This window comes from Bubalus kerabau, chromosome 1, assembly GCF_029407905.1.
Source record: "Bubalus kerabau isolate K-KA32 ecotype Philippines breed swamp buffalo chromosome 1, PCC_UOA_SB_1v2, whole genome shotgun sequence".
NCBI lineage: Eukaryota > Metazoa > Chordata > Mammalia > Artiodactyla > Bovidae > Bubalus > Bubalus kerabau.
This window is the reverse complement of record NC_073624.1, coordinates 4414325-4556791: the sequence shown is the minus strand read 5'-3', so window position 1 is coordinate 4556791 and position 142467 is coordinate 4414325. Positions and strand designations below refer to the sequence as shown.

General features: G+C 49.7%; 2 protein-coding genes and 1 long non-coding RNA gene across 10 annotated transcripts; 2 read left to right on the top strand and 1 right to left on the bottom strand.

Moving 5' to 3' along the window:
• The first annotated feature begins 60959 nt into the window (after window positions 1-60959).
• On the top strand, window positions 60960-67105 carry LOC129641290 (uncharacterized). The gene is made up of 3 exons (XR_008709291.1): window positions 60960-61189; window positions 62060-62103; window positions 66915-67105. It is a non-coding gene; the product is annotated as an uncharacterized LOC129641290 (long non-coding RNA).
• Window positions 67106-73767: 6662 nt separating this feature from the next.
• Window positions 73768-95692, top strand: NUP50 (nucleoporin 50). 7 transcript variants are annotated; one of them, XM_055564243.1, is made up of 10 exons: window positions 73768-74176; window positions 74624-74872; window positions 76704-76735; window positions 77865-77943; window positions 79906-79989; window positions 85598-85784; window positions 87042-87695; window positions 89793-89874; window positions 90800-90898; window positions 91295-91413. In XM_055564243.1, exons 1-9 carry the CDS (start codon window positions 73994-73996, stop codon window positions 90882-90884), a joined length of 1635 nt encoding a protein of 544 aa, XP_055420218.1. In that variant the 5' UTR covers window positions 73768-73993; the 3' UTR covers window positions 90885-90898; window positions 91295-91413. The 7 variants fall into 7 exon arrangements, with proteins under 7 accessions (XP_055420218.1, XP_055420275.1, XP_055420339.1 ...); XM_055564300.1 differs by lacking the exons at window positions 74624-74872; window positions 90800-90898 and adding an exon at window positions 92243-95692 and having other exon boundaries at window positions 73772-74176; XM_055564364.1 differs by lacking the exons at window positions 74624-74872; window positions 76704-76735; window positions 90800-90898 and adding an exon at window positions 92243-95692 and having other exon boundaries at window positions 74043-74176.
• A 3018-nt stretch (window positions 95693-98710) lies between these two features.
• KIAA0930 (KIAA0930 ortholog) lies at window positions 98711-140617 on the bottom strand. Of its 2 annotated transcripts, none has more exons than XM_055564053.1 (10): window positions 140201-140617; window positions 112861-113012; window positions 110198-110323; window positions 110019-110096; window positions 109649-109750; window positions 108262-108402; window positions 107537-107731; window positions 104732-104894; window positions 103600-103758; window positions 98711-103169 (listed from the first exon to the last, which is right to left on the bottom strand). In XM_055564053.1, exons 1-10 carry the CDS (start codon window positions 140415-140417, stop codon window positions 103129-103131), a joined length of 1374 nt encoding a protein of 457 aa, XP_055420028.1. In that variant the 5' UTR covers window positions 140418-140617; the 3' UTR covers window positions 98711-103128. The 2 variants fall into 2 exon arrangements, with proteins under 2 accessions (XP_055420028.1, XP_055420090.1); XM_055564115.1 differs by lacking the exon at window positions 140201-140617 and adding an exon at window positions 113225-113311.
• Window positions 140618-142467: the final 1850 nt, after the last annotated feature.

The following is a 142467-nucleotide window of genomic DNA, read 5'->3' as shown; positions in this document are numbered from 1 at the left end:
TCTAATCGCTCCAGGTTTGTCGGCTGTTTGTAGAGATTCGTGCAGCCTCCAGGGCTGACTGAGCAAGCACTATGCGCCAGGAGCCCTTCCAGTCCCCAAGGACGTGGTCTCTGCCTGATCGTAGCCTAGAGAACATGGAGCAGCATCCATGGGGGCAGCGGGGCAAGAGGATTTCAGGGAAGAAGGCAGGTCGGTGGGGAAGAAGAGGGTCAGGGAGGCGGGGCTGAGCTGCGGTCACAATGGTCAGAAGGAGAGCTGGGGGCCTGTCTTGTCCATGGTCAGCAGGGTGAAAGTGAGTGTGGGGTGTACAAGGAGGAGGAGTGAGCTGGAGGAAGGGGGAGGAGGAGAAGGGAGGAGGGAGGGGAGGAGGAAGGAGGGGAGGAGGAAGGACCACACAGCCTCCTGAAGACACCAGCCCAGAAGCCCCACCCCGTCTGGCTGGAGGGGGGCAGGGTGGACCTCAGAGTCCAGCCTCTGAGATGGTGGCCACCTCCCACCTGCCCACTGGGGAAGGCGCCCTTTGGTGGGTTTTGCAGGGACAGGTGGCAGTGGCAGCTGTAAAAGGCTCTTCTTGGCAGCACCTCCCGGGGCCGGGGGGCGCAGGGGGTGTATTTCTGGTCAGTGCCCTTGAAGTGGCAGAAGAGGAGCCAGAGAGGAAAAATCTGCCCTGGGCAGGAGTTGCCGGGTTCCATGGGGACGAGGGATGAAGCCATGCAGGCTGCCCAGGTTTCCAGGAGAACCTCTGCAGTGCTCGGGGAAGGGAGCCTCTAGGCAGGAGTTTGGTCCAGTTTTCAGAACCAGAACAGTTCTAGAATCTTCTGCAGAGTTGAGGTGGTTCCTTAGCAAAGCACGAGGCCATCAGAAACACATAGCTGTCCCTGCCTCCCTCCCAGCTCTTGTCTGTGTCCAGCAACCCTGCTCTCTCCTCCGGTGGCCTCAGGACAGAGTCTCAATTAGGTGTTCCTCTCTTTGATGCTTCCCGGGTGGCTCAGACGGTAAAGCGTCTGCCTGCAATTCAGGAGACCTGGGTTCGATCCCTCAGTCGAAAAGACCTTCCTGGAGAAGGAAATGGCAACTCACTCCAGTACTCTTGCCTGGAAAATTCTATGGATGGGGACGCCTGGTAGGCTACAGTCCATGGGGTTGCAAAGAGTTGGACACGACTGAGCAACTTTGCTGGTTCTCCTTGAAGCTATCACAGTCCTTCTGGAATAAGGGCTGGGGCCCCTTCCCCTCCCACTCTGCCCCTCACATTTGTGGGGGTTGAGGACACACCCCCTGAGTCATGAACCCCAGAAGCGCCACAGCTTCCCCTCCATTGTCTCTTCTTTCTAGTCTTTGTGGATTGTCTGCAGGACTGCCTGAAACCAAGCTCGTTGCTTTCCACCCATCACTTCTGCTCCCTCCTCCCCTACTCTTCCCACCTCGGTTAAATGGAGTGCCACCCACCCGGTTACTCACGCCAGAGTCATCCTGACGAACCCCCTCCCATCCGCTGCACAGCTCCACCGAGCCCTAAATGACCCTGGGATCCGTCTGCTCTCCACCCACCACGGCCTCCCCTTCCCCAGTACACGCCGCCGTCCCTTCTGCCTTCCCCCTGTCCAATCTGGTCCCGTCCACTGCAGCCAGAGGATCTTGTTGAAGAGCCAGGAGGGCCTTGGAAGAGGCCGCTGCAGCTAACATCACACTTCAGAGGACCTTCCCCGAACACCGATGACACCCCAACACACACCCCAGGCCGCTCCACCCCCAACTCAGGCCTCTGCAAACCTCCTTCCTCCGCCCAGCTTCGCCCAGGCCTCATCTCTCCCTCCACTTGCAAGAGCTACAGGTGGCTTTCTATGGTTAGTTGTTTTTTCCCAATGAGTCCTTACAACAATCCTGTGGAGGAGGGCTGGGGTGGGCTCTGTGATCGTCCCCATTTTGTGGATGGACAGACTGAGGCTGAGAGGTAAAGACGCACAAAGTGGCGAGTTACTAAGTGGTGGAGATGAGCATCAAAGACTGATGCCCCCGGTGCCCCAGCTTAGGGCCCCAGGGTCTAGCCTATGGGGGGCTCATCCCTGCTGTCAGCCCACCGCCAGCCTTGTTCCAAGTGGTCCTTGAGGCCCTACTATGTGCCTGGCACCGTCACGGGCAGTGGGCAACTTGAATATTCCGGCTCCGCAGCAGACTTTGTCTATAACTCTGGTGCTTCCTCCGCCCGCTTGTCAGCTTGTAATCCGCATTGGTGTGTGTGGCTCTGTCTGTCTCCTTTCTCGACTGAATGCTCGGGGAGGGCAGAGTTTCCCGGCCAGCCACGGCCAGATGTCTAGATGCCACATACACAGTAGGCACAGAATGAGCGAATGAATGAATGAATGCACCCTTGATGTCCCCATGCGTGTAAAACCCCCAAAGTGCGGAATACAGTAAGTCCCCTACATACAAACCTTCAAGTTGTGAATTTTCAAAGATACAAACGTGCATCTGGTTCCAGCCAGGAACCAGAACCCGGGCATCAAGGTCAGGCGTGAGGAAAACAGCAGCTCGCCCTCCGTCTCTGTTGCTGACGATCCGTCAGCTCCACCATCTCCTGCCTCCTCTCCCTCCTCCCGTCAGTAACTCCTCTTGCCTGTTCACTTGATGCCAGCCCCTGTATGCCAGCTGTTGTACTGGATTACTGTACTTTTCAAGATACTGGCCTGTAAGATTCAAAATGCTTTATTTTTTGTGTTTGTTTTTAATGTATTATTATTTGTGTGAAAAGTATTATAAACCTATTACAGTACTGTATAGCCGATTGCATTAGTTGGACTTAACTTTGCTTGACTTACAAATAAACTGGACTTAGGAACACTTTTTTGTAAGTAGGGGACTTATTGTAGATGCATTTCAGCTAACAGATCGCTTCAAAATTGTTTTTGGTAAAATATACCCTATTTTTCCACTGAGCCAGTTGTGGCTGTGGTCTCAATGATAACAACTTTTGAAGATCTTAAATCAGTGGGATGTCCCTAGGGAGTGGCCTCAACCCCTGTGCCCTGCCCAGACTCCTGAGTCACACCTGGAGGCACCTTCTCAGCGTCACAGGCCCAGCCAGGTCTCAAGTCCCCAAATCAAGGTGTGAGCAGGTCTGTACTCTTTCAGGAGGCTCTCCGGGAGAATCCTTTCCCTTGCTTTCCCCGGCTTCCAAAAGAAGCCACGTGCACTCCTTGCCTTATGGCCCCTTCCTGTTCTTTCTATTATGAAAAAGTGAAAGTGTTAGTCGCTCAGTTGTGTCCAACTCTCTGCAACCCTATGGACTGTAGCCCACCAGGCTCCTCTATCCATGGAATTTTCCAGGCAAGAATACTGGAGTGAGTAGCCCTTCCCTTCTCCACAGGGTCTTCCTGACCCAGGGGTCGAACTCGGGTATCCAGCTTTGCAGGCAGGTTCTTTTCCATCTGTATTTATTTATTTATTTGATTGTGCTGGTCTTGGTTACAGCATGGAGGATCTTTAGTTGCAGCATGTGGGATCTAGTTCCCTGACCGGGGATCAAACCCAGGCCCCCAGAATTGGGAGCATGGAGTCTTAGCCATTGGACCACCAGGGAAGTCCCCTCTTGCTGTTCTTAAAGCCAGAATCATAGAATCTTCTGTCTTCCCATCTTCCTTCCTCTCCCTCTTCTCTCTGTCTCTCTCAGCACATCTTCTTCTCTGTCTCTGACCCTCCTGCTTCCCTCCTCCCCTCATAAGGACTCTTGTGATTACGTTGGATCCACCTGGATAATTCAGGCTCCTCTCTCCATCTCCAGATGCTTAACTTAATCACACCTGCAAAGTCCCTTTTGCCATGGAAAGCAGCGTATGCACAAGTCTAGGGGTTAAGGTGTGGGCATCCTTGGGCGGGGGCGTCACTCTGCTCACCATGGTGGCCTCGGCGAGGAACTGGCCACTCGGTGCCTCGTGCCACATCTGGAAAGTGGAGCAGAAGGGATGATAACGATTGTAAGCAGTGATAGTAAAAGCACCTACCTCATCATAGAGCCTTGAGGGCTGAATGATACAAGCACGTAGAACATCTAGTAAGTGCTCAATAAATGTTGCCTGTTCAATATATCCTAGCAGCGATATCAGCACTGTTCCAAAAGACCTGTGAGCTTTCATGGTCTGTGGAATGTTCTTGAGACTGAAGACAATATCCAGATGCCAAAACATAAGAAGAAAAGGACAAAATCAAAAGAATAATTTAGTCCATTGAGAAAGATGTGGAGCTCAGCAAGACAAGCACCCTGCAGAAAACAGCGCGGATTTCCAGAAGAGGAGCCCAGATGCCAGCAGGGAGAGGAAAAGACGCTCAAAGCCATGGCAATCAAAAAGGCTGCAGTAACAGAGTGGTTCACTTCACACTGGCAGAAACCGGAAGTGCCACGGGCTGGATGGATGCGTGCTGCAGGAGGTGGGCACCCCCGAGCAAAGTTCCCACCTCCGAGTCTCCGGTTAAAGAAGTATTAGCCTGGGATGCCGCCAGTCGCCTCGGAGGACACATGTCTTCGGAATTCTCACAGGGTCAAGGCCACCCAAGGCTGGGAGAGGGCACTGCAGACGCACACCCTGGGGATGACTTGGCATCTGGAAAGAAGCCAGATGAGACATATTCATGGGTGGATGGAGACAAACATCAGGGTAGGTGAGAAAGTGAGAAAGAGAACGAGATACGTAACACATGGTGGGCGGGCATTAAAAATACCAGCCAAGTATTTCCAGACCCTAATGGTCCCCCTCCTCGTCATATCAAGAATAATGAAAGAACATCAACCATCCTATAGAAGAGCTTACTACGTGTTAAGGACTGTGCAAAGCGTTTTGCACACAGTTGCACACGTAACCCCGGTAACAACCCCGTAAGGTGGTGACTGTTGTCCCTGCTTTTCAGCCGAGGAAACTGAGTCTTGCGATGGTGGTGGGCCCAAAGTCACACCACTGGTGAGGGTGGAAGCCAAGTCAGCCAGGTCTGTGTGACTCACGGGCTCAGAATCTTTTTTCAGCTTTACTGAGCTTTAATTGCAAAAACTATATATAGTTAAGGTGTATACCCTGGTGGTTTCATATAAATAAACATTGTGACATGATCACAAGAATCAGCTACTTAGCATTCATTACCTCACGTGGTTACCCTTTTTGTAACCTTTTCATACCCCCTTCCGTCCTTCCCTCTGTTTTTTCTCTCTATCCATGAGTCTTTCTGTTTTGTAATATTTGTTCATTTGTTTTGTTATTAGATTCCACATATAAGGGAAATCATACAGTACTTCTCTTTCTCTGTCTTATTTCACTTACCATAACAGCCTCTGGGTCCACCCATGTTGTCACAAATGAGAAGATTTCATCCTTTTTTTGTACGAGGGCTTCCCAGGTGGTGCTAGTCAATGCAGGAGAGATAAGAGACATGGGTTCAATCCCCGGATCAGGAAGATTCCCTGGAGGAGGAACTGGCAACCCTCTCCAGTATTCTTGCCTAGAGAATCCCATGGACAGAGGAGCTTGGAGGCTCCAGTCAAGGGGTCACAAAGAGTCAGACACGAGTCAGTCAGTTAGTCAATTCAGTCGCTCAGTCGAGTCTGACTCTTTGCGACCCCATGAATCGCAGCACGCCAGGCCTCCCCATCCATCACCAACTCCCGGAGTTCACTCAGACTCACGTCCATCGAGTCAGTGATGCCATCCAGCCATCTCATCCTCTGTCGTCTGTCCCCTTCTCCTCTTGCCCCCAATCCCTCCCAGCATCAGAGTCTTTTCCAGTGAGTCAACTCTTCGCATGAGGTGGCCAAAGTACTGGAGTTTCAGCTTTAGCATCATTCCTTCCAATGAACACCCAGGGCTGATCTCCTTTAGAATGGACTGGTTGGATCTCCTTGCAGTCCAAGGGAGTCTCAAGAGTCTTCTCCAACACCACAGTTCAAAAGCATCAATTCTTCGGCACTCAGCTTTCTTCACAGTCCAACTCTCACATCCATACATGACCACAGGAAAAACCATAGCCTTGACTAGATGGACCTTTGTTGACAAAGTAATGTCTCTGCTTTTCAATACGCTATCTAGGTTGGTCATAACTTTCCTTCCAAAGAATAAGTGTCTTTTAATTTCATGGCTGCAGTCACCATCTGCAGTGATTTTGGAGCCCAAAAAAATAAAGTCTGACACTGTTTCCACTGTTTTCCCATCTATTTCCAATGAAGTGATGGGACCAGATGCCATGATCTTCATTTTCTGAATGTTGAGTTTTAAGCCAACTTTTTCACTCTCCTCTTTCACCTTCATCAAGAGGCTTTTTCGTTTCTCTTCACATTCTGCCTTAAGTGTGGTGTCATCTGCATATCTGAGGTTATTGATATTTCTCCCGGCAATCTTGATTCCAGCTTGTGCTTCTTCCAGCCCACCACTTCTCATGATGTACTTTACATATAAGTTAAATAAGCAGGGTGACAATATACAGCCTTGACGTACTTCTTTTCCTATTTGGAACCAGTCTGTTGTTCCATGTCCAGTTCTAACTGTTGCTTCCTGACCTGCATATAGGTTTCTCAAGAGGCAGGTCAGGTGGTCTGGTATTCCCATCTCTTTCAGAATTTTCCACGACTAAGTCACTAACACACAAATGCCAGGATATGCTAGGGAATAGTGCCGGCTGGAGTCCCACTCTCGTGGGGTCTAGGGTTTAACGGGGAGCTGGTGGTCCTGATAACAAACCAACCAACATCAGGAGAGAGAAAGAGCGAGAGCGCTTGCATTCTGGGGAGAGAGCAGCTTGGGAGCAAGGAAGCCCCCCTGGGGAGCAGCTTTCAAGAGAAAAGCTGAGGACCAGAGGGAAGGCCTGGAGGGAGGGCACACGGGTGGGGTGGGGGCTCAGCCAGCTCCAGGACCCGAGGGAGGGGCAGCGGGGCCTGCCTCAGGCACTGTCAGACCAGAGAGGCATGCAAGCACAGTGGGGAGCGTAACGGTGGCGTGGGGTGAGCGTGGCGAGGTAGCCGGCAGCAGGGATGGGGCTTCGCGGGCACGGGTAGGACTCGGACCTTCTCCTAAGTTAGAGGAAAGAACGGGAGGGGGTCCAGCAGGGGTGACAGGACCATGTTCATGCTTCGAAGAGGAACTTGGAGGGCACGACCCGAGCCCAGGAGCCAGGCTGGCAGGCCCCGGCAAGAGATGGCAGTGGTTTGGACAAAGATGCCGACAGGGAGTTGGGGAGAAAAGGACGCAGGGAGTCAGGAATCAGGCAGAGTCAGAACCCACAGGACACAGTGGATTCTGTTCCAGGGATGAGAGGCAAGGAGGAGTCCAGGAGGGTCCACTGGTTTGGACTTTAGGATGGGCGATGGTGTGTGTGCAATGATGGGAGGGCAAGAGACAGGGAGGGGTCGCTTCACACACTTTCTCCTGCGGGCAACACTGCCCTCCCGCCGCCTGGCTGCCTCCAGGTCATTACTCAGACCCGCCCCCCCGCCTCCCCACTCAGACATCCATCCTCCAGAGGCCTCCCCAGGCTGCTGACCCACCGAGGAACGCTCTAGCAGCATCGGAACGATTCTTCTTTGTCGAAGTACGTATCTCCTTTCCCCGATTCTAACATCGGCTTCTGGAGGGCATGGCCTATCCTGAGAGCCTGCTCTCCAGTGCCTAAAGCCGGACAGTTCCATGGCAGGCACCCAGTCCTGTGAACGAACTCACTGACATGCTCTATTCTCAGAAAATAGACGGATTCTTCCCAGCTCCGGGCGGGAGACAAAGTGCATTCAGTTACGGAATCATATGGAGGTGGAAGGACCTGGCTTTGGAGTTGGGCATGAGCTCCCATCTGGGCTTACCTCATTCCAACTGTGTGATTTTAGGCAAATCACATGACCTCTCTGAGCCCCAGAGTGCATAATCATGTCCATCTCACAAGGTTGTGTAAAAGTAAATAAAATCATGTTTCTAAAGAACCCAGCCTTGCCTGGCACATAGTTAGAGCTCTTAAAATGAGTTAAGAAGATAACCAGAGATACCCAGAGCAACACTGTTAGAAAGTTTTGAAATTATGCCTTTCTCTTTATTCCCTATAATTGCCACCTAGAGAATTTAGAAATTGTTAGTCATGTTGGCTCCAAGCTTCCTTCCCAGCCCACTGGCTCATCCAGAGGGTGCAGTGAGCACAGGGCTGTGAATGGTGAAGGTTAAGAAGCAGACGCACACACCCAGCTCACGGGCACCTAAACCGTGCTCTCCCGCCTCCTGATAAAGGCACCCATGACTCAGTCAGGAATCAGCAGTGGCTGCAAACCCTTCTTCCCAGAAGAGATGATCACGTCCTATTCTAAGAATTGACTCACAGGCCCCCGTGGTATCTGCCTCTAAAATTCTTCATAGCTGCTTTGCAAAGAACCAGACAGGGAGCGGGTGGTGGCACCCTGTCACTCCCAGGACGAAGTCCGGGCCAGCCTGCGTGGGCTAAGCACGTGGAGAGTCGGGGAGTCGGCCCAGTCAGTCCAGTCTAGGCCCAAGAGGTGGGGGAGAGACAGACAGAGCCAGCAAAGCTGTGTACTCCCGGGGCTTCCCGCTGACGCGTGAGAAGACCCCAAGACTGGAGAACCACCCAGCTGAGCCGTAGGACAAAGGAGCAGCTGATTTGAGCCCCTGAGTTTGAGGGTCTTGTGTTGCCTTGAGCTGACCGAGGCACTCAGCCCCCCTGAGAGCACCTTAGTGCCTTGGTCCTCCTTCCTCAAGGGCGGGCAGGCACGGCCACGGCCAGGGCAGGACGGGCAGAGGAGCCACGGGGAGGGCTGCTCGCATCTTGCAGACGAGCGTGGGGCTGTTGCTTCTCCTGCAGACAAAGAGAATTTGCAGTTAAGAAAGTTTCTTCCAGAATGTGGATCGGCAGAGGGCTGGGGTGATCAGACCAGCCGAGAGGCTGCTGAACTAGTCTAGGCAAGGCTTGATGGGTTCTTATAGATGACAGGGTCCTTTCAGACGATGGAGACCGTACATACGGTGGGGTCCTTACAGATTTGTTGTTGTTGTTCAGTCACTAAGTCGTGTCCGACTCTTCGTGACCCCATGGGCTGCAGCATACTAGGCTCTTCTGTCCTTCACTGTCTCCTGGAGTTTGCTCAAGTTCATGTCCATTGAGACAGTGATGCTATCTAACCATCTCTTTCTCTGCCCCGTTCTCCTCCCACCTTCAATCTTTCCCAGCATCAGGGTCTTTTTCAACAAGTCGGCTCTTCGAATCAGGGGGCCAAAGTATTGGAGCTTCAGCTTCAGCCTCAGTCCTTCCAATGAATATTCAGAGTTGATCTCCTTTAGGAATTACTAGCTTGATCTCTGCAGTCCAAGGGACTCTCAAGAGTCTTCTCCAGCACCACAGTTTGAAAGCATCAGTTCTTCAGTGCCCAGCCTTCTTTATGGTCCAGTTCTCACATCTGTACATGACTACTGGAAAAACCATAGCTTTGACTGTACAGATGGACCTTAAACAGAGTCCTTACAGATGCTGAGGTCCTTATACTAACACACTAACAGTGGGAGGGAAGGATGGGAGAGGTGAAGGACACCATATTGTCACAGAGCTGGGGGCAGACTGGCCAGGGAGCAGGTAAGGGAGGGATGTTGGGAGCCTTCCCGCCAAGGCACCTGGGTGGCCATGGAGCAGTTCAGGAAGACAAGGGCCCCAGGAAGGACCCACATCCAGGGAGGACAGTGAGGAGGAGCCGATACCAGCTGGCTCAAGCCGGTTCCCACAGCAGCCCTCAAATCCCAGGAGGTGGTTGGTTCCCTGATGCGTGTACCCCCTCCCACCTAGGGCAGAGTCTGTCTCTAAGGAGATGCTGTTAATTTGACTGAGACGTATTAATTGGTATTTTAAAGCACTTACTATGCACCAGGTATGTTCTAGCACTTTATATATATTTACTCATTTTGATCCTCAAGTAGAACACTACTCAGCCATAAAAAAGAGTGGCATGGTGCTATTTGCGGCAACACGCATGGACCTAGAGATGACCGTGTTAGGTGACGTCAGAAAGAGGAAGACTAATATATGACACCACATACATGTGGAATCTGAAACACACACAAATGAGCATATCGATGAAAGCGAAGCAGACTCACAGACAGAGAACAGACTAGTAGTTGCCAAGGGTGGGGGGCGGGTAGAGAAACGGGCTGGGAGTTTGGGACCGGCAGGTGTAAACTGTCACGTCTAGGATGAGTAGACAGCACGATCCTTCTGTATAGCACAAGGAACTATATTTATTATTCTCTGATAAACCATAATGTAAAATATAAAAGCCTGTACATGCATATATATAACTGAGTCACTCTACTGTGCAACGGTAATTAGCACAACACTACAAGTCAACTGTAATTTTAAAAAATACAGAAAGGAAGCTACACATAGGGACCATCACAGCACCGACAGGAGAGTGGAAGAGACAAAACTAGAGACTCGGCATCTAACAAGGAAGGGCCGCGGACGCGCCCAACGTGGTGCACGGAGCGTTGCATCCACAGTGCTCAGCAAGCAAGCAAGACAAGAATTCAGGGACTTCGGTCCCCCGGCCCAAGGCGGGCCTGCAGCACTGCCCGCTGGCCCAGCCACGCCTCCGAGCCGCCCACAAGGCTCGCGATGCTGGCTCCCTGGGGACAGGCGTGTCCGGTGTCTGGCCTGGGGCTGGACTCCCCTGTCAGTGAGTGGACTTTCACGTCTGTGTTCTCTCTTCCCATCTGGTGGCAGCTGGGTCCGAGACGCCTTTGTCACCAATCACTGCCACATCGCAGGACTCAGCAAGCGTGACAGGAAGAATGTCAAGTATCTCCTTCATCATTTCTGTGTGGATTACAGGTTGATTGGATAATATTTTGGAAGTACGGGGTTAAATAAGATAGAGATCAGCATTATTTTAACCTGATTGTTCCTCTCTGTGATGTGCCTCCCAGATGATTTCAGATGGCCCACACGGCTCACGTTACCTGTCCACAGGCGTGGAGGGTTCAGCCCAGCTGGACAAATCTTTCTTACCTGTTTTGCCAGAAATTTATTTGCAGAACACAACATACCCCGCCACATTAAGGCTAAAGTCCAGGGACTTCCATGGCAGCTCAGTGGTAAGGAATCCACCTGCCAATGCAGGGTCACAGGTTTGACCCCTGGTCCAGGAAGATCCCACGTGCTGCGGAGCAACTGAGCCTGCATGCTACAACTAGAGAGTGTGGGCGCTGCAATGAAAGACCCCACACGACAGTCAAACAAGTAAATATTAACAGTAGATGAGCAAATATTTAAAAGTAAATAAAACAAGAAGCACTTTATTAAAAAAAAAGTAAACAGAAGTCAAATCTTAAGCTTTGTGCACCAAACTAGGGAACATGAACTTCATTCTAATCACTACTGAATGGTTCAGACTGGGTGTGACAACCCTCAGAAGGACATCAGTGAAATACTAACTTTATTTCTTCTTTTATATCAGTTATGAAAGCTTTCTGAGCATAATATTTTCCTTACCTAGAGGACTTGAATTGCAAATTGTTTAAAGGATTATTCATATTTTCTATTTCTTCCTCTGTCAATTTTGAAAACTGTATATTTCCAGGAATTTTTCTTCTAAATGCTCACATTTATTGGCGTTTTGTTAGTCATATCTTCTACGATCCCCGTTTTCATTCCTGATGTTGGAGATTCGTGCCTTTTTTCCTTTTCAGTATCACCACGGGTTCATCAGCATCACTGTTCTTTTTCAAGTCTCACCTTTCCGTATCTTCTTTAATATTTTCTGCTGACAAATTATCTCCGTTTCTGAATGTTTGGAAGCATCTTTATTTTACCAGCACTCTTGAAGGTTATATTCAAAGATCTTGTCTTAGGCTGACACTTATTTTCTTGTAGCACCTTAGATAGCAATCCTGCTGTCTTCTGGTTTCTGTTGTTTCTGTGGAGAAGTCAATTGTTGTTATTTCTCTTTGAGAAATCCTCGCTGTTCTGCGTTTTTCTTTTGATATTTCTGGACGCGCTTTTCTTCCTGTAGTAGAATTTCTTTTCATTATGTATATCCCATTCTTTTGACTCTCCATCCTTTATTCTGGGTATGACCTATTTTTCAGTTCACCAAATCTCTCTTTGGCAATGTCCATCCTGCTGTTAAACCCTTTCATTTTTAATCTCAGTTACTGTATAGACAGAGAATTTGGGTTGTTGTCAGAATCAGAATTTCAGTTTTACTCTTTCCTACAGTTTCTAGTGATCTGACTAACATTCATTTCTCTTAAGTCTTCAAACACATTCAGAACGTGGCTATTTTTAAAAGTTTCTGTCTGTTCGTTCCATTACCTGGAATCTTTGTGAATCTGTTTCTATTGTTTATTGTTTCTCTTGGGATTTGATCACATGGTCTTCTGTCCTTGATGCTGTGTTATTTTTGACTGAGTGTCAGACTCAATCGTTCTATATGAAAAATTATAGAAATAATTTGAGGGCTAAAATGATGTATTCCTCCACAGAGGATTTACTTTTGCTTCTGGTAGGCACCTAGGGCCTCTAGAAATCCCAGGTTGCCTTAATCCAATTATAGGGATTAAGACTATTTGAAGCTTAGCAGTGAGAATGGGAGCAGGAGATGGATTTGAAAAGCCATCTGCTCTCTCTGCTAAACAGCAGAGATCAGAGCAACACCAGCCGTCCAGGCCCCGTGGACCAACATGCAGCAGCCTCAGCACACCCCCGCTCATCGGAGCCGCATCCTGGAGAAAGTGTTTGCTTGGCTCACCCGCTCTGGCACCGTAATCCCGTGCAGCCATATGTAGAAAATAATCCGCAGATGGAGTCTTTAATCCCAGGCTCTGTGCGATGACAAAAGGATTTTCTCAGAATGCCTGGATCCAAACTCTGAAAAGAAAATTGTAAACATTTATTCACAACGAGCCATGAATAATAGTCTCACTGAAGAACCATCCGTGATCTTTCAGTATTTGATTCAAAGAAAAGGTCCATCTACTCTGCCCCGAGCTCCTTAGTGCCTTTACACACACGCGTGCACGCGCGCGCACACACACACGCGCGTGCACACACACACATACACACACATGTGCGCACACACACACACACGATGCACGTGTTCTCATACTAAAACGTTCACTTCTTGTTTTGGAACCGAGATTCTCCTGCTCGGTAAATTCTAAGTACTTGTTTATGCCTTTAAGCAAAGCCGAGTCCCGGTGGCGCTGGTGGTAAAGAACCTGCCTGACAAAGCAGGAGATGCAAGAGACTTGAGTTCGATCCCTGGGTTGGGAAGATCCTCTGGAGGAGGGCACGGCGACCCACTCCAGTATTCTTGCCTGGAGAATTCCATGGACAGAGGAGCCTGGCGGGCCACAGTTCGTGGGATCACAGAGAGTTGTACACAACTGAGCGCACACACAATCTTTAAGAACAGAATCTTTCAATGAGCGCTCAGCCCCATCCGCGGTTCTGCCTGGTGCTGGCAACCACCCCGAGCGATGCAAAGGGGCCTTGTTCTCCCTGAACCCGCAGGGCCCCCTGACATGCTTAGGGCTGCGCTGTGGGTCACTGTTCTCCAGGCCAATCCTGCTCCTCCCGAAGCTTCACTTTCTCCCACTCGGTGTTCTCAGAGATCCGCGTCAGGGCAGAAGGGGAGGCGTGCGAATGCCGGTGGTGGTAGTGACCTCTTCTTTCCTGTGGGCAACACGACACAGGCAGTCCCCCGCTCGCACCACGAATACGGCCAAACGTCAAGATCCGCCCTGAGAGATGCCGCTGAGCATCTTCGCAGAGTCCCAGGTGCCAGCGACCAGCTAACTGGTCCTCCGAGTCGTGGAGGCTGTGGGCTGAGCTAGAAGAGCTAGGAGCCAGGCATTTCATCATTCTCACGCGTGTTAAGACCTAGAGCAAGATGGATCACTGGAAAAGGTGGAGTAGGCGGGAACTCTCTCCCCCAGCCGGCTCCTGCCTGCACCTCCAGACTCAGCTCAGGCATCTCCTTTCCGTCAAGAGTTTCCTATTCCACTGCCCTCTGCTCATCTCGGATCTCCATCATAACTGTCTGTCTGTAAGTCTGTCTCCCCACCTGGGCAGGCGCAAGTCTGGCTCGGTGTGTGTCCCCTAAACCGAAATCGGGTGGCAGATCAGATGCTGATGAGCCTCTGGGGCTGTGTGTAACACCCCTTCGCTGCACAGTGACGCTGACCTAACCAGCTGTGTCTCCCTTCCACGGCAGGGGTCTGGCCTAGTGGTCGGCCCTGAGAAGCTCTCCTGAGGTGCCTCATCATCAGTCAAGCAAGAAGCTGGTGGACGAGCCTTCCCAGGGGCGAAGGGGACGCTGGGGAAGCAGGGCTGGAGGAGTAACAGGGATCCGCTCTCTCAGCGCATTGTAAGGAGAGAGGACGTGCAAAGTCACTTCCGTCATGTCTGACTCTTTGTGACCCCATGGACCACAGCCCTCCAGGCTCCTCTGTCCATGGGATTCTTACGGAGAGAAGCCACTCAACTCAGCTGGTGACGGCAACCAAAGAGGGCAGGGTTGGGAGGAATGGCGAAGATGCCACCCTCAGCAACTTGCTGAGTGCCCTGGCAGGCCGCTTAGCTGCTCTGACCTCAGTTCCCCGATCAACAGAAGGGGGGAGTGTATTAACATTTGTTTCTAAGATTCCTTCTAATTTTTAAAAATGTGCTTTTTCGTTTTCGTTTTGGCCATGCAGGGTCTTCGTGGCCGCATGGGCTTTTCTCGGCTGTGGTGCGCAGGCATCTCATTGCCGTGGCTTGTCTTGTGGACCACGGGCTCTAGGGTGCTCTGGTTTCCATGGCTGTGAACACACTGGTCATGTGGGAACTTCCCAGATCAGGGATCGACCCCATGTCCTCTGTCTTGGTAGGTGGCTTCTTAATCACTGGATCACCAGGGAAGTCCCCTTCTAATTTTAAAGTTCTTTAACTTGTAAATGACAAGAGAGATAGGTATTTAATTGTTAAAAAAAAAAATCTTTGGGAGTCCTACGACGTAGCAGCTGGAGAGCTTCATGAAGGGAATCTAACCAGCCTGGCCCCAAGCTGGGGAGGCAGACTTACAGACAGTTATGATGGAGATCCGAGATGAGCAGAGGGCATTGGAATAGAAAACTCTCGACAGAAAAGAGATGCCTGAGCTGAGTCTGGGGGAGAGAGTCCCTGCTTACTCAGCCATTTCAAGGGAGATGCATCATCAGGACTCCAGGGTGCTGACCAGATCCTACCCAGGATGCTCTGTTTAGGAATGAAAGAAAGCACGGGAAGGTCAAATGGCTGAGCCAATATGGAAAACAGTATGGTGATTCCTCAAAAAATTAAGCAGAGTTACCACATGATCCAGTAATTCTACTTATGAACATACACCCAAAAGAACTGACTTAGTTATTTGTAAGCCCGTGTTCATAGCAGCATTATTCACCATTACCAAAGGTGGAGACAACCCACGTGTCCGTCAGATAAATGAATAAAGAAACGTGGCTTCTAAGAGGAAGGGAATTTTGACGTACGCTACAAGGATGAACTTAGAGAACATATGCTTGGTGAAATAAGCTGCCCACTAAAGACAAACACGCTGTCTGCTTCCATTTACACGAGGTCCCTCAAATTTATAGCAAAGGAAAGTAGAATGCTGGGCGCCAGGGGTAGGGGAGAGGGGATGAGGGGTTAGTGTTTAACGGGGACAGAGTTTTGGAAAAATGAAAAAGTTCCAGAGACAGATGGTGGGGATGGCTGAACACCAATGTGAATGGACTGAATTGAACACTTAAAAATGGTTAAAATGGTAAATCTTATGTTATGTGTATTTTATCACAATTTAAAAAAAAAAAGAATGAAAAGAAGCATATCTTCTGCTTTAGAGCAGTTTCCACATAAAATGTTAAATTGGGAAAGCTAAGTAAACTTAAAATCTTTTCTACAACAAAAGAAGCCATCAGCAAACCAAAAAGACAACTTACTGAACGGGAGAAAATATTTGCCAATAATATGAAGATAAGGGGTTATTATTAACATATGGAAACAGCTCATATAACTCAACATCAAAAATACAAACAACCCGAGACTTGCCTGGTGGTACAGTGGATCCCCCTACCGGTGCAGGGGACACAGGTTCGATCCCTGGTTCGGGAAGATTCCACGTGCTGGGGAGCAAGTAAAGCCCGTGCGCCACAGCTCCTGAGCCCCAGAACCTGGGGTCTGTGCTCTGCAACGAGAGAAGCCACCACAGCGAGAAGCCGGAGCACTGCAACCGAGAGCTGCCCCCGCTAAGCGCAGCGAGGGAAAGCCCACATGTGGCAACAAAGACCCAACGCAAACAGGAATAAATAATAGGTTTTTTAAAGTGATTTAAAAATGGGCAGAAAACAGAATAGATATTTTTCCAAAGAGGAAATGCAAATGGCCAACAGGCTCATGAAAGATGCTCAACATCACTGATCAGCAGGGAAACGCAAATCAAATCCACAATGAGAGATCACCTCACACCTGTCAGAATGGCTATTGTTATAAGGAACACAAATAACAAGTGTTGGGGAAAACTGGAGAAAAGGGAACCCTTGTACACCGTGTTGGGAATGTAAATTGGCGCAGCTCCTGTGGAAAACCATACAAAGGCTTCTAAAACGCTAAAAATAGAATTGCCATATGACCGAGCAATTCCACTCCTGGGTATATATCTGAAAGAAATGAAAACACTAATTTGTAAAGACACACACACCCCAGTGAGTGTTCACAGCAGCATTATTTATAACTGCTGAGATGTAGAAGCAACCTCAGTGTCCGTTGACAAATGAATGGATAAAGAATATGTGGTATATACACACAATGGAGTGTTACTCAGCCATTAAAAAAGAATGAAATTTTGCCATTTGCAGCAATGTGGATAGACTCAGAGGGTATTATGCTAGGTGAAATAAGTCAGACAGAGCGGGACAAATACTGTACAATATCGTGGACATGTGGGATTTTTAAAAACACAACAAACTAGTAAACGGAACCAAAAGAAGCAGATTCACAGACACGGAGAAAAGCTGGTGGGTCCCGGGGGAGGCGGAGGGCTACACAGGGATGGGGAGCGGGAGGCACGGCTATCGGGTGTGAGATAGGCTACAGGAACATACTGTGCAGCACGGTGAATACAGCCGGTATTTTGTAATAACTGTAACTGGAATAACCTTTTAAAACTGTACAAAAAAGAAAAAACTTTTGAATAGGAATTAAAAGTTAAACTGGAAAAAAGGGCTTTAGTCCACAAAGGAGCCGTCCTCAGTTATTCATCTGTAGCAAAAGCAGCACTTTCCCATGATGGTGAATAATAGTGGTTTTTACTGTAACTAGATCAGCTTCATTAAAATGTTTTGAAAAATTCATCATAAAGGTCAAGTTGTAAGCAGGGCCCTGTAGCATCACCATCACAGGACCCTCATATACTAATATGATCAATGCTTAGATCTTGTGAAATTGAGAACAAATAGGCCATGGGCATTTCCTTTCGGATCTTCTTTTTTTTTTTTTAATTTATTGGCGTGTAGTTGATTTATAATGTTGTGTTACTTTCTGCTGCACAGAAGGGTGAATCGGTTATACATATATCCATTCTTTTTTAGATTCTGTCCTCATATAGGTCATTACAGAGCACTGAGTAGAGTTCCTTGTGCTATATGTAGGTCCTTATTGTCTGTTTTATGTATAGTAGTGTGTATATGTCAATCCCAGAGTCCCAAATTATCCCTTCCCCCCAATCCCCTGGTAACCATAAATTTATTTTCTACATCTGTGACTCTATTTCTCCTTTTTAAAATAGGCTCATTTGTACCATTTTTTTTAGATTCCACATATAAGCAACATCGTGTGATATTGGTCTTTGACTTACTTCACTTAGTATGATAATCTCTAGATCCATCTATGTTGCTGCAAATGGCATGATTTCATTTTCATAGCTGAGTAATGTTCCACTGTGTATATGTGTGTGTAAACCACATCTTCTTTATCCATTCCTCTATCTCCTTTCAGATCTTTACATGTCATTTGTCTTCCAGATACATTATTCTTCTCTTCCCAGATGGCTACAGAGAAGTAGGGAGTTCAGAATGGCTTTGGCTAATGTTCATGCTCACCTCAGTGCAGAGACAGCAATTTTCTTAATGTGTCTATTCAGTTGGAAGAGTGAAGGGTCAGCCTTTCCCATGCTTCCCGAGCAGCATGGAGTCTTGGGAGCTGGGGACGTCTTCACACAGCTGGAAACAACTTCATAGAACCCCTAACAGGACGGCTGTGCAGGACCGAGCAGGGAGCACACAGGGGATAAGGAGCCGCTTCCTGCCTCTGAGACACTTCTAGTCTGCTGTAACCCTTTTGCTTGTACCTCATTATGGGAATTTAAGGGGGAGAAAAGATACAACCAGCTAAAGGGATCAGGAAAGAGCGCACGACTTCACAAGAGAACACGTATGAATAGACACATGAAAAGACGCCCAACAACATTAGTCATCAGGGAAATGCAAATTAAGGTCCCAGCAGCGACCATACCGCCACACATACATTTGTGGTTCTTGTTCAGTCGCTAAGTCACGTCCGACTCTGACCGTGGGCTGCAGCACGCCAGGCTTCCCTGTCCTTCACTGTCTCCTGCAGTTCCCTCCGATTCATGTCCACTGAGTCCGTGATGCCATCCACATGTAAGAGTGGCTAAAATTTTTATTTAAATGTAAAATCCAACACCATGAATTGGAGAGAATGTGGCAGAAGTGAATCACTCACACATTGCTGGTGGGAGTGTAAAACAGAGCTGCTCGGCAGTGTCTTGTTAAGCACACACCCCCAAACCACCCAGGACTTTCACACCTAGGCACTAACCTGAGAGAAATGGAAGGCTCTGTTCACCAGACTTGCACATGAACGTTTAGAGCGGCTTTATAGCCCCAACCTGAAAACGGCTTAAGGGTCCACCAGTGGGCAAAAGAATAATCAAGTCATGGTATGTCCATGCTCCAGAATCACGCTCAGATATTTAAAAAAATTGATTACTGATACAAAATCATGAACGAATCTCAAAATCATTGTGCTGAGTGAAGAACCAGGACACGAAAGAGCTCTTGTTGCAGTTTACTAGGGAGGCAGCACTCGGGTGTGTGTTTAACTTTCTAAGAACCTGTTTGCATGCGACTCTAGAAAATGCAAGCAAATTTTTTAGTGACAGAAGGCAGCCTGGAGAGTGGAGGGCACACAGGGGAGGGAGGGACCAAGATCCGGGTAGAAATGTTCTGCCTCTTTGGTGCAGTGGCAGTTTCACAAGTGCAGACATCTGTCAAAACTCATCAAATCCTATCATTTAAACAGGTGCAGGTTATTGTACATAAATCATACCTCGAAATGGTAATTATTGTAAAAATGTTTAAAGCCACAAGTGCAAGAGAAGAGAAAGCAGAGCAAACAAAAAATGTCAAAAATACAGTTTTTAACAGCTTTTTGAAATATAATTGATATAGACCCCAATCTGGACATATTAACTGCACATATATTTAATGTATATAATTTGCTGAGTTTGGAGATAATGAAGACAGGACGAAAGGAGGGAGAGGAAGGAAGGGAGAGAGGGAGGGTGGAAGGACAGACTTCCTTCCTGGCTTGTAGACAGATGCCATGATGGGATACAGCAAGGAGGCGGCAGTCTGCATGCCAGGAGGAGAGCCCAGCCCTGCTCACACCCTGATCTCACACGTGCAGGCGTGAGAAACACACGTCGGTTATTCAGGACCCCAGGCTTAGGTATTTGGTTTAGGCGCCGAGGAGACAAATGGAGGCTGTCTACCTTTACCCCCTCTACCCTCCTCGTGCCCCCACCCCCAAGCTGCTCTCCTGCTCACCCACCGCCCCACCAGCTCCCACCGGGTCCGCCCAGTGAGGCTGCCAGGGCTAAAAGCCAAAGCCAGGGCATGCATGGATGCCCCTTGATTCTGCTGTGCCCATTGTGTGACTCTCAGAGTTCCCTCCAGGCCATCTGAAGGGATGGCCCCTGTGATGGCTTCTCCAGCTAAAGACATTAGATTCTCAAAAATGTTGTCAACTTTCTGGTCAGCGTGACCCTAGACAGGGGACACTGCAGAGCAACCCCCAACCCCTGGCACAGGGACTCTCCACCCCCCGGAGAAGGAAACAAACAAAGTCTTTCTCCCCAGGGGTTAAAAAAAAAAACAAAAAAAACAAATTACTCTCGTGTGCCATCTAGTGACATGGAGAGGTGTGAGCCAGAGCTCTGGGACGCCGGGAAGGACGAAACTGACTCTGTTCAAGGTGACTGGAGTTTTAGACAGAGAGAGAAGTGCTCAGATGAGGGGCCCCGAGGGTGGGGGTGGCTTCAGAACTGTCACCAAGGTGATGAGAGGTGAAGAAAGGTAGGAACTTACATTTAAACAAAACATTTTGCTGAGAATGGAGAGAATTAGGTATAGCAGTTCTTCAAAGAATTAAACAAATTTCCCTCATAGCTCAGTTGGTAAAGAATCCACCTGCAATGCGGGAGACCTGGCTTCAATCCCTGGGTTGGGAAGATCGCCCAGAGAAGGGAAAGGCTCCCTACTCCAGTATTCTGGCCTGGAAAATTCCATGGACTGTCTAGTCCATGGGGTTGCAAAGAACCAGACACAACTGAGCGACTTTCAGTCATTCACTCAAAGAATTAAACATGGACAACTAGCTGATGACCTACATGGGGAGAGCATCTTTTAAAATTTATTTTCTAATAGGGGTGTAATGGCTTTATAGTGTGTTAGTTTCTGCTGTACAACAAAGGGAATTAGCTATATGTATACATGGTCCCCTCCCCCTTGAGCCCCCCTCCCACTGCCCCCCCAATCCCACCCCTCCAGGTCATCACAGAGCTCCGAGCTGAGCTCCCTGTGCTAGACAGCGGCTTCCTGCTACCTGTCTATTTCACACACCATGGTGTATATACGTCAATCCTACTCCAAAAAAATAAAGTGGCTATATGTATACATATAACTGATTCACTTTGCTATACACCTGAAATCAACACAACATTGTAAATCAACTATACTCCAATAAAAAATTTTTTTAAAGACACGCTCATATAAATATGGCCTCATAATCAATTGTTTTCAGAGTTCGTTGACTTTAATTGTCCTGTTGATGCTGTTAAAATGTGTTCGTTGATACAGCTAATGTGTTAGTATTCATTGCCCGTAGTATCTTGAGATCTGATGTATAGCATGGTGACTATAGTTAACAACACTGAATTATATACTGGAAATCTGCTAAGACAGTAGACTTCAGGTGCCTTTGCTACAAAAAGTGCTAAATGAAAAAAAAAACAAGTGCTAAATGTGTTAGGAGATGGATAGATATGTTAATTAGCTTGACTGTAATAATGATTTCACTGCTTATATACATATCAAGACATGGAGCTATATTTCTGTAATATTTACAATTGTTTACTTGAAAAAAACACACAAGGTTTGGGACTTCCCTGGTGGTCCAGTGGTTAAGAACCTGCCTTCCAATGAAGGGGCCGTGGGTTCTGATCAGGGGCCTCAGATCCCACATCCCATGGAGCAACCAAGACCTCGCACCCCGACTCCTGCGCCCTTGAGCCCCAAGTAGAGAGTCCATGTGCCACAACCAAAGATCCCGGGCGCTGCAACTAAGACCCAAGGCAGACAAATAAGCAAATGTTTTTCTAAAAAGAGAGGGTCTTGTTCCTCAGACAGTTATCCTGAGCCATCTTAGACCGAAGCCATTGTTTTGCTCTGAGTTCACAGGAACACTTTATTCTCTGTTTTGTTTTTTCTCTTAATCACCAGGCCCTGTCTTCCACATAAGAATCACCTATAGAGTTTGCCAGAGCAGATTCCTGGACCCCTCCCAACATTCCAGGGCAGTCTGCCCATACATCACCCTTTGAGAAAGACCCCAGTGGACCCCCTGGTCCGCTGCAGGCCACCGGCTGAGTCATGTGGACAGAGTCCTTCCTTTCCTGCCCCCACGTTCAGGATGACAGCGTGGAACTGCTTCGTGCAGAAGGGCGTGGCTCTGGCCCATTCATTCCTGCATTCATTCAGCAAGCGTCAAGCACCCACTTCGTTGTGCCAGGCACTGTGGCTGACCTGCCCCCCACAGCCAATCAGAGGGCAGGGGCCAGGGCCCCTCTCCGCCTCCTGACATCCATGTGGGAGTCAGGGCAGTGGTTTATGCTCTGCCCGAAGACAGGAGCTCCGAAGCACCCCTGTATCCTACCAGGTGGGGCCTACTCCTTTCAAAAGCTGGGTGGGTCGCCAGGCCGCCTCCTTGAGCCATCTTACCTGGTCTCCTGCTCCCAGGGCTCCTCCTGCCCTCCAGGCTGCTGACACCTGAGGACAAGTCAGGCTAACAGCCCGGCCAGCTGATCCAGACCAGACTGGACTCTGCAGAGGTCAGGGGTCCCACCAGCCCTGCAGCTCCCCACTGGACCTTGGAGACTGGGTCTTGCCTCTTCCCCCCGCCCAGAGTGCTCCTCCCAGGACCAACCCCTCCTGCCCATCCTCCCCTGGGAGCGTCCCTCCTCTCTGTTTCCCCTCAACCAAGCATCTCTGGATTTCTGACACCCCCCGGGGCCTGGGTCAGGGCCACGGTGTTCCCCCTTAGGATGAAAGAGCCAGCCGAGGGCCTGCTTCTGTGAAATGAAAGCCTTTCACCATCTGCCCGTCAGGGTCTTGGCCAGCTGATTGATGATAACTGAGCGCTTACTGCGTACACTTCGGGGCTGCAAAGACTAAGATGACTCGGCTTTGAGAAGTGAAGGAGGCTCGGTAGTGGAGCGGTTAGCTGAGAATCCCAGCAGGGGAACAAGGGCAAGACCAGGACCCGTGACCTCAGCGAGGCAGCCTGCGGGAGGGTTAGGGGCTGGGCTCCCTAAGGCTTGCGGCCTGGATTCCAGTTCCTCACTGTGCGTCTGAGTAGCCGTGTGGCCAGGGCGGTCACTTAGCCCGTCCTGCCTCCGTTTCCTGGTCTAATTAATGGAACAACATTGAGCGGCTTGGTGCGCTGCTGTGTTGACATTACATTGATGAGCACAGGTAGAGGATTCCGAGCTCAGCGGCTCTCGGCTCTCACAGGGGGCCCAGCGGCTGCTGGCTGTCGTCGTCCTCGCATAACCATCGCCACTGTCACCTCTGTTGGCATCGTCACCGTGCTCAGGATTCAGAGGAAAGCGGAGCCTTGGGATGAGGGTCTGCTTGAGTTGGACCTCAGAGCAGAGGGACTTGGCTGCAGGTCCGACCTACGTGTGGCCCTTCCTGTCCTTGACACACACTACGAAGGGATCACCACGAAGGAGCGGGAGCCAGGTGCCAGCCAGAGAGCTGTGCACAGATATGCAGAAAAGAATCCGGTGATATTTACGAGCCCGTGAAGTACAGACGGTGTTAAGACTGGAGTGCGGGCAAAAGTGCCTGCCACCAAAGTAACAAAAAAAAAAAAGGAAAGGACTTTCCTGGTGGTCCAGTGGTTAAGATTCCAGGCTTTCAATAGGGAGTGCAGGTTCAATCCCTGGCTGCAGAATTAAGATCCCACTGGCCATGCAGCACAGCCAAAATTAGAAAAAAAAAAAAAAGCCTGCCAGTTTGTCTCGCTTGTGCCGGCCTTCTGGAAGGAGTGAAAAGATGAGACTCCCCTTGTCACTCCCCGACTCCCCCCTGCCGCCCTGCCCCCTGCTCCACAAGCTCTCAATGGACTGTTTAGGCCCTAACAACTCTGGAGAGCTATTATGATCTATCGGGTGAAAAAAAATGGTTTGCTTTACAAAGTGGTGTGTGTGATTTTCACCGTCGACTGTAACAGCAACAGAGAAGCCTTGCAGCCGGCTGAGTGCATAATGGGCGTGCGCCCGCCGTCTCTAAGCGTGGATTTACACAATGAAGGCAATTAGCCCCCCGGGACCCACTCGGCGCCGTGGAGTAAATAGCGTGCACCTCATCCATGGGCTGAGTATGTCAGAACCGATGCTCAGGGACCACTGTGGTCAGCCTGGGAGGCCATCGAGCACTCAGAGACTGTCTTCACAAAGCCTTCCGTGGCAAGGCAGGGGCCCCAGGGAGCACCCACCCAACCAGAAAAGAGGCTGGAAGTTCTGCTCGTCTGCCACCAGCCAGTGCGGGTTAAAAGCAGAGGAGCCAGGGGCGTCCCTGGTGGTCCAGGGGTTAAGACCCCCGGATGTGGGCTGGATCCCTGGTCCGGGAACTAAGATAGCACCCGCTGCCCTTGCTCTAAGAAGCATCTAAGTTGTCCGCCCCTCCCATCCACCCCTCCCAAGCTACTGCTATTGCTCCAAGGTAATCACCCCACTTCCTTCCTTCGTAGCAGCTGGTCATCTGCAGTTGTTATACCTACTCGTGGATCTGCTGCATTCCCATGAGTTCAGGGAGCTGTTCTGTCCTGTCTCCACCAGGTCACCAAGGCCCAGGGCAGTACCTGGTATACAGTCAGAGCTCAATAAATATTTGTCCAGTGAATGAAGTAGCCAAGAGCCGACCATGTCTTATAACCGTCACAGCACTTACCACTACAGCCTGCCTGTTCTTTATTTGTTGGCCGTGTCTCTGCTCTGCCTAGAACATAAGCTTCATGAAGATAGGCGCCCTCTCTGTCTCAGGCTGCACCACACTCGCACTGCCCAGAGCAGTGTGGGCACAGAGCAAAGCGTGAATGAATGGTTGCTGAACGTCGGATGGTTGATGATGAAATCTCATCATTTATCAAACCCCTGATTATATATATATGTGTGTGTGAGTGTGTGTGTGTATCTTTTTAAATAGGCTACTGTTCAAAAAGTGTCTCAACGTGGGAATTCTCTGGTGGCCCAGTGGTTAGGACTTGGGCTTCCATTGCCGTGGGCCCAGGTTCAATCCCTGGTCAAAGAAGTAATATCCTGCAAGCTGGGTGGTATGACCAAACATGAAAAAATTTCCTCAACATATTTTATGGTGTACCTTAACATAACATACACACACATACACACATTCCTCTCATTAACGTATTCTATGCATTTTGACAAATTATTGAGTACTTTGGGACCAAAGACATAATCCATATGATGAGGCAATTATACTTCTAAAATGCATCACTTTCTAAAACTTCTATCAACTCTAATCTCCTAATATTCCATATATTATGCGTATTGATACACAGAGTTTAAACCATGCCTCGTCTCCAATATACCGACTTCAGTCCCTGGGCCTTCCCTACCCACGGGTGAGTATGGGCATTTCCTGGGGTACTTGGTGGTGCCTTCTCCATGCCAGGCCCCACAGAGGTGCTGGGGAAAGCTCACTGAGCCGGGAAGAAATGCTGCCTTCCCACGGCCTCCTCTCTGTGCGCCCCTTTGCGTCTCCTGTTCTTGTAAGGACCCCAGTCTTGCTGGATTAGAGCCCGCCGATTCAGTGTGCAGTGACGGGTTTTCTCTTCTGGGGCTCCAATATCACTCAGCATGGTGACTTAAGCCGTAAAACTAGAAGACGCTTGCTTCTTAGAAGGAAGGCCATGACACACCTAGACAGTGCATTTAAAACCTAGACATCACTTTGCTGACAAAGACCATAGTCAAAGCTAGAGAGAGTTGGTATGAGAGTTGGACCATAAAGAAGGCTGAGCACCAAAGACTTGAGGCTTTCGAACTGTGGTGCTGGAGAAGACTCTTGAGAGTCCCTTGAACAGCAAGGAGATCAACTCAGTCCATCCTAAGGGAAATCAACCCTGTGTACTCATTGGAAGGACTGATGTTGAAGCCAAAGCTCCAAAACTTTGGCCATCTGATAGGAAGAGCTGACTCATTGGAAAAGACCCTGATTCTGGGAAAGACTGAGGGCAGGAGGAGAATGGAGTGGCAGAGGATGAGATGGTTAGATAGCACCACCAACTCAATGGATATGAGTTTGAGCAAGTTCCAGGAGATAGCGAAAGACAGGGAAGCCTGGCATACTACAGTCCATGGGGTCTCAGAGACTCAGACAGGACTTAGAGACTGAACAATTCTAGTAGCTCTTCTGGAGGCTCTTTGTTCTTACTCTTGCCTTTGACAGGAAGTTCCTGGAAGGCAGGATAAGCCTTTGCTGTATTAAGTTCTCCACAGCAAAGTGTCAGTTACTTAATAGTTACTTAAGTATCAGTTCAGTTCAGTCGCTCAGTCCTGTCTGACTCTTTGCAACCCCTTGAGTATAGTGGTGTTCAAATAGCGTTTGTGGGCGATTAATCACACACTAGACCTCAGTGTTCAGTTTCTCACTGGGCCTCACGTGTAATAATAGTTTAAGTGGTGAACTCCTCAGATCCTAGAAGGTTACACCATGTGGTCCAAGTCCTGCCCTTCAATACTTGTCAGATGGGCCAGCTGGTGAGGATGGACAGTCCCTCTGGATATTTGGAGATCCAGGGCAGTCCCTGAACTTTTGCTTTATTTGGAAGGAACCACATAGTGCAGGCTTCCCTGGAGAAGGAAATGGCAACCCATTCCAATATTCTTACCTGAAAAATGCTGGAGACAGAGGAGCCTGGTGGGCTGCAGTATGTGGGGTCACAGAGTCGGACATGACTGAGCGGCTGAGCACACATCTCCCTCTACAAAGATGAGTGCAGCCGCTGACCTTCAATACCCTCTGAAAGGAGTTTAGGGGGAATAGCAGAAACGAGGTATTCAAGCTCAGGGAAAAACTGGCAGGACAGGTCTTCAGACAGTTAGATATTCTCAGGAACTGATTTTATGAGCCCAGTTCTTATATCCCTTCACATCTAGAAAAGCACTAAAATCCTTCATGGTGATGACTGTTTCTAGTGCCTCGCAGAAGCTTCGTGACACTAGCAGAAACTTTCTGCAAAAAATGCGTGCTCGATTGCATGTACCCTCCTTCACCAAAATCACATGCATACTGTCTTTCCTCCTGCTCTTTGGAGCAGTCTCTTAGAGCTATCTGAGGTACTGCCACCTGGGCTGCAGTCCTCATTTTCCCCCAGATAAAACTTAACTCTCATGTAGTGCATTATTTTGCAGGCAACACATCCAAGGTCTTTAATCCTTAACTATCACCTTGAATGTTAAACGTGGCCACATGTACGGTGGGAAGTTCACAGATACTGACACAGTGAGGTCCTGGTACAGAAGCTGGCTCACCATGCTCCAAAGGCAGCGCCCTCTGAGGTTTTGCTGGTACCTGAATTGCTTCTATCACCTTGGCAGTAGTTTAGTTGCTCAGTCATGTCCGGTTCTTGTGACCTCACATACTGTTGCCTGCCTTAATCCCTTCATTTCAGATTAAAAGAGTCCATGCCCTGAATCAGGAGCTGCAAAGTGAACACTCATCCTGTTGTTGTTCAGTCATTCAGTCACGCCTGACTCTTTGTCACCCCGTGGACTGCAGCACACCAGTCTTCCCTGTCCTTCACTGTCTCCTGGAGTTTGCTCAAATTCATGTTCATCAAGTCAGTGATGCCATCAAACTCTCATCCACTGTCGTCTCCTTCTCCTCCTGTCTTCAGTCTTTTCCAGCATCAGGGTCTTTTCCAATGAGTCAGTTCTTCACATCAAGTAGCCAAAGTATTGGCATTTCAGCTTCAGCATCAGTCCTTCCAATGAACACTCAGGACTGATCTCCTTTAGGATTGACAGGTTTGATCTCCTTGCAGTCCAAGGGACTCTCAAGAGTCTTCTCCAACACCACAGTTTGAAAGCATCAATTCTTTGGTACCCAGCCTTCTTTCTGGTCCAGCTCTCACATCCATACATAAATACTGGAAAAACTATTGCTTTGACTAGACGGGCTGTTGTTGGCAAAGTGATGTCTCATCCCACCACCTCCCCTATTTTATCTTTTGGGCAAATGGCCTGGACACACCTCATTCCAAAGACTGCCAACCACTCTCCCAAAGAATCGAATCCTTCTCTTAGCCCTTACACTTACAAACCCCAAGGTGCTGGAGTTGTGATGCAACTTGCTCCCTTCAGAAGTGATTAGAGCAAACTTACTCACCAGGGGAAGGCAATAAAGGAGGAGAAAAGATCATCTAAATACCTTGGGCCTGTCCCTTGAGATGTAATTAGTGTCTCTTGGCAATCTTTCACTTTTAGCTCCGTCAGAATTTCTGGCAGCAGGTTAAGTTGCTGAGAATGAAGTAACAGCTACTAATTAGCACACAGATTCATCAGGTAATGCTAAGAAATAGAAAGCAATTGGTCTGGGATATTGAAAGTATAAATCACTCTGGACATTGATTCCCACCATAACCACATCTGTCCAGCTGTCAAGCTTAAGGGACCTCAGCCTGCTGACCAGCGGCCTGGTTGCTGCACTGGGAGTTTGGCACGCTGCTACCCTGGTGACAGGGCAGCCCAAGGTCACATTCTCTTGGAACTTCCCTGGTGGTCCATTGGTTAAGATTCCACACCCGTGCCGGGGGCGCAGGTTCGAACCATGGTCAGGAAACTAAGATCCAGCATGCTGAATGGTGTGACCAAAAATTAAAAAAAAAAAACTGTCCTCTTCTGGGTGAAGCTTCCCCAAACAAGCTCAGCCCAAAGTCCCTTCCTTGTTCTCTGAATTGTGACCTGCCATTGATGAGTCCATCACGTCCTGTCCTGGGGCCCAGCTTGTGTTGTTAGCTTCTATCGTTGTTCAGCTGAGACTGTTGTTTAACTTCCTCTGTCGCTTCTACATATTCCTAGTGAGAATATAAACTTGAGGAGAGAAGCCACAGTCATTCCCTACAGGTCCACAACTGAGTCTTGATTACCAATAGAGCTGCCTGAGAAATTATGACAGGGCTTCCCTGGTGGCTCGGTGGTAAAGAATCCACCTGCCGAGGCGGGAGACACGGGTTCGATCTCTGGTCCAGGAAGATCCCACATGCCGCGGGGCAACTAAACCCGTGTATTACCACTCCTGAGCCTGGGCTCTAGAGCCCGGAAGCTGCAGCTTCTGAAGCCCCACGCACCCTAGAACCTGGGCTCCGCAACAAGGGAAGCCACCACAAGGAGAAGCCTGCCCACCGCAACTAGAGAAACGTTCTCGCAGCACAGCCAAACATAAATAAAACTCAACATTTAATAGTGGCTGCACCACTTTATCAAAACAGAAATCATGACAACTCGGCGGAATGTACTACCTTTCTGCAGAAAAGACACTCGTCGAGTGGGAATTTGTGTATCATGAGCTTCCGGTCATTCAGAACTGAGGCTCTGGGTCAGCAACCCCTGTCCCAAGGCTGGGACAACTGGAGTGATGGAGAGGGCTCCGCGGGGCTCCTTGCCTCTCTTCTCTCTCTCTCCGTCCGTCTGTCTCTCTTTCTCTCCCTGTGTAGCCTCAGGGCTTCTCCCGCTCAACGTGACCTCTTTATGGCATCTCTCCAGGTAGCTGGACTTTTAACATGGCAGCTCAGGGTTCCCCAAAGTGCAAAAACACCTTTAAGGGAGGCTTAGCCCCAGAATTGGCGCAGCATCCCGTGTGCGCTGCTGTATTGGTTGAAGTGAGTCACGTGGCCAGAGTGGGCGGGGCCCAGACAGAGGATGAATTCCAGGGGCGGGTCCATCAGAGCCATTGTGATCAGCCCCAACACTAGCCTCAATGTCAGGACCCCGATTCCAACCACACCTCTTTTTGCTACTTCTGAAAGTGAAACTATTAGTCACTGTCATTTTCGACTCTTTGTGATCCCATGGACTATAGTCCGCCATGCTCCTCTGTCCATGGGATTCTCCAGGCAAGAATACTGGGGTGGGTTGCCATTTCCTCCTCCACAGGATCTTTCCGACCCAGGGATTGAACCCAAGTATTCTGCATTGGATGTGAATTTTTTACCATCTGAGCCACCAGAGAAGCCCACTTAACCATCTTAATCAAAAGCGAACATCCCCCTATCATGTACCTCACTTTCAAAACAAATGGCCGTGAGCCTTACGGTCAGCACAATAGTTGCCAGGCCGAGACTCTTGAACCTGAATTACTGTGGTTCCACTCCTGGGTCACTTTGGCCAGCATCACCATTCTTGGAACCTCAGTGTCCCCTTCTGCAGCTGTGAGGAGAGAGAGAGATGACATAGTTTGCACACTGCATCCCCTCGCAGTGTTGTAAGAATTTCAATCAAATAACACAGATGAAGAATCTTTGGAAAAGCTTAAAGGACTGCACAGGTAGATATTATTTTAAAAGAAAGTATATGAATACTTACTGTGAAGAGCAGACTCATCAGAAAAGACCTTGATGCTGGGAAAGACTGAAGGAAGGAGAAGGGGACGACAGAGGATGCGATGGTTGGATGGTGTCACTGACTCAATGGGCATGAGTTTGAGCAAGCTCTTGGAGAGAGTGGCAGGGAACCCTGATGTGCTGCAGTCCATGGGGTTGCAAAGAGTCGGACACAACTGAGCGACTGAACAACTAGAACAAATATGAATATTTAAGCTCTGCGTCTTCATTTTTTTAAAGTCTGTTTTTTGGAGGCCTTCAAGGAGGATCCTGAGTTATACTCCATCATGTTACAGTAAATATGAAAAGCTACCAGCTCCCATCAGCCGATTTAATGAGGTTCTTCTGTGCTGATGGCTATTTATTTTTCTCAGCTCTCTTTGCTGCTGTGAACTCACCCTGAGTAAATATTGAATAAGTATTCAACCTCACTCTTAGGTTTGGTCTCCATGACTTAATGGGAAGCATGGACAGACTCTGTCTCACAAGGGAAATTTTTTGGATCAACCACAACCACCTGCGGTTACTGAGATAATTGCTCAAGGAAGATGCTATTTACAAGGCAATCAGAACTGTACTTTAGGCTACACTCGGAGGCAAAACAAAGCAAAACGAAAACTTACTTGCTCAGGGTACAGTCATTATAGGGTTTAACAGGGGAAAATCTCAGGTTATAAGAAATAGACTTTGGATGTATATTAATAACAGCAATCACCTGAGATGCTTGTGTATAAATAAATACAGTAAAACCATGAATTCTTCTCATCAACTGTTGTCATTCCATGACCACAGACTTTCTGTCCTCTGGATGGTTGATGTGACTTAGTTTTGGCATAACAGACCTGAGGGTCTGTATCTAAGACTATCTATCTCCTGGGATTCAAGGACGCCCCCCAAAAAACATTGACTAATTGGAAGACAGGTGTGGAAAGAGAAGTATGCAGTGGACTGGAGTGTAGTGGCATTCTGAGAGTTCTCGAGACTCATCAGTAATTCTGGGAGAACGTTTTCCCAGGTGGTGGAATGAGCTGGCTCTCAAATGAAATGACGGTCTGGGTGGCAGACGAGTGTGCACCCATGCAGGCCTCCATCACCGCTCACTGGGCAGTCCAGCAGCGCCCAAGCTCATGTTTCCTTGTCACTCATCTTAGGCTGCTCTCCAAGGCTCTGCACAGTCTGGCCTTCTGCTGGTTGTTGCATTGCTTAGTCGCTAAGTCATGTCCAACTCTTTGCAACCCTGTGGACTGTAGCCCACCAGGCTCCTCTGCCCATGGAATTTCCCAGGCAAGAATACTGCGGGTGGGTTGCCATTTCCTTCTCCAGTATTTGGGGCAAAAGTAAAATGTTCCCCTTTGGAATCTAGAGATAAGAGGAATGCGGCTGCTTTCAGAAATTGGAGAAGGAAATGGCAACCCACTGCAGTACTCTTGCCTGGAAAATTCCATGAATGGAGGAGCCTGATAGGCTATAGTCCATGGGATCGCAAAGAGTCGGACACAACTGAGCAACTTCACTGGTTCACTGGTTCAGAGGTGTACTTGAACTCTTGGATGATGACCATGTGAATGATTTGCAGGAGTAATTAGATAATTTCTAGAAATGTGAGACCCAAGACTTTGGAATACCCCCCAGACTCGGATGCAGAGGTCTGGGCAGTGGTGTGCTGGTCAGTGTTTAACAACGGGCTCTCTGGAAAGAAGTCCTGATGTGTAGGATTTACAGCTTCCATGGTGGAAATACTCCACCACCGCCAGTTTGAGCTAGTGACTCAACATAACCGGCTACAGAGTTGGGAAGAGACAAGTGTAGTCAGTTCTTCCAAGCCAGTAGGAGCTGGCTCCAGCACACCCCAGGACTGGAAGGTGAGTATAAGCCAGTGAGCAGAAACCAAATTAGTCATATTTAACCCTGATTGAAGGAATTCTGTGCAAATGAAAAGAATGGTGATCGTAGGAAAGAAAGAAAAGGGAAGTCCAAAGAGTCAAATCAACGGTGCCTACATGGGGGCTTCCCAAGCGGCCCAGTGGCTAGGACTCAGAGCTCCCATTGCAAGGGGGCTGGCTTCAGTCTCTGCTCAGGAAACATGCTGCAGTGAAGATTGAAGACCCCACGTGCCACAGCTAAGACCAGTGCAGCCAAATACCAAAATAAAAATAAATATTAAAAATAAACTGTTTCTCCCTCTTGTTGCATGTTACGTCTATAATAATAGACTTTGTACCTGCTCTTACGGTTAAAAAAAAAAAACCAGTGCCTGTCTGGCACTGTCCAGGGACAGGATGCCTGATCCAGGGTTTAAGCTGCTCATCACAAATCGACCAGCCCTCGTGTTAGGCTGACTGCCTCCGACCAGAAACATGCAACTCCACCCCCCTGAGAATGATTACACGCTTCCCAAGAACTTTCTGATGAAGAGCAGGTTTGCCTGTTGAAGGAGGGGAAGGCAGGATCTGCTGAGCAAGCACTTTATAAAACAGCTTTATTTCTCATTTATTGTGAATTAAGTGATAAACTGGGGCTTCCCTCGTAGCTCAGTCGGTAAAGAATCTGCCTGCAAGGCAGGAGACCTAGGTTTGATTCTTGAGTTGGGAAGATCCCCTGGAGAAGGAAATGGCAACCCACTCCAGTACACTTGCTGGAGAATCCCATGGACAGAGGAGCCTGGCAGGCACAAGAGTCAGACACGACCTACCGACCAAACCACCACCAGGTGATACACTGGGACTGTCAAGCGTGTCTGCACTCACAGTGTTTTACCAGTGTCCTCACTGCCTCGGGGAATGGGCTTCAGTGTGTCCCCAGCACCTCGAGGCTGCAGGAACCCTGGGCAGCACTTCTGCTCTGCTTCTGGGCTCCATGCCTTGGAGCATCAGTGCCCCGGAAGCAGAAGTGGCCACATCCTGGTTACCTTGGTTACTCACCAATGCCTTCAAACAGGTGTCTTTGGTAATTTATCTGGCTGTTAAATGATTGCTCATGATAGGAAGGTTGGTCTGTTTTAACGACTCTTCGTAGCCAGGAGTGGAACCCCCTGAAAACACCCCTTTCTGTATTTGATGATATTTACTCATATTTCAAGATCCTGTTCAAATGATTCATCCTCTTATTTCTGCCCAGGAAGAACGGCTGCCTTGGGAGCTGCCGACAATAGCTGCTTTCACCGATTGTCCAGGGAAGTGAAAGGAAGCTGCCCTGGTGTGGGAAGACTTTTTCCAGCTGCAGGCTGTTTCCCTTCAACTCCATGGGAGCCGGTGGAGGGGATGAGGAGCCTAGCAACGAGACCTGCCTTCAAAGTCCAGGTCCAAAAACGGGGTGGCCTCTGCTCTCCTGACATTTAGCGGCTCGAAATTAGACTGCGATCCATATCAATGTTACCACATGCCACGGGACACTGTGCTTCCTGACAGACATGGGAGCGTTAATTAAGACCGCAAGCACTGCGCAGTGAAAAGGCAGCTCCAGGGTGCTCTCACCATGCAGACACAAGGGGGTGGGGAGGGAGGAAGAAATGACAACTCAGGACCAGAGGCACACAAAGGGGCTGCTTGATGAAAGACCCTTGCTTGGACTAGCGGATTGTAACAAACAGCCTAAGCACGGCCTGACTACCGGCTCCGCTGATGAACTCGTTATCGTAAAGACAGCTATGCTCGCAAGGAGGGCTAAGAGGTCTCGGATTTTATGAAATAATACAAAGATCATAATTCTGTTCAACGTTTTTTTAAACTCAAAGCATAGCCTCCATTTTTAGAAATTCTTAACACAATTGACAACTGGGCACCTTTTCCTTGGAATCTTTGGCACTGACCAGGGCAATATACAGCTTTAAAAGATTCCAGAGATGAAAAATGATCGTTCACTCTGTGATTACTCCCACTCAGTCTGATCTCAGCCTTTAGTATCTTATACTTTCTTTTGAAAAAAAGAAAAGTATATTTTGAAGCTCTCCAGGGGTCCTTTGTAGGTTTGTGAGAGAGATTTGCAAAGCTTTGGAAAACATTTACTTCATCACCAGTCCTTATTTCCTAAATAATTCTGGGTTCTTTTGTCCATGGGACCCTTTGGGCTCCCCCATAGTCTCTGCGGCACAACAAAGGCAGGCATGGGGGGAAACACGCCCTTGCTCACTTTAGATGAGTATCCCTGCTCTGGGTGATAGGAGCAAACTAAATTCTGGTAGTGCTTTCCAAAATGATGATGTAGAGAAGTGTCCAAAGCTGCTGGGTCGCCTTCTGCTCTGGGAGCATTCCCTTACTGCTGAAAGGGAGCAGGGGCGGTAACTATTCCCAGAAATAACAGGAGTGATAAGTAGCTGTTCTCCTAGGTATTGAAGCATGTCAACCACTCTGTCAGCCTTCTGCTAGACCAGACTTTAGCAAAACCATCTCCCTGCCTGGCCAGTGAGCCTGACGTGCTTATCAGCCCATTTGGGCTGAAAGGGAGCAGGCAAAGGCAACTTCTCAGAGGCCGGGAAATATGTCTTTACCTGTCACTTTGTTTGGGTGATGGACGTTTGCTGACTGTTAAATACATAAACTGGGGCTTCCCTGGTGGCTCAGACAGTAAAAAATCTGCCTGCAATGGGAGACCTGGATTGGGAAGATCTCCTGGAGAGGGGAACACCTACCACTCCAGTATTCTGGCCTGGAGAATTCCATGGGCTATATGGTCCATGGGGTCACAAAGAGTTGGACACGACTGAGCAACTTTCACACATGCAAATATATAATTGTCAAAGAGCCATTGCTTTGCCCACTAAGATAACATCAGAGGCTTCCCCTAGTTACCTTGTGGTGGTTAAATCTACATATAGCCGCACAATGCCAACCGTATCCCACTTTAAGCAAAATTTCTTATGCCATTCAACCAAAGCATGTCTTTTAATATACAAAGAGTCAATCAGGGATGACTTTAAATAGCCAGCTCAGCTCCAAACCCATTTTTTTTCCTTTTTTTTAATTATTATTATTTTTTTTTTTACTTTACAATCTTTAACCAAGATGTTTTATCAATGGTGCTGTATAGAAGGAGAAGTCTTGAGACTACTGTAAAAATAAGACTGAAAACCAGAAGCAGGAGGCTTAAGTCCAAATCCTGAGAACATCAAACCCAGCTTGCTGTTGTTGAGTTGCTAAGTCGCGTCCAACTCTTTGCGTCACCATGGACCACAGCAAAACAGGCTTCCCTGTCCTTCATTGTCTTCCAGAGTTTGCTGAAACTTATGTCCATTGAATTAATGATGCCATCCAACCATCTCATCCTCTGTCTTCCCCCTCTCCTCCTGCCTTCAGTCTTTCTCAGCATCAGGGTCTTTTTCAATGAGTCAGCTCTTCACATCAGGTGGCCGAAGTATTGGAGCTTCAGCATCAGTCCTTCCTATGAATATACAGGACTGATTTCCTTTAGGATTGACTGGTTTGATCTTCTTGCAGTCCAAAGGACTCTCAAGAGTCTTCTCCAACACCACAGTTTGAAAGCATCTGTTCTTCAGCACTCAGCCATCTAAAGCCAATCTAAAGGTAGTAACTAGCCAGTTCATCATACAAATCTGTGGAAACACACGAGAGTTCATGATTAAGAGCAATTACTCAGGGACTTCCCTGGTGGCCAGTGGCTACCTGCAATGGGAGACCTGGATTGGGAAGATCTCCTAGAGAGGGGAACACCTACCTCTCCAGTATTCTGGCCTGGAGAATTCCACGCTCCCAATGCAGGAGGCCCAGGTTTGATTCCTGATCAGATAACTAGATTCTGCATGCTTCGAATTCCCAGAACAGCTAAGTAAATAAGTAAAAATATTTTTTTTAAAAAAAGAGCAGCTACTTACTATACAAAGCATTCCTAAGAAAGTGCCCACTCTTGGAGTGTTTATATTTTAAGTTGGCCAAGGAGAAGAAGACAGAACCTCATTCCTTTTTTCCCCCTCTGCTTCCTCGATGTGAAATTGTATGAAAGCGAACAGCTGTTTGTTGGAGTGAGAGGTGTGGTCATAATGTGTCTGCTCAGTCGCTAAATCGTGTCTGACTCTGTGACCCCAGGGACTGTAGTCCGCCAGGCTCCTCTGTCCATAGAATTTTCCAGACAATAATACTGGAGTGGGTTGCCATGCCCTCCTCCAGGGGAGCTTCCTGACCCAGGGATCAAACCTGTGTCCGTTGTGTCTCCTGCGCTGGTAGGCAGATTCTTTACCACTTGGCCGTGGTCATAAAAGAAGGCTCAAGTATGAGGAAAGAGAAGCACGTGCCTTGTTGCAGCCAAGAGGATGGAGGAGCCCTGCAAGAGGCTTCTAGTTCAGCAAAAAGTCATCCTGATGCTCCCCCACGAAAAATCCTAACGTTCTAGATTAAATGTAAACAGTGTCCTCTTAAATGCATGACCAAGCTTGCCAAAAGCAGAGCGGGTGCAGGGATGCTGGAAGGAGAACCAGCCCTGAGGCATCCTGTCAACCATGGGGAACAAGAGCTTCAGTTGTAGAAGACGAGTCTCAGGGGCACGCAGGTGGGCTTTGCATCGGAAACCACCGCAAGGGTGAGCTAGGACAAGCCTGCCCTGAAAGGGGGTCAGTGAGGAAGAGTGTGTCTCCGTTTCAACTCTGGGTGCAGGGGGAAACGGCTGCCCTGGAAACTCGTAGCTGCAAACTAGTCTTCACGCACGTACGTGACTTCAGTTAACACCACCTTCCCAGGTGGCACTAGGGGTAAAGAACCCACCTACCAATGCAAGAGATGTAGGTTCAATCCTTGGGTTGGGAAGATCCCCTGGAGGAGGAAATAGCAACCCACTCCAGTATTCTTGCCTGGAGAATCCCACGGACAGAGGAGCCTGGCAGGCTACGACTAAAGCGACTTGGCATGCACTCGGGTCCAGAAAAACCTGAAACTGAGAATTTGATCCAAAGTGGTCCCAGGAGCCTGACAGGATCAAACTAAAATCTTCACCCTCAAGCATGTCCTCAAATAATTCCCAGTGACAATGTTTCAGAGATCTTAACTTTTGGTCAGCGTGCGTGCGCACACACACACACACACACACACAAAGACGTAAGTCTCCACGAGTGAGTGAGCAGATACAATATAAAGCAGACCAGCAAAGGTTCCAGATTTTTAAAATTATCAGATACACAACAGAAGGTAAACCTATCTGACATATTTAAAGAGAAAATGGAACATCTGAATACAAAACGAGAAACTCTACAGAAAAAGACCAGGCAGATTTGAAAAAGAAACAATTAAATCTTATAGAAATAAAAAGCATAAAACTTGAAATTAAAAACATCAGCATGCTAAACAGCTGGCTAAGTATAGGTAGAGAAATAATTAATGAACTGGATGATAGACCTAAAGAAATTACGCGGGATACAATATACACAGAAATAAAGATGGAAAATAGAGGAAGCTGAGAAGCAAGGAAGAGGTTCCAGAGATGATGCAATAGGGAAGAGGTGGCAGCTAATTTCCTCAATTTAATTAAGGAAACTAATTTTCACATTTAGGATTCTCAGTGAATTCTAATCTGGATTTTTTTTTAGAAGTCCATACTTTGGAATATCAGTGTCGAACTGTGGAATACAAAAGACCAAAAGGTCTTAAAAGCACCAAGTGCTTCTGAAAATCAAAGTTAACAAACCTGAGCTAAAGGACATATATAGAACAGTATACTTCAGAATATACTTCCAGATACCCAAGCAGGAAACAGCTTCTGCTACTTAAATATTATATTTAAGATAAGGTAATAACAACACATATTAATATAAACAGATAATTCTCTTTTTTTTGGTAAGGTTAAAAACCCATCAACACAATCTATGTGTTACTCTCCACTTTTTCATACTTAAACATTCAATACAATTCAGGTTGATGTCCTATTTGTTCAAAACTATTAAGAAATTATTTTTAAAAACTATGCTAAAAAAAAAAACTATGCTAAGGTGTTTGTAAAATGTTACAATATGGAGATACGTTTGACTCTAGGGCTTAGGCAGAGAAAATACAAGATAAGCTTGGAACATCTTGTAGTGTGAGAAGAAAGGAAGTGCTAGGGAAAAAATGGGGCAAGTAGAACAAAAGAAAGGTGTGGTGGTGGGTTATTATTCATTGGAAGGACTGATGCTGAAGCTGAAGCTCCAATCAGGCCACCTGATTTGAATAACCGACTCATTAGAAAAACCCTGATGCTGGGAAAGATTGAAGGCAGGAGGAGAAGGGGATGACAAAGGATGAGATGGTTGGACGGCATCACTGACTCAATGGACATGAGTTTGAGCAGACTCTGGGAGTTGGTGAAGGACAGGGAGGCCTGGCGTGCTGCAGTCCACGGGGTTGCAAAGAGCTGGACACAACTGAGTGACTGGATTATAACAAAAGAATAAAATCCACGTAAGTGCACACTGATGTGAATAAATGATTGAACACATGAAGGGAGAAGACACAAATTTTCCTTTCAGAAGAATTCCAAACAACATATTAGATACTCTCCCCACAAAGAAGGGGCCCTTCCTTGCCTGCCCTGCCCCCTGAGGATGAACTTGACTCTGTCCCAAAGAAGAACGTTGGAAGAGGAAACAGTAAATTCACAGTGGAAATGTGAAGCTACCACCTTAACCAAGTGATCACGGTTAACATCCCAGGGTTAAGTCATGTTGAAATCAGGTACTGGAATCGCCTGGTGGTCCAGTGGTTAAGACTCCATGCTCCCAATGCAGGGGGCACAGGTTCAATCCCTGGTCTGGGAACTAAGATCTCACATACCACATGGCATGACCAAAAAAAAAAAAAAAATATATATATATATATATATATATATAAAAACTAAATACTCCACAAAATAAAATCTATTTAAAAAGAGACAGACAAATACGATATCACTTATATATATGGAATCTGGAATAGAACACGAATGAACCTATCTGTGAAAGAGAAACAGACTCACAGACATAGAGAACTGACCTGGTGTTGCCAAAGGAGGAGGGGAGCAGGGGAGGGCAGAACAGGGAGTCTGGGATTAGCAGACGCAAAGTCCTACATGTAGGATGGATAAACAACCAGCTTCTCCTGTATGGCACAGGGAACGGCATTTAATAGCCTGTGAAAAGCCATAATGGAAAAGAATATATGTGTGTCTGAGTCATTTTGCTGCAGAAACTAACACAACCTTGCAAATCAACTATCCTTCAATACAATTTTTAAAAAGTAAAAAATACATTGAGAAGGAGAGCTCCCCCTCCCCCTGAGGACCTGGAGGAACGGAGACGCCATTAGCTGAGGGTTAATGATGGGGAGACCGCGGTGGGGCAGCAGACGAGGTCGCGGTGTCAGAGGAGGAGGTCAGACTTTGAAGGCTCAGGCTTTGAAAGGTGACATCCAGCGATGCTGGGCAAGCAACCGGGTATATGGAGCCGGAGTTCAGGGCCGAGGTTTGGGCTGCAGATTAGAGTCTCATATCATCTCTGTGAGCCTTTTTTTTTTTAAATTAATTTTTATTTAGTAATTTGAGCTGTGCTGGGTCTTTGTTGCTTTGTGCATGCTTCTCATTGCGGTGGCTTCTCCTGTTGCAGAGCACAGGCTCTAGGGCTTCAGTAGTTACAGCACGTGGGCTCCGTATTCGTGTCTAGAGAACAGGCTCAGGACTGGTGGCACACGGGCTTAGTTGCTCTGCGGCATGTGGGATCTTCCTGGACCAGGGATCGAACCCATGTCTCCAGCATTGGCAGGTGGATTCTGTACCACTGAGCCACCAGAGAAGCCCTGCCCGCCCCCCACCCACGTGAACCTTTTGTAAGATTCCCACACAGATTCCTAAATTAAAATAAGTCCTGTGTGCCCCAGTTTCGGATGTAGAAAAGAGCTATAATTTTTAAAAAACCAAGAAGGATTAATTCTTAGAGAGACCAGCTTTGCAGAAGCAGCAGAGGGTTAACAGTCTGGATTATGATCGCTGAGTACGAACGTGCCATCTGAAGAGATGCCAGAAGGAAAGTTAACGAATTGCCTTCGTGGAAAAGATGAGGATGACATTAAACCAGGATTGCCCTGGAAAACCAGAGATAGCTGGGCGCCCGGCATCTTGGCCAGTTGCTCTCCTGCGACGTGCTTTAGGGACAAGAGCAAGCATGTGATGTTGTCATGAGGAGGGTTTTCATTTCAGTCCCACAGTTTCTTTTAACTGAGGATGAGTCATTTAATTTCTCTGGGCTTCCGAGCCTTCATCTGTTAGGACAGAGTCACACTGCTGTTCACTCCCTGAGCTGTTGTGAGATCTCAGTGCTGGATCTCAGTTAACAAACCTGGTCCCTGCTCCCTGACGCCACCTCTGATCGTGGTCACCTGTCTCCCCCTCTTCTCGCTGACTCCCAGAGAGCCTTAGATTCACTTTCACATCACTGGCCAAGTCAGCCATCAGGGAGTATCTGTGGACTGGAATTGAACAGAAAAGAGGCACCTCCCATGGCGTTAGGGAGGGGACTGTGACCACTCAGACCCTCCCATGCCCCTGACCATCCTCTGCTCCCTCCCTCCTGCTCTCCTTTTGCCCTGGGTTCGGCCCTTCCACCTTCTCAAGAACCGCATTCTAACATTATCACTCTCTCCTCTTTTTCAGCCTCTTCTCAGATCCTTCCACTTTGTACTTTAACATGCTCGGAGCCCCGCTACTAACATTTTAAAAACCACCCCTCCACCCCATTACCCGGTTCAGCTCTTTCCTGATCTCTGACTTTCTGTTCTCAGCCCAGCCTCTGCCAAGTGGTCCACAGTGTCTGCTCCTCATTTCTCAGACCATCAAAGGGCTTCTACTCAACCTTCCCTTCTCCAAAACGGCTGACTGCAGGGTCACCAATGACCGATGATTTTGCTAGATCCAATGGACATTGTATTATCACAGTCACCTCATACCAGTATGTTCAAAACCAACTCACTGTCTCCGTCCTTCCCTGTCCTTCCCCAGGCTCAGACCCCCTCCAACATTCCCTCTCTCATAAGCAGGAAACTGGGGGTCATCCTTGACTTTCCTATCATGTGACCCCTAAAATTTGATCAATGCTCACGTTTTGCCGGTTCCTATAGGGCTGCCCAGGTGGCACTAGTGGTAAAGAATCCACCTGCCAATGCAGGAGCTGCAGGAGAAGCGGGTTCAGTCTCTGGGCTGGGAAGATGCCCTGGAGGAAGACGTGGCAACCCACTCCAGTATTCTCGCCTGGAGAATCCCTATGGACAGAGCCGCCTGGCGGGCTGTGGTCCATAGGGTCTCAAAGAGTCAGACACAACTAAAGCAACTTAACACACACACATCCTCAAGTCAGATTAAATATACATCAAATTCACCCTCTTCTCTCCATCTTCACTCCTGGGAGAATGGAGCTCTGTCCACACGACTCCACGGGAGAGGGCAGCTGGGAGTCCCACACCAGGGCTCCCCTGGACTCTGCCCTCTGGACCTCTTAACGTCTGCTGATTCCGGTCTGTGTCTTTTCATGGTAATTAATGTGACCATGAGTATAAACGCTTTCTTTGCAAATCCTTCTTGAGAATTTTGACCCTGAAAGCAGTCTTGGGTACCTCCTACAGGTCAACAAATCATTAGATGCTAACGATCATTATCTCCTTAGATGTGAAAGAAATGAAGATGGGAGAAATGATTTGTGCCTTGTAACACTAGATTCATCTCCCCAAACCCTGGGCTGTGCTGACAGCTGTCTTTGGGGTGGGGGGATTGAAAGAGTTGCTGATGAAGCTATTAGGATGTGACAGTCACATGTTGAAGATGAGCAGTTTGGAGTTAAAGTCACCTTGAGGACAGCATCCAGTTCAAGGTCCCTATTTGGCAGAAAAGATGATGGAAGGAAGCCCAGGGATATAAAATAATGAGTTGACCCAGGTCATAGAGCTGGTTCAAATACATCCAGTGCTCATCGAACATTAGGTACCAGGCGCTCAGGCAGTTGCTGAGGAAACGAGCACCCCTGGTTCAAGTTATACATGTAAGAGGCTTGGGCAGGGACAAGGAGAAGCGTGCGTGCTCAGTCGCTCAGTTGTGCCTGACTCTTTGCGACTCAGTGGACTGTAGCTCGCCAGGGTCCTTGGTCCACGAGATTTCCCAGGCAAGAATACTGGAGTGGGTTGCTATTTCCTCCTCCAGGGGATCTTCTCAACCCAGGGATCAAACTCACATCTCCTGCATTGGCAGACGGATTCTTTACCACTAAGCCACCTGGGAAGCCCTCAAGGCAAGGATTGGAAGATGCCTAAGTCAGCTCCAGAAGGAGCTGAATCAGCAAAAGCTGTCCCCACACCAAGCTTTTCAGGCCTTTGCTGCTGTCAGTCTTCCACATCCAGGTAGCAGCCACACTCAGGCCACTTGCAAAGCCAAAGAGGAGGGAGCCCCACTCCCCAGCTGGCAAGAGGCTGCAAGAAGGAGACTTCAGGTGAGACACTCAGGGGGGCTGGAAGCTGCCCCTGGGCCGCCGTCTCCCCCAGCCAGTGCTAACCATGCCCATGTTGGAGAAGCTCACGTGGATATTCCTGTAGCAGAGAGAGCAATACACAGTTAGTGTGTGCAACAGCCTCATCACCCGAATGAATGGAACAGAGACTTCTAAAGAGAGAACCACTGAGCCTGCAAACCAGACAAAAACCAACTTCATTTAAAACCCAAGGGTGAGGCTTCCCTGGTGGTCCAGTGTCTAGGACTCCATGCTCCCAGTTCAGGGGGCACATGTTCAATCCCTGGCCAGGGAACTAGATCCCACATATTGCAATTAAGAGTTCCTGGCCCCAAAGAAGACAGAAGATCTCATGGGCAGCAACTAAGACCCACTGCAGCCAAAGAAAAAAATTAGAGTGTTATAACTTCAGGAACTTTAAATGTGATTTTCAAAAGATCTTTTTAAGATCTTTTTTCTTTGTAATAGAGATTTCTTTTCTAAGATTGCATTTGCTGTTTTTCTTAAGTTCTGGTATATTGTGGCTTAATTTTCATTCATCTCGCAAGTATTTTCCAATTTCTTGTGCAAGTATCTTTGTCTATTCATTATTTATGAGTGTGATGTTTAAATTTCATATTTTTTAATTCCCCAAATTTCCATCTGTTATTGATTTCTTATTTCATTCCACTGTGGTTGGAGAACATACTTCATGTGATTTCAGTCCTTTCAACTTTGTGTGGCTTATTTTATGGCCTAACATATGTGCTGGGAATGTTCCACGTGCGATTGAGTAGAACGTGCCCTCTGTTTTGGTTGAGTGGAGTGTTCTACAGATGTCTGTTAGTTTCAGTCGGTTTAAAGTGTTGTTTACGTCATCTATTTTCTTGGTGATCATCTGCCTACTTATCCACTATTAAAAGTGGGATATCTAAGTCTTCAAGCTTTATTGTTGAATTGTCTTTTCCTGCCTTCAATCCTGTTGGTTTTTGCTTCGTGTACTTTGGTCTAGCTGCTTTTATAAAAGAGTTGATTTCTGAGGATTTCCCTAGTGGTCCAGTGGTCGAGAGTCCACCTTGTAATACGGGAGACATGGGTTCAATCCCACATGCCGTGGAGCAACTAAGCTCACGCACCTCAACTAGAGAGCCCACGTGCCACAGCTAAGATGTGACGCAGCCAAATAAATATTTCTTTAAAATTTAAAAAAGAGTTGATTTTTGGAGGCCCTTAGTCCACCATTCTAGAAGTGCGTCCACCTATGATATTTTATTTGGAGCTTAGAGAATAGGTGGGATTTTTCCCCTGGGTATCAACACTGTTCTATAAGTGGCTTCTAGGGTGCAGTATAAGGGTTCATATTTTTAATGTACAATGAGCATATTCATTTTCTCCAGCCAGGATTATCCTTGAACAGACTTCATCACCTGATACTGTATGGGAGGGCTAAGACAAAGTTGTAGATAAAAACTATCACATCGACCTCTGACACCCTCTTCAGTTTTTCTTGTGAAGATCGTATGCACCATGTCTCCAGTACACTCGCATTATATTTCACCCAGATATTCGCGTGTGTGTGCTCAGTCACACAGCTGTGTCCAACTGCTTGTGACGTCATGGACTACAACCCACCAGGCTCCTCTGTCCATGGGATTTCCCAGGCAAGAATACCGGAGTGGGGTGCCATTTCCTCCTCCAGGGCATCGCCCCAACCCAGGGATGGAGTCACCTGGGAAGCCATACCCAGATATATATTTCATCTGAAAATCATAATCATCAAACTATACAGCTGTCAGGATTTTATCTCCACGCAGAATCTGTGTAGACTGCAACCTAGTCTGTCTCACTATTAAGTTCTTGCAATTCTCAGTACAAGGCTTTATGTGTCGTATTTAGTTTCTTTAACTGCTCATCTCTCCACGATCCCTCTCTCACAATGTTGCTTTTTTATTGTAAAAGAAGTCAAAAGTGGGACTTCCCTGGTGGTCCAGTGGTTAAGACTGCCTTACAATGCAGGGGTTGCCGGTTTGATCCCTAGTTAGGGAGCTAAGATGCCACACGCCCACCACACAAAGCAATCAAAAATAAATACAAATATTCTGATTATTCTTCATTTAAAAAAAAAACTCAAAAGTGACACGATAATCAGAATATCATCATTCTCTGTAACGTGGGATTTCACGTAGTAGTTTATCCACTTTTGTGCCAAATCACTCCAGTCGTGTCCAACTCTTTGTGACCCCGTGGACTGTAGCCCGACAGGCTCCTCTGTCCCTGGGATTCTCCAGGCAAGAATACCGGAGTGGGGTGCCATTTCCTCCTCCAGGGGATCTTCCCGACCCGGGGATTGAACCCGCGTCTCTCACATCTCCTGCACTGGCAGGCAGGTTCTTTACCACTAGCGTCACCTGGGAAGCCCTGTCCACCTTTAGGTTCTGTCTTAAGAACTTCTCTGAGACGCCCTTTTCCTATGAAGTTTTTCCAATCATAAATACTAAAAATTTATTTTGCATTTGGAAGTCTATGCCAAATGTAGGTTTTGCTGGCAAGAAAAGAACCTAAAGTACAAATCAATGATAGAAATAATTAAGTGAAATCATAGATTGGGTGGCTTATTGCTATTACAGATATTTGAAATGCAACATGTTCTTCTGGGAAAGGTTCCAAGGATTGTGGTATCTTTGCCTAATACAGCGCAGCGCAAGTATTCTGCACATTATAATGTAGACACACAACCTCAGATTATCTCATTCCACTTGTATTTGCTGTTCAATAGCCTATATCCACTTTTTATTCAAAATATACTTTTTATTAAAATAGAACTGTCTATAGTTCATATCTAGACAGAGACTTGTGTTCACTAACCATCTTTTGAGCCTTTTGTTCTCAAATTACTTTAAGCCTGGATGGGCCACATGTTGTGGACTGAATTGTGCCCCCAAGTCCCAAATTCACATGTCCTATTGAAGCCCTAAATCCGAATGTGACTATGCTTGGAGACAGGGCTTATACAGAAGTGAAAGTGAAGTTGCTCAATCGTGTCCAACTCTTTGCGACCCCATGGGCTGTAGCCTACCAGGCTCCTTCACCCATGGGATTCTCCAGGCAAGAGTAGTGGAGTGGGTTGCCATTTCCTTCTCCAGGGGATCTTCCGACCCAGGGATTGAACCTGGGTCTCCCACATTGCAAAGAACCAGAGATCAAATTGCCAATATCCACTGGATCATCAAAAAATCAAGAGAGTTCCAGAAAAACATCTATTTCTGCATTACTGACTATGCCAAAGCCTTTGACTGTGTGGTGCCGGGGTCCAGCCCCGGCTGATCCAGGGTATTCGAAGGAGAGACGGCGTAGGCGAGGGTCAGGAAACAACTGCTTAATTAAACGTTAATTAAGGATATAAAGAGTAATAGAATAAGGATAGCTCAGTGAGGAAATTCAGTGGAGAAAAGCGGCTGAAATAAGGATAGCTCAGTAGGAAAATTCAGTGGAGAAAAGAGGCTGAGTAGCTTGGTTTACTCGGGAGACCAATAAAACTTCAAGACAAGAAGTTTGCACCACTTACGTAGGCCGCAGGCGTCCTTCCGTTCTCCCGAAGGAAAGGAGACACTGAGGCCTCCCCGGTCAGATCTTAGAAGCCCAGGCATAATTAGTAAGCATGGTGGGTTCCGTGCTCCAGATGGAGACTCAGCCAGAGTGAGAGAGAGACATGGGGAGACCAGTCTTTCGAGGAACTGATCCCAATTCTTTATTTTCCATGGTCTACTTTTATACACTGAGATGTTATGCAAAAGTCACGCGGGGTCAGCAGTCCTGACTTTTATCAAAGTCAGGTGCTTCATACAAATGTATACAGAGGTCTTAGGGGTGTTACATCATCTTCTGGCCGGGGGGCCTGCTGACAATTTATGACCCTCTCCTTGTGACAGCGGTCAGTCAACCAGGACACTTATTTCTCCAGGGGTGATTATTCTTAAAACAGATGCCACCCAAATAAAGTTACATTCCTATAGGGTGAGGGTGTAGTGGGTTTTAGTTAAGGAAAGAATTTACTTAGCCTAAGGTCTAACATGATTAATATCAAAGGTTAATACTTATTTCTTCTATATATTCATTAATGTGTGTAAGGGCAGGGGATATGGAGACTTAGCAACAAGCATTGGCTCAACAAATGAAAAACCCTTCACCAATATGATTTCTAATCAGCCCATTATACTTATGGTTTTTTAACTTTTCTAAGGAACCTGTTTTTAGAAGGTTTAAAGCATCTCGTGCCTCTCACGGTTGGGAGGCTGTGAGCAATCACATGTGGCCGGACAAGCCTGTCAGGCAGGCTAGAGAACCTTCAGAGGAGTTTGTAGGTTGAAACACTCCTATCACGCCCAGGAATTATTATTAACTGGAGCTCTAAGTTAACTCCTTCTCCGAAAGAGGTGGTGGGGGACAGCCCCCCGTAAAGTCAGAGGTGTAGGTGAGAGCACAAAGTAGTAAAGTAGGCAGGCTCTGGTTATGGGGGTAGATGCTCGAGGATTTCCAGGGGGACTCCTGAGGCTCGATCCCGCCTTTGCATATGTCGAGCCTCCTTCCTCATGACCTTTGCCATGGGCGGAGTGCCTCACTCCGGCCCCCAACAGTGTGGATCACAATAAACTGTGGGAAATTCTTCAAGAGATGGGAATACCAGACCACCTGACCTGCCTCTTGAGAAACCTGTATGCAGGTCAGGAAGCAACAGTTAGAACTGTACATGGAACAACAGACTGGTTTCAAATAGGAAAAGGAGTACGTCAAGGCTGTATATTGTCACCCTGCTTATTTAAATTATATGCAGAGTACATCATGAGAAACGCTGGGCTGGAGGAAGCACAAGCTGGAATCAAGACTGCCGGGAGAAATATCAATAATCTCAGCTGTGCAGATGACACCACCCTTATGGCAGAAGGTGAAGAAGAAATAAAGAGCCTCTTGATGAAAGCGAAAGAAGAGAGTGAAAAAGTTGGCTTAAAGCTCAACATTCAGAAAATGAAGGTCATGGCATCCGGTTCCATCACTTCATGGGAAATAGATGGGGAAACAGTGGAAACAGTGTCAGACTTTGTTTTTCTGGGCTCCAAAATCACTGCAGATAGTGACTGCAGCCATTAAATTAAAAGATACTTACTCCTTGGAAGGAAAGTTATGACCAACCTAGACAGCATATTAAAAAGCAGAGACATTACTTTGCCAACAAAGGTCTGTCTAGTCAAGCTATGGCTTTTCCAGTGGTCATGTATGGATGTGGGAGTTGGACTATAAAGAAAGCTGTGCCGAAGAATTGATGCTTTTGAAATGTGGTATTGGAGAAGACTCTTGAGAGGGCCTTGGACTGCAAGGAGATCCAACCAGTCCATTCTAAAGGAGATCAGTCCTGGGTGTTCTTTGGAAGGACTGATGTTGAAGCTGAAACTCCAGTACTTTGGCCACCTGATGTAAAGAGCTGAGTCATTGGAAAAGACCCTGATGCTGGGAAAGATTGAGGGCAGGAGGAAAAGGGGATGATAGAGGGTGAGATGGTTGGATGGCATCACTGACTTGATGGACGTGGTTTTGGGTGGACTCCGGGAGCCCTATACAGAGGTTAAGGTTAAATGAGATAAGGGTGGGGCCTTGATCTGATAAGATTAGTGTCCTTTAAGGCAAGGATTCCCAACCCCCAGACCATGGGCCCGTTAGGAACCTGTCACACAGAAGGAGCCCAGGTGAGGAAATAAGCAAACTTTATCTGTATTTACGGCCCCTCCTCACTGCTTGCATTACTATCTGAGCTCTGCCTCCTGTTAGGTCAGCGGCAGCATTAGATTCTCATAGGAGCAAGAATCCTACTGTGAACTGAGCATTCAAGAGATCTAGATGGAGTGCTCCTTACAAGAATCTAATGCCTACTGATTTCAAGTGGAGTTGAGGAGGTGATGTCAGCGCTGGGGAGCAGCAGCCATTGTCTCCCCATCACCCCCAGATGGGACCATCTAGTTGCAGGAAAACAAGCTCAGGGCTCTCACTGATTCTGCATTACGGTGAGTTTGTCATTACTTCATTATATAGCACAATGTAATAATAATAAAGTGCACAACAAATGTAACGCACTTGAATCACCCCTATTTCCATGGAAAAACTGTCTTCCAGAAAACCGGTCCCTGGTGCCAAAAAAAATTGGGGCCCACTGCTTTAAGAGACACCAGAGAGTGGTCTCTCTCTTCCTTTCTCTCGTGCTCTCCTCGCACACCACACACCAAGGAAGTGCCGTGTGAGGACTTCGTGAGAAGGCAGCCATCCATAATAGCAGCCTGAAAGAGAACTGACCCCGCTGGAGCTTAATCTGGGACTCCAAACCTCTGGAATATGAGGAAAACAGATGTCTGTCATTTAAGTCACTCAGCTTGCTTTCTGACGGCAGCCTGAGCAGATGGGAGCTTCCCAAGTGGCGCTATTGTTAAAGAATCCACGGCCAATGCAGGAGGCAACAGAGACGTGGGGTCGATCCCTGGTTGGGGAAGATCCCCTGGAGAAGGAAGTGGCAGCCCACTCCAGTATTCTTGCCTGGAGAATCCCAGAGACAGAGGAGCCTGGCGGGCTACAGTCCATAGGGTCACACAGAGTTGACACAATTGAGCCACTGAACAACAACAAACACCCTATCTCCAGCGTGGCAGCATTCTGAGCAGCAGGGGCTAGGACTTTAACATCTGAATTCAGGGAGCTGGGTGAGGGGCACCATTGGCCTGTAATGAACAGCAATATGTACAATACGTGTAAGTTTAAGACACTGCCCACTAGAAAGGTGATTCCTTTTATGCCATTTCTTCATCCCCCCTGCAATGGACTCCCAGGTTTTGAAAGATTTCACCTGCCAAGTTACATTTATCAACTTACAAATTCCTCATTTCTAAAAATCAAAGACAATATATCAACTCTGATCAGCAGGCAACATCTAGAATCACCATATTAAGTTGATAAAATCTCAACTTAAGAGGAAAATACAACATCTTCCTGTGAAGACATTGGAGGGCAGATATGTGACTACTGATAAACTTTTGAAACAGAACAGTTGTGAAGGGCATCCTCCTAAGTACACAGACACACTGAGTGTGTCTCTCTCAAAGCACTTACATAAGTGTATTGACATTTCTGTGGTTGTGTGACTGTATCTCCCTCCTTCTTCTGAATGGCCTGTAAATAGGGACCGTGTCTCATTCATTTTCACATCTCTAGCTGTGCCCCTGACTGTGTGAAACAGTGCTACACGCATTACCACACCTTTAAGACCTCTAGAGAGCAGAAGACCACGGAGTCGGAAACTGACGTTCCGGGATTTTATTTGTACATGGGAAGATCGCACATTCATGTTCATACATGCACAAACTCACACTTTAAATGCCAGACCATGCAGAGGAAGATGACCAAAAAAGCGTGATGTGCTATCATGGGCCTTCCCTGGTGGTCCAGTGGTTAAGACTTTGGGCTTCCACTGCAGGGGCCACAGGTTCAATCCTTGGTCAGGGAACTAAGATCCCACATGCCGAGCAGCAAGGCCAAAAAATTTTAAAAAATAAAAAAGATAGTTCTGTGGGATTCTGAAGAGAGGTCCAGCAAAAGCTAGCGCTCTCAGGGAAGACTTACTAGAGATGGCGAGATGAGGCTTGAAAGAATAAAGGAGAATCTGGATAAGCAGGGAAGGCAAGAAATGGGAAAAGATGCACTGAAAGATATTTTATGGTTTTCAGTATTTAAATTTTTAAAAATTAGAACATTGTTCTCTGTATATTTTTATATCTTTAAATATCGATTCACTTGAAAATATAAGAATAAAAGAAAAACAAACAAAAACATAATGGGGGATACATTCTGCCTCCTGGGGCCAGCTGAATAATGATCACCCCATGTAACTTATATGCACAGCACATCATGAGAAATGCTGGGCTGGATGAAACACAAGCTGGAATCAAGATTGCCAGGAGAAATATCAATAATCTCAGATATGCAGATGATACCACCCTTATGGCAGAAGGTGAAGAAGAGCCTCTTGATGAAAGTGAAAGAGGAGAGTGAAAAAGTTGCCTTACAACTCAACATTCAGAAAATTAAGATCATGGCATCTGGTCCCATCACTTCATGGGAAATAGATGGGGAAACAGTGGAAACAGTGTCAGACTTCATTTGTGGGGGGGGCTCCAAAATCACTGCAGATGGTGATTGCAGCCATGAAATTAAAAGATGCTTGCTCCTTGGAAGGAAAGTTATGACCAACCTAGACAGCATATTAAAAAACAGAGACATTACTTTGTGGACCAAGGTCTGTCTAATCAAAGCTATGGTTTTTCCAGTGATCATATATGGATGTGAGAGTGGACTATAAAGAAAGCTGAGCACCAAAGAATTGATGCTTTTGAACTATGGTGTTGGAGAAGACTCTTGAGAGTCCCTTGGACTGCAAGGAGATCCAACCAGTCCATCCTAAAGGAGATCAGTCCTGGATGTTCATTGGAAGGACTGATGTTGAAGCTGAAACTCCAATACTTTGGCCACCTGATGCAAAGTGCTGCTGCTGCTAAGTCGCTTCAGTCGTGTCCGACTCTGTGCAACCCCATAGATGGAAGCCCAGGCTTCCCTGTCCCTGGAATTCTCCAGGCAAGAACACTGGAGTGGGTTGCCATTTCCTTCTCCAATGCATGAAAGTGAAAAGTGAAAGTGAAGTTGCTCAGTTGTGTCCGACTCTAACGACCCCATGGACTGCAGCCTACCAGGCTCCTCCGTCCATGGGATTTTCCAGGCAAAAGTACTGGAATGGGGTGCCATTGTCTTCTCTGATGCAAAGAACTGACTCATTTGAAAAGACCCTGATGCTGGGAAAAATTGAAGGCAGGAGGAGAAGAGAATGACAGAGGATGAGGTGGTTGTATGGCATCACCAACTCACTGGACATGAGTTTGAATAAACTCTGGGAGTTGGTGATGGACAGGGAGGCCAGGCGTGCTACAGTCCATGGGGTCACAAAGAGTCGGACATGACTGAGCAACTGAACTGAACTGAAAGATATTAAGTCTTATCCTCCATAATTTTTAAGTGCTACTTTTTCTAGAAAACTGATAGCTCAGTTGGTGAAGAATCCACCTGCAATGTGGGAGACCTGGCTTCGATCCCTGGATTGGGAAGATCTCCTGGAGAAGGGAAAGGCTACCCATTCCAGTATTCTGGCCTGGAGAATTCCATGGACTGTACAGTTCATGGGGCCACAAAGAGTCGAACACGACTGAGCCGCTTTCACTTTCTTATCTAGAAAAGAGGTCTTTGCAAATGTGACTAAATTAAGGATTTGAAGATAAATATAACCCAGAGAGACTATCTGCATGGGTCCTAAAAGCCATCACAAGTGAGTGTCCTTACAGGAGTGGAGAGAAGGCAAGGAGCACACACACAGAGGAGGCCAGGTGAGGACAGAGGCAGAGAGAGGAGTGATGAGGTCACAGCTCAGGAATGCTGGGACCACCAGAAACCAGAAGAGGCAAGAAAGGAACATTTTTTGGCATTGCTTTTCTTTGGGACTAGAATGAAAACTGGCCTGGAGAATTTTGAACATTACTTTGCTAGCATGTGCAATTGTGTGGTAGTTTGAACATTCTTTGGCATTACCTTTCTTTGGAATTGGAATGAAAACTGACCTTTTCCAGTCCTGTGGCCACTGCTGAGTTTTCCAAATTTGCTGGCTTATTGAGTGTAGCACTTTCACAGCATCATCTTTCAGGATTTGAAATAGCTCAACTGGAATTCCATCACCTCTATTAGCTTTGTTCATAGTGACGCTTCCTAAAGCTCACCTGACTTTGCATTCCAGGATGTCTGTCTCTAGGTGAGTGATCATACCATCATGATTATCTGGGTTGTGAAGATCTTTTTTGTATAGTTCTGTGTATTGCCACCTCTTCTTAATATCTTCTGCTTCTGTTAGGTCCATACCATTTCTGTCCTTTATTGAGCCCATCTTTTCCTGAAATGTTCCCTTGGTATCTCTAATTTTCTTGAAGAGATCTCTAGTCTTTCCTATTCTATTGTTTTCCTCTATTTCTTTGCACTGATCACTGAGGAAGGCTTTCTTATCTCAGCTTGCTATTCTTTGGAACTCTGCATTCAGATGCTTATATCTCTCCTTTTCTCCTTTGCCTTTAGCGTCTCTTCTTTTCACAGTTATTTGTAAGGCCTCCTCAGACAACCATTTTGTCTTTTTTGCATTTCATTTTCTTGGGGATGCTTTTGATCCCTGTCTCCTGTTCAATGTCACAAACCTCTGTCCATAGTTCATCAGGCACTCTGTCTATCAGATCTAATCCCTAGAATCTATTTGTCACTTCCACTGTATAATGGTAAGGGATTTGATTTAGGTCATACCTGAATGGTCTAGTGGTTTTCCCTACTTTCTTCAATTTAAGTCTGAATTTGGCAATAAGGAGTTCATGATCTGAGCCACAGTCAGCTCCCGGTCTTGTTTTTGCTGACTGTATCAAGCTTCTCCATCTTTGGCTGCAAAGAATATAATCAATCTGATTTCAGTATTGACCATCTGGTTATGTCCATGTGTAGAGTCTTCTCTTGTGTTGTTGAAAAAGGGTGTTTGCTATGATCAGTGCGTTCTCTTGGCAAAACTCTATTAGCCTTTGCCCTACTTCATTCTGTACTCCAAGGCCAAATTTGCTGTTACTCCAGGTATTTCTTGACTTCCTACTCTTGCATTCCAGTCTCCTATGATGAAAAGGACATCTTTTTTGGGGTTAATTCTAAAAGGTCTTGTAGGTCTTCGTAGAACTGTTCAACTTCAGCTTCTTCAGCGTTACTGGTCAAGGCATAGACTTGGATTACTGTGATATTGAATGGTTTGCCTTGGAAATGAACAGAGATCATTCTGTCATGTTTGAGATTGCATCCAAGTACTGCATTTCGGACTCTTGTTGACTTTGATAGCTACTTCCTTTCTTCTGAGAGATTCTTGCCCACAGTTAGATATAATGGTCATCTGAGTTAAATTCACCCATTCCAGTCCATTTTAGTTCACCGATTCCTAGAATGTCGATGTTCACTCCTGCCATCTCCTGTTTGACCACTTCCAATTTGCCTTGATTCATGGACCTAACATTCCAGGTTCCTATGCAATATTGCTCTTTACAGCATTGGACTTTACTTCCATCACCAGTCACATCCACGAATGGATGCTGTTTTTGATTTGGCTTCATCTCTTCATTCTTTCTGGAGTAATTTTTCCCCTGATCTCCAGTAGCATATTGGGCACCTACTGACCTGGGAGTTCATCTTTCAGTGTCCTATCTTTTTGCCTTTTCATACTGTTCACGGGGTTCTCAAGGCAAGAATACTGAAGTGGTTTGCCATTCCCTTCTCCAGCAAACCACATTTTGTCAGAACGCTCCACCATGACCTGTCCATCTTGGGTAGCCCTACATGCATGGCTCATAGTTTCATTGAGTTAGACAAGGCTAGACATCCTGGAATGTGAAGTCAAGTGGGCCTTAGAAAGCATCACTACGAACAAAGCTAGTGGAGGTGATGGAATTTCAGTGGAGCTATTTCAAATCCTGAAAGATGATACTGTGAAAGTGCTGCACTCAATATGCCAGCAAATTTGGAAAACTCAGCAGTGGCCACAGGACTGGAAAAGGTCAGTTTTCATTCCAATCCCAAAGAAAGGCAATGCCAAAGAATGCTCAAACTACCGCACAATTGTACTCATCTCACACGCTAGTAAAGTAATGCTCAAAATTCTCAAGGCCAGGCTTCAGCAATATGTGAACCGTGAACTTCCAGATGTTCAAGCTGGTTTTAGAAAAGGCAGAGGAACCAGAGATCAAATTGCCAACATCCGCTGGATCATGGAAAAAGCAAGAGAGTTCCAGAAAAACATCTATTTCTGCTTTATTGACTATGCCAAAGCCTTTGACTGTGTGGATCACAATAAACTGTGGGAATTCTTCAAGAGATGGGAATACCAGGCCACCTGACCTGCCTCTTGAGAAACCTATATGCAGGTCAGGAAGCAACAGTTATAACCGGACATGGAACAGCAGACTGGTTCCAAATAGGAAAAGGAGTACGTCAAGGCTGTATATTGTCACCCTGCTTGTTTAACTTCTATGCAGAGTACATCATAAGAAACGCTGGGCTGCAAGAAGCACAAGCTGGAATCAAAATTGCTGTGAGAAATATCAATAAGCTCAGATATGCAGATGACACCACCCTTATGGCAGAAAGTGAAGAGGAACTAAAAAGCCTCTTGATGAAAGTGAAAGAGGAGCATGAAAATGTTGGCTTAAAGCTCAACATTCAGAAAACTAAGATCATGGCATCCGGTCCCATCACTTCATTGGAAATAGATGGGGAAACAGTGTCAGACTTTATTTTTGGGGGCTCCAAAATCATTGCAGATGGTGACTGCAACCATGAAATTAAAAGACGCTTACTCCTTGGAAGGAAAGTTATGACCAACCTAGATAGCATATTCAAAAGCAGAGACATTACTTTGTCAACAAAGGTCCTTCTAGTCAAGGCTATGGTTTTGCCAGTGGTCATGTATGGATGTGAGAGTTGGACTGTGAAGAAAGCTGAGTGCTGAAAATTTGATGCTTTTGAACTGTGGTGTTGGAGAAGACTTGAGAGTCCCTTGGACTACAAGGAGATCAGTCCTGGGTGTTCATTGGAAGGACTGATGCTGAAGCTGAAACTCCAATACTCTGGCCACCTCATGTGAAGAGTTGACTCATTGGAAAAGACTCTGATGCTGGGAGGGATTGGGAGTAGGAGGAGAAGAGGATGACAGAGGATGAGATGGCTGGATGGCATCACTGACTCAATGGACAGGAGTTTGAGTGAACTCTGGGAGTTGGTGATGGATAGGGAGGCCTGGCGTACTGTGATTCCTGGGGTTGCAAAGAGTCGGACACAACTAAGCGACTGAACTGAACTTAACTGACTGATGGTCCATGTGATCAGACTGGTTAGTTTTCTCTGATTGTGATTTTCAGGCTTCTGCCCTCCGATGCAGAAGGATAAGAGGCTTATGGAAGCTTCCTGATGGGAGAGACTGACTGAGGGGGAAAGGTCTTGTTCTGATGGGTGGGGCCATGCTCAGTAAATCTTTAATCTAATTTTCTATTGATGGGTGGGGCTATGTTCCCTCCCTGTTATTTCAGATCAGATCAGTCGCTCAGTTCGACTGTTTGACTGAATCTTTGCTGGAATTTCTTTGGAAGGACTCATGCTAAAGCTGAAACTCCAGTACTTTGGCCACCTCATGTGAAGAGTTGACTCATTGGAAAAGACTCTGATGCTGGGAGGGATTGGGGGCAAGTGGAGAAGGGGAAGACAGAGGATGAGATGGCTGGATGGCATCACTGACTCGATGGATGTGAGTCTGATTGAACTCCGGGAGTTGGTGTTGGACAGGGAGGCCTGGTGTGCTGCGATTCATGGGGTCGCAAAGAGTCGGACACAACTGAGTGACTGATCTGATCTGATCTGATCTTCCAAAGAAATCCCAGGGCTGATCTCCTTCAGAATGGACTGGCTGGATCTCCTTGCAGTCCAAGGGACTCTCAAGAGTCTTCTCCAACACCACAGTTCAAAAGCATCAATTCTTTGGCACTCAGCCTTCTTCACAGTCCAACTCTCACATCCATACATGACCACTGGAAAAACCATAGCCTTGACTAGATGAACCTTTGTTGGCAAAGTAATGTCTCTGCCTCTGAATATGCTATCTAGGTTGGTCATAACTTTCCTTCCAAGGAGTAAGCGTCTTTTAATTTCATGGCTGCAGTCACCATCTGCAGTGATTTTGGAGCCCAAAAAAGTAAAGTCTGACACTGTTTCCACTGTTTCCCCATCTATTTCCAATGAAGTGATGGGACCGGATGCAATGATCTTAGTTTTCTGAATGTTGAGCTTTAAGCCAACTTTTTCACTCTCCACTTTCACTTTCATCAAGAGGCTTTTTAGTTCCTCTTCACTTTCTGCCATAAGGGTGGTGTTGGAGCCAAACTATGGTGGCTTCCCTGGTGGCTCAGAGGGTATAGCGTCTGCCTGCAATACGGGAGACCGTGGTCGATCCCTGGGTCGGAAAGAATCCCTGGAGAAGAAAATGGCAACCCACTCTAGTACTCTTGCCTGGAAAGTTCCATGGACAGAGGAGCCTTGTAGGTTACAGTCCATGGGGTCACAAAGAGATGGACAAGACTGAGCGACTTCACTTCACTTCTTCAAACTATGGCGGAGGTAATGAAGATAATGTCAACCTCCTTCAAAAGATCCCATGCAGGCACTGCTAAACTCAGTGCCCCCAGCCCTGCAGCAGGCCACTGCTGACCCACGCCTCCACCAGAGACTCCTGGACCCTCCCAGGCAAGTCTGGGTCAGTCTTTTCGTGGTCACTGCTCCTTTCTCCTGGGTCCTGGTGTGCACAAGGTTTCATTTGTGCCTTCCAAGGGTCTGTTTCCGCAGTCCTGTGTAAGTTCTAGCAGCTCTGTGGTGGGGTTAATGGCGGCCTACTCCAAAAGGGCTTATGCCATACCCAGGTCTGCTGCACCCAGAGCCCCTGCCCCTGCGGCAAGCCACTGCTGACCCGTACCTCCACAGGAGACACTCAAACACAGTTCTGTTTCCATCTCCAGAAACATGCTCTTTAAGTGTTTTTATGAACAAAAAGAGAACTTACAATGCAGACCCTTTAGGATGCTACATGACAAGGCAAAGCCATCCAGTTGGTTAGTGGCAGAGCTAGGGCAGAGCCCGGGTCTCATTTCCAGCCCAGCGTCCCTTTTCACCTGGAATCTCAGCGATCATTGAACGCCTGCTGCTAGAAATGCCACAGATACTACAAGTGGCTCCTCATCTCTTCCAGCTGTCTCAGGTCAGCTTTCCTGCTCATCATAGCTGCTGCTGCCGCTGCTAAGTCACTTCAGTGGTGTCTGACTCTGTGTGACCCCATAGACGGCAGCCCACCAGGCTCCCCCGTCCCTGGGATTCCCCAGGCAAGAACATTGGAGTTGGTTGCCATTTCCTTCTCCAATGCAGGAAAGTGAAAAGAGAGTGAAGTCACTCAGTCGTGTCCGACTCTTAGCGACCCCATGGACTGCAGCCCACCAGGCTGCTCCGTCCATGGGATTTTCCAGGCTCATCATAGTGGCTCTTCTAAATCCTTATCACTTAAACCTCTAGCCACATGTTTTCCTATTCAGCCTTCCTATCTCCAGCCTGCCCTCCTACCTAACCATCCTTAGCATGTAATATGCACACAACTAGTCACCAAATGAGTGAACCCTTCTTTTTTTTTTTCTTTTGAACCCTTCTTTTTCGTCATTGAGAGAAACATTATACTGGAAATTTCTGGGTCCTTTCTGACTAGTAGCTTGTGAATTTTCCTATTTGATTCTGTCTGTGTGAAGCTCATTCATTCCAAACTTTCTAGTGCCTTAGAAATTGAATGGTTATTTTCTTCACGTGAAAGTATAATTACTAGTCAACTTGCTGTATGTAGTATTTTCGTCCTTACCACATAAAGGACCCAGCTTAGGTAGTACTCGGTTTTCTTGCAGTCAGCATTGAAATGTGGCTAGTTAAAATCACAATTTTTATTCTTGCTGTAATCCCAGTATTTATCTTGCAAGGCTAAGCAAACTGGTACAGTTGTTTCTTAATTACACATTGTAGTATGAGGTAATTGATGCCTTTCTAATGCAAATAACAAAGATTTATGCATAGAATAGCACAATAGTGCTTTAGCTGACTTGCGCATTATCATGGTGGATTTTAGTGCTTAGTAGAATGACAGCTTTAAACAGGCTGTAATTCCGGAGGAGATTGGAGACGGTCTGTATGCAACCCCTACCTTCGCTGAATCTGGATACATCCATTTGTCCCTCACTTTATAAAACAGTCTTCCAAAAGCATTAGCTAGTTTTTTCTGAAATCTACCTCTCAAAAGTCTCTCTGCATTTGCTTAACCTCTGAGAATTTTTATGGTTGCCAGGTTAGATCACTTTCATCTTTATGTTAAGTAAATAAGTAACCAGATACACTGGTTTACCTTTACCTAATTCAAAATGAGTTCTTGGCAGTGTAGTCATGCATTCTTTTCTGCTGCTTGAGTTCTGTAACTGAAAGTGCCAGGAGTCAGCTTTGCCACCGTGATCAAGTCGTAAATGTCTCAGATAATTCAAGCCTAGAAAATTGCAAGATAATATCTGTTGATTTCAGGCTGTGTTCTGGCCTCTGTTTTAGGTTGAAAACCTTGAGATTAGAATGGATGTGAGAGTTGGACTGTGAAGAAAGTTGAGCGCCGAAGAATTGATGCTTTTGAACTGTGGTGTTGGAGAAGACTCTTGAGAGTCCCTTGGACTGCAAGGAGATCAGCCCTGGGATTTCTTTGGAAGGAATGATGCTAAAGCTGAAACTCCAGTACTTTGGCCACCTCATGCGAAGAGTTGACTCATTGGAAAAGACCCTGATGCTGGGAGGGATTGGGGGCAGGAGGAGAAGGGGACGACAGAGGATGAGATGGCTGGATGGCATCACTGACTCGATGGACGTGAGTCTGGGTGAACTCCGGGAGTTGGTGATGGACAGGGAGGCCTGGCGTGCTGCGATTCATGGGGTTGCAAAGAGTCGGACACGACTGGGCGACTGAACTGAACTGAACTGGACTCACCAGAAAACATTCAACAATAGGAAGCCTACAGGCCCAAACACACTGTGCTCCTAATGGTAAGGAATCGTGAAAGGAAGTGTTGTTGATCCTCAGCCCGGCAGAGGGGCTGCTGTCAGGCAGTGGTATCGCTGAGGATCCCAAGTAATAGAAATGGACCCCTCCTTTGGGCCTGAAGTGACCTTTTTGAATCCAGAAATGCATTTGCACCTTCCTCCTTGTTTTGGGTCATTCATTGACCAATATCTGTGCCCTGTCCTGGACTATCTTTTTACCTCAAGAATAGGAAAAAAAAAAAAAGACAGATGGGCAGATAGCATCAGTCAGTCAGTTCAGTTGCTCAGTCGTGTCCGACTCTTTGTGACCCCATGGACGGCAGCATCCCAGGCCTCCCTGTCCATCACCAACTCCCGGAGCTTACTCAAACTCATGTCCATTGAGTGTGTGATGGCATCCAACCATCTCATCCTCTGTTGTCCCCTTTTCCTCCTGCCCTCAATCTTTCCCAGCATCAGGGTCTTTTCCAGTGACTCAGTTCTTCTCATCAGGTGGCCAAAGTAGATAGCATGCAATGCTGAAAAGAGTGTCATGTACAACTTTCTCATCCTGCCCTTCAGTTCTTCATGAGTTTGGTGTCGAATACTGATAAAATGATCTCAGTGGTCAAGAGAAGATACGCAGTAAACACAGCAGAATGAAGAATTTGAGGTTATGTGCCGGGAGCTGGCATATTGCATATTGAGTGCATATTGCATATTGAGTGCAGCACTTTCCACAGCATCATCTTTCAGGATCTGGAATAGCTCAACAGGAATTCTATCACTACCGGGAGCCAGCGTGAGGAACTCCGCCCATGACAAAGGTCATGAGGAAGGAGGCTCGGCATACGCAAAGGCGGGATCAAGCCTCAGGAGTCCCCCTGGAAATTCTCGAGCATCTACCCCCCAAACCAGAGTCTGCCTACTTTCTGCTTTGTGCTTTCACCTACACCTTTGACTTTACGGGGGGCTGTCCCCCACTACCTCTCTCTGAAAAAAGAGTTAGCTTACAGCTCCAGTTAATAATTCCTGGGTGTGACAGTGTTTAACCTACAAACTCCTTTGGAAATCCTCTAGCCTGCCTGAATAGGTTTTTCCGGCCACATGTGATTGTTCAGAGCCTCCCAACTGTGAGAGGCAGGAGATGTTCTAAACTGCCTAAACACAGATTCCTTTGAGTAGTTAAAAGATTGATTAGAAATTGTATTGGTGAAGGGTTTTTCACTTGTTGGGCCAATGTTTGCTGCTAAGTCTCCATACTCCTTACCTACTGTGTCCTTGGCAGTGTATTGATTGATATAATGGGTGTATAGAAATGTAAAATGCAGCTTTGTCCAATGCTTTTTTGGAGGCTGGTGCCTGACTTTGGAATAATCACCTTTAGAGAAAAATACGTTTCTTAAAATGTTAACAGGCCTCCTGGCCAGAAGATGATATCAATCACCTGAACTTTTGCATATGATAAGTTTGAAAGCCTGGCTTCGATTAGGACCAGGAACTACTGTCCTTGCATGACTCCACCCCTTCCCCCATTATCCTCTATGCACAACTTAAGGTATAAAAACTACTTTGGAAAATAAAGTGCGGGCCTTGTTCACTGAAACTTGGTCTCCTCATGTCGCTCTCTCTCCCCAATTCTGGCTGAGTCTCAATCTGGAGCGCGGAACCCACCATGCTTGCTAATTATGCCTGGGCTTCTAAGATCCGACCGGGGAGGCCTCAGTGCCTCCTCTCCTTCGGGAGAACGGAAGGACGCCTGTGGCCTGCGTAAGTGGTGCAAACTTCTTGTCTTGAAGTTTTATTGGTCTCCCGCGTAAACCAAGCTACTCAGCCTCTTTTCTCCACTGAATTTTCCTACTGAGCTATCCTTATTTCAGCCGCTTTTCTCCACTGAATTTCCTCATTGAGCTATCCTTATTCTATTACTCTTTGTATCCTTAATTAAAGTGTAATTAAGCAGTTGTTTCCTGACCCTCGCCTATGCCGTCTTTCCTTCGAATACCCTGGATCAGCCGGGGCTGGACCCCGGCAGTTATGATCACCAGACCACAGAGTGTGGAGTCCTTAAACAGTTGTGCCACCAGAATTCAGAGTCTCATCTTCTGTTGTCCCTTCTCCTCCTGCCTTCAATCTTTCCCAGCATTAGAGTCTTTTCCAATGAGTCAGTTCTTCGCATCAGGTGGCCAAAGTATTGGTTTCAGCTTCAGCATCAGTCCTTCCAATGAATATTCAGGACTGATCTCCTTTAGGATTGACTGATTTGATCTTGCAGTCCAAGGGACACATCTTCGTCAGTTATCTGAAGGTAATAGTACCTTCATGGAGCTGTGAGCTTTAAAGGAGAACGTTTTGATATAAAGCACACAGTAAGGTCTCAGTAAATGGATCCTTATGAAGACAATAGCCTCTATTTTTAAGTCTTCTGCAGCTTTTTCCTCCTCAACTACTATGAAAGAACTTTAATTATTTTTTTTCTAATAGGATTCTTGTTTTAAAAGATTTTGTTTGCTATCAAAGATTGTACTTGTGAAATGTTAATTCAGTTTGCCTTTACTAATCAAAAGTGTAACCGACATGCAGAGGTTTCTGCCTCCTCAGCACAACTAGTATAATCTCACTGGGTTCTTGTTATTTCAGCTAAAAGCAAAGAACTGTGCTGTTATGGCTGGAGCACTTTTATGGTGAGTTAGATTTATGATTTCTAGTGGGCTCTTTGAAACATTGCTTAAGCGTCAGAAATCCCTGTTCTTTTTCATAGGTTCTAGACTAGATCTTTCTCAGTCTCAGCACAGTTGTTTCAAAACAAAAAATTAATGTCAAACTGGATTCAACTGGATTCTCTCCAGACTGAGCAATGCCCGACTTACTTTGTCCTGGAGGTTGCAGCCCGCTGACTTGTATTTTCATATTTCAGGCTTCAGTGTGAAAGAAAACCTAATGGTTAAATTTTCTAGAGCTGTTATTTTTTTCTTGAGGCTTTACAGTCTCAAAGAGCAGAAACAATATGCAGTAGGTTAAGAAAAAACTGTTATGCTACTATGAATTATATAAAGTAGCATGTTGTTAGCTTTTTTTCTGGGAGCAAAATTAGCTGATGAAAATTAAATAATAAACCCATCAAGAGACTGCACGGGGCCATAATGACAGATGCAAAGTATAATGTTCTAAGTTCCAAGGAACAAGAAACATCACAAGCAAAAGTGATAAAGAAAATATCCACAGCACTGGTTCTAAATGCCCTCCAAGCAAGAGTGGATCTTGTTAAGTGGAGACGAAGTGGGGTGGTGATGAGACTGTGAGCAGAGCACTTGTTCAGTTCCTAAGTCCTGGCCAACTCTTTCGTGACCCCATGGACTGTAGCCCACCAGGCTCCTCTGTCCATGGGATTTCCCAGGCAGGAACACTGGAGTGGCTTGCCATTTCCTCCTCCAGGGGATCTTGCCAACCCAGGGGTCACGTCATGGCTCCTACAATGCAAGTGAATTCTTTAGCACTGAGCCACCTGGGAAGCCCGAGCAGAGCACACAGAGATGTAAAAAAGTGATTAAGGTTTCTGGTCTCAGAGAAGAAAGAATGGAAACAAGACAAGAGCAGATGTCTTTGAAGAGATCCGACTTGTTCTATTCCCCTCCATGTCTAAGGAACATGACCCTTGTCTCCTCGGTTGCTTGTACCTGTAAGTGGTTAACAGTTTTCAAGGGCTGCTGTGAGCGGGTACCGTTCTGGATGACAGAGCACAGTGACTGGACTGCCCCTGAGGACGCGTAGGACTAACCAAACCGGAACACTATTTGTGAGATGTGCCCACGTGTGCCCACACTCCTCCTGCACGTGGCTCCATCCTTGCTGCTCCGTGTTGACCCGCTTGCTGCTTCACGCGTCGATCCCTCACCTGCTTCCTGTTGAGTCTGGCCCTCTCTTACTCTTAGCCTTCTTCCTGCCTGTCCACCCCTTCCCTGCCTCCCCTACCTCCCTTGCCGAATATTTTTTCTCCAGGTTTGTGACTTTAATGAACCCTTTCAGCAAGGAAGAGGAGAGTAGACATGGGTGCGCACTTAGCAATGTCCAAGTGCCCAAACACGACGTGAGTGTCGTGTGGTCTTAGGTTGCGTTAGTTGCGTATAATATTTAAAACAAGGGAGGTGTGCCGGGGTCCAGCCCCGGTGGATCCAGGGAATTCGAAGCGGGGACGGCGTCGGCGAGGATCAGGAAACAACTGCTTAATTAAATGTTAATTAAGGATATAAAGAGTAATAGAATAAGGATAGCTCAGTGAGGAAATTCAGTGGAGAAAAGAGGCTGAATAATTCAGCCAGAAGGTGAGAGAAAGAACGACATGGGGAGACCAAGTTTTGGTGAACAAGGCCCGCACTTTATTTTCCAAAGTAGTTTTTATACCTTAAGTTATGCATAGAGGATAATGGGGGAAGGGGTAGAGTCATGCAGCAAGCCAGGCTTTCTTCCTGCAAACTTATCATATGCAAAAGCTTAGGTGATTTGCATCATCTTCTGGCCCGGAGGCCTGTTAACATTTTAAGACCCTTTCTTCAGAAAGCTTATTTTTCTCTAAAGGTGATTGGTCAGGAGCCACCCTCCAAAAGCATTAGATAAAGTTGCATTCCTACAGAGCAAAGGTGTGGTGGGCTATAACAAGAAAAAGAATTAACTCAAGGGTCCCAGGTTACAAACATTAAAGCTACTACTTACACCAATTATATTAATCAATACACTGCCAGGGACACAGCAGGTAAGGGATATGGAAACTTAGCAGCAAACATTGGCCCAACAAGTGAAAATCCCTTCACCAATACAATTTCTACTCAATCTTTTAACTGCTCAAAGGAATCTGTATTTAGACAGTTTAGAACATGGAGCTGTAAGTTAACTCTTTTTTCAGAGAGAGGTAGTGGGGGACAGCCCCCCGTAAAGTCTGAGGTGTAGGTGAAAGCACAAAGCAGAAAGTAGGCAGACTCTGGTTTTGGGGGGTAGATGCTCGAGAATTTCCAGGGGGACTCCTGAGGCTCGATCCCGCCTTTGCATATGCCGAGCCTCCTTCCTCATGACCTTTGTCATGGGTGGAGCTCCTCACGCTAGCTCCCGGCAGTGATAGAATTCCAGTTGAGCTATTCCAGACCCTGAAAGATGATGCTGTGGAAAGTGCTGCACTCAATATGCAATATGCACTCAATATGCAATACGCCGGCTCCCGGCAGAGGTGGTCCTACTCTGAGAAATTGAGGCCACAGTTGGAGCAGGCCCAAGGCAGGGGCAGCACAGAGGGCCGAAGTTAATGCAGGGCTCTGCAGACAGGCTCTGTGACCTTGAGTCAGATACGTGACTCCTCTGTTGTGTCGGGGTGGGGGGGCCATAGCTGGCATGTTAGATTAAGAACATGCAGATGAGGACCAACTGAATGTGGAGACACAAGCCACCCACGTGGGGGTCACCAGTGAGCTCCCTCAGCATCCCAGCTCCCACTCTGGGAAGGTGAAAATCCGGGGTTGTTTTAACTGAAGGGGCAGTTTCAATACACTCACACAAAGGAAGCCAAGTCACAAGATTTATTACTTCTAGGTCTCGGAAGTGGGGTTGGGGAGCATGATGAGCAAGTGGGGTAAAGGGCAGCCCCTCTCCCCCCAGACTCCCCCCCGACTCCCCCACCCCACCCCCGCCATCCCAGGTCACAGTGAAGAGCGTGCAGACAACAGGATATATCAGTCAGTCAGTCCAGTCGCTCAGTTGTGTCCGACTCTCTGTGACCCCACAGACTGCAGCACGCCAGGCCTCCCTGTCCATCACCAACTCCTGGAGCTTACTCAAACTCATGTCCATTGAGTCGGTGATGCCATCCAACCATCTCATCCTCTGTCGTCCCCTTCTCCTCCAGCCTTCAATCTTTCCCAGGATGTATAAGGTTGCTTATGACTTTGCAGGCTCGACTCTAAGTGGTTATTTTAAAAGGTGCCCCCCAGGAAAAGCAAAGCGGGAACTTGGGGCGGGCATCCTGAGCTCAGGCCCTTATCTAACTGTCCAGACTCTGGGTGTGAGCAGGCTGCCACACCTGCTCCTGCGAGCCTAGAGCCCGGGCTCTGCAACGAGAGAGGCCACGGCCATGAGAAGCTTGCACACTGCGATGGAGAGGAGCCCCCGCCAGCCGCACCCGGAGAAAAGCCTGCACAGCAACAAGAACCCAGCACAGCTAAAAATAAAATAAATGAACTTCAGAAAATTACAAAATGGGCAATAATACTACTCACCTCTCTCATGAGCTTGTTGAAGATTTAACTGAAGTAATAGAGTTGAGGTGCTTGGACCTGGTCCTGGCACGTCTGTACACAATGAAAATTGGTTATAATTAGTCAGCCCTGGGAAGCATTCTTTAAGGAAGCCTACAGACAAAATGCAGCAGGTTTAGGGAGTGTGACTGTAAAGGCAAGCAAACAAGCCACGTCCTTTTAGTGAGGGCTGAAGGGATCAGGCATGTGGAGGCTAGAAAAGAGACAATTCAGAGGATGTGAAAGCTTTTCACATATTTGGAGAAATTGTGTATCATGTTTGTTTATATTCTGTACAGCTGCTAAGAAAGGATCTTGTAATAGTTCTAAAGGAAATGAGGAAGGCAGTGAGAGTTGAGAAAGTGTAGTTTCATAATCAGAAAGACCAGAGCCTGTCACTTGCTAGCTGTGTGACCTTGGAGGTTTACTCAATTTTTTTGAACTTCAGTTTATATATCTGTAAAATGGAAATAATAATAATGCCCTCTACTGATGTTTTGAATGCAAGAGGTGATGGGATGGTTCACGGTAAGGCAGAAGGTGAATTTACGGTCCATGATCTGGCCTTCAACTTTACGGGTCTAAACTTCTTGTATTAACTTGCCCAGGATGATTTTGGTGAAGATTGACTCTAATATATCTCTTTCAGGGTTATAGTAGGTTGAGCAGGGCCCCCAGAAGGTAAGTCTAGGTTTGAACGCCTGAAACCTGTGAACGTGATCTTATTTGGAAAAGGATCTCTACAGATGCAATTAAAGACTTTGAGATACACTCCTGTACTTTCAGGGTGGGCTCTAAATACTATGACAAGTGTCTTTATTAGAGACGGGAAGAGAAGATGAGGAAGGGAATGGAGTGATGCAGTTACAGGCTGAGGAACACCCAGAGCGACCAGGTGTTGGGAGAGGCAGGAAGGATCCTCCCCTAGAGGCTTTGGAGGGAGTGTGACCTTGCTGCAGTCTGGATTTCTGGCCTCCACAACTGCAAGAGAATAAATCTCTCTCATTGTAAGTCTCCCTTCTTGTGATAATTTGTTTCATCAGTCTCAGAAAACAAATACAGTCACTGGATAAAGTCTCCTTGATTACAGAAAGCTAGTTGATGTAAAAAATAAATTTAAGAAAACAATTCATTGGAAGAAGTGCTGTTAGTGACAAAAGCCAGATAAGCTGGCTTTGGAGAAGAAACTTTTGACCTGTGCATTCACCCCCATCCAGGTGAAGAGAGGAGGGCCCTGGAGGATGCAGTCATCCTGGTTCCTACAGGAATGAGCTCTTCTGAGGGGCAGGGGTGCTCCTGGTGGCTCAGATGGTAAAGAATACGTCTGCAGTGCGGGAGACCTGGGTTGGGAAGATCCCCTGGAAAAAGGAAAGGCGACCCGCTCCAGTATTCCTGCCTGGAGAATCCCATGGACAGAGGAGTCTGGTGGGGCAGCAAAGAGTTGGATACGACAAAGGAGATCAGCCCTGGGATTTCTTTGGAAGGAATGATGCTAAAGCTGAAACTCCAGTACTTTGGCCACCTCATGTGAAGAGTTGACTCATTGGAAAAGACCCTGATGCTGGGAGGGATTGGGGGCAGGAGGAGAAGGGGACGACAGAGGATGAGATGGCTGGATGGCATCACTGACTCGATGGACGTGGGTTTGAGTGAACTCCGGGAGTTGGTGATGGACAGGGAGGCCTGGTGTGCTGCGATTCATGGGGTCGCAAAGAGTCGGACATGACTGAGCGACTGAACGGAACGGAACTGAAGCAACTAACACACGACATGCTATCGCCACACTCTTGGAGCTTCACCAGCACATTATCAAATATGATTCCTTAATAAAGGGATCTGAGAAGTCGTGATACAGAGATCAGCCCTGGGATTTCAGGGCTGAAACCCTGAACCAATCTGTTATTCAGATTGGTCATATTCTTTGCAGCTGAAGATGAGAAGCTCTATACAGTCAGTAAAAATGAGACCAGGAGCTGACTGTGGCTCAGATCATGAACTCTTCATTGCATAATTCATGTTTAAATTGAAGAAAGTAGGGAAAACAACTAGACCAATCAGGTATGACCTAAATCAAATCCTTATGATTATACAGTGGAGGTGATGAATAGATTCAAGGGATTAGATCTAATAGAGTGTCTGAAGAATTATGGGTGAAGGTTCGTAACTTTGTATAGGAGGCAGTGACCAAAACCATCCCAAAGAAAAAGAAATACAAGAAAGCAAAGTGGTTGTCCAAGGAGGCCTTACAAATAGCTGTGAAAAGAAGAGAAGCGAAAGGCAAAGGAGAAAAAAATATATATACCCAACTGAATGCAGAGATACAGAGAATAGCAAGGAAAGATAAGGAGGCCTTCTTAAATGAACAATGCAAAGAAATAGGGGAAAATAATAGAATGGGAGAAATAACAATAACCTCAGATATGCAGATGACACCACCCTTATGGCAGAAAGTGAAGAACTAAAGAGCCTCTAGATGAAAGTGAAAGAGGAGAGTGAAAAAGTTGCCTTACAATTCAACATTCAGAAAACAAATAAGATCATGGCATCAGGTCCCATCACTTCATGGCAAATAGATAGGGAAACAGTGGAAACAGTGTCAGACTTTATTTTTGGGGGGCTCCAAACTCACTGCAGATGGTGACTGCAGCCATGAAATTAAAAGATGCTTGCTCCTTGGAAGGCAAGTTATAACCAACCTAGACAGCATATTAAAAAGCAGAGACATTACTTTGCCAACAAAGGTACTTCTAGTTAAGGCTATGGTTTTTCCAGTGGTCATGTATGGATGTGAGATTTGGACTATAAAGAAAGCTGAGCACTGAAGAATTGATGCTTTTGAACTGTGGTGTTGGAGGAGACTCTTGAGAGTCCCTTGGACTGCAAGGAGGTCCAACCAGTCCATCCTAAAGGAGATCATCCTGAGTGTTCATTGGAAGGATTGATGTTGAAGCTGAAACTCCGATACTTTGGCCACCTGATGCGAAGAGTTGACTCATTGGAAAAGATCCTGATGCTGGGAAAGATTGAAAGCAGGAGGAAAAGGGGATGACAGAGGATGAGATGGTTGGATGGCATCACTGACTCCATGGACTTGAGTGCCTGGCGTGCTGCGGTCTATGAGGTCGCAAAGAGTCAGACGTGACTGAGTAACTGAACTGAACAGAATGGGAAAGACTAGAGATCTCTTCAAGAAAATAAGAGATCCAAGGGAACATTTCATGCAAAGATGGGCACAATAAAGGACAGAAATGGTATGGACTTAACAGAAGCAGAAGACATTAAGAAGAAGTGGCGAGAATACACAGAACTATACAAAAAAAGATTTTAATGGCCTGGATAACCATGGTGGTGTGATCACTCACGTAGAACCAGATATCCTGGAGTGTGAACTCAAGTGGGTGTTAGGAAGCACCACTATGAGCAAAGCTAGTGGAGGTGATGGGATTCCAGCTGAGCTCCTTCAAATCCTAAAAGATGATGCTATGAAAGTGCTGCCCTCAACATGCCAGCAAATTTGGAAAACTCAGCAGTGGCCACAGGACTGGAAAAGTCAGTTTTCATTCCAATCCCAAAGAAAGGTAATGCCAAAGAATGTTCAAACTACCACACAATTGCACACGCTAGCAAAGTAATGTTCAAAATTCTCCAAGCCAGGCTTCAACAGTATGTGAACCATGAAATTTCGGATGTTCAAGCTGGATTTAGAAAAGGCAGAGGAACCAGAGATCAAATTGCCAACATCCGTTGGATCATTGAAAAAGTAAGAGTTCCATAAAAACATTTACTTCTGCTTTACGGACTATGCCAAAGCCTTTGACTGTGTGGATCACAATGAACTTTGGACAATTTTTCAAGAGATGGGAATACCAGACCACCTGACCTGCCTCTTGAGAAATGTATGCAGGTCAGGAAGCAACAGTTAGAACTGGACATGGAATAACAGACTGGTTCCAAATAGGGAAAGGAGTACATCAAGGCTGTATACTGTTACCCTTAACGTACACGCAGAGTACATCATGAGAAATGCTGGACTGGATGAAGCACAAGCTGGAATCAAGATTGCCAGGAGAAATATCAATAACCTCAGATATGCAGATGACACCACCCTTATGGCAGAAAGTGAAGAACTAAAGAACCTCTTGGTGAAAGTGAAAGAGGAGACTGAAAAAGTTGGCTTAAAACTCAACATTCAGAAAACTAAGATCATGACATGTGGTCATTAGTTCAGTTCAGTTCAGTCGCACAGTCGTGTCCGACTCTTTGCAACCCCATGAATCGCAGCACACCAGGCCTCCCTGTCCATCACAAACTCCCGGAGTTCACTCAGACTCACGTCCATTGAGTCAGTGATGCCATCCGGCCATCTCATCCTCTGTCATCCCCTTCTCCTCCTGCCCCCAACCCCTCCCAGCATCAGAGTCTTTTCCAATGAGTCAACTCTTCGCATGAGGTGGCCAGAGTATTGGAGTTTCAGCTTCAGCATCAGTCCCTCCAAAGAAATCCCAGGGCTGATCTCCTTCAGAATAGACTGGTTGGATCTCCTTGCAGTCCAAGGGACTCTCAAGGGTCTTCTCCAACACCACATCACTTCATGGCAAATAGATGGGGAAACAGTGAGACTTTGTTGTTTTGAGCTCCAAAATCACTGCAGATGGTGACTGTAGCCATGAAATTAAGACGCTTGCTCCTTGCAAGAAAAGTTACTACCAACCTAGACAGCATATTAAAAAGCAGACAAATTCTTTGCCAACAAAGGTCCGTCTAGTCAAAGCTACGGTTTTTCCAGTAATCATGTACGGATGTGAGAGTTGGACTATAAAGAAGGCTGAGCGCCAAGGAACTGATGCTTTTGAACTGTGGTGTTGGAGAAGACTCTTGAGAGTCCCTTGGACAGCAAGGAGAGCCAACCAGTCCATCCTAAAGGAAATCAATCCTGAATATTCATGGGAAGGACTGAGGCTGAAGCTGAAACTCCAATACTTTGGCCACCTGATGTGAAGAACTGACTCATTGGAAAAGACCCTGATGCTGGGAAAGATTGAAGGTGGGTGGAGAAGGGGATGACAGAGGATGAGATGGTTGGATGGCATCATCAACTTAATGGACACAAGTTTGAGTAAACTCTGGTAGCTGGTGATGGACAGGGAGGCCTGGTGTGCTGCAGTCCATGGCGTCACAGGGTCGGACATGACTGAGCAACTGAACTGAACGTGTAATCCTTGTATCTAGATAAGCAGTCTTTACACACCAGTCCATGAACAGGCTTTTAGGGATGGTTCATAAACATCCTGAAATTATATGCAAATTGGTTCCCTACATGATGATATTCTTGCGTGCTCAATGTCCAACTCTTTGCAACTTTATGGACTGTAGCCTGCCAGGCTCCTCTGTTCATCGGATTTTTCCAGACAAGTATACTGGAGTGGGTTGCCATTTCCTTCTCTAAGGGATCTTTCCGACCCAGGGATAGAGTCCACATCTCCAGCACTGCAGGTGGATTCTTTACTGCTGAGCCACTAGGGAAGACATGGATAAAGATGTGGTGTACACACACACACCATGGAATATTACTCAGCCATAAAAGGAACGAAATAATGCCATGTGCAGCAACATGGATGGACCTAGAAATTATCATACTGAGGTAAGCCAGCTAAAGACAAATATGATATTGCTTATATATGGAATCTAAAAAAATGATACAATGAACTTCTTACAAAACAGAAATCGACTCACAGACATAGGAAACAAACTTAAGGGTTAGGAAGGGGAAATGTGGGGCGGGGGACATAAATTAGGAGTTTGTGATTAACATATACACAGCACTACTATATAGAAGAGATAACCAACCAAGGACTTACTGTATAGCACAGGGAACTATACATACATTTAAAAAGCATTCTTGATAGATTACATAAAAGGACAATTTTTTAAAAAAGCATTTATTGATCTGTTTGCTCCCGGGGGTGGAAATACTCTACAACTCAGAAATCATATTAGTGTTTAGTACCAGAAACTGTAAGAAAACACTTCAATTCAAACTCAACATTTCTACAGCTTTGCTTTCTTCACTGCTCTATTCTTTAAGACTTCCTCACTGGCCACCAAGAATGTTCCCACTCTTCTGATTCTGCATGACTGTATGCAAACTTTCTGTGCACTTTCAAGTGTGGACTAAAATATATAGCCACATCCTGAAAGCAGAGTTATTTTACTTTGTGGGAATGTTTTGGACTCCCAGCCCAGGAGACAGCATCTCAATAGCTCTGAGACAACTGCTCCAAAGAGGCAGGAGGGAAAGTTATATACACAAGTTTGCAACAGAAGGAGCAGGCAGTCTGAACATCAAAGACCAGGTATCACTGAATTCACTCCTTTCATATGCACCTCAGCTATCTGGAACCCATCCTGTTTCCTCATTCACTTTGTTTCTTACATTTCTTGTTTATTAATAACACAGGAGATATTTTCATTTCACACATTTCGTGTCCAACTCTCTGCAATTCCCCTGGAATTCTCCAGGCCACAATACTGGAGTGGGTAGCCTTTCCCTTCTCCAGGGGATGTTCCCAACACAGGGATAAAAGCCTGGTCTCCCGCATTGCAGGCAGATTCTTTACCAGCTGAGTCACCAGGAAAGGACAAGAATAGTGAAGTGGGTAGCCTATCCCTTCTCTAGGGGATCTTCCCGACCCGAGAATCCAACTGTGGTCTCCCTCATTGCAGGCAGATTCTTTAGCGGCTGAGCTACCAAGGAAGCCGGTATTTCACACAAGTAAATCATAAACCCTGCCTGGAGAAAAAAAAAAAAAAAAAAGGTTAAGAACCATTGTTCTAAGAACGTTCCTTTTCTGAAGCAATTTTTGCTAATTAGTAACGGATCTAATTCCCATAGCGACCTATTAACTGTAAGGCAAGGAGCGTTTAAATTGCTTTGTACAGCTATTCATTCTCTCATAGCTCTGTGTGGAGAAGGTAATGGCAACCCACTCCAGTATTCTTGCCTGGAGAATCCCAGGGACGGAGGAGCCTGGTCCACTGTCGTCTATGGGGTCTGTTGGTAAAGAATCCGCCTGCAATGCAGGAAACCCATTTCGATTCCTGGGTCGGGAAGATCCGCTGGAGAAGGGATAGACTACCCACTCCAGTTTTCTCGGGCTTCCCTTGTGGCTCAGCTGGTAAAGAATCCGCCTGCAATGCAGGAGACCTGGGTTCGATCCCTGGCTTGGGAAGATCCCCTGGAGGAGGGAAAGGCTACCCATTCCAGTATTCTGGCCTGGAGAATTCCATGGACTCTATCGTCCATGGGGTCGCAAAGAGTTGGACACGACTGAGCGACTTTCACTTCAATACTGTACATAATATCTTGAGGTACTTTGCTGTAGTACTCAAGCAAAAGCACACGAATACACATCCTGCCCCTGGACATTCGTATCCGTCCTACAGTTTAAAACAACGCGTTTGCAGACTTCATTTTCGTTGATACCGACTAGTGGTGCAAAAGGGCAAGTGACTTCGCCTCTATGGCACCCACCGCGGAAAGGAAATACAAGCTGGCCACGGAACAGAGGACAGTCCGGTTCTCCCATCCACGCCCGCGACCTTCCCTCCTGGGCTCCGCGAGTCCCAGACCTTCCGAGCATCCGCGGCCGGCGCGTCGCAGGCACGTGGCCAGCCCACGGGGCAGCTCTAGTCCACGGCTGAGGCAGCGAGCTCCTGACGTGACGCTACCCGAGTTCACTCCCTTCTCCAAGCTCCAGCACCCCACCCGGACACCACGAGCGCCCGCCACGCTCCCCTACAGACTCCGCTCTCCCACGCGCCTCTGGAACTGCGGCCGCGCCCACAACCAACAGCCAACCCCGCGCGACCGCCTCCAACGCGCACAGCGTTCCACACGAGGCCGACGCGCCCAAGCCCCGCCCCCCGGTGCCGACTTCCTGCCGGAGCCAGAGCGTGAGATGTGCGCTTGCGCGCGCGCATGCGGAAGACAGGGAACGCGCCTTCGGCGACGGTTTTTTCCCAAAGCAGTTGGGCGCATGCGCTGCGAGAGGCCCGGCCGCCGCCGTGGGTAGTGCTGCCAACCGAGGCTCCGGCGCGCTTGCGCAGTAGCTGGAAGCGGGCGTTTCTTTCCTCCCTTTTTTTTTCGAATTGGTCGTGAGGGCTCGATTCCAGTTACAAAATGGCGGCCTGAGGTGTGTGGGGCCCTGTTCTCTCAGCCGTCTCCTGCTGAACGGACTGCTTACCTCCCGTCACTGCTCAACGCAGAGAAACGAGACACACCCCCGCCCGGAAGGACATGCTGTTTGAGACTCAGGGGTTGCCGATCACCGAATCCTTCGAGGCTCTCAGCACACCAGAAACGATCGCGCGCCGCTTCAGACCCGAGTGCCGCGGCCGCGACCTCGCACCTGCTCTCCGCTGCGCACCCCGGCTTCGCCGCGCCCACAACCCAGCGAGGGCCGCCGCAGCCACCGGAGAGGTGAGGGGCGGGCTGGCCGGGCGGCACGGAAGGGGCGGGCGCCGGGTCTAAGAGGAGGAAGCCGGGCTCCGGGTGCCGGACCCGGGCCTGAAACGCGGAGCCCGAGGAGGGTGGAGCGCGGTGCGGGGCGCCGGCTGGGGACGCGGCGCTTGAGGGAGCGGAGGAGGGTGGGGCGCGGTGTCAGCCGCCACGCAGCCCGGCGGGGTGTTTGTGAGGCCGGGCGCGGGGCCGGCCTGTCGCGGCTGCGGTGTCCGACCTGGGGAAGGCTGGGCCCGGGCGCGGGGCGCCTGCGGCCCCGGCGGAGGCGGGAGCCGGAGAGGGAAGGGGCCGTCCTGGCTCGGTGTGCTTCCTCGCGCTTCTTCCCGGCACTCGTCTCTCCGCTCCTTCCGCTGCCCTCCTCCCGTACTCAGCCGCAGGCCCCTGATGACTTGGCTCCCCTCGGTTCAGAAGCGCTGTTCGAGGATTCCGTTTTCCTCGAGCGTCTCCGCCTCCGGGGGCCGGCCCCGTGTTCCCTTTTCCCTCCGGGGGTCACGCTGTCAAGCCTGTCCAGTCTGTTTCCGTCTTCGAGTGGACCGACGTGGACTGAAGTCACCCCGGGGCGGGGCAGCCCGCGCTGCAGAGAGCACAGAAGTCCCCGTATCGGGCACGAATCAAGTTTCCCCAGTTACCGCAAGTTTGCGATTTTCCTATCCCGAGGTATGCTTCATACCCAGTAATCCATGATTCGGTGCCTTCTAAACCACAAGCCCACATTTTTTTTTTTTTACGTTCTTGGCTCTTCACACTTCGAGACTCTAGGTGCCAGGCTTTGTTCTAAGTACTTGACCGGCACTTTTTCCCTTTTTCAAAGCATGTTATTGTCTGAAGTACCATGCTTTGAAATAAAATATGGATTTGGTAAAGTATTGTTTAGAGCCCGATTCATAATTCAAGTTAATTGTGTTTTTCCACACCACAACCTTGAAGTTAGGGAGGGAAAGTATTGTAGAGCCTTTGTTTCTCACGGAGCTTTTCTCTTTGATAAGATACATTGCGTCCTTCCTCTGCTCCAGCCGCTCTGATAAGCTAAGCTTTTTGTTTATAAAAGTCACAGCACCTCCCTGTTGGGAAGTAAAGACATTGAGGCACAGAAATGAAATAATTTGCTCAAGGTCTTCAACAACAACACGGCAAAACTGGATGCTAACATTTTGTAGTATTTTTCTCCATTTTGCAGTGTCCCAGATCTCTGATTCTAGACCATCCATCATGTGGAGGGGGGCGGGTTTTGAGGTACCAGAGTGAGTGAAACAAAGGTACCTGCCCTCTGGCTATTCTTTGATTGGATGAAAATGGAGATTGGATAAATACGGATTCGGAAGTGAACTGGCTGTGCTAGTTTAGGTTGTTTGACTGCCAGTTGTCTTCAGTTGTGGCTGTGGGTTAGGTGTCACAATTTTAACACTTAATAAAGTTTTTGCACTTGCAGCTCCACTCCTTTTTGCCTGTTAGTAACTACTTAGGTTATTAAGTTACTAGCAAAGAAAGGACTGTTTAAGTTTCTCCCCTCTTCTGCCCTCTGCTGGAGGTGTTAGTTACTGAATGGGAAGATGGCCCAGAAGAAGCCACACAGAGACCTGGCCTCGGAACAGTTCAAGTTTACTAAGAATTTATGCGAAGGGTACCTTGTTTGTTTTCTGGATGACAAGATTAATAGCAAAACTTGACCGAGTGTTTGGGATGGAGGCATTAAAAAAGATTTGCAAGTAATGACAAAATTACGTTAATTCTTACTTATGTTTTAGAATCTGGGACTTCAAAGCCATTAATTCTGTAATCAGAAGCACTTGGTAAAAGAAAAATTCAGAGATTATTAGGAGATTATTAAAAGCTGAAAATTGCTATGTGATTATCCTACCAGGGGATAGGATTTTGGAGGACTTTGGAATGCTGGCATTTGAATTTTATTTTACAGATCTTCTGTGCCTGGTGAGTGATGTGTAAGTTTGTATCTTAATGACCATGAGCTTCTAGAAACTTCTCTGGTGGGTTGTAGTCTTGAGGGCAAATAAGAGTGGGGAAGGACTAGGAAGGAGGCTGGGCTGGTTTTCAGGAACCCTGGCTAGTGTTCCAGGCTAATCAGTAAATCTCTGGGCAAGGTAAGGAGTTTTTTGGCCCATTTAATTGATGTTAGGGAAGAGCCAAGCACAGCACTCACAGTGGAGCTCTCCATTGATTGTTTCAGGTTTTAATAGCAACAGATATACATCTTAGGATCAGAAAATAAACTGGAAATTTTAAGGTGTGAATACATGGAGTTGGACACAACTTAGCGACTAAACAACAACAAGCCTTGAATAGAAGTTGAGCTGATGGCTTCTTTTTCTTTTGGGGGGATTTTTTTGTTTTAAATTTATTTTTTAATTGGATGCAAATTGCTTTACAATGTTATGTTGGTTTCTCTGCTGATGGCTTGTTTTTGAAGAATTAAGAATTCTAAGAATGTTAACACAGTCATGTTAATCATATTTTGAACTATCTTCTTCAGCGATGTTGGGATTATGTCACAATAAACCCATGGTAAGTTGAAAGTACTATAAGTCGAAAATGCATTTAGTACATCAAACCTACTGAAGATCATAGCCCAGCCTACCTTAGAAGTGCTCAGACGTCAGCCTACTGTTGGGCAGAGTCAACTGACACAAAGACTGATTTATAGTAATGTTGAGCATCTCATATAATTTTTTGAATACTATACTGAAAATGAAAACCAGAATAGTGATATGGGTACAGAATGGTTATAAGTGTATCCTTGGTTGTGGTGGCTTGGCTAGCTGGCTGGGAGCTGTGGCTTGTTGCCACTGCCCAGGATCACAGGAAAATATCATACCTCATATTGCTGGTCTGAGAAAAAGTCAAAATCTAAAGGAAGGTTTCTACTTAACGAGTGTTGCTTTCCCACCATCGTAAACTTGAAAACTTGCAAGATGAACCCTTGAAGTCAGGGACCATCTGTACTCTTGTAGTGAAAATAATAGCTCGTTCACATTCTTAACTAAGATCAAACTTTACTAAATATCCTTAAGAGAATTTTAAATATTAAAAATGTCTTGCCTATAGCCAGACTATGTATAAATGTAATTTGCATGGAGTTAAGTTAATTGAGCATTTGTTGATTATTATGCAGTTCTATAGATTTCTGATTTTTAAAAAATCAGTGTTTCATTAGCATTTTTTTTCAAATGGAGGTGTTTTATTGTTTTTCACTGTGCCTTAGAAGACCTCGCTGCCTTCTCCTGTAATTTTTGTTGGATTTGTGACACGGGAGCCTAACAGTGTTATACCGTTCTCATTAAAGAAGTGCCCATTGGTATCAGGGATGTTTTTATCTCATTTAATGCTAAAGTAAATTTTAAAAATTCGTTGTAAGAGTTAAATTATGTTTTAGAAAAGCAAACTTATTACTGGCTGCCTTGGTGGCTCATTGGTAAAGAACCTGCTTGCCAGTGCAGGAGACATGGGTTTAATCCCTAGATTGGGGAGATCCCCCAGAGAAGGAAATGGCAACCCTCTCCTGTATTCTTGCCTGGGAAATCCCATGAACAGAGGAGCCTGGCGGGCTATTGTCCAAGAGGTTGCAAAGAGTTGGACACGACTGAGCGACTTAACAACAACAAAAGCTTACTGCTTCTAATCTTTTTACTTTTAGGTTCAAAAAAATGGCCAAAAGAATCGCCGAGAAGGAGTTGACAGATAGGAATTGGGATCAAGAAGATGAAGCAGAAGAGGTAAAAAGTGCTTTCCCTAAGAATGATTTCCTGCTACTTCCAAATTTAAATTCGTTTTGTGATTCCTCATGAAGACTCTGTGGTAAAAATAAAAGGGCTTTTTAAGAGCATCCTGATGTTGAAGCTGAAACTCCAATACTTTGGCCACCTGATGCGAAGAGCTGACTCATTGGAAAAGAGCCCAGTGCTGGGAAAGATTGGGGGCAGGAGGAGAAGGGGATGACAGAGGATGATATGGTTGGATGGCATCACTGACTCGATGAACATGGGTTTGGGTGGACTCCAGGAGTTGGTGATGGACAGGGAGGCCTGGCGTGCTGCGGTTCATGGGGTCACAAAGAGTCAGACACGCCTTAGCGACTGAATGGAACTGAACTGGAAATAATGTGGTGTCTTATGATCTGTGCTTAGTATAGAAATTGATGGGTGTGCTTTTCGATTAGCAACTATTCCTTCAATACTCTACTCCTTTGTAGAATCACCTTCCTCCTGAATTTCATATGGCATTTCGTTGAGCACGCTCAGCCCATGGTTTAGTCCAGACTGAAGGCTGAGTAAATGATCTAGTTATAAAGTAAATTTGAAAGGTGTTTTACCACCAGTGTCTTAGTTTGCCATACTCGCAGTTTTAGATTTTAGAAGATTGCAGTTGCCTCCCTTACTGTACTGCTTCTGGGAGACCTGTTTTATTTCATATGGAAGATCTGAGACACTCTCTACCCCCAGCTGGGTTAACAGGAATAGAATTTAGATGGCCTAGTTTCTTTCCTAACAAAATGGTCTTCCCTGAGGAAACCTTTTAATTTTTCTCTTAAAAAGAATAAAACACAGCTGTATTTCTGAAATGCCTCATCAGCAGTTTGATACTCCGAGGCCAGTTCACTGAGCAAGCCTGAACCAAGTTAGCCTTTCAAGTTAAAAGAAGTGTGTTAAGTTAAAAAATATACATAAATATTTTAAATAGTTTGCAAAAGCGTTTCCAAGATAATTCTTAGACTGCTGTTTTCTTTCTTAATCTATTTTCTAGTACTAATATTTTTCCTTTACAAATATGTGTACCAATATTTTTAGGGAAACCAAAATCACAAGTATGGGCTTAAGAAGAAGTGTTTTTAACAATTCTGACTGACTTGGTACTTTTTAAGCACGTCTTTGGTAACTAAGTTTTGTCCATGTTTTAGGCTACAGTCACGTTCCAGGCCTACCACATAATGATTTGTTTTGACATTAAAATATTTCAGAAATGAAAGAACTTCCATTTGGATAGATTCTAATGAAACGTGTGTGGAAGGACATTATATTTGAGTCAGGTGTAGTCAGATGATCCCTTCTGTGGGTTCAGAGATTCCAAAGTTTATCTGAAATAAGTATAGAAGAGAACTTTTTACAGCAAGTATTTTATGCCATTTCTCTAAGGTAGAAGAAGGGGTGAAGTAAAGCCAAAGATTTTCAGCAAATTTCCAACAGGTCACTTAGAGTCCCAGGTCCCTCAGAGGTCTTCTGGATCATGGGCAAATGCACAGAGCTGTTCTGTAAAATAATGTGTATTATGAACTTAATTTTTGAAAACTATAGTAGTAAGATGCTAGCTTTGACATCTGGGTAATGTCCTTGAATGTATTTGAAGAATTGATCATTAACAGTTTTGTGCCAAGGTTTTGATGGTCTTAGTTTTCTTAGAAGGTTGATGTATGCACTCTTCTCTCTGAATTGTGATTCAAAGTCTGGATTTGTAGTTTCTGAAACATTTCTGATTCACCTGACTAGCAATGAAATTCATAAGACAGATAAGAGACATAAACTTTAGTTTAATGTGCTTTCCATAATTTGTGTTACCAGTATTAACGGTGCTTAAAACCCAGACGATATATCAGTTTGTCTTGGTCTAGCTTTTTAAAAGTTCAGCATTTTACCTTCTTTTTGCCCTTTTTTTATTGCTGTTTTATTTGTACACTCCTGCAGGTGGGAACATTTTCGGTGGCCAGTGAGGAAGTCTTGAAGAACAGAGCCATAAAGAAAGCAAAGCGTAGAAATGTTGGATTCGAAGTGAGTGTTTCCTTACAGCTTCTGGTTCTAAAACTAATTTTATTTCTGAGTTGTAGAGTACTTCCACTTCTGGGAGCAATCAGATCAATAAATGCTTTTTTGAAAAAAAAGTATCTTTTATGTAATCTATCAAGGATGCCTTTTAAAAATATATAATGGTTTATCATTGGAGAAGGAAATGGCAACCCACTCCAGTATTCTTGCCTGGAGAATTCCATGGACAGGGGAGCCTGATGGGCGACAGTCCATGGGGTCACAAAGAGTCAGTGAGACAGAGCACACGGCACCATCATCATCTTCATCTGTTCGTCCATCAGTGGCCGTTCAGGCTGCTTCCGTGTGGTGACCACTGTAAATGGCGCTGCGGTGAGTTTGGGTGCATGTATCTTTGAATTATAGTTTTGTCTGGATAAATGCCCAGCAGTGGGATCACTAAATTGTATGGTAGTTCTAGTTTTGTTTTTTTAAGGAGCATTCATACTTTTCTCCTTTAGTGGCTGTACCCATTTACATTCCTGCCAGCAGTGTTTTTCTGTTGAAGGAACGTTTTTCTCCACGTCTCCTCCAGCGTTTATTAATTGTAGACTTTTTGATGGTAGCCATTCTGACCTGTGTGAAGTGATACCTCATTGTAGTTTTGATTTGCGTTTCTGTAATAATTAGTGTTGAATATTTTTTTTTACATGCCTGTTGATCATCTGTATATCTTCTTTGGGGCAATGTCTATTTAGACATTTTGTCCATTTTTTGATTGAGTTGTTATAAAGGCTTTTTAAAATGCCTAGTTCACTTGTGCATATGCTTGATGAAGACCATGGGAGATATCAGACCAGATCAGATCACTCGCTCACTCTTGTCCGACTCTTTGTGACCCCATGAATTGAAGCACGCCAGGCCTCCCTGTCCATCACCAATTCCCAGAGTTCACTCAGACTCATGTCCATCGAGTCGGTGATGCCATCCAGCCATCTCATCCTCTGTCGTCCCTTTCTCCTCCTTCCCCCAATCCCTCCCAGCATCAGAGTCTTTTCCAATGAGTCAACTCTTCACATGAGGTGGCCAAAGTACTGGAATTTCATCTTTAGCATCATTCCTTCCAAAGAAATCCCAGGTCTGATCTCCTTCAGAATGGACTGGTTGGATCTCCTTGCAGTCCAAGGGACTCTCAAGAGTCTTCTCCAACACCACAGTTCAAAAGCATCAGTTCTTCAGCGCTCAGCTTTCTTCACAGTCCAACTCTCACATCCATACGTGACCACAGGAAAAACCATAGCCTTGACTAGACGAACTTTTGTTGGCAAAGTAATGTCTCTGGTTTTGAATATGCTATCTAGGTTCGTCATAACTTTCCTTCCAAGGAGTAAGCGTCTTTTAATTTCATGGCTGCAGTCACCATCTGCAGTGATTTTGGAGCCCAGAAAAACAAAGACTGACACTGTTTCCACTGTTTCCCCATCTATTTCCCATGAAGTGATGGGACCAGATGCCATGATCTTCGTTTTCTGAATGTTGAACTTTAAGCCCACTTTTTCACTCTCCACTTTCACTTTCATCAAGAGGCTTTTGAGTTCCTCTTCACTTTCTGCCATAAGACTGGTGTCATCTGCATATCTGAGGTTATTGATATTTCTCCCTGCAGTCTCGATTCCAGCTTGTGTTTCTTCCAGTCCAGCGTTTCTCATGATGTACTCTGCATATAAGTTAAATAAGCAGGGTGACAATATACAGCCTTGACATACTCCTTTTTCTATTTGGAACCAGTCTGTTGTTCCATGTCCAGTTCTAACTGTTGCTTCCTGACCTGCATACAAATTTCTCAAGAGGCAGATCAGGTGGTCTGGTATTCCCATCTCTTTCAGAATTTTCCAGTTTATTGTGATCCACACAGTCAAAGGCTTTGGCATAGTCAATAAAGCAGAAATAGATGTTTTTCTGGAACTCTCTTGCTTTTTCCATGATCCAGCGGATGTTGGCAATTTGATCTCTGGTTCCTCTGCCTTTTCTAAAACCAGCTTGAACATCAGGAAGTTCACGGTTCACATATTGCTGAAGCCTGGCTTGGAGAATTTTGAGCATTACTTTACTAGTGTGTGAGTTGAGTGCAATTGTGCGGTAGTTTGGGCGTTCTTTGGCATTGCCTTTCTTTGGGATTGGAATGAAAACTGACCTTTTCCAGTCCTGTGGCCACTGCTGAGTTTTCCAAATTTGCTGGCATATTGAGTACAGCACTTTCACAGCATCATCTGTCAGGATTTGAAATAGCTCAACTGGAATTCCATCACCTCCACTAGCTTTGTTCGTAGTGATGCTTTCTAAGGCCCACTTGACTTCACATTCCAGGATGTCTGGCTCTAGGTCAGTGATCACACCAACGTGATTATCTGGGTCGTGAAGATCTTTTTTGTACAGTTCTTCTGTGTATTCTTGCCACCTCTTCTTAATATCTTCTGCTTCTGTTAGGTCCATACCATTTCTGTCCTTTATCGAGCCCATCTTTGTATGAAATGTTCCCTTGGTATCTCTAGTTTTCTGGAAGAGATCTCTAGTCTTTCCCATTCTGTTGTTTTCCTCTATTTCTTTGCATTGATCGCTGAAGAAGGCTTTCTTATCTCTTCTTGCTATTCTTTGGAACTCTGCATTCAGATGTTTATATCTTTCCTTTTCTCCTTTGCTTTTCACTTCTCTTTTGTTCACAGCTATTTGTAAGGCCTCCCCAGACAGCCATTTTGCTTTTTTGCTTGTCTTTTCCATGGGGATGGTCTTGATCCCTGTCTGCTGTACAATGTCATGAACCTCATTCCATAGTTCATCAGGCACTTTATCTATCAGATCTAGACCCTTAAATCTATTTCTCACTTCCACTGTATAATCATAAGGGATTTGATTTAGGTCATACCTGAATGGTCTAGTGGTTTTCCCTACTTTCTTCAATTTAAGTCTGAATTTGGCAATAAGGAGTTCATGATCTGAGCCACAGTCATCTCCTGGTCTTGTTTTTGCTGACTGTATAGAGCTTCTCTATCTTTGGCTGCAAAGAATATAATCATCTGATTTTGGTGTTGACCATCTGGTGATGTCCATGTGTAGAGTCTTCTCTTGTGTTGTTGCAAGAGGGTGTTTGTTATGACCAGTGCATTTTCTTGGCAAAACTCTATTAGTCTTTGCCCTGCTTCATTCCATATTCCAAGGCCAAATTTGCCTGTTACTCCAGGTGTTTCTTGACTTCCTACTTTTGCATTCCAGTCCCCTGTAATGAAAAGGACATCTGTTTTGGGTGTTAGTTCTAAAAGGTCTTGTAGGTCTTCATAGAACCGTTCAACTTCAGCTTCTTCAGCATTACTGGTTAGGGCATAGACTTGGATTACTGTGGTATTGAATCATTCTAGGAATCAGCGAACTGAAATGGGTTCAAATGGGTGAATTTAACTCAGATGACCATTATATCTACTACTGCAGGCAGGAATCCCTCAGAAGAAATGGAGTAGCCATCCTGGTCAACAAAAGAGTCCGAAATGCAGTACTTGGATGCAATCTCAAAAACGAAAGAATGATCTCTGTTCGTTTCCAAGGCAAACCATTCAATATCACAGTAATGGGAGATAAAAAAGATAATAAATGACATCTGTATGTTAAAGGGAGCTTATCCAGTTGGGGAAATAAGAGATAGATGTAGACAAATTCAAGTTGTGTTATACCATGAAGTGGAAAAATGAATATAGTAATTGGAAAACAAGGGAAGTGAGTGTTGGGAATCAGACAGGAAAATGTAAGCTATTCTCAGTCTTATCTGCCTCCCAGGACTGAGGTGTGGGTGGGGTAACACCTTTGAGAATAACAGAAGCGCTTCCCATTCTGGTGTCCTTCTAGTGTGTGCTGTTGTTCGGTTGCTCAGTGGCATCCGACTCTGACCCCATGGACTGCAGCACACCAGGCTTCCCTCTCCTTCCCCATCTTTCACAGCTTGCTCAAACTCATGTCCATTGAGTTGATGATGCCATCCAGTCATCTCGTGTCATCCCCTTCTCCTCCTGCCTTCAATCTTTCCCAGCATCAGGGTCTTCACATCAGGTGGACAGAGTATTGGAGCTTCAACTTCAGCATCAGTCTTTCTAATGAATATTCAGGATTGATTTCCTTTACAGTTGACTGGTTTTATCTCCTTGCAGTTCAAGGGACTGTCAAGAGTCTTCTCTAATACCACAGTTCAGAAGCATCAATTCTTTGGCTTTCAGCTTTCTTTATGGTCCAACTCTCACATCTGTACATGATTACTGGAAAAACCATACCTTTGACTAGATGGACCTTTGTTGGCAAAGTAATGTCTCTGCTTTTTAATATGCTGTCTAGGTTTGCCATAGCTGTTTCCCGGCAAAATGTTTCATTCTTGTGTTCAAAAAGATAAAATATGAGTTATAATTCATGAACTGAAATCATGTCTCCATATTCAGCAATCACTCCATGTTTAACAGCTTTTCATCCCTCAGATACATCCCAGACCCTTGAGTGCTGTCTTGGTGATCTGGACATCTCGTGTCAGTCAAGAGAGGCTTGTTTGAACAGCCTGGGTGGCATCCTTGGATAAACCTGCTCAGCTGCATTTCTGTGGTGGCTTTGTTCAATTTTTCTTTCTTCTGAGTTATTTTCTGGCCTAATGTCATTCTTAAGACTGGTAACTGGTTGGATGTAGGTCTTGAGCCAAGTAGTATTTCATAGCTCTTTCATGGAAAAGATATAGGGGGGAAGGGACTTCATGAGGAAGTTACTGATTTTGTTTTAGGAAAGTATTTCGGGGCCTGTGGTACATCCACATGGAGTTCTCTAGGAGACCGCTAGGTATACTGGTTGGTCACTCAACAGGAATTGGGAGATGGCTGCAGCTCTGGTAAGTTTCCCATCCAGGAGGTGGAAGCCATGGGGGCTGCTGGGAAGAGGCCTGAGAGCGGGAACTTGTGGCGAGAACAAGCTGCCTGGGAAGATAGGCTCGGGGAGGGGCAGGCCAGCTGTTGCTGCGAGTGACAGTGAAGAGGTAGAGACAGTGCAGACCGCAGTGCCGAGAGCAGCTTTCAGATGTCATGAAGCGTGCCAGGCACCCCCAAAGCACCAACGTTCGTTCTGTACGTTGAACACAGCTTGAAAGCTCCAGAAGTTCGTAGGAAATTGTTAAGTAGTGGGTAAAATGCTTTTAGTGAACCTAACTTGATGTTTCTATAACTTCTTTAGGCACTTGGTCTTTGAATAGTGTATGAAGTCTTTCATTTGGGGTTTAGTTGTGTTGAGAATGTGTTGTATTTATAGTTCTGTAGCTGGTGGTGAGTCCATAAATTTATTTGAATTAGTCTTTTTAACCTTTTATATCATAAATAGGTCTTAAAAGATTATTTCACTCTAGATTCCATCTATCCTTCCTGTTACATGAAGGCAGTTTCAGCTGGCAAAGCTACCATTATGAGTAAAATCCGTGTTCTGTCTCTGCTTGTGCTGGCAGTTTCCTTAAATGCTGGTTGCACAAGGGTTGTGGGTACTATTTAGCCAAGAGAATACTGCCTTTCGCTTGCTTGCTTGGAAACAAAAAGAGTTACCTAATGTGTGCTCCTTCTTTATTTTTCAGTCTGATGGTGGAGGGGCCTTTAAAGGTTTTAAAGGTTTGGTTGCATCTTCTGGAGGAGGAGGGTTTTCTGGATTTGGTAATGGTGCTGGAGGGAAGCCTCTGGAAGGACTGTCAAACGGAAACAGCATAACTAGTGCCTCTCCCTTCTCCAGCACGAGGGCAGCAACTGAGACCAAGGCCACCTTCGGTGAGTAGGCTCTTGTTCCCCCGTCTTACCTGTGTAAGGATAATCTATAAAAACTGATTTTGCAAAGATTTTTTTTTTTTTTTACTTTTCTCTGGGTTCTGCAGCTGTAGGAGCAAGAACACGGTAATGATGAAAGGGACAAAAATTAGGGAGCTTTTGGCTAATTACAGAGTAAGTAGAGTACAGGCCAGAATAGCCTGGGTTCTGTTCTGTTCTGCCAGTTACCAGCTCTGTGTGACCTTGGTAAAGTTCCTTAACCTTTGAGCTTGCAAATCTTCCTTCAACTATGAAATGAATATGACCTCAGAATTGACCTAAGGATCAGAAGAGAAACAGAAGCTCTTAGTGGCCCCTAGGTGAAGGCCTCCCATCCCTCCACCTCACTGATTATAATGTACCAAGGATTTCCTCTGCGCCACACACCTACATTCCCAGGCTTGGTTTATTTTGCCCAGGATGTGTGGATTGCCTCATCCTGTTTTGAGGCAATTACTCAAGAATCTTGGAATTAGCGACAGAGAATGGGCTTGTGGGTTAAAATCTTTGATTCTTGGAAGTGATCCTGACTCATTGGATCATACTTAGCAAATTATTCTAAGAGTGTATACTGTTTCATTTAAATTAGGCAGAGTGTTTAGTGTGATTAAAATAAGCACTTCCTGTTAAGATTTTAACTACATTAATATATGTTCCTACAACCTTGGGGGTTAAGTTTTATACTATTTTGACAGTTTTAGGTGAAGCGGGCATCCTTTTGAAGGAAAAGATTATTTTAAAATGACAGGTTTAATGCAAGCATGTGAAAAATACATATATATATATATACACACACATTCATATATATATGTAAAATGTTTGATTTGATTTTTGTAATAACTCTTGGCTGGAAAATCCCATGGACGGAGGAGCCTGGTGGGCTGCAGTCCATGGGGTCGCTAAGGGTCGGACACGACTGAGCGTCTTCACTTTCACTTTTCACTTTCATGCATTGGAGAAGGCAATGGCAACCCACTCCAGTGTTCCTGCCTGGAGAATCCCAGGGACGGGGGAGCCTGGTGGGCTGCCGTCTATGGGGTCACACAGAGTCAGACACGACTGAAGTGACTTGCAGTTTTTGAATACTATATATGCGCATCTTGAACTGTAACAAAAATGGGATATGATAAAAGAAAATGTGAAGGCAGAGCAGTATGAAAATGTGAATGGCTTAATTAAATCAGCTTCTGAATAAATTCTTAAACATGTAATTTCGTATAGGATCTACTGCTATAAATGGCCCTATCTCCTTGGTCGATAAAAAGATTTCAACTCCTAAAACTAACGGTGACGGTCAGCAGCCTTCCTCCTCTGGTGCTGCTCGCCACGGGAACGCCTATCACAAACAGCTGGCAGCTTTAAACTGCTCCGTCCGGGATTGGATCGTGAAGCACGTGAACACAAACCCGCTCTGCGACCTCACACCTATCTTTAAAGACTATGAGAAGTACTTAGCAAGCATCGAACAGCAACACGGGAACAGTGGCAGCAGTAATTCTGAAAGTGAAGCCAACAAAATATCAGTTGAAGCACAGCCTCCTTCTCTATTTGGTTCAACAAAATTACAACCAGAGTCACCATTTTTGTTTCATGTCAACAAAACAGAGGACGCGTCTGAAAAGAAGGTGGAAGCTGTGTCTGAAAAGAGCAAGGACCCATCACTAGGAGCCGCAAGTGCCTCGTTTAACTTTGGCAAGAAAATGGAGAGTTCTGTCATGGGCTCCTTAAATTCGGGCCCCTTGACTGGATTTTCATTTTCTTCTGGAAACTCCAGTTTATTTGGCAAAGATACTACCCAGAGTAAACCAGTTTCTTCACCATTTTCCACTAAAACATTGGAGAGCCAAGCAGAAAGTGGCGGCAATGAGTGCAAAGGTAAACGCAGCTCAGCGCTTGAGGCCTGTTTAGTCCATGGGAGGCCTGTGCTTAGTGGAGAAGCGTCGTCTTGTGAGTGAGATGGGTCTGGATTCACGTCCAGACTCCATCAGCGCCTAGACATGTGTGTGATCCTGGGCAGAGCTGGTTAACTTCTCTGATTCCTTATTCATAAAATAGAGTAAGACCTATTTTATAGGATTAAAGATTACGAATATAAAAATAATATAAAAACATCTGGCATGGGAACTTTGAAAACCCATCAAACACATGCCTTTCCATTAAGAAAAAAAACTATAAACATTTTTTGAAAATTTATTTTATTGAATAAAACTCATCATAGATGTTCACTGAAATGTTTTAAGAGATTTGCTTATAAATTCACATAGCTTATGACTGCAGTCATCTACAGTGATTTTGGAGCCCAAGAAAATAAAATCTGTCACTCTTTCCACTGTTTCCCCATCTATTTCCTATGAAGTGACGGGACCGGATGCCATGATCTTCGTTTTCTGAATGTTGAGCTTTAAGCCAACTTTTTCACTCTCCTCTTTCACTTTCATCAAGAGGTTCTTTAGTTCTTCTTCACTTTCTGCCATAAGGATGGTGTCATCTGCATATCTGAGGTTATATTTCTCCCGGCAATCCTGATTCCAGCTTGTGCTTCCTCCAGCCCAGCATTTCTCATGATGTACTCTGCATAGAAGTTAGATAAGCAGGGTGACAATATACAGCCTTGACGTACTCTTTTCCCAGTTTGGGACCAGTCTTTTCTTCCATGTCCAGTTCTAACTCTGGCTTCTTGACCTGCATGCAGATTTCTCAGGAGGTAAGGTCAAGTGGTCTGGTATTTCCATCTCTTTAAGAATTTTCCACAGTTTGTTGTGATCCACATAGTCAAAGGATTTGGCATAGTCAATGGAGCAGAAGTAGATGTTTTTCTGAAACTCTCTTGCTTTTCCCATGGTGGTCATGAACAAGTAGTGTCTGTATAGAGACTTAAAAGTAGTTAAAAGTGCATTCCCCAGGTCTTAGCATATTGATCTTTGAGAAAGAAAACTGCAGTTGCCAGTGGGCCATAAATACTATGTTTTTCTTCCTGGAAGGAAACTTCCTTCTGTTACTTTGCCCTGCCTTCAGCCATCCTCAGGCAAGAGCCCTCCAGGGCAAAGCAGAGAATAAAGAGCTTCCCTTTGTCTGTCTTCAATAAGATGAACAGAGAGTGTGTCCCAGTCACAGGGACTTTGCTGTTTGTAGAAACGGTGCTGAATTGGAATAGTCTCCCATCTCAGCAGGGCACCCCTCCATAAGGCACTTATTCCTCGCTCTGTGGTTATCATGTGCATGGAAGGACTTGGAGTACTTGTTAAAATAACAAAATGCCCTAACTCTGGAGTACCTTCTTAAAATTTAAATCTTGTGATCTGAATTGTTTGAGCAGCAGAATTCTTTTTCTTAGTTACTCATCACTGAGTTTTATGCAGTTGCTTTCTCTTTAAGGGGATCGTAATTCATGTCCACCAGTGACTTACTCTCCCCTATGATTGGGGCACTGGGGTCAAGGATAGTGCTTTGGGCTCAGACCGAGAGGACGCCCACCGTACCAGCGTGTCCAGAGGCGTGGCGATGCAGACACAGCTTCAGTCACTTACACTTGGCTTGGGACTCATTTCTCTGACAAACATGCCCTGTAAAATGCTTGTTTTCTCCATCTTTGGCCATTGTGCTCCTTGGTTCTTCTTTGGCATGATGCAGAAATGATCACAGGAATATTTGGGGGTGAAATTTCTTGTGCTAGAAGCCTGTCTGAGGTTTTTCTTCTTGTGGGCATCCTGAGTATAAGGCAGTGTTGGCTTTTTCTGTGTAACTTTGCCTGCACTCTGCATACAAGCACGGACACTTTTGTTCTAAGACTCGACAAAAATCCAGCAAGTACCTCCTCACCTTGACTCCCCCACACACAGTTAGATGGTGCTTTCAGTTTCTGTATCCGCTTACATGTAATTTTTAGGTTCAGGTGAGGGGTGGGGGGCAAACTTCTTTTATCATATTTTCAGGCTCTTGATCAGAATCTTATTGGTGGTGTTTTTACAAAAGGTGGAGATGAAGAAGAGAATGACGAACCACCGAAAGTAATAGTTACTGAAGTAAAAGAAGACGATGCTTTTTACTCCAAAAAGTAAGTAGTAGTCACGGCAACCCACTTGATGAATTTATTTTCAGAGACATGGAAACAGGCTTCTGGCTGGAGCGCATGGGCAACATCATCCCTGCAGAGTTTACCAGGCACCCCTCCTGGGGTCAGGCTGTGCCTGCTCCCAGAATTGGGACAAGGAAGAATTCTGGGCCTGTTTATTTAAAAATAATATAATCTTTAAATTTCCTGCTGGGCAAAGCCTGCTCTTTCATGTTAGTTTAGCTCTTTCTGCTTTTCAGGTGCTTTAGAAACTCCTTTCTTGTCCTCATCTCTTACCTCATTGTTCTCTCCCTTTTTCTCCTTCCTTTCTTCCCCTCCTTTCCCTGCAAAGATAGTCACCTAAGTCAGTGATTCTAGGTTTGGCTTTCCTTTACTCTGTCTTCCCCCAGGGGTGCAAGCTGGTTGGCATTTGGGGGGATTTTGTTTAATGAGAGTTGCTGCTTTCAGAAAAAGGCTGAAGGGAAATTTTTAGTTATCTCTCAGTGAAATGAAATTAGTGCTTTTTAACAAAGATTTTACTGAAAAACATTTGTGCCCTTAAAGCTTCCCTTGGATATGTTTTTCTAATACAAAAATTTCAGACTTAGTAAGTCAGCAGTTTTCATGGTATAAATCACCAAATCCTGTTCGATTTCAAATGTTTATTTTTGAGAACTTTTAAAAAGAGACCAATTCCTTTTGCCTGCTTTAAAATGTAATTACACAGATGGTGTAAGGGAATGACCCTGACTTAGGGCATTTTTTGCTTGTTTTGAATGAGGTTTCTTTGGGTTTTGTTTTGCCACTCCTCAAGGCTTGTGGGATCTTAATTTCCTGACCAGGGATTGAACTCTGGCCCCAGCAGTGAAAGTGCGAGTCCTAACCACTGGACCAGAGACTCTAACCAAAGATTTTTTTCTAATCATAGTGACTCAAAGGAACAGGCAGTGATTCTGACTTGTTTAATAATGACCAACGGAGATGAAAGAGTCCTGAAGAAAATTCAAAAATAAGAAATAGGAAAAAGGTGAGGGTGAGGGGCAGAGCATTTGTCCTGTATGTTCCTGTTCTTGAAGCACCAGGGGCAGCTCTTGAGCTCAGGACCAGTACATCCGGGAGCTGTAAGGTGCTTGGCGGGGATTTTTGACTGACCTGAGAAAGGATGGTTTCAGAAACCATTGTGAAGAATTGTGTCAGGCCTGCTGTATAATGGTTAGAAAAAGGAGGGACTGTAGACTGTCTCAGCAGATTCTCTTACCTGCCTTGTGTGCAGACCTGATTTGGGTCAACAGAAGACTCTTCTAAGCTCCCTCTGCCGTATTTACTAACTGGCTTCCACATAAGCGTGAGCAGGGGCTGTTGGAGAATCGTGTGGCTTTCGTGACGTGTCACTGAGTGATCATATCATTATTTTTCTCCTTAGGTGTAAACTATTTTACAAGAAAGAAAATGAATTTAAAGAGAAGGGTGTAGGCACTCTGCATTTAAAACCTACAGCGAATCAGAAGACGCAGCTGTTGGTGCGGGCAGACACCAATTTAGGTGAGTGAGTACCTTTTTCTTCAGGTGGCACAAAATAACCATAATTACATGGTACATAGACACTCTCTACTTTGCTGATTTTAGTCTTCAAGGTTTTCGGGATGTTGATGTGTTTTTTGGAATAGAAGAGAGATTGTTCGGGACAAATTCATCCTATACTGACTCATTACTTACAGATTTATTTAAATGATGGGGTAATAGTGCAGAAGAAAAACTCGATGTATTAAAAAGCTACTGCCAGCAAGTAACAAAATGTTTTCATTTTCCTTTGTGCTAGAAATACGACTAAGAAACTGTAGGTAAATTGGACGGTTTAGTTAACTCTCAAGGAGAATTAACCTTGTAAAGGATCCTTTTTATGTAGCAAAGAATCATTAACTCGTTGTTGTGCACCCTCCAGCTTTACCATTAACAGTGCTCTGAAAGGAGGGGGTAGTGCCTGGGTCGGGGGTCTGAGGGGAAGTGGTTGGGGTGTCCCTGAAACAGACCCCCGTGAAGCTCTCTCTCTCACGTGGGCTCGGCTGACCCGGGTGCAGTCACAGCGCGCTCACTTCTGCCCGCGAGCGTGCTGGCCCCTGTGACAGAGCCGTTTCCCGGCTGAGCGCTCTTGGGGGAGAAGGCCTCCTCGGTGGGGCCTAGGCCACGTCCTGCCAGAGGCCCCACGGTCCTCTCTCGGGGACCCCATACTGTCAGGGGGTCTGTCGGGGAACCAGGCCCTTTTTGTGACGTTCCTGTGGCTCCGTGTTGCATAATTGTTTAATGTTTAGCCTATTCAAGGTGTAGTTTCATGGGAAATATTTTGATGCATTTTCCCTTTGTTTTGATGCAGGCAACATACTGCTCAACATCCTGATTGTGCCCAGCATGCCCTGCACTCGCACAGGGAAGAACAACGTGCTCATCGTCTGCGTTCCCAACCCGCCCGTCGATGAGAAGAACGCCGCCACCCCCGTTACCATGTTGATTCGGGTGAAAACCAGCGAGGACGCGGACGAGCTGCACAAAATTTTGCTGGAGAAGAAGGATGCCTGAGCATGCCCGCTGTGGAGTTGTTGCCAAGCTGCTGCTTCCCCTGGCGCCCCTGAGCTTAGTCAGTTTTCTTCTCTTCTTACTTTGACGTTCTAGGACTTAGAGATAACTTAAAACTTTTGTGGGGAAGATTAATATTAAAAGGCCAATAAAACCTTCGATGTTAAGTGTTAAGAAACTGCATTCTCCCTTCTTAAGAACTGTCTAATGTGTAAAATACATTTGAAAGAAAAATTTTGGAAGATTTTTAACATTCATTTATTAAACTAACCACAAGTGATTTCTTAATGGACTGAAATCAGGGTATCGAGTAGATTTCCCAAAGGCTTTTCTGACCCAGGGCTCGGGGTCCGCTGCCAGCATCTGCACGGCTTCACGGCGTGCGTCCTCTGGCGGGCGTGGCTGGCTGGTGTGGGGTGGGCCTGCCGCCGCGCTGTGGCCGAGGTGCTCCCCTGTGCTTTGTCACGTCGCTTTACAGCTGGGATGTTTGCCTTCAGCAGAGGAGTCCTCAGCTGCTTTCGTGTGGACGCTGGCCTTTAGCCCCACAGGCTGCTTTACTAGGATTCCAGAGCTGCTTTTTCGTTTTAAGAGGAAATGAGTAGCTTGTTCTTTGGTTTTGTAGGTTCCTTCATGAGGTGCTCTTACTTCTCTATCCCCCTAGAGACAAAAGGGATGGGGGGTTTGCCAGGAAAGAGGTTTAAAAGCACAAATTTGGTAGTTTGTAGACCACAGACAGTGGTCACAACCCTTATAGAATAAAGGGTTAAACCGTACAACAAAAGGGAAAGAATATGCTCTTAGTTAATTGTACCGTGATGAACTCTGGATCTAAACCCTAAACTTAAGTCCTAGGAGCTTTTATTACACATGAGCCATGTGAACTCAGCAGGAAACACGCAATAAGGTGATGGAAGAGGAAGTTGTGTGTGTAAACGTTGCCTTTAACTTTTAGACGCCAGTGTATTCTGCATTTGATACTGAAATTTCCATTTACTTTTTAATGGTAAGACGTTCCGTATGTCCATGTGGAATGGAGCCATGGCTGCACCCAAGGTAGCCACGTTACTTCTCCATAGCTTTTGGGTAACTAGCACTAGCGTTCTTTGAAGATTCTGGTCACGCAAACTAGATGTCAGGTTTAATGTTCTAAATGTCCACTCATTCCTCACAAGTCATTTAATGCTGGTACCAGATAGGCTCAGGGTCTGTGCCTGAGGGCTCACACTTGTATATTCTGCTCTTCAGAACATAATGTCTTCTGACTTTAAAAAAAATAGTCAAAATTACTGTAGATAGTACAGTTGCTTTTATTAAAAAAAAATACAATTTTTAGATGTAAAGGGAGCAGGGAAACCATTTTATGATACGTTACTCTTTAGTACTTGAGGTAAAGTAGTTGGGCCAACAATGATCATGAAATTCTTATACTACTGCATTCTCGCCTCTGATTCCATGGGAGACTTTGGCCCCATGTGTAACTTTGGGTAGGTAACGTGCACTATTAGGGAATGGGATCGAATTTGGCTGTATCATGAGGCCTGGGGAGGAAGTGGCAATTGTTGTTTCTTTTACTTTTTAGAAATGAGAAGTTCATGAGTGTTCGTTGTAGATGAGTTTTAGTTAACAAGTGGCTGATTACTTAATACTGGCCCTTCCCTGTTCACACTAGGTTTATCCAGCTGTTACAGGGACGAGGAAATTAGGGAACAAACCTCATCAGCATGTCCTAGCTTAGCCGCACATGCTCCTTGTCCCACCAGAAGGTCAGGCTCACAGACTTCTGTATCTCTAGGAACTCTGGTGCATTATTTGTTTGCCTTTGCATGTGATGTGGAATGTTCACCAAAAATGGCATGAAAGTCATGATTGGATTCACTCTTCCCCACCACCATCCTAAAAAGTTTGTCTTTTTAAATTACTGGGTGTGTGTGGCTTTCTTTTTTTCTAACATTCCCAGCAAATTCTTGCTAAGACTGTACTGTTAGAGTGGAAATTACAGGGGGGACAGTGGTATGTATACCATAAATCAAAATGTGGTATTGTCTTAAAATCACTCTTGTCCTTTAGGAACTCGCCGGTCTCCACTTTAATTATGTCTGAGTGTAAAAGAGCCTAATAAGTGTATGTGGATTTCTCTGTAAAATCTTAAGTCCATGTATGTTACTGGGGGAGGGGCACCTTGGCCCCTGGAGGGCTGGGGGCTGGCCTTTTTGTCCCCACTGTTTAACAGCTCAATTCTACCCCTTGGCTTTAGATTTATTTTTTAACAAGTTATTAGAAATTAGGCTTTAAAATGTTGAATGTGGATGAAGTTTTTATCTTTGGTTTGAGAATCTACAAAGAGAGTGTCGTAAATGTGTCCTAAAGGGTGTATATATCTTTAAATCAGATTGTGTTGTATCTTGACAAATACCGAATATCCCAGTGGCCTTTTTTTTAACTGCTGTGTGTTCATCTCTTCCTTTTGAGCATTCCCATTAAGCAAAAAATAGAGTATGATGCTGTTTTCATTATTAGAATTACAGGCTGAAAATGTGTGTCCAGTTTTTAAACTTTAGATTGTGTTTTTCATGAAAGAACAGGTTTATGGACTGGTTTTCTTTTAAAAGGATTATTGTTTTACAGTTTGAATTCTAAATCATATTTTTGATATGCTGCATGCCAAAAAATACCTACCTGTTCTCGGGTACAGGGAAAAAAACTAATATTCTACCTTACTGTTAAGAGTTTAGAGAAGGCTTTTTGGGTTTAGTTTTAAAGGTCAGCGAATTACCTGTTTCTGAGCATTTGTCAGCTATTCTGTTTCAGAACAGTTCAGAACAATCCAATGCAAGTGCAGTGCATTTTACAAACTGAGCAACTCGCTCCCAAACCCTGGTAGTCATCCTTATTTTGGAAGTGAAGTCTCTGAGTACAAACTGCTTTGTCCTGTAGCACCAGTAGGCGACAGGGAGGGACCTGTCACAACTTCCTTCCCGTGTGGTGCTCTGAGCACAGGCGTGTGTGTGTGTGTGTGTGTGTGTGTGTGTGGCTGGTGTGGCAGACCCAGTTGTAGCAGAGACGGGAAACTTGGTAGCATATATCAAATGGATCAATTGTTTGCTTTCTATTTTACATAGGAAACTGTTTTCTAAAGCTAAAATACTTGAATTGTCAGACAATGTAATCTCGGTGTGTATTAGTTTTTGAATGATCCCGTTGAGCAAGTGTATCAATCCATGAAATGTGAATAAATGGAAAGTAAACAGAATCAGTGTCTGACACTTTATGTTCCTCTGCTGCACCTGGTGTTGGTGCAAGTCAAGCCCGCCGGAGGGGGAGGGGCCGTGTGCAAGTGTGCCCGGAAGCCCCTAGCAGCAGGAGGGTCGGCTGGGAGTTGAGAGACCCAGACCCCCCAGTGACGGGATCCCTAGGTGCCTTGGGTCCCTTGTGCCGGATGAGACCCACTCCAGGCCATTCAGGACTTTCTGGTGGGTCCTTGTTTTACAGGGAATAACGGACTGGTCATAACTGGGAATAACGGTTATAGACTGGGAATAGCAGACCTTTCATTGGCTATTGTGAGAAGCATTGTGCCAGCAGCTTTTCATATATTCTCTTGTTTAATGCTTGCAGCAAACCTTCCAGACGTGGGCTCCTGGGTGCACTTTCCAAAGAAACGGGTTTGGGCAGGCGAGGTTTCTTCCAGCAAGTAAGTGGAGTTGGGAAGCTGTGTCCAGGAGGACATTGTGAAACTTAAGGATCAAAATGATCGAGGAGAAAAATGTATTTTGCGTCTGTGTAACCTTGTTTTCGGTGATTTAGGAAATCACTGCTAAGGCATTAACACAGTAAACTGTAATTTAGAGTAAGGTTCATATTTTTAAAACGTTCCTGAGTTACTCACTTAGCTTATTTATAAGAGGTGTCTGGTAAAGAAAACTATTACAAAGACTAAGTTATCCATCAGAATGTTTTTCCTGAGCTGGCAACATCTCGTGGAGACTACTGAAGACGCCGAGTGTGCAGGTGCTGTCTAGAGGAAGAGCGCCGCAGCCGTGCCGGCCCTGCTTCAGGCGCTCAGCCGGACGGCGGGGCTGGAGCAGTGGTTCTGCAGGCTGGTCCTGAGAGCAGCGAGCAACACCCAGGGCCCCGACGGAATCACGCTCGGGGCCCACCCTGCACCTGCCGAAGCAGAGGCAGACGTCGTTCACATACTATAGAATTCTCCTTTTTAACGTGTACAGCCCAGCTGTGTCTAGTCTGTGCACCGAGCTGCACACCCATCACCACTGTTAGCAATAATTCCAGAATATTCTATCACCAGCCATCTGGATTTTAACAGCTGTTTCGGACTCACGTCAAATTTGAGGACCAGTGGGCTACATCTGTGTTCCCTTATGACTCTTGTTTCAAGATAACCTATAAAATGCCCTTTTGGCACAATGATCATCATAATTTCCTGGAACTACACCAGCCTTTGTACACGTCTCAGTCCAGCTTCACTGCGCCTGGGAAGGTAGGTGGCGGTTCTTCACAGTTCAGAAAACCCCAAAGAGATGGAGCTTGTTGGTGGAACAGCCACATGGGGCTTCCTGCAGTGTGTCTTGAAGGTATGTGTGTGCCCTTTAAAGGACCAAGCTTCACTGGTTTCTGAAACTCTAAAATATCTTTTAACAAAGTGGTTTATTGAAAATATAATCAACGTATAAAATAGGTAACTAAGAGAACCTACTGTTTAGCACAGGGAACCCTACAATGATGGGTGGTGACCTAAATGGGAAAGAAAATCTATAGAGTGGAAATGTGTACATGTGTTAACTGATTCTCTTTACAGCAATAACGTTGTCATATAATATTGTAAAGCAAGTATACTCCAATAAAAATTAATTTTAAAAATATATAATCACTAGTTTACTAAAAACCATGATGTTTCAAATGGAGCGGTCTCATTGTTTTATTAAAGTCAGGTACCTTAACCCACAAACAGGAAAAAAGTGTCTTGTTAAGCCTTTTGGCTTACGTGGAGGCCAAGTCAGGAGAGAACTGAATAAAGCTGTAAGCAAAGGAAAAGACATCTTTTGTCTGATCATGCCCAAAACAAATATTTTCCTTCCTCATATAAGTTTTCCAACTGTGTTGTCATTTTTAACAATTGAGCGCAGAGTACAGGGTGTTTACACGCTCAACATGTGTATATACAATGGACCGTGGTACTGCATGGATTATTATACGTTTACCCCTCCTCCTGGTAGAAAATTCCCCAAGGTTTTCCCTTCCAGTCAACTTTTTTTTTCTAAGCTAGGGCATGACAGTGGTTCCTAAAGTGCATCTATGTCAGAGTGAGAGAATGGAGACAGAGGCAGCCTTCGAGAGCAGGCAGTTGGTAGGGGCGCAGCTACGGCAGGTGGCTTCCAGGGTAGAGACTTTCAAGAAAGTCAGCAAGAAAGGGGGTTGACTGGATGAAAAGGAAGTCCTCTCCGGCCTACTAAGCTGCCTCCTCTCTAAGCACCGTCTGCACATCTTCCTAGGTACAGGCTGCCCTTGCTGACGCCAGTTCTGAGGCTCCTGGCTTGTGTTTCTAATGCAGTGACTTTCTACAAGATGTCATTTGAAGTGATGACCCTATTTCCTGATTGTATGTGTTCCTCCCAACTCCCCCCAACACCCCACCTTTTGTTGTAACTTTCTGTGGTGTCTTAGGCCTTTTGCCCATCACCTCATGACATCAGAGATCACCTAACCATGGAAAGAAAGAGCCCGCTGCCTGAGCAGCTTCCTTCCACAGAACCTGCGGGGGGTGGCGCTGGCGGAGTTGGCCTGCGGGGGCTGTGACCATTCTCAGTGTCGACCTGACAGTACAGCGCTAGGAGGCAACAGAGCCACAGTCCAAAGACCACCTTCCAGAAGACCAGTGGCTTGTTGGGAGCCTGCCAGCACTTGAACCTGGGACTCCTGACTTTTATTCTAGTCTTTCTCCCACTTCTCTGAGGGCCTTTTAAGAGGTTCTCTAGCAGAAGCTTGGGAAATTTTATAGTATAGCTCAAAGGGTATATACTGCTTTATAGGGGCCGAAAGCCGAACCTAAAGCGTATCTGTGATTTTATTCTGCAAATACAGCATCTGAGCACATTCCGGCTGCTGGCCTCCAGACTTCCCTGCTAACTCCCAGGCCCGCCAAAGCCGGGGCGTGCCTTCTTGTCATTCAATAGAGTAACTTGTATGAAAGCTCCAAAGGTTAAGATATCTCTGGGGGAAAAAATTAAGATTCAATCAGCAAGTTAACACGTTGAAGTAGTATCCGTATTTAATCCGAAACACCCGTTAGAGAAAAAAATAATGGTACAGATTCAATAGAGAAGAAATAAATAATACCCAACATGCAAATCAACTTTCAAAAGAAATGCAAAGTCATAAAGCACGGCTAACAGCCAACCACAATTACTGCTTAGAAATTATTCCTATTGTATGTGGAAGATGGTTAATCCCGAAGCCGTTGACAGTGCTTATGGAAACACCACCAACAGATCCTAATACAGTCAAAGTACGCCGTCGTGGTGTTTCTGCTAAAATATACTTTGTAGAAATCATTTTAATTGAGCCTCAAAGTTGTGAAAAACCTCCACAGGTTTTCTTTTCAGGTTTACATATTGTCACACATAGAATCCGTTTGGAGACCATGAAAGATTACTATTTACACCTAAATAGCCCAACCTTCAGGAAGTGGGGAAACGAGAGACTGGATACCCGGAGCGGAGCTGGAGCATCGCTGTGGGCTTTGATCTGCTGAGCTCAGGGCTGGAGCCGCAGCCGCAAAGATGCCCGCCCGCCTCGGTAGGGTAGAGAACTGTAAACAAACACCTCCACGAGGCCGGCTGCCTCTGCTCCCGAGGCTCTACCCGCTGTGGACTCTGAACCCAACGCCAGGCCACTCGGTGTTCAACTGATTTGGCTTCCGTGTGCTGCCCTGGGGCTCAGACGAAGGAAGGGCTGCAGGGCTCCTTTCCATCCATGGCCACGTCAGTGCCCAGTCAGTCCGTGAGCAGGGACAAGGGAAAGAAGCCACGGTGCCCCCAGCACCCAGCTCCTGGGAGGATGGGGCGGGACTCTGGCCAGAGAGGAGCCCTGTCCAAAGGACGTCTGACGCCCCTAGACGCTGCTTCATCCCGGCTCTGGGGCCCGACCTGGGCCAGCATCGCATTGCTGCCGGAGTCTGTCCCACTAGGGCGGATACCTTTCAAAGAGAAACAGCTCTGCTTTCTGATACTCAGGAAAGAAAAGGCCTGAACAGGAATAATCCATGAACTGTCAAAAGACACTTGGCTTTTGAAACTAAATTCTAGCTGCACCGGAAAACTGAACAGAATTATCAGAGTGGATCCTATTACCACGGTGTAAGTTAACAGTTTTATCTGTAAACCTTAAAAATTTGGCCAGCAATTTAAAATGCCTGTATTATGATAATGTCAAATATGTTTTTCAAATGTCAGTCATTAGACAATAGTAACTGCATAGGGACTTTCTCTGGAATGTCTTTTAACAGAAAAAAAATGATGTTTTCACATCATTCTTCGAAAATGTTTACTGACTAGTTTATGTGATTAAAATAGCAAAAAGAAATCCTGGTTTGATTCTAGCTAGATTCTTTGGGGAAAAAAAAAAAAAAAAAAACACATCAGGAATATGCCTTCCTGTCATTAGCATCTTTGGTAGAAACCTGGTTGATTTCTGATGCTTTGCTCACAGTCCTTGAAAAGCCCAAATGTTAACAAGGCTCTGACTCACCAGAAAACCCACGCTATCTCCAAGCTGACTGGCTATAGGATACTTTGCTTGTCTTTGACAACTTCTCTGTTACCAAATGTTTTAAATGATATTTGTTTTAAATAATATTCTTTTGAAGTAGCTAGGCTCAGCTGTTTTCACAGACAACTGAACATTCCTTCTATCAGACACTGGAATGGAGGCTCAATGCTGCCTGAACCCTCAGGCGCTGGGAGATGCAGACAGACAGCAGGCCCGGCCTGGCTGCAGGACCGAGCCGTTTCACTGTAAAGCAGGGAGCTGCCTCGCTCATGTCCTTAAAAAGCTTAAAGGTTACAGGTTTCTTCAAAGGAACCCCGGACTTGAATCCAGTTCCCATTTAAGACATGTCCACAGCTCTGGCCGCCTCCATGTTACAGAAGTCAGGCATGTTCTTGCAAAATGAAAGATGGCCTTACAGGAAGTGAGGTGTGGCAACACCGAGACGCCCCGGGACGCTGGAGGCCCAGTTCCAGCTGTCACGTGCCTCTCTGTGACTCTGTTACTGAAGTCATTTGGGACCGAAAAAAGCAAAACTCAGAGCAAGGGCTTACTGCCTAGTGACCAAACGCCTCTACGCTTGTTTAGATCAAGTGTCAGAAGTGCCCCGGGGAGGGTTTAAGACTGAGAAAGCTCCGCTCCTGTGTCCGTCCTGGGCGGCAGGGGGTCGCGGCTCAGTGTCCACGGAGCTGGACACCTGGGCTGTGCTCCTGCTGCCCCGCTCGCTGTTCAGTCTTGGGACAGTTCACCTAACCTCTCTGTGGCGGCCTCCTCGTCTCTAAGACGGGGGTGATGATGGCACCTAAAAGTCCAGCGCAGCGCCTGCGTATGCCAGGGACTCCTCAACGTTGGATACAAAACAGCCAAACCGTGCTGCGCGTCTGTTCATGCACTTTACGAGTGAGCTGTGATTGCTAACCCCAGGCCCTCATTTCTAAGATCTGCAAAGCACGCATACAACCTTCCTGCAGTTGGCCCTCAGTTACCCTACGCGGCTCTCAACAGGGGAGCCTATTCCTGGCCCCAGTGGGAGGCCCCTCGCCCGGCTCCTCACCGCTGACGACGGGGAGGGCCCTACAGTTGCACGTGTGCTGAACGACCTCACCGCCGGGAGATGAGTCAGGACTGCGTTTCTCCCGAGGTCGGGGCCCAGAGCCTTCAGACCCCAGAAAACCAGGAAGGAAAGGAGCCCAGGCAACACTCAACCCCCGTCTCAGGACCCTGGGCCGGGCTCCCGGCTCCCTGAAGCTCTGCTCCAGCGCTCTGGGGCTGGAAGACGCAGCTTTGGGACGTCAGATGGTCAAATTGTGTGAGGAGCTGAGATGCGGCCGAACATGGGTGAGCCGGGCGCTGTCAGAGAAGGTGAGAATGTTCGCCCCGATCCCACCACTCGCCTTCTTGGCCCGGGTGACAGTGTTGGGGTGGGCAGGGAGGGGGAGGAAAGCATTCCTATGACCCGACACCTGAGCTGAGCTATGCGGAATGACTGGCCATCTCACCCTGACCTGGTCGTGCGCTAGAACCCTGGAGACTTCAGTGAGGTAGGTGGTATCAGCCCCATTCATAGGTGGGCAAACTGAGGCAGAATGAAATGCAGTAGCTCGCTTTTAATAACAGCATACAAAATCTGGAGAAGCCCCAAAGGAGTCCTCCTGTTTCCCGGAGCTCGAAGCAAACCCTTGGAGCACGAAGGACAGAAATGGACAGGAACACGAGCCCCTCCTCCTTCCCCCTCTCCTCCCCCAGGGGAGTCGCTACCCGCACACCAGGGACCCTTCAGATATCCCTGAGGGTGTGCACAGAGCAGCAGAGACCCAGCTGACGGCTTATCCCGTGGGAAGCGGCAGGAGCGACATTTCTGCTCCCGGGGAGGCTCGCGGTTCTGAGAGGAGCACGGTGTGTCCCCGCAGACGGAAACCTTCCGTCCAAGCTGGAAGGAGGCCTGACCAGCCCCAGGCCACGGGGAAGCCAATGCCTCTTTGCCTCAGTGACTGGCCTGAGAGGTGGGACCCGCACACCCAGCCAAAGAAAATGAGCTCCAGGAAAGCAGGGAAGACTAGACGCTCCAGCCCCTGCCCTGGCCCCGGAGGACGGAGGCTCGGCCTGGAACCTTCCTGGGAGGACGTCGACCCCACAGCGCACCATCCGCCCTTCCTGCAGGAGACCCCACCCTTCTCCTGTCTGGGTACGACCCCTCCCTCCTGCCCCCAAGACCCCAATACTGCAGGTCATGTCAGCCGAGGTGCAGACAGGTCGTCTCCAGGTTGGAGGTGTGTGTATGTGGGTGATGCTCTTTGGCTGGAAGCAAAGGCCATTCTGGCGGGACGAGGGCTGGTCTGGAGCCGGGCGTGGGGTGAGGTATTCCCAGCCCAGGGCAGAGCCAGCAGACGGCCGTGCTCCCTGTGGAAACCCATCTAAAGACGACCGTGGGGAAGCTGGGAGGACAGACGATCGGGACTAACTCATCGGATCAGCGTCACCACATCTTAAACCGGTTTTCCGTGAGCGCTGGACACGTGGTGCGGCTCCAGCCAGGTGGTCTCCCTGCTGTCTGCTGGGAGGTGAGCGTCGGGTCCACGGGCTGGCCGCTCCCTTGCTCTCTTGCGGCCTACTGGCGGGTCTGCTCCTCAGGGTGCAGAGGGTTCCCCCAGAGACAGGCTGAGGGTGGTGGGTGGGCGGGCGCGGGGGCCAGAGCAGGGCCAGCAGGGACGAGGAAGAGGCACTTCAGTTTGGGCTGGTGTTCGTGGAGTCGGCCCTGGCCCCAGGAGTCGAGCGGCCCCGCCTGGCTCCGGCTCCAGCGCTGGGTGGTCCTGGAAGACCCTAGTGGCGGTGGGCAGGTAGGCACTTGGCAGCACTCCCAGGACTGGGCAGGGCTGGGGGGCTCCGCGCGGGCTCCGCACACGGCTAGGTCATCAGGATGGGCTTCTGCCGAACTTCCAGGATGTCTAGGGTGGCAGGAGGGGGCGTGGAGGAGACAGGGAAGGGTGACCCTCCTGTGCTCGCAGAGGGAGCACGGGGACCTTCCATGTGCTCCATCTGTGAGGGAAGCCCCCAAGGCGCTCTTTCAGCCCTCGGGGACCTGCGGGGCTGCGCTCACCCTCCTTCCAGACAGGAACGGGGCAATGAGCGCGCCTGGAACGGCTGTACCACGGGGCACGGGCTCGGGGCGCAGGGCTCACACAGGCAGCCTGACTCTGGAGCCACAGCCCCCGCAGGCCCTTCAGCACGAGCTCCGCCCACCCCTCGAGTAGCACGCACGTGCTGAGGGTCTGAAGCCCCTCCAGGCGGACGGCGTGGGCACCCGAGTACTGCCCACAGGAGTACTTTTTAGGGGTCGTGGTTCCCCCAGAGGTCCCACCCCAAAGTCAGAGTTACCTGTTAAAATCCGATGCAGCGGCAAAGTGACGTAGGTCAGGTGTGCATAGAGAAGGAAGTGCCCGTCCGCCCTGCTCAGCTTCAGCCAGGACCCGACAAGGGAGCGCCCCGTGCCCGACAGGGAGCGAGATCGCAGGTTGGTGGCGTTGTGCAGGTCAGCTGCAGCGGAGACAGCATGTCAGGCCCGGGCCGCGGAGCGGACCACACCTCCCACCCAGGTGACCCCTCCCCGGCCCAGCTTGACCTCCAACCTGACCGGACCTCCTCCTGACTGCCCTCCAGCCCCCTCTGCCTTCCAGCCTGACACCCCCGCCCCGGTCCTGGAGCGCCTCCCCTGTAGGCCCGGGCCTGTTGCTGTGCCGGGCCCCACGGCTGCCCGGCTCTGGTCCTCTCCCCGGAGGGGTACGGAGGTACAGCTGGGACGACCCGGCACCATCACCCGGCCGGTGGGCCACCCGGGGAGGCAGGTGGGCACTGTGGACACTTTCCCGCTGGTCTGGAAGGAGCCCAGGAGGGCGGCGCTGCCCAAGCCCACTTGAGAGCAGGTCAAGGCCTGGGCTGGGGTCTGAGGCCCCGGCCAGGGTCTCGTCCAGCAGGCCCTCTGCCTCGGTCCTGCCAATCAGGACCCTCTAAACTCCTCCAACAGCCTCTTGCCGCCCCTCTGATAAACACAGCCCTGCCCTCCCGCAGTACTGCTCCCACGGCAGGGCCCACGCACAGCAGAGAGGGGAACAGGGAGGCCTGAGGACCGAATGGATGTGATGGAGGACCGCGGAGACACCCGGGCGGAGACGCCCAGGAGGCCGCTGGATGGACGGGCCCGGGCTCGGGGAGGAGGACAGGGGAGCCCCGAGGGACACCCCGCTGGAGGCGGCAGGGCCGCAGGGCACCTCGCAGAGGGAGGGAACAGCACGCGCGCCCAGAGCCCTCCCCTCGGAGCCCCTGGAATCAGGTGCCAACTGCCGGCCACACTGAGCCCGGGGCTGGGGGCTCCCCTCGGTGGCCATCTGCTGTCTGTCCACAGCTCCACCCCGCCCAGGATGGGCTGGCACATGGCCCCCTGGCTCTCTGAATGTGCGGAAGGGAGTGAGGAGGCCCCACAGGCCGGGGGGCAGGGGAGCAGCAGGGTCACCTCCCCCGTCGTCCTCCCGGAAAAACTCCTCGCTGTCGTTGGCGGAGTGAGACTTCTTCATCTCCGTGATCCGGTTCCGCGGCCCCTTCCTCTTGAGAGATGGGGAGAAGAAGGCGGGCCGGTTGTTCCGCTCGGGGGTGGGGGGTGTGCTGAAGGAGGTTACCTGGGAACAAGGAGCATGTCACCAGGGCAGCCCGCCGACCTGGGGGGGCCCCGGCGCCCACCCATCTCCCGCCTGCAGAGCGCAGCCAGCCTGGGGCTTGGTGGGCGCTGGCCACCAGCTCCGCCCCGGGAAGAAGCCGGCTGCCCTCCTGGGGCCTCAACCGCCCCCCCAGGGTCATCGGAGCACAGAGCAAGCCTGGCTGCTCACGCGGGACGAGCACCCTCCAGGCACCAAATCCGCCGAACCTTCCCAACCACCCCTGACGTGGAAACCGGCTGAGACAGGACAGCCACCCTGGCGGGGCCAAGGTCACCCAGCAGATGGTGGCCACACTGGGGCTGCACCCCAGGTCTTCTGCCCCTAAGGCCATGCTCTTCCCTCTAATTTCTTCTCCTGGCTTTTATCTCCTGTCCCCTCTCTCCCCCAGCATCCTTCCACAGAAATGCAATGGTCAAACAGTTCACCCCTCCATCTCCTGCTCTCCTCTCTTCTAACCACACTGCCCATCACCAGCCATTCTCCACACCCACTCAGGGGAGCACGTGACCGGGTCCCTGCCCTCAAGGAGCTCACAGTCTGCCGGGAGTGGCGAGAGACCCAAAAGTTGACAACCACAGACTGAATGTTGGTTGTTAAAGACAGAAAAAAAAAGGAAGCACAGGATACAGGCGAGCACGGAGGCAAAAGGAATCAACAGCCTGGGAAATCACGAAAGGCTTCCCGGAGGAGACGCCGCTTGAGCTGGGTCTTGAAGGACGAGTAGGAGTTCGCTAGGTGAAGAAGGGGGGGAAGGGCGTTCCAGGCAGAGGGAACGTGGCCCATCTCCTCCCTCCTCCCCATGCAAACAAGAATCTGAGGAACAAGGTGAGCTGGGACTGAAACTTCGGGAGCCCCGTCAGCCTCCTCGTCATGGCTCCGACGTCCACCAGAGTCCCGGCGGCCGCTGGGCTCCAGACGGTCCTCCCACAAGCCGGGGAAGGTTTTTAGAAGATAGAAAAGCAAACACCAGAAACCACAATACACAGAGTCTGCATTTGTCATGCGCTGGTTACAAACAACCCCTCTGGGAAAGGAAGGCAGCGAGCACAGAGGCGGGGCGCCCGAGCAGCGCTGGGAGGACCCTGGCAGGCCCCGCCCCTTGACCCTAGGCCCCCCCTGCTGCTGGGGGCCAGGAGCTTTCCCAGGCACCGTCTCCTTCCCCGCCACGGCCACCCCTTTTGACAGATGGGAAGATGAAGGCCCGGACTGGTCCAGTAACCTCTCTGTGGTCACTGGGCAAACACGCGGCCAGAACTGGCACCCAGGTTTGTCCAGCCTGAGCCCAGGCCACACCGTCACGAGGGCTGTCACGCACACATTTGTTAGCCTCAGTGGGCACCTGAGGACCAAGGGGGATTAGGCTCCTTATCGCAGAGACAAACCACCTCTGTTCCCAAGACAACAGAGGCCTCTGCCCAGAATTCTCACCCATCATCACAGAAAGAGAGCGTTTGTCGTTTCTGCTCTGCTTACAAACCACATTCACTGCAGGAAACTCAAAGCGAAAAAAAGAAAGACACAACAAGAAAAAGAAAAGTGCCCCCTGACTGCCAGGAGGACGTGTGACAGTGAGCTTAGAGTGAAAGGCAGAGTGCGCACGGCTCCCCGACCTTGGGTGCGCCGGCGGGGACTCAGACTGACACGCTCAGGGGCCGTTTCTCCAGGCAGATGCCCCAGCCAGCCCCACACCCAGAGGGGCCCCTGATGCCCTGGCTCCTGAGTCCCCAACACCTCGGAAGGCGGGTGTGTGTTCACCCCATTTCCGGGTGAGCAAACTGAGGCTCAGAGAGGAGAGACCTGTCCCAGCTCATGCAGCAGCAGCGCCCGACTGTAGCCCACCCCGCAGCCCCTCCTGGAGACGCCCGGGGGGGCGCTCCTCCTTCAAGACCCCCGGTCTCCTCTGGAGCCCCCAACACGGGCAACGTGGCCGACGGGCTGGGTATTTTCTCCTGCCTGAGCCCTGGGCTTGCCCCCTGCCCACCACCCCAGAGGCTCTGGGAATAGGGCTGCCACTGAGGTCAGCTTCCCGGCCCCCGGGGAAGGACAACAGCCTAGAAAGGGCTCAGAGGCTCAGTGCTGTTGTGTGAGCCACATGGCAGGGGGCAGAGCAAGGAACCCCGGCAGGCCTGGGGCTGCCCAGCTCTGCAGACAGGAAGGCTCGGACCCGTCCATGGCTACGGCGGTTGCCAGCAGTTCTGGGGCCCAGTGACTGGTTGGCAAGCGGCCCCGGCAGAGACCAGCTGGGGGGCCCCAGGGTCTCGAGGCTCCGGCCAACCCTCCTGGAGCTCATCCGTCATCGTCCCCATCTTGCCCCCTGGAAAGGCCGCTCGGGTGCCCGCCCCCACCCAGCAGGTCCACCAAGGCGGGTGCTGGGACCCTGCTGGCTGAGCCCTGCCGCCGTGGCAGCTCGGGGTCCAGGCAGTAACCTGATGTGTGACCCCGGGCCAGTCACCTGCCCTCTCTGAACCTCGGCCTCCTCCCCAGAGGAGTGGGGACCATGACACCTACCTCTCGGGGGGGGTGGGGGGCGGGAAGGACCAGGGAGGCGGTGGGAGGCAGGCCTCAGGGAGGGGAGAGGCCCTCCCCGAGCTGTGCAGCCTTACCCGCTCATGCATGGGCGAAGCCGGGCTAGAGTCCTCCTCGGTCCCGCAGGGGGACGTGTCGCCGGTGGACACGCGGCTGACGGCCATCTCAGCGTGGCCCTTGCCCTGGGGCCCCTTCATGCGTACAAACTCCATGTTGCTGTACTTGTAGAAGCCGAACGACATCTTCTGGGCCATGCGGGCTGCCACACTCACCTGCAGGCGGGCAGGCAGGGGCATGGAGTCAGGCAGGCGGGGTGCCCGCTCCCTGGGGGCTCCAGCAGCCGGGTGACCCTCCCTCAAGAAGCCCCCGAGGGCCACCAGCCCCGCTCCGGGGAGACCCAGCCCCAGCTGACCCGGGCTCACCCACAAGGCGGGGCAGTGCCGGCACCCTGGCATCCCTGTCTGACGCCCTCTCGCCCTGACCACCACACCCTGTCCGGGGACAGAGACCACCTCCTCGTCCCCTGCCCAGGGGTCGAGAGAGGACACCCAGGGCGGAGCCCAGCGGCAGGAGGGCACCCGTCCACCTGGACTCCTCTCCCCTCAGTCCCATCTGTCGGGGACCAATAATCCCAGGAGGGTTTTCCTGGGAAGAGCCCCACGTGACCCAGGCCCCAGCCACCTAGGAGGGGCATTGGGGGTGCTGCAGGAGCTCTGGGGCGGGCCTGGTACAGCAGAGCTGGGCGAGGGCAGGGGGGGCTGCGGGGTGATCGCCCCCTGGACCCGGCCCACCCTGCACTCACTCGGTTGTCATACACCTTCTTGAGCGCCTCGTAGCGGATGGAGCCCTGAAAGATGACTCCCTGGAACGTGTTGGTCTTGTCACTGGCCACCAGCTCCACGCAGACCATCTCCCCTTCCCCCACGGTCATGTCGCTGAACACCTGGGGAGGGGGGCGCGAGGCAGACGCAGGGATGGCACCGGTCGGCTGCCCCCGGCCCCCAGCACAGCCCGGCTCCCAGCCCCCTGCCCCGCTCCTTGACCCAGGGAGGGCTGCTCGGAAACTCTCCCTTTACAGGGGAGAACACTGAGCCACAGACGTGAAGGCTTTTACCCAAGGCCCCCAGGCCTGCCACCACTCCACGGGGACCCGCGCAGCAAGGGGGACAGCCCACCCGTGGGCAGGGGCAGCGTCTACAAGGGGCTAAGGTCATAAGTGACTCTGGAACAGGAAGAGGATGTGCTACCCTCCCACTGTCCACCGGAGTGACACCAGGAAGTAGAACAGTTCACGGGGACTGTCTGGCCGCTTTCGAATGTCTTCTGCACCTCCAGCTATGGGTGTGTAGCCCACCCGCCCCAGCCCTGCCCCGGCCGTCAGGGCCTGTATGTGGGCACCAGCTCAGAAGCCTCACAGACTGCCTGCCTGCGGGGGGCGACCGCCTGCAGGGGACTGGACAGCCTGCCCCCACGAGAGTCACTGCCCACGGGGCGGGGCGGGGGGCCGTGTGCAGGCTGAGCTCTGAGGTCATCCAGACTCTGGCTTCAGTCTCAGCTCTGCTGTGGACAAGCTGTGTGAGTCTGGAGAGGGCGCTCAGCCCCCTGAACTGAGATGCTCAAGACACCAACCAAATCGAGAAGTGACTTGCAGCCCACACCCCATCCTCCGTGAGTGCTCCAGGGCCCCCATCCCCGGCCCTCACTGTGGGTGGTGGGGGGAACAGCTCCACTGCCCAGACCTCGACAGGAGGGTGGCTTGACAGGAGCCGGCAGGGTCGCCAGGGGGCGCAGCTGGCTTCCCAGCACCCGGCGTTTCCCAGTTGAGTGAGCTGCCCGGGGCCCCAGTTTTGTAACTTCCGGAGCCCAGCCCATCACAGACATCCTAGGATCCCAAGGTGGGGAGGCCTCATTTAGGGTTCGAGGGTGGTAATAACCGTCCCTCCTGCCCGGGCAGCGCTCTGCAGGACTTGATGATGCCTTCTCCCACGCGTGAGCTCTCTGATCTTTCAACCCTGACGCCCATTTTACAGATGAGAACACTAAGGCTCAGAGCCTGGTGAACTCATTTGCCCTAAGTCAAGGAAGCAGCAGGGAGAGCGGGAGCCCAGCCCTGCCCCCACCTCCTTCCTGAAAGCGTGTGAGGCCTGGGGGGTGGCTGGGGGGGAGCCAGACCAAGACAGAGCCCCCACCTCCTCGAAGCTGTCGATCATGAAGAAGATGTTGGGGTAGCTGATCTTGGACTCCTCCCCTTTGCTGTCCATGGGGTGCTTACTGGGGGACGCGAACACTTGCTGGAAAGAAAAAGATTGGAAGGGGCTGAGTGAAACCCCTACCGTGCCCTGCACCCGGGCCTGGAGCCATGTGCTGGGGTGGGGTGTGCTGTAAGGCATGGGTCGCCAGGGCCCCAGGAGCCACTGGGGAAGGAGCCGTTGGGAGGGAGGACCTGCTTCAGGGCTCCTGAGCTGGACCCAGGCCCCCAGGCCGCAGGGAAATTCTGGGGTCAGCCTCCCCTCGGGGCAGGGCAGCGGGAGGGGGACCCCTGGGCGCCCGCGGGCTCACCTGGGACCTCTTCCTGTGGATGTGGATGTCCCCGCCATCGGCTCGTGTGCACACAGCACAGGTCACCATGTAGTCCAGCTGGAAGGGATGCGGGACAGGGGAGTTCAGGGGTCCGCTGTGCCCGGGGCCTTCGAGCACCCCGCCCCCACGCCGGGAGCCCTGCCCATCGCGCCCGGTACCTTCTGCAGGATGAGGTTCAGGCAGACGCTCTCCTCCCAGTCGATGTCCGGGTCTCCGAGGCCCGGCAGCTTCTTGGAGTCCCGCCGGTACACCTCCACCTCCACCTCGGGCTCGGCCTCCGCCAGCTGTGAGGCCCAGGGCAGAGGTGAGTCCCAGCACCCCCGCCCCCGCCCCGGGGGCATCCTCTCCTCCCTGGCCGCTCCCACGCGGGGCGTGGGCTCCAATCTCCCTCCTGGGTTCTCTGGCTTCGCGACCCCGGGGGCTCATCAAGAAGCCAGCCTCCCACCGAGCTCATCCTTTGGGCCCCCCAGCAGGGCAGGGGATCCCAGCATCCTGGCCCAGCCCACAGGCGGCCAGTCCAGCCAGCCACCCTCTATACCGGCGGAGCGCGCAGAAGGCCCTCGGGTTGCTACGGCAACTGGGTACCAGCTCCTCGGCCGGATGAGGAGGGGGCGGGAGGCAGCCGGGCTTGCCGCAGAGAGCCCGCAGTGCGCAGGCCCTGCAGCAGCGCCCACGGCGCGCCGGCCAGGGGCTTTCCTTTCTGCTCTTCAAAGCAGAGGCGGGCAGGGAGGCTGCGCGGGAGCAGCTGTGTGGTCTCCCTCCTTCCCCGCCCTGTCCACCTCGCACCTCCAGACCCGTGGGGTCTCCCCCGCCGCGCCGCCCGCCTGCTGCCCTTCAGACACCGCAGACCCACCCCGGCAGGGCCTGTCGTGCGTGTGCTCGCTTGCCCCTCCCCACAAATGTCCTCCGTCCACCGTCATCCCCTCGCTCTGACCTACAACATTCCGGCCAGATGCTGCCTCCTCCTCTCTGTGGGTCCCCAGCCACCCCATTCCTCCCACCATCACAGCACCAACCGTTCCACGTGCCACTGGCCACACCGTCAGTCCCAGCAGACCGGGCCGGGGGCAGGGGTGTGGGGGAGTGCTCCCTGAGGCCCCAGCCAAGGCTGAGTCATCTTGTCCTCCCAGTGCTGGGAGAGAAGGGCCTGCAGAGGGCTCTGGGCAGGGGTGCAATGGAACGTTCCAGCATGCGCATAGTTAGACTGCCACACGCTCCCAAACTCGGGCTCCCCTCATTGCCCTTGTCAACACCGCCCCAGCCCAGCCTTCAGGGGACCTCACACACAGACTCAGGCCTCCGGCTCCAAAACTGCTCAGGCCTGAGTCCAGGGTTCTCTCCCAGAGAGGAGCCAGCACTTGCAGCTTCCTTTCACCTCCCTGCCCGGCCACTCTGGGAGTGCACAAAGCTGACCCCTCCTGAGCCCCGCCTGCCCACTGGAGCAGTCAAGGCCAGGTCGGCTAAGAAAACCCTCCCTGACCAGAGCTGGGGCCTCTCCAGGCACCAACATTCAAGGCACGACCGCATCTCAGGTACACTCAGTCCTTACTGTCGCCTCTGGTCTCAACACGCTGCCTCTAAACAACCACCAAGATTTTGCAAAAAAAAAAAAAAATCTGAAACTTAAACCTCAGCAGACGGTCAGGCCCACTGCTCAGCCACCGGCCCCTCCGCCGGGACCACCTCTGCCCTTCCTTCAAGACCCACCTCACTCAGGTGGCCTCCGCTGACCACTCCCCTCCCTTCTGGTCACTATAGTGACCCAGACTGTGTACACATGGCTCTGCGTGATGCACTTCAGGGTCCCAGTGTCCACTGGCCCCAGTGACAACCCGGTCACACGGCCAGCCGCTGCAGACTCCAGATGGTCACCAGAGCACCCTGGCCCACCCCCAGGTCTTCCCGCCTGTCACGCAGCTGGACCGGACCAGCCATTTGGCTGCAGGCACGCAGGCCACCATGTCTCCTTTGCAGCAGGCACCAGGCCTGTCTGTTTGCAGAAAGCCCGTCCTGCACGATCAGGCTCAAAGAGCAGGCGCAGGGCAGGGAAGGCATGAGCCCCGGCCACCAAGCCCCAGCCCGGGGTCACAAGCGCTGGGCAGGCATGCTGCAAAAACCCGTCTCCACTTCCCGAGGCGCTTTTGTGTTTAAATGAAAACAACGCCTTTGTATGTTTGGCATACAGGTTGCTTCAATATTTTACAAAACACTAAATAAAGCTTCTGAAAGACATGCAAAGCTTGTTCTATTAACTTGTCGACTGAAACTTAGTGGATTAAATATCGGAGATGACTCAAGTCACCTGCGCGCCTTTGGTCTCTTCTGTAAAATAGGGATAACAACCCTTGTCCTGTCCAGTTGCTGGGAAGACATGGGAGATGGGAGAGGCAGAGAGCTGAGCCCCTGTCGGGGGTGAGGTGAGGGCTCGGGGGCTGGCAGGCATCACCACCATCACCAAGCCAGGTCACCTGCCCACGGTCAGGCTGGACCCAGCCTCTGGAGTCAACGTCTTTGCTCTCCTGTTTACTTACTAAGGATGAGATGCCCGCCAGACCACCCAGCCTCTGGACGTGTCTCCTCCAAGGCACTGTAGCGATACTCATCGCCACCTTCCGGGCTCTTGGGGAAGCTCAGTAATAATACCCACATGAGGCCCGCGCATCCCACCACGGGACACGTGTGACCGTCCCCGCCCAGCTCCTGGCACCTGGCGGGCGCTGAATGAACACCGCGTTCCCCTCCTAACACGCGCGAGGAGGACTGCAGACCCCCGGCCCACAAGCCTGCGGACCCGGTTGTGGGGGCGGCGCCGGGCGCTCACCTTCCGCCCGTCCAGGGCGCCCTCGCTGCCTGCGAACGCCAGCTTCCGGCGCACGTAGAAGAGCATGTCGTCCTGGCGCGGGGCCCACTTCTCCATGAAGTAGGTGGAGAACATCCACGTCCAGAAGACGATGCGGTCGTCCTTGAAGCACCCTGCGCAGGGAGACCAGAGGGGAAGTGGGGGGGGCACTGTGAGCGGCCTGGGCCGAGCCCCGGCCCCGCGCCCTGCCCCCCGCAGACCTCCGCGATGTGCGGAGCCCCAGCCCCACGGGGCGCCCGCAGAGGCCCCAGGGCACCTCCCCGGGAGGCCCCGAGCCCCGCAGCACCGCGGACTCCAGCCCCAGGATGAATCAGCAGCATCGCACGGGGAAGGGAAGCCTGGATCTGAGAGAAGGCTCGGCAGGCTGTCTGGCAGGGAGCCCCAAGGGCTCAGGAGGGGAGATCCATCCATCTCCGGCGGGGCACCTCCCTCCCCATCCCCACCCCCACCCCGGGAATCTGACTTAAAGGGACAGCTGCCCCTCTGCCTGCCGGGCTCAGCTGCAGGCAGGAGGGAGGCAGGCTTCCAGCACGCCGGGCTGACTCTGCTTCTTATTACCGACAGTATTTCTTCCTGATACCTAGATCGTTATGGTCCTCTTTCCCACGCAAGGAGCCCACAGGCTCCAGTAGGAAGGCTGAGAGGTTCCGCTCCAGCTCTGCACTAGCTGTGTGACCGCGGGCCAGCCCAGGGACCGCTCTGATCCCCAGCTTCCTGGGGGTGAAGGCAGACACCGCAGACGTGACTGGCCCACGGGACCTAGACAAGGTGGGCGTCTGGACAGACCTGATGGAACCACAAGATGTGCAGCAGAGCTATCGCTTGGAAACCCGAGATACTTCATTGTTGCTGGTTTCTTTCCCTCTTCTCCCGAAGCGACTTCATCACCCTAAGTCCTTGCATTTGTCTTCTGGAACCCGTGGAGGCGGGACCCTCGGGGCCTCACAAGTGGTCAGACCCCCTGGCCTGCAGCCCACACCCGCTCCTCCAGGGCATTGTGGGGATGGGGGGTGAGGAGGGGCTCAGCCCTCAGGCCCTGGAGTTTTGAACACCCCGGCCCTGTTTACATCAGCTCTCCGACACAGGCTCCCGCCCTCTGCGCCCAGGGGGTCCGCAGCCCACCCAGGCCCACACCCTGGCTGGCTCCCACGGAAGGAAAACAGAAGGGGGTCTCATCAGTCAGGGGCCCAGGCGGGCGAGCCTTATCAAGACAAAGGTCACCCATCAGCTTCGGGGGCAAAGGCCAGGAGAGACCCCCAGACTGACCCCTGTGACAACAGGCAGTGCCCAACTCACACCCCTAAAGCCCTCTGCACAAAATCAAGCGGTGGCGGGGGTGGTGGGCGCGTTCTTCCTAACAAAACAAGAACTCTCCCGGGACAGTTTATCTCAGCTCCTTCTGAGCCCCCAGCCCAGCAGAAGGCCTTCTAGACTCAACGCTCCAAGACTGCCCACACCCACTGCTTCCTGGTCCCTCGGAGGTGCTACGGCAGCCGCTGTGGTCTCCACACGCAGTGGGTCAGGGCTCCGAACCCCGCCACCTGCCACAGTGAGCCAAGTTCCCCATCCACGTCACTCAGGCGCAGGAGCATACGCCCTTGGGCGATCTCTTTATTCTGCAAGCAGAAGGAGCCTGGTGGTACCCACGGCACCAGGTGGGCAGCCACGGTTCTTCCTGCACTTGCCATATTGAGCCCCTGCCAGAGCCGTGTGGGCCGTCTCACTGAACTTTGCCCACAGCCTGTTACAGCTGCTGCCTGGTTTCACATGAGAAGAGACTGACTCTCAGGAGTCAGAAAAAGGGGCCCAAGATCCCAGAGCTAGAAACTGCTGAGTCCTCAGACCTGTCACACCAGACACACGCACACACTCAGGCTCTCGGAAAATGCAGTGCGATGGACCCAGATAATGAACGCAAAGCGCTCAGCAGGCAGCTGGCAGCCCCAGGTTCTGACAAGGGAAGGTCCTTGGGTTTGGGGGTGGGGGGGGTCCTGCGTGCAGGACTGGCGTGCTGGAAACGGCACAAAATACATGCCAACGTGCTCTCCAGGGTTCCACGTGCCGCCAGGCCTGTCCCAGCAGGTCCGCACAAGGGGTCCCATTTCCCTGGTGTAAATGCTGAGCGATCGCTTTCTTCACAGCCCATCCGGCCCAGTTAGCGAGGGAGCTGCAGCACTCTGCCTGCCCGTGTCCCCCCGACACAGGGGCTCGTGGGGTCCAGCCAGAAGGTCACCCTGTGCCGGTGCCCGCATCCTCGACAGGCCGCTCCCGAACCACCGGCCCACCGCCTGGATGCTTCTCCCAGAAACTGCCGGCAGCCCCGCGGCCGTCAGAGAGCCTGGCGGGCACCACACCCAGGTCCTTCCCCTCCCAGGGTGGCGGGGGCCAGCTCCCCTGGAATGCATCCATGGCCCCATCCACTCTCACCCCTGAGTCCGCCCCCCACACCACAGCTACAGGATCTGTATTTAAAGTCGGCTCCTGTCCCCCTTCAAACCTTCCCGTGGAATTCAGAATGAAAGCCAAAGTTCTAAGAAAACTCCCTGTGGCAGCCCCTCCCCTCGCCACTCACCAGCCCTGCTGGCCTCCTGGGGTTGCCCGCCCCTCTACCCTGGAGCCTTTACACAGGGGGCTCCTTCCTGCCATTCCTGCTGCAGCGCAGATGGCTCTCCTGTCTTCAGGGAACCGCTTCAGACCCCACATTAAACGTGTTGGAGGTGCTCCCCTTCCTCCTCACCTTGTTTTACCGCCATCACTGTGGGGTTTCACGACTGTCCCCCGCTGCACAAATGCCTCCCCAGAGTAGGGACCTGCCTGGATGACCATCTGAGTGTAGTGCCCAGAACAGAGTCAGGCACACAGCAGGCACTCAATAAATGCTGCGCGAATAAACGGATTGGCCCAACTTAACAGGAGACGAACTCAGGGAGGTGGGTGCCTTGCCCAGGTGCCCACAGCACAGATGTGGCCCAGCCACTGTCCACCCGAGGCCTGGGTACCCCACACAGGACACAGGGTGCGAACATGCCCTTTTCTTTCCATCACAAGGGCCCTGACCCAAGAAAAACCTTCAAAGAAGCCCCAAGACCACACACAACACAAGGGCCGAAGCGCCCCTGACTCAGATCGCCCAGGGCTCAAAGCGGTGACTCCATGGGCAGGTGGCCCAGCCACCTGCTGAGAAGGCACCTGGGCACCCAGACAGGGCCCTCCCCACCCGTCTTCCCGAGCATCTGCAGCCCCTGCCTGCCCCTCACGTGCGGGTGGGGAGACCCAGCGCTAACCTCTGAAAGGAACAAGGGGCTGGGAGTTCGCTGCAGACATCACACAGATGTTATCACTAGCGTAGCACTATTTCAGTACCAATGACAAACTCAGGAGGAAGAAAACTACTCTGTCGGGGAGCCCCCTCATACCCTGCCTGTCACCAGTGAGACGCCAGAACCATTGCCAAGAGTGGTTGTGGGCACCACACCCAGAGACGCAGCGGGACAGACAGGTGGGACAGTCAGGCAGAGGCCAGACCAGGGACACTCAGGATAAAGCAAGAAGAGAGATCACGAAAGTCAAGACCCGCCTGCCACCCCGAACACTCAAAATTCCCTTTATGCCCAAGAGAGGCACAGCTGAAATCAAAGGGAACATGAAAACCAGGGGAGCGCAAGTCACAATAAATAACTGCCTGTATGTAAAGAATTCACAGCATAACAAGTTACGAAAGAAAATGCGCAAGACCGCAATAGATAAATGAGTGAAATACCCAAACAGGTAACTACCGAAAAGGAAACAGACCCACTTGGCAAAATGTGGGAAAATATTAATCTCACTAGCAATTAAAAAAAAAAAATCACACTGAAAGAACAAGTTGTCATATTTAAGAAGCAAATTTGCCTTTTATAAAAATAAGCAGGGGACTTCCCTGGTGGTCCAGTGGTTAAAAATCCACCTGTGAATGCAGGGAACATGGGGTCAGTCCCCGGTCCGGGAACTAAGACCCCCACCTGCTGCGAGGCAACCAAGCCCGCGTGCCACGGCTGCTGAGGCTCGGGGCCACAGCCCGTGTCTGCAACAGGAGAAACCTGTGCCCTGCAACTGCGGACTAACCCCCGCCCGCCGCAGTAGGAAAAGCTCTCACACAGCAACGAAGACCCAGCACGGCCAAAAAACTAGAAAGAAAAGAAGAAACAATCATTTAGGAAAACTGACAGATTTTATAAAGCTAAACATGTGTTTACCGGCGATTGAGCCATTTCCAGGTTCTTGCCCAAGAGATACGAAGCACGTGTCTGCAGACACCGGTACACAAACGTTCACAGATGCTGTGTTCCTAAATAAACCCAAACTGGGAACCAGGAGGGGACACTTACGGAGCGTGGCGTAGCCACTGAGTGGCCTGATACTGGCGATGAGAACAGACTACCGATCGACACAGCACCGAGGATAAATCTTGGAACCATCACGCTGAGTGAAGAAGTCAGACGTAGGAAAACAGCTACATATGGAAAGGCCACATTCACAGGATGCTTCAGAAAAGGCAAAACCAGAGGCACAGACAGCAGCCTGGCGGTCGCCCCGGACGTGCCAGGCATTGATGCTGGTGCCTTCCCAGCCATCAAAACTCGTCCAGTTGCTTACTTGACACGGACACAGTTTATTTGACATAAACCATACTCCGGTAAAGGAGATAAAAAGCTATGACGACCAAAGCTGGCAAGAACACTTTGAACTGGGAGCTCTTGTGAGAGAAGAAAAATTACTGTGTCCTTTGTGGAAGCCAAACAAGCATCTTCCTGCTTATGTGACTCTATCTTATGGCAAAGAAAAAAATGGGAATAAGGAAGTGCCTTATGCACAAAGACATTCCATGTGTATTAATGACAGCAAATAATACAGCAGTAGTCATAACAGTTAGGAGGAAAAGAAAATAATATTCAGTAATCACTCACGTTTAATCTCGGTAGATTGTGCTGTGTGTACTAAATCGAATTGTCATCACACTTTTAAAGGATGAGGTGAAGACGAGCAGACAAGACACTCATGACACGAAAGGCATGTGACACAGCACCTGCCCAAAGAGCAGAGGCTCACACCCTGACCACAGCTGCTATGCCACGCGGAGCCCCGGCCACACACACCGGCGGAGACACATACGCCTGACGGAAACAGGCACCCCCGATGGAGACATGCACCCCCAATGGAGACACGCACCCCCGATGGGAGACACGCACCCCCAGTGGAGACACGCACCCCCAATGGGAGACACGCACCCCCACGGGGACACACACCCCCAACGGGGACACACACCCCCAACACACACAGGCACCCCCGACGGAGACACGCACCCCTGATGGAACACGTCCCCCTGATGGAGACACGCACCCTCGACGGAGACACGCACCCTCGACGGAGACAGGAACATGAAACATGTACACTTGATGGAAACACATACACCTGAATGGCAGGAGCTGCTGAACCTGGCAGGACACATGCTTTTTTTTTTTTTTCACCTTTCATACTTTTAATAGTAAGATGATACCACTTTTGCCCATGAATGTATGACTTCTGATGAGTGTCATAAAGCTAATTAAAGAGAGAGAGGGAGACGGGGGTGGAGAAGGGGCTCCCTGTCTTCAGAGGGAGCAGAAGAGGGAGGGAGAGGAGACAGTCCAAGTCCAAACTAGGAAGGGTCAAGGTCAGGGTGAGGGCTCAGACTGGTGGAGGCGCAGCGCAGTGTTAGGCTTTGCAGCCAGACGACCTGAGCTCAGGTCCTAGCTCTCTGCTCCTCCCCATCTGGGTGATCGGTTCACTGAACCCCTGGGGACCCCAGAGAGTCCCTCTGTCAGAGGGGTCTAACCTGCCACTCTCCTGGAACCAGTGGTGAGGTCGGGGGTGGGGAGAGGGGCCATTGTGGAAAGTCCTCTGCATGCTGTAAAGCTCTGTCCTCGTGTGTATTTGTGGGGGCCTCCACACTGCTGCCCTGCACATCTGGCTTGCTCAGATGAGGTGATGACTCCCCAACCGGCCAGTGTCCCTGAACCACGCGATGTGCTAATCGGATGAACAGACAGACACAGGGTGGCTGGCCAGTGCTGTGGAATCAGTTTCAGCTCTTTCTTTCACAGGTGAGCCGCTTTCTCGCTGCATCCTGTCCCAAAGCCTGTCCACCAAGACGTGCCCTGGGTCAGAAGCCCCGGGAGCCGCCAGGCCAGCAGAGCTCCCTCAACTCCAGGGCTCTGTCCGGCCCAAGGTCAGCAGGCTTCTGGCCCCAGAATCCGCTCAGCCCCGGACGCGGAGCAGCACCACGGACAGCTCGCACCCACCGCCGCCTTCCCCGTGGGGCCATCCGTGCTGACTGTGGTCCTAGCCCTCGTCCATCAAGTGGCCACAGACGCTGACGTGGCAAATACCGAGCCACTGCTCCTACAGAAGTACAGGGTTGCGCTCCTGCAAGCCTCTGGTTGCGTTTCCATCAAATGATCTATACATTATCTTGCGCTATGTGTGTGTGTACAGTTGGGTCATTAACACTCAACTCCAGGCCACCAGCACTCTAACTTGTGCCTGGATGAAGCTTATCTAACATGTATATTCTCCATAAGGCCCATCTCAGCCTTCTTTTGCTCAGGACTAGACACTTCAGCGTTACGCTCAGGGGCCACTCCAAATGGCAAAATCACCACCAGAAAGCACGACATGCAAATACGTGGCACTAAATAGACCTCGAGGATGAGACGATTGGATGGCGTCACCAACTCAATGGACATGAGTGTGAGCAAACTCCGGGAGATAGTGAAGGGCAGGAAGGCCTGCTGTGCTGCAGTCCACGGGGGCACAAAGAATCAGCCTCGACTGATCAACTGAACAACCACCAAAGAGACCACAGAAAGGATGAGCTGCGACAAGGAGGCAGGGGTCTTCTTGTTGAACCTCAGCTGTGACCATGCACCCCGGGTGACTCAAAGTTTCCCACCACTTTGCACACATCTGCAATTAACCACAAAAGCACCCAAGGTACTGACTGTGTGGTGATGGATAAATTTCAGTGAGTAGCTAAATCCGTAAATACAGAATCCGTGAATACGGAGCAAGGGCCGTATCACAAAGTCTGGGATCTGCCAGCTCCAAATGGGACTATGGGATCCAGCCTCCCCCCTGCCTGCAGTGAGTGACCTGCTTTCATAAGTCACCATCTTTGAACTTCAGGCCTACAGAGTCCTTTATAGACTAGTGGCTCTGGGGAAGCGTGGAAGAGGGCACGCCGCTGTGCAAGGACTGAACCTGAGCCACCCGTGCCCAGCTCCATGCTCTCCCGCCACCCCGCCACAGATTGTCCACTTCATTCTGCAAGACACTGAATGGGGTACGTAACCATGCCAACAGCTCAACAGTACTGACAATGATGATGGCTCATGCTTGCCTGCACTCTACAGCTTATGGGGCTTCCCAGCTGGTGCTAGTGGTAAAGAACCCACCTGCCAATGCAGGAGACCTAACAGATGCGGGTTCAATCCCTGGGTCAGGACGATCCCCTGGAGGAGGGAATGGCAAACCACTCCAGTACTCTTGCCTGGAGAATCCCATGGACAGAGGATCGTGGTGAGCTATAGCCCATGGGGTTGCAAGGAGCTGGGCACGACTGAAGCGACTTAGCACGCACTACAGTTTATAAAGTCCATTCCCCTGTGACCTCTCCAGATCGCCATGGCAACTTGATAAGGTGGGATCAGTTCAGTTCAGTCTCTCAGTTGTGTCTGACTCTTTGAGACCCCGAGGACCGCAGCACGCCAGGCCTCCCTGTCCATCACCAACTCCTGGAGTTCACTCAAACTCGTGTCCATTGAGTCAGTGATACCATCTCATCCTCTGTCATCCCCTTCTCCTCCTGCCTTCAATCTTTCCCAGCAACAGGGTCTTTTCAAATGAGTCAGCTCTTCGCATCAGGTGGCCAAAGTATTGGAGTTTCAACTTCACCTTCCAATGAACACCCAGGATTGATCTTCTTTAGCATGGACTGGTTGGATCTCCTTGCAGACCAAGGGACTCTAGAGAGTCTTCTCCAACACCACAGTTCAAAAGCATCAATTCTTCAGCACTCAGCTTTCTTTATAGTCACACTCTCACATCCATACATGACCACTGGAAAAACCATAGCCTTGACTAGATGGACCTTTGTTGACAGTGTAATGTCTCTGCTTCTTAATATGCTGTCTAGATCAGTCATAACTTTCCTTCCAAGGAGTAAGCGTCTTTTAATTTCATGGCTGCAGTCACCATCTGCAGTGATTTTGGAGCTCCCCAAAATAAAGTCTGTCACTGTTTCCACTGTTTCCCCATCTATTTCCCATGAAGTGATGGGGCCAGATGCCATGATGAATGTTGAGCTTTAAGCCAACTTTTTCACTCTGCTCTTTCACTTTCATCAAGAGGCTCTTTAATTCTTCACTTTCTGCCATCAGGATAGTGTCATCTGCATAGCTGAGATTATTGATATTTCTCCCGGCAATCTTGATTCCAGCTTGTGCTTCATCCAGCCCAGCATTTCTCATGATGTACTCTGCATAGAAGTTAAATAAGCAGGGTGACAATATACAGCCTAGATGTACTCCTTTTCCTATTTGGAACTAGTCTGTTGTTCCATGTCCAGTTCTAACTGTTGCTTCTAACTGATAAGGTGGGATAACCTGAGCTTAAAAAATCCTCAGGCTTCAGTTTAAAGATAAGGCCACAGAAGCTTGGGAATCCAGTAGCTCAAGAGCTTCTGAGGCTCAAACCCAGCCCCTCCTACTCTTTCCAAGACCCCGGGCCTGGGGTCTTCCAGCCACTGTATAATGAGGACACTGAAAGGTCGCTGGTGAGCAACCAAGAAATCGACTCAGGCTTCCAAACCTTCCCACTGCACATCTGAGACCCCAGCAGCTCTGTCCTACAGCCTCCCTCGAGATTAGAGCTAACCCCAGGTGCTCAGAACAGGTGCCTCCTCAACACTCAGTGGATGAACATGCTGTTGCTACTATTAATAACTTGGAATTATCTCTCACTAACCAGAGCTTTGGAATAGTCATGAACTGGATTTCAGGAGGCATTCCTTGAAAACCACCCCAGTCCTTCTCCAGACCAGTAAACCACACAGGTGAAACAAGCTATGGTAACTCAGTACTTAAAACAGTTTACAGCCGTTAAAAATGATGGTCATGGTGGTCCAGTGGTTAGGACTCTTCGCTTCCACTGCAGGGAAGCGCAGGTTCAATCCCTGGTTGGGGAACTAAGATCCTGCAAGCTGCACGGCAAGGCCAAAAAAGAAAGAAATCATGGGCATGTATTACAATAAAGAAAACTGCCCCAGAGCTACTCCCTAAACAAGCGCGCTGGAGCCAAGAGACGTTTTTGAGAGGATGTTACCAGATCTTCTACTTCTGTCTTGGGTTTTCCTTTGGAAAAGTTGTATGGATTCATTACATATTCTAATGTATTGTCTATAGGTTATAAAATAAAGTCAAGCATGTATCTGCTGATACTTTTTAAGTTGACCTGTCTTTATACTTAGAAATGTCTCTTAATAGTAGGCTTCCTTGGTGGCTCAGATGGTAAAGACTACCCTGCAATGCAGGATCCCTGGGTCGGGAAGATCCCCTGGAGAAGGAAATGGCAACCCACTCCAGTAATCTTCCCTGGAGAATTCCATGGACAGAGGAACCTGGCAGGCTACAGTCCATGGGGTTGCAAAGAGTCAGGCATGACTGAGCAACTATCAGTCACTCACTACCAGATCTTCAAGAAACAGATAGCTCAAATGCTATGCACAAGTTTTTAAGAGCCTGAGAAACTTGCAAATTCTTTTTAACAAGAAGGTACAGCCTTGACCCCCCAAAACAACACAGAGAGAAAATTATGGGCTAACTGCCCTCATCACATAACATAAAAATCTTAAATCCAGCCATCTGTTAAAAGTATGCCAAGTAGAATTTAACTCAGAAATATAAGAATGGTCCAATATTAGGAAATCTAGTTATATATTCATGATAAAGTTATAGTTCAAATGAGAAGTAACACACGATCGTATTCACAGATCCTGAGAGAACATTCAGTAAGATTAAATACTCATTCTTGATTTTTAAAAATTCCCTATAAAATAGAAATAAACAAATACTTCCTTAAACACGATATGTATCTCAACTAGAAAAAACTAGAAATGGGGACTTCGCTGGTGGTCCAGTGGCTAAGACTCCGAGCTCCCAACGCAGGAGGCCCAGGTTCAATCCTTGGTCAGGGGAGTAATAATAGGCCCCACATGCTACAACTAAAGATCCCACGTGCTGCAACTAAGACCCTACACAGCCAAAGAAATAAATATTTAAAAAAGAGACGAAGTGAGTATCATCACAACCCACTATTACAGGCAGACCTTGGAGATGTTGGGAGTTTGGTTCCAGACCAGGGCAATAAAAGCAAATATCACAATAAAGCGAATCACACGCACTGGTTTCCCAGTGAATTAACAGTTCAGTTCAGTCGCTCAGTCGTGTCTGACTGTTTGCGACCCCATGAATTGCAGCACGCCAGGCCTCCCTGTCCATCATCAACTCCCGGAGTCTACCTAAACTCTTGTCCATTGAGTCGGTGATGCCATCCAGTCATCTCATCCTCTGTCGTCCCCTTCTCCTCCTGCCCTCAATCCCTCCCAACGTCAGGGTCTTTTCCAATGAGTCAACTCTTCGCGTGAGGTGGCCAAAGTACTGGAGTTTCAGCTTCAGCATCATTCCTTCCAAAGAAATCCCAGGGCTGATCTCCTTCAGAATGGACTGGTTGGATCTCCTTGCAGTCCAAGGGACTCTCAAGAGTCTTCTCCAACACCACAGTTCAAAAGCATCAATTCTTCGGTGCTCAGCTTTCTTCACAACCCAACTCTCACATCCATACATGACCACTGGAAAAACCATAGCCTTGACTAGACCTGCATATAGGTTTCTCAAGAGGTGGATCAGGTGGTCTGGTATTCCCATCTCTTTCAGAATTTTCCACAGTTTACTGTGATCCACACAATCAAAGGCTTTGGCATAGTCAATAAAGCAGAAATAGATGTTTTTCTGGAACTCTCTTGCTTTTTCGATGATCCAGAGGATTTGGCAATTTGGTCTCTGGTTCCTCTGCCTTTTCTAAAACCAGCTTGAACATCTGGAAGTTCACGGCCCATGTATTGCTGAAGCCTGGCTTGCTGAATTAAAAGTTATGTGTATACAATTCTGTAGTCTAGCAAGTGCACAACTGAGTGACTTCACTTTCCCTTTTCACCTTCATGCATTGGAGAAGGAAATGGCAACCCACTCCAGTGTTCTTGCCTGGAGAATCCCAGGGACGGGGGAGCCTGGTGGGAGGCCGTCTATCGGGTCGCACAGAGTTGGACACGACTGAAGCGACTTAGCAGCAGCAGCAGCAAGTGCACAATAGCATTATGTCTGAGAAAGCGAAAACATACCTCCATTTAAAAATCCTTTATTTCTGAAAAATTGTAACCGTCATCTGAGTCTGCAGGAAGTCACAGTCTTTTTGCAGTGTTGACATCGAAGCTCACTGATCACAGAGCACCACAACAAACATAATCATAGTAGAATATTCAGATCACAGAGGCAGCAATTCTACCTAATTTAACATGACCCAAGAGAAAATGCCAAGAATGTTTCAAAATAAGAAGAGCCAGGAAAATGCAGAAAGAGTGACGTGGGGCCATGAATCCTCTCAGATATGGAAACATACTCGGAAAGCTAAACCCTTTTGTCACCATCAACCCAAATCATACAGTGCCTGTCCTGCCACGTGGAGGAGGAGGACTTGAGAGAGGAAACAGCCAGAGACAAGAGGTCACAGAGAGAGAGGAGATCCACTCAAGTTCTTAGTGTTGGGCTTCCCCAGTCTTCCGGAGGCTTAGATTTCAATCTTCTAGATTGTTAGCCAATAAATTTCTCTTTTTACTTTTTTAAATTGAAGTATCGTGTTGTTGGGTTTTTTTTAATATTTGGCTGAGTGCATGCGTGCTAAGCCACTTGAGTCGTGTCCAGCTCTTTGCAATCCTATGGACTGTAGCCCGCTTGGCTTCTTGTCAGTGGGATTCTCTAGGCAACAATACTGGAGTGGGCTGCCATGCCCTCCTCCAGGGGATCTTCGGGACCCGGGGACCAAACCTGCATCTCCGTATCCCCTGCAGCAGCAGGCAGGTCCTTTGCCACTAGCGCCAGCCCTTATTGGCTGCATGGGATCTTAGTTGCAGCATGTGAACGTTTAGTTGCGACCCCTGGGATGTAGTTCTCTGACCAGGGATGAAGCCCAGGGCCCCCTGCATCGGAAGGGCAGAGTCTCAGTCACTGGACCACCAGGGAAGTCCCCACCGAAGATAGCTGATTTACAACGTAGTTTCAGGTCCACAGCAAAGTGATTCAGTTATATAAATACATATAATTCAGATACCTATATATAATATATTCTTTTTCAGATTTATTTTCCCTTTCTAAGCTGCCATGGATAAGTTTCTTCACTTCTAACCAAAAGACTCCCCAACCCCCGAAAAAAATACTCAGGAATTACCCAAGTTAAAGAAAAACCGCAAACCCTCTCTTAACCCCACGACACCTCTAGCTATTGTCTCACCAGACGTTGATTCCAACAGAAACTTTTCAGTCCTCTCTTACTTGGAGAGACAAGTTAACTGACAAATTTGTTCAATTCTACCATTGTTTGGTGGGTTTGTCTTTTGTTTTCCTGCAGAACTCTCTGACTTCATCTCTGCATCATTTCATTGATTCTATCTTTAAATGTATCTGGAATCCAACTGCTTCCCACAAACCACTCTTCCAGCCGGAGCCAAGCACCACCATTTCCTGCTGGTGTGGACTGTCCCAGCTTCCTAAACGGCCCCCAGACTTGAAACAGTTCTTGTCACTTTCCTGCTCCAAATCCTCCATGAGGCTTCCTTCCTCGCCTCCCCGGTTCTTACTTGCAGCATGCAGGATCTTCGAGGCATGTCAGTTCAGTTCAGTTCAGTCGCTCAGTCATGTCCGACTCTTTGTAACCCCATGGACTGCAGCACGCCAGGCCTCCCTGTCCATCACCAACTCCCGGAGTCCACCCAAACTCATGTCCATTGAGTCGGTGATACCATCCAGCCATCTCATCCTCTGTCGTCCCCTTCTCCTCCCGCCTTCAATCTTTCCCAGCATCAGGGTCTTTTCAAATGACCTTTTAATCGAAGCAGGCAAACTCAGTTGTGGCATGTGGGATCTAGTTCCCTGACCAGGGAGGGCACTGGGAGCATGGACTCTCAGCCATTGGACCAGCAGGGAGGTCGCCCCCGTAGCTCTTTACTCAAACGCCCGCCTTCTCGGGGAGGCTCCCCAAACCACCTGTCCTGATACTACCACTGGATAGCATCGTATCTGTTTTATCTGTTTTCTTTGCTTTCAGTCTTTCCCAAGTACAGCAGCCAGAAACCTTTTTCTATTAAGGTCCAGACAGAAAATACTCTGCAGACCATATGGTCCTGTCTCAACTACAAGATCACCCACAGCACTACATAAAGAACAGGGCGATGTGCCAGGAAGTTCATTTACAACAAGGGGCAGCAGGCTGGAGCTGGCCCGGGGCCCTCGAGAGCCAGCACCTGCCTTACTAGAACCCATCTGTCCTAACAGAGCACCTCCCCTCCTTGTTTTGTTCACTGCTGTAAACTTAGCTCCTAGAACAGTATTTGACTTGTAGGAAACAATAAATATTGGCTAATTAAGTGAGGGAGATGAACTGAGTGATTAAGGAAAGCGAGGTGGTGCTGGTACATAATTAGACTGATCAATAGAACAGAAGAGAAAGCACAAAACCAGAATGAAAACACACGATAATTTAGTTCACACACAGATTCGTCCTTTATGTCAGTAGGATAAAGCTGGTTCTTCAACAGATGGTCTTGGAAAGACTGGCCAGCAGAGGAAACAGAATGAGGCGGGGCCCCTGCTCAGACCAAAACCAATTTTGGAAAGAGAAACACTTCTGATGCTAAAAGTAAAATCATAAGAAAATAAAATAAACCATGCATGAGTTTTTTTGATTCTCTCGGAAAGAGGAGGCTGTCAAAGAAAAGAATGATAGTAAAAAGAAAAGAATGATAGTAAAAAAAAAAAGGGATGATAGATAAATCAAAGTACATAAAAAATTTCTATAGAAAACAAAAAGCCCTACACACCATAAATAAAGGCAAAAACAAACACCACGCTGGAAAAATTACCGGAGCTCTTAAATGAGGGTTAATTTTCTTAACAAGTAAGTTTCATACAAGAGCACAATAAAATGAAGCAGAATGGAAAGGCAAAGGGAGATATAAATGGCTTTTTAGAAATACATTTATTTATGTGGCTGTGCCGGGTCTCAGCTGCACTGCGCGGGAGTCCTCGTAGGGCGTGGGATCTCTGGTCCTCGCTGTGGCACGTGGGATCTTTAGTTGCGGCACAGGGGACCTAGTTCCCTGACCAGGGATCGACGGGGCATCGACAGAGGGAATGCCTCAGGCACCAGCGAGTGAGGGGGCCCCTCGGTCATTGACAGCTTCACAGTCAGAAGGCTGACGGGGCCCAAAGCCAGAGGTGGCTCCGCCTCGAGGTGGCGTCTGTGTCACTGAGGCTGAGCCTCGGTGGCCACTGAAATGGGGCCACTTGACGGGATTTCTCATATACGCTGGCGCAGTCTCCTGGGTTTCAACCCACATGACTGAAAACCTTGACAACTGTGGGAACGTGTAACGGGAGTGGCAGGAAGGAGACGGGGCACACTTTCCCGGGACCCCGTTTCTGTGACATCAACACCCGTTGCTTCTACTCTGCTTTCTGTTTGTGCCTGATTGTCCTATTTCTTTAAGAAAAGGAACTTACTCATTAACTAAATTAGGGGCCACCCTCTCTCTCAAGGGACAAGAAAGCTACCCTCATCACCAAATGTTATTAACAGAAGAAAAGAAAAAAAAAAGGTACAGATTAAACCTATAACTGAAATAAAAGACACAACAGACCCTGAAATATAAAACACTGAGATTCTGGGCCTAACTCAAAACAAATTGAGGCCTTAAGTGACCCCCTTCCGGATTTGGAAACTGTCGGGGTTAAAAAATGGTTTGGATCTTCAAAATCATGATTATAATCTCTTTGAATGACTTTTCTGATGTTTACTGTTGTATTTCTTTTCATACACATCTTTTTGGAGACTCGCTCTCCAACGCTTAACTTCTGAGAGAGCGAAAAGGGTGATGTCAACCAGAATGACAATGACTGGCACTTCTCCCAGCAGAGACGGGCACTAAGCCAGCTGTTTGCTCCTTCCCCGGGCAGGCCTCTGCCCATCTCAGCTGGAAGGAGCTAATGACTGAAGGACCAACACCCTCACCCCCTTTTACGCATAAAAGGATAAACACCTGGAGGGGGGAATCACAGGGACAGATAGGTGATTAAATAGTCGGTCCCACTACGGGACTGTGAGGAGAAAAATACGGGAGACCTCTGGAAGTTAATCATTGCTCGAGAAAGCACGCTCGCTTAACAACGCGACCAAGCAGGCTTGCCTAGCAACCAAACCACGCGGCAGAAGCACGAGACGTGACCCAGAGCAATAAAACAGAGGCAGCCTGAGACCTCCATCCTGTCCAGCGAGCTTGGTGAGCTAGCGATCCCAAGGACATGCTCTCTGCACCCACGAAAAACAACCATCTGTGGAAGGAAATTCCCCTGCCCAGCCTGGAGGAGGAGCTGGTAATGGAAGCATGACGTCTATGCAAGAAAGACAAAGAAGGTCTTCTCCCCCTCCCCACTTTTCCTCTGACTATAAAACTGTGGGGCTTCCCTAGTGGTTCAGATGGTAAAGAATCCACCTGCAATGCGGGAGACCTGGGTTCCATCCCTGGGTCAGGAAGATCCCCTGGAGAAGGGAATGGCAACCCACTCCAGTACTCCTGCCTGGAGAACTCCATGGACGGAGGAGCCTGGCGGGCTGCAGTCCACGGGGTCACAGAGACTAACTGAGAGACTAACACTTTCACAGGAAACTGCAGCCCACTGAGTTCTCGGGGTGTGGCTTTCTCACCCGCCCGCTAGCAAGCCTCACAAGTGTCCTAGTCAAGCAAACCAGTTCTTATCAGCCACTCCGCTCTCGCTGAATTCTCCTCTGCACTGAGACACAGAAGACCACGGTCCGGGAGTTCTTCGGAGCTCCCGTGAAGGGGCACCTATCGGTCTCAGGACAGCTGCGTCGGGAGGGTGGGGAGGGCAGGTGGAGCCCCTGAGCCTGCACCACAGCGCTGCACCCGGCCAGGACGTCAGGGAGCACACCCCAAAGAGGGGAGGTTCAGGGGGCTGGGGACCAGCACTCAAGGCCCTCCTGGAGAGGGGGCGGGTCAGGGGAAGGGGCCACAGCTGGGAGGCCGGGACCGCACGTGGCCTCTGGCAGGGTGGGGCTTTGTGCGGACCCTCAGAGGACTGGGGCCCTGAAGGGGCTGAGATGGAGCCTCTCTGTTGTGGAGACGAGGAACGGGCGGAGGTGTGACCCGCGCCTGTGGACGCTGGGTGTCCAGCCTGCTCAAGGGCCCCGCGGGAGGCCTCCTGAGAGCTGCGTGGCTTGGGGGTGCCCAGCTCAGCCCAGCCCCTCCCGAAGGCTGGGGGGTCACCTGGCCTCTTTGGGGAGAGGCTGGGCAGCACTCGGCCACTTCCGCCCGCGGGCAGCCAGGGCAGCATGAATAGGCTTCTGTGGCCCCTCAATGGGCCTTTCATCAACTCGTGGCTCTCCGTGCTCCCGCCCCCGGGGCACAGAGGACAAAGAAGCTGCCTGGGGAGGCCCAGGGCTGCCCTGATGAGGCACTTGGATGGAGAGCTGGTCAGACGGGCCCCACGTGAGCCACCCCACAGGCCAGGCCGGTCCTCTGCTGCAGCCCCAGGGAAGCTCGGGGTTTCAGTGATGCTCAGGGGCCTGACCAGGAGAGCCATCACCTGCCTGGCTACTTTCTTCTTCAGGGAAAGTCCAGCCTTCCTCCCCAGAGGAGCCAGGCCCTCCAGAGAACCCGTTCCAGAGGGCAGTGTGGTGCCCCACGCTCCAGCCACCCCCCACACCTTCTTCCCTGACTGAACACCCTATGCATCCTCAGCCACCCCTCCCCTCACCGTGGAGTCTCTTCCGGGGCCCAGCCCAACCTGGCTTATGCAGGTCAGCTAGCCATCACCTCCGGGGGGCCCATCCCCACCATCCGCATCCCCCACCAAGCACCTCCCCGACCCAACTGAGCCACTTGACGGCATGTGATCTTCAAAAGATCAAAAAATGTTTTCACTGTAACAAGTATTTATTAAAAACTGCAATTCAAGGGTTAGCTGGGTAAGCGCATCATTGCAAATCACATACAAAAGAAAGAGATAACAAATGCCCCCGCACCAACAAAAAAAACAAGATGCCAACAAAACAAGGGAGAAAACTTAGCATGCTGAGGAACGGACCCCAGAAGACGAGGAGTGGAAGTCAGAGCCAGATTTCTACCCACGTGTTGTGCAAAAGGAGACGGTGAGGAAAGACGGGCAGCCACCACCAAGTGCTGGCTCTGGGTTCAGCTGCGGCTTCAGTATTAGGTTTGCACCAGGGAGGTGATGGGAGGTTTGCACCAGGGAGGTGATGGGAGGTTTGCACCAGGGAGGTGATGGGAGCTTTGCACCAGGGAGGTGATGGGAGTATCCTATATACGTGTACACTGGAGGCATTGTGAAGTCATCAGAAGCTTGGAGCGTGTGCATCCTGACGGGTTCAGCTGCTAAGACTCAATTAAAGCACCTGTTAGTGTCTTCACTCCGCTGAGGAGGAGGTGGAGGCTGCAGGTGTGACTCACCTGTCTGAAGTCACCCTGCTGGCAGGGGGCAGGGCCAACCGCAGCCCAGCGCTCAGCCCTGGGGGGGCCTCGTCACACCAACCACCTGCGTGTGTCCCCCCGCCGTGAGCAGGCAGCCCGCTGGCAGAGTGGCGGAGCAGCCAGCACAGGGCAGGGCCCAAATGGGGAGTCCGCCACGCTGAACCAACGACCGTGCGACTGTGACATGCTCCGGTGTCCGGTTCACTCGGAGAACACAGCGTCGGCTTTAAACCCAGCCCAAAGCCACCGCTCCTTCTCACAATGTGTGCAGTGTTGCGAAATCCTTCAAGGGCTCCTACACCCTTGGGTTCCCCCGCAGGGAGGCCTCGATCCCCATTGGCCAGCTCCAGGTCGGGTTCAGCCCCCACCCTGACCTGCCCCATGCTGGGCATCACCTGAGGCCTGGGTGCAGTGAGGAAGAAACCCGGACCCGACCTCAAGGTCACTTTCACGGGTGGGACTCGAGTTCCCACGGCCCCCACAGTTCCCAAAAGCGATCCTCTGGATTCTCCGAAGCAGCACTGCGTGCAAACCCCACAGTCCTGCGGCCACCGTCACGGGACTGTGGCCAGCCCGCTCCCTACTAACCGCTCCCAGATGGCTTCGAGCCTGCCTGCCCGCTCATCAGGCCAAAACAGTAGCTCCCCGTTCAAACCCCACGTCGCCAGCACCAACGTGGCCTTAAGCCAACTCCCGACTCACTGCTTTGTCCAGCACATCAACCAGCCTCCAGGACAAGGAGGGGCCGTTCTCCTGAGTGACCTTCCGTGAATACCCACGCAAGGTGCCCAGCCCAGACAGGGGCCATGGCCCGGCCGCCCCAGCTCCCGCCCACCTGCCCCGGCTGGAGGTCACCTGGTCCCTGCCCTGGTCACTATCCCGCTTCCTCCCACGGTGTCACACAGCACAAGGCACACAGTGGGAGCCCAGAAGCCCAGGCCAGCCCCACAAGAGGCTCACAGCTGTGCCCGAGCAGGGTGCCACCCAGCAACCCCAGGCCGTGTGGGTGCCCACCCCCACCCACAAACCAGGCTTGGGGCTGGGGACCCGGGTCAGCTGGGCCAGCCCACCCAGGGAGCCCAGGCAGAAGGACTGCCCTGCTCATGGTCGCACCCCAGCAGCCACTCCTGCGGGCTTCAGGGTGCAGGCTGAGGTTTACTAAGCGCTTCCAACGTGTGACCCGCTGTGGGAAGCTAGGACTCGAGGCCTGCCCGCCTCCCCCGACCAGGCCCTGGGCAGTCAACAGACACGGGCGCTTCAGGTGTCGCCCACAGAGTTCCCCCAAACACACCGCCCCCTCCCCCAGGGGCGGCTCCTCTCATTTCTCCTCCTTCCCAGGGTCTGGGGGGCGGGGGCGGCCTTGTGCAATTCCAGCCCTCAGCCCTGAGGCTTCCTGCCCCGGAATGCCCCTCCCAGGCAGTCCTCCTCTTTCATTTCCCTCCTTCACTCTCGCTTCTTCTAAGAGGTCCTTCCCTGTGAAGAGCAGCAGCCAGGGTTCTTCTTAATACACTAGACCAGGGTGAGGCCATGGGGAAGAAAAGGCACAAATGCCTCTGGAGAAATGGATGTCCGCGTGTGACAGGCACAGACACAGCCTCGAGTCCAGGAGGCCTGGGTGCAGAACCCGCACGGACTACTTGGGACCCTGACCAGGGGCCCTCGTCTCTCTGAGGCCCATCACCTTGGTCCACCAGCAGAGGTGACATCCCCTTCGCCACGGGCTGCTAGGGGGATGACCCAGGGCTGGGCTCGCGGTGACGGAACAGTGGCTGCTCTGGGGAGGGAAGCGGCCTCCCCAGACTTGGAGAGGGGCTCCTGACACAGACTGGGATGACCCCTGCTCCCTGCACAACCTCTCCGGTCTAGGCTGACCCCCTGACTCCTCAGGGTCTGCTGCAGGGAGCTGGGGTGGGATAAAGACTCCCAGGAGCTGACCAGCCCCACTTGGGGGGCAGCTCCCTCCTCCACAGATCAGGGGGTAGCCTGAAACCCAGGGCCCCACCTCCTGGAAGGGGGGCACAGCCTTGGGGACCACCCAAGGCGGCACCAGTTCCCACATGCTGGGGATCAGAAGGACGGACCTGCAGACCGAGCTGGGGGGCTCGCCGGCTGTGAAGCCCACTGTCCCAAGCACGATGCGGCAGCTCTGGGCGGTGGGATGGCCCGGTTCTTATGTCCACCTTTGTGGGCTGCGTGGTTCCTCCTGCATCTGCTTCTCCCAATTTCATTCCCTTGTCCTGAACCACAGCAGCATGGCCCTCCCGGAAGCTCGGTGGCCCGGTGTTAGAGGCGTGAGCACTGCTGACCAAGTGGCCCAGAACCACGGGCTGTGAACAGTGGGCCAGTCGACCTCCCCTCCCCGTTTTACCCAAGAGGAAACCGAGGGCTGGGCGGGGGAAGGGCCCTGCCTGCAGCAACTCCCACGAGATCCCCTGGACTTGACCCAGGGCCGAAACCTGTCCTGGGCAGCCTCGGTGACCCTCCCTGGGCTCCAGGTCTGCAGGCCGACTTCTGCCTGAGGTGGACACAGGGCAGTAAGCAGTCCCACTCCTCCAGGGAATGGGAGAACAGCAGTAACCTCCCCAAAGTGACACGGCATTCAACCTCTGAACCTTCTCTGCTCTGTCTCCGCCAGGCAGGACCCCCCCACACCTTGACGACTGCCCTACACAAGGGCTGCCTCCTAAGAATGACCACTGTCTTCACTCAACAGACACCAAGCCCTCCCCCCACCTCCCCCTCCCCCACTCCGACCCCTGCCCCTCACTGCCCCCAGCCCCGGCCCTGGGCCTGCTCTGCCATGAGCTGGCACAGGCGACCCGGAGCCAGCCCAGTGGCCCTGCAGGGGAGGTGAGGGAGAGGAGGCCACATACAGGAGACTGCCTCACAGGCCTGCCGGCGGACATCCCTACAGGTGCCAAGAACAGGGTGGGGAGAGGGGCAGCAGAGCCCCTCCAGAGGTCAGGAAAGGGCAGGAAGTGAGAAGTGAGGCTCCCCATGGAGGAGCGCCACCCACCCAGAAGACTCACACAGCCAGGGAGCAGCTGTGAGCGGGGCCAGGACACAAAGGGCCTTGCAAGCTGACTTGGCTGCCTCAAGGAGTCTTGCAGGGCGTGAGCAGCAGAGTATGACAAGGTCGAGTACGACACGGTCGGGGGTGGCAGCCGCAGGGATGCAGTGCAGCCCAAGGGGGACCCGAGGTGGGGATGAGGGATGGCCCGGGGCAGGCAGAACTCGGCCACGGGAGACGGGGCTGCCGGGAAGGGCTGACCTCTGCCCAGGCCTGGCCAGGCTGAGGGGCAGGTACCTGCGACACATCCCTGGAGGGAAGATGGTGTCCGATGGCCGAGGGCAGTAGGGACTGGGGGCTGAGGACCCAGCGAGGGTCTGGGCTGGTCTGGGAAGGGGCTGGGCGGGACGCGGGGGCAGCATGAACCGTCACCCTCTGCCCACCTGACACTACTACCATCTGCCCAGGAAGCGCTCCGCCCCGGCAATTCAGAAAGTCCTCCGTGAGTTTGGTAAACACCTGTCTGCCACCTGCCATATCCACGCATGGTCTCAGTCCGGCCCTGGGGGGACAGACAGCAACCTCTAAGAAACAGCCTCCTGGGCTGGGGGCCCAAAGAAATCCTCCGCTTGCAGAAAGCTCTGCACAGATGAAGAGGCTTGTGGCAAGCTGTTTATAGAAGGAAAAAACTGGATCCAAACTAAGTTTCCCACAAGACAAGACCAATTAAGTAAATTATGGCACATCCACTCAACGACCCTGCAGTCATTTAAATAATGCTTCGAGTCTGAACAACATGGAAAATGTTTTAGGAATTTTAAGTGAGAAAGCATGATGAAGAAACTTCATGTGTAGAATGTCAAGTATCTGTTAAGGGGCTTCAGAAAGCTTGGAAATGGAGACTTTGCAAAGTTAAAAGTGTCAGCCCTGTCCATCACCAGCTCCCAGAGTTTGCGCAAACTCGTGTCCATTGAGTCGGTGATGCCATGTGTCTCTGCGTAACTGGAACTATGAGTGATTTTTTTTTCCATTCTCTTAATATTTTCCAGTCTCTATATTGTGCATGTAACATTTTTTAATTGGAAAAACAAATTTTTGTTTGGGGTTTTTGAGGCTGTTTTTGTTGGTTTTTTAAACAAGCGTCCCACCCGGGGCTTCTCTTCAGGGGCCCAGCAGGCACTGCAGCCCAGGGCAGGGGAGGGCGGGGGTGCCAACACAGCTGACCGCCCTCTGGCTCTGCCAAGAATCTCTGCAGCCCCGAGCCTCAGTCTCCTTAGTGAAGGCCCGCGTCCTCAGCGTTCTCTGAAAGGACGCAGGGCCCCGACCTTGAGAGAGGACCCACCGGCAGCCCCAGAAATGGTGGAGGCCGGAACCCACAGGCCTTAAAAATAGGCGCAGGAACCGAGAGAGGCCCCCCTGCCATTCCAACGGCCACACTTCCTCCCTGCGCACTGGCCCACGGCCAACTCAGCCAGCCACAGCCACGGCGAAGCCATCATCTGCGGAGCTCGGGTCCTGCCCCAACTGCACAGCCAGAGGTCTGTGCCCGTTATAACGACGGCGGCAGCGAGGGCCAGCTCGTGCCGAGGCAGCGTGGGGCCCGGTCCTGCCGTGGCTCCTGTGGCCCTACGCCGCCCCGTGAGGCTGCGCCTGCCCTTTCCTTGACGATTCCCTCGACCCTCCAGACCCTGACGTCCCCACTTCACGGATGAGGACACGGAGGCCCCAAGGGATGGCAGGCACAGGCCCCACAGTCTTCCCCTCCAGCCACACCTCCCACGGACATCCCCCGCCCGACATGACGCCCCAGCTACACAGCGCCGAGCCAGACAGAGGCCCAGCGGAGCGTGCAAGGACCTTCCCGACACACTGGAGGTGGCGCGTGCAGGTGTTCCGCGCAGAGGCGAGGCCCGCGGGAAAGGGCTAACTGCCTGCCCCCTTAGCCCTCTGTTGGCCTCATTCCATCAACTCTCTGCAGGATGGCTCCTGGCGCCTGACTGGACTTGGCTGGAACCCCGAGAACCCCAGCTCTGCTAGCTCCCAGCTGTGTGACCCTGGGGGAGTCACTTTCCTCTCTGAAGCCTGGTTTCCTCCTCTGGGGTAACAGCAGAAGCTGCCTCCACAGGAGACAGAAGTGAAGGCCCAGCGGGGCTGGCACACGGCAGACGGGCTGAGCCCCCCGCCCCCAGGACTAACAGCTTCTCTAAGTGCCAGCTGGTCCTCAAGTCAAACACCCACAGAGTGGCCTGAGGGCGGGCCCCGGGAGCACCCAAGTCCCAGCCGGGCACCCGGAGCCCCAAACGCCGCTCCGGCCTCAACTCCCGCAGCCGCCCTTCAAGCCTCCCTGCTCCAGCCTGGCAAGTTCTGCCTGCCTCAGGCCCCCCTCTCAAAGGCATGACCCCACCCCGTCCCAGTCAGCGGACGGGGGTCCCCTCTTTGTGCCCCTCACCACCTCTCCCACCTCGACCTGGCCCGCCCCCAGGCCACCTGGCGGCAGGTAGCTACGCAGGCCCACATCGGGTCACCTGAGGACAGATGTGGGCCTTCACCTCTGCTAAGAGCTGGGGTTCAGGCAGATTCTTCTGCCACTTACTAGCCACGGGACTGGGGTATATTACTTCACCGCCGAACCTGTGTTTCTCCACCAGGAGAAAGAGAAGAGTTAAATAATCCTTACCTTAAGAGAATTAGTTTGAGGATAAAAGGACATGGTGAAAGGGAAATACTCCGTTTGGTCCCCAGCACTCCAGAGAAAGTTCCCTAGGCCACCTAAACAGGGGTGAGAGCCCAGGAACTTCAAAACGCTTCAAAATGCTCAGCCCTGGGAACTTCCTGGTGGTCCAGGGGTTAGGACTCTGCACTTTGCCTGTGGAGGGTGCAGGTTCAATTCCTGGTTGGGGAATTAAGATTCCACAGGCTGGCTTCAGCCATTAAAAAAAAAAAAAAAAAGCCAATAAAATAAAATTTAAAAAATATATAACACTCAGCCTAGGCAGGGCACCAAAAAAAGCAGTGTGAGGAGGCCCCTCCCCTCACAGAGCCCTTCCACAACTCACACCCAGGTTGTGTCCATATGACCTGACTACACGCCAGTGGCATGACGCCCGTGTTAAAGGGAGCCTGTCCACACAGCGTGCGCGGGCTGACGTCCAGGAACCATCAGGAGGCCCGAGCCCCGAGAGGAAGCATCAGGCTACCTCCACCTTCGGTCCAGATGTTGGCATCACACAAAATCTGGGCATTGGACCACCTCACTCTTCCCGGCTCAGAGATTCTTGGTCCCTGCACAAGCTAACCCAGCCGCCAGCTCGGCCCACAAGTTCCCTGGAAGCACAGGCAGGTTCCTGTGGATAAAACACCAAAACCCCGCTCAGAAGGACCTGGCTGATTCCACAGAGTTCACCTGAATACCTGGCTCTCTCTCCCCACTCACCGGTCCCCTGCCCCATGCGGTAGGGATCCAAGCTGATCCCCCCATCTGGCACGGAGCGAGTGTTCAGACAAATGCTTCCGCTGCAGAGGATACAGTGGACAAGATTCAGAAATCAGGTTTGGGTCTCCAAGGTGCCTTTCATCATAGCAGCCAAGCAATGATGCGGGGAGTGGCCAGGGTGGGGGTTAGGTGTGGGGGAATGGTAGTCAATTTCTCCCATCTCATAGACAGATACTGACTCATCCAGGTTCAAGGGTCTCCCCTAGAGGCTCCTGCATACCTTCAAAACAACCTCAGAGAGCATGGCACAGTTCTGAACAGCCTAAGGGTTGAGTCAACAACAATCTGGGAGATTTAAGTTAATTCATAACTGTAACAGGTTGTCCCAGCTGCAAAGTGGAGATGAGAGGATGACGGGAGCAACTGGATGTACAAAGTGCTTTGGGGAGGGCGTTCTGGCTCAGGCCAGTCGTTTCTAACTCTGCTTGGGCATGAAGTCACTGTTTAGCTTGCCCCTCTCTGAACATCACATCTCTCATCTGAAAACTGAAAGAGATGGGCAACATGAGCCCTTCTACGAGTTGAAGATCCTAACTCCCTTGCCATCCACGCCCTTTACTCCCCAGTCCAGAAAGTCATCCTTTCCTTCTTTTGCTGAACGAGCACCTGGCACCTGCTCTGCAAGTGCTGCGTGCTGGGCATTGGGTGGGGGATGGGGGGACCCAGATGTGGGCAAGGCCCTGGAGGGGTCACCTGCTAACTAAGGAGACAGCATCACAGAGCCACAGCAGTCCGATGACCCACTGGACATGAGCGCCCAGACAGCAGGACAGGGGGCGGAGGAAGGGTCCCTGGGTGGCGGCATCAGCGCTGAGGCCCGAAGGCAGACCTGCAGCTGTCTGCAGGGCCGGTGAGTGTGCGGAACAGGTGGCCTCCCGGGAGCAGAAAACAGCAGGGATAAAAGCGCAGAGCACGACAGGGACTGAGTTCTGAGGGGCTGGGGGTGGTAGGATGGGAGACCTTGTGTGTAAAGGCAAGTAGAGGTGAGGAGGAGGGACGCAGCACCAGTGTCAACCCCAGCGGAACGACATCCTCGAAGGCTGTCCCTGGGCCCCTCTGGACCTCAGGCTCCTCGTCGGTCAAACAGAGATCACACTCCTCTTGGGCAAAGTCAGCATCAGATGGAGGGCGCCCGCACAAAGCACCCGTCACACACCCAGTGCTCAGGGAGCGCCAGGTGCCAGGGCAAGATTACTGCTCTTACGGGGCGGCGCTGCAGGCCCTCCGGGGCAGGGACTGTCTAACAGAGCAGAGGATGCTCAGAGGACATAGGAATGGGCTGACAGGGGAGTGGGGAGGGGTGCCAGGGAGGCTGAACAAACAGGGCAGAGGGGCCTGGAGCAGATGGTCACTCCGACCCCTCGCATTTCAGACACTCTGTGCCAGGTGACAGGCAGCCTGCCGGGCAGGCATGCAGCCAGGCACAGAGTAGGTGCTCAACCAACGTTTGCTGAATGGAGGAATGAGGATCCTTCAGTTTCTGCTCAGAACTCATTAATGACACCTTTTCAGAAGAGACCAGAGAAACCTATGTCCCTGTCCAGCTCTGTGTTGTAGACACCCTCACCTTCACGCCCACCATCCTCATCCCCACTTGTGAGGAAAGCTTCATTCCAGGGCAGCCTGCCCCCCACAAAAAAGAGGATGCAAATTGATCCCCGCCCTCATCCCCGCCCTCATCCCGGCCTCCAGGGTGTGGCCTGCTGAGGGGGTCCGGAAGCCTTGTGACCTCAGGTGGGTTGGGGGTGGGGGATATATCGGCTCTTTGGGACCCAATTTCCCCAACAGTGAATGAAGGCGGGGCCCTAGAATCTCCAAGGTGGACATTCCCTTCTCCAAAAGCTGCCGTCGACCCCTCAGAAATCCCCAGCCCAGACTCGGGGGCTGGGGGGTGGGTGGGTGGTGACAACGTGGTAATGAAGTCATTCCCGCAGGAGGAAGGGAGGGGTCTTTGCAGAGAGAAAACCGCAAAACCCACCCTACGGGGTGGGGTGCGGTGGGGGTGGGGGGCTCCTAGCGCTTCAGTCCAAACACGATCCACTAGGAGCCATTACTTCACATCCAGCCGCGCCGGGAGACCCCATCCCCGCCTGCAGCCCTCCACCCCCGGTTCCCTGTAGACAATACTGGACACCGCTGCCCCCACTCACCGGCCGATCTAGGACTCGGGGCCTCCGTAGAGCGGAAATCACAGCCTGAAGGGCGGCCACCCCGCTGCCTCTGCCCAGCGGGTGGGTTCGGGGCCCAGGGTCCAACAGGTCCCCAGTCAGAGCGAAGGCGCAAAGCCGCGCAGGGAGACAAAGGCTTCTGGCGCCGGGGACCTGACCTGTCTACACTGCCGGCCGCGGCACGGAGGCCCCAGGAAGGGCTTCTGGGGCCGGGGACCTGCCCTGTCTACACTGCCGGCCGCCTCACGGAGGCCCCCGGGAGGGCTTCGGGCGCCAGAGACCTGCCCTGTCCACACTGCCGGCCGCCGCACGGAGGCCCCGGGGAGGGCTTCGGGCGACGGGGACCTGCCCTGTCTACACTGCCGGCCGCGGCACGGAGGCCCCAGGGAGGGCTTCCCAGAGACGGAAGAGACCCGGCGGAGCCAAGGAGGGGAGAGGGAGGGAGAAGACGGGCAGACCCCCGGATGGGCGGACAGGGGGACAGACACGCAGGGACGCGAGCGTCCCGGACCCCTCCAGGGACCAGGATCAGAGACGGAGACGCGGGGGCGCGGGAACGACCAGGACGCGAGGACCTGGGGCGACACGCGGGGGTCCCCCTCGAGATGCACGCAGGGACAGACGTGCAGAGACTCAGAGACACGCGTAGAAACGGAGACGCGCGCGGACACTCCAGCGCCACCACGGCTCCGGCCTCGCCCCCGCCCGGCCCCACTCACCGAGGCCGCAGACCTCGCGGCGCAGGCTGACGCGGCCGCGCTCCTCGGCTATGGCGCGCAGCATGTGCTGCAGCGAGCGCTCCTCGGCCTCCGCGCCGCCCGCAGGCTCGGGGGAGACGGCGGCGGCGGCGGCCGGGAGGGCGGGCGGCCCGGCCCGGAGCCCGGCGGGCGCGGGCACAGCGGCGCAGGCCCGGCCCGGCGGCCGCGCGGAGGCCATGCCGGGCCCCGACTCATCGCCCGCGCCGCGGTGCCCGCGGGGGCCCCGGGCGCGCCCCGCCGACCCCGCCCCGGCGCCGCCCGCCGCCAGCACCAGAGAAGCCACAATCCGCCTTTGTGCGCGTCGCCGCCGCCGTCGCCGCCCGCCGAGCCCGGCGAAACCAGCGCACCTCCGCGTCGCTGACACACCGCCTGCGCGCTCCAGGCCGCCGCCGGCCCCGCCCGGCCCCGCCCGGCCCCTCCCCCAAGCCGCCCGGGTCCCGCCCCAGCCCCGCCTCTGCCCGCCCTCAGACCACATCCCACCCATCCAGATCCTGCCACCATCCTCCAGGCCCCGCCCCCTGACCACCGAGGCCCCGCCCCTGGCGCCCAGGTCCCACCCCGGACACGCCCAGATCACGCCCCCGTCTCAGGCCACGCCCCAGGTCACCCGCCTGTGACCTGCCGCGGGGGACCAACCCGGCCGGCTCCACACCCTACGCACTGCCCCGTGAGGGACTGAATTTGTCACTTGCCCTCCCCGTTGTCACCCTTCTCTCCTCAATCAAGTTGTCAGTACCGGTTTCCGCTGTGAACTTCCTCTTCAGAACCCAGAAAGGGGTCACCCTCCCCCAGAAACAGGTCTCACGTGGGGGGGTGGGGGACAGTGCAAAAGCCCTTCCTGCCACCGCAGCCTCCTTCGCCTGCCACAGTGCAGGGTACTGAGAAAGCCTGCTTCTTCAGCCGTGCGATGGGGTCTCTCTCTGAGTGTTAACTAGGTACGAGGGGGCTGGAGAAGACTTGAGAGTCCCTTGGACTGCAAGGAGATCCAACCAGTCCATCCTAAAGGAGATCAGTCCTGAGTGTTCATTGGAAGGACTGATGCTGAAGCTGAAACTCCAATATTTTGGCCACCTGATGCAAAGAGCTGACTCATTTGAAAAGACCTTGATGCTGGGAAAGATTGAAGGCAGGAGGAGAAGGTGACAACAGAGGATGAAATGGTTGGATGGTGTCACCTACTCAATGGACATGAGTTTGGGTAAACTCCAGGAGTTAGTGATGGACAGGGAGGCCTGGCGTGCTGCGGTCCATGGGGTCGCAAAGAGTCGGACATGACTGAGCGACCAAACTGAACTGAACTGAGGGGGTTGGGGGCAGGGAGTTGAGATCAGCTGGACTTGTGATTCTGATAAAGACCAAGGTCCAGTGGGACCATCGGTCCCCGTGCTGGCCTCCACTGAGAGGAAGATCTGGGAGGGAGGCAGCTAGAGGCCCTTCCCTGATCTCACCCCTGGTGACCCATCTCTGCGGACTAGAGAGATGGACATGGAAAGGGAGAAACTGGCATTCCCCACTCACTAAATCTCCAAGGACATCCCCCTATGGTCATGCCAATCTCTGTCCACAGACCATCCTTGTAACTGTCCCACAGCCCTGTAACTCAAGCTTCTTCATCTTATTTGGGTCCCATGTCACCTCCTCAAAGAGCTTCCCCAACCACCTAACTTCAAAGACCACCTTCCCTCCCCTCAACCTCTTTATCCTGTTTGTTTCTTATTGATTTATTTATTTGGCTCCCCTGGATCCTAGTTGCAGCACGTGGGATCTTCAGTCTTTGCTGCAGCATGCAATATCTTTAGTTGGGGCATTCGAACTCTTAGTTGCGGCATGTGGGATCTAGTTCCCTGACCAGAGATCAAACCCAGGTCCCCTGCATTGGGAGCTGAGAGTCTCAGCCACTGGACGACCAGGGAAGTCCCTATCCTGCTTTGTTTTTCTTCACACACGGCACTTCCCACCGCTGACACTACATGATAGAGCTCTGTGTTCTCTTTATTGTCTGACGTCCCCACTGAGGGAGGGGCCTGTCTTCTGAACCACTGTATTCCCTGTGCCTGGCACGTGGCCCACCACCAAGGAGATGCCCGTGAATTGAGCACATGAAGAATGACCGAGAGGCCTGGCAGGAAGCAGGGCGTGGAGGAGGCAGTGAGGGACCTCGGGGTGCGGGAGCAGCACTCGAGGAAGAAGTGGGTGGTCTGGGTCCTGCTTCAGGCCTCACGGCTACT

Excerpts from the sequence above, each read along its gene's own strand:
- NUP50 (XM_055564243.1), top strand. The coding sequence starts at position 73,994 with ATGCTGTTTGAGACTCAGGGGTTGCCGATCACCGAATCCTTCGAGGCT. Across the intron at positions 77,944-79,905 it reads AAGAAGATGAAGCAGAAGAG|GTGGGAACATTTTCGGTGGC; the intron begins GTAAAAAGTGCT and ends ACACTCCTGCAG. Across the intron at positions 85,785-87,041 it reads TGAGACCAAGGCCACCTTCG|GATCTACTGCTATAAATGGC; the intron begins GTGAGTAGGCTC and ends AATTTCGTATAG.
- KIAA0930 (XM_055564053.1), bottom strand. The coding sequence starts at position 140,417 with ATGGCCTCCGCGCGGCCGCCGGGCCGGGCCTGCGCCGCTGTGCCCGCG. Across the intron at positions 110,097-110,197 it reads TGAACCTCATCCTGCAGAAG|CTGGACTACATGGTGACCTG; the intron begins GTACCGGGCGCG and ends CATCCCTTCCAG. Across the intron at positions 103,170-103,599 it reads GCTGCATCGGATTTTAACAG|ACATCCTGGAAGTTCGGCAG; the intron begins GTAACTCTGACT and ends CTGCCACCCTAG.